This window comes from Squalius cephalus, assembly GCF_949319135.1.
Source record: "Squalius cephalus genome assembly, chromosome: 6".
In the NCBI taxonomy this organism is placed as follows: Eukaryota; Metazoa; Chordata; class Actinopteri; order Cypriniformes; family Leuciscidae; genus Squalius; species Squalius cephalus.
This window is the reverse complement of record NC_137127.1, coordinates 38,354,724-38,498,902: the sequence shown is the minus strand read 5'-3', so window position 1 is coordinate 38,498,902 and position 144,179 is coordinate 38,354,724. Positions and strand designations below refer to the sequence as shown.

The following is a 144,179-nucleotide window of genomic DNA, read 5'->3' as shown; positions in this document are numbered from 1 at the left end:
TGCCCTGAGAGCACCGCGCATTGCGCGCAATACACTAAAAATAACAGCGATTTGAATCTATTGAATACTCCTGCCCTGAGAGCAGCGCGCAATACACTAAAAATAACAGCGATTTGAATCTATTGAGTACTCCTGTCCTGAGAGCAGCGCGTAATACACTAAAAATAACAGCGATTTGAATCTATCGAGTACTCCTGCCCTGAGAGCAGCGCGCAATACACTAAAAATAAAAGTGATTTGAATCTATTGAGTACTCCTGCCCTGAAAGCAGCGCGCAATACACTAAAAATAACAGCGATTTGAATCTATCGAGTACTCCTTGACTGTTGAAATATCGCGGAAAATTTGAACGAGTTCTGTTCTCGCATACTGTATCAATTTAACAGACAGCGAGGTAGCATTGGAAAAGCATGTTTTACACCAGTTACCCCATAAGCAGCTTTGTTTTGGTCGACATGATGATACAGTCAAATCCAAATGGATACAATACAATATTTAGACGATGATTATTAGTTCTGTGAATTTTTAAATGTTCGCTTATTATCTTAGTAAACGTTAGAGGATGTTGAATTGTAACAAAATATAGTAGTAAATTCACTTACCTTGCAATAAATGCGTTCTCCCATGAACATCTGTCTTTTATTCCGACTATTCCTCAAGAATCCCTCCGCAGCGCATCTCAAATTCAAACGTCTAAAAACCCCGCCCTTGCTTCAGTTTCATTGGTTGAAGCTGTAAACCAATCATTTTCCTTTCTGCCCTCAGAACATGTTTGAGTAAGTAAAACTCCCATCTGCGAGGTTTAGGCTGTTGGTTTGCGACCCTGTACAGCCTTGCAACCTTCAGCTACCTCTTGCCTCACCATCCAACAGTTGGGTGCGGTTCGAGGACCCGGTTTCACCTTCTCACGCACTCTCTGAGGTCATCTAGAGACAGGTAAGAGTCGCACTACACACTCAGGCCCTGTCTCGGGCCGCCTTCGGGCCTTTCAAGTTTGTTGCCTGAAGGCTGTGGTATCCGTGGTTCCGCTGCTTCGCTCAGTTGTAGCATTACATGGTCCTCCTGGCTGATTCAGCTGTTCCCCCGTACCTACAGACTCGGATTCATTAGCTGGCATTGAGTGCGTTCGAGGACCCGGTCACGCATTCTCACGCATTCTCACGCATTCTCACACATTCTCTGCCGCTACCTAGAGACAGGTGTTTACATCTCAGACCCTGCTTCGGGCCGCCTTTGGGCCTTCCGAGCTGGGTCCCTGTCTCTAACGCGCTGCTTCACTCTGAGTACGTCTCTGATACCTTGGGCCCCCTGTGTTGGTCCGTTGTAGCACTGAAAGGTGCTACCAACCGACTCAGCCGGTTCTTGTATCATCAGACTTGGCTAGACGATTTGTTACACATCTGTGTTCCGAATTGTGCTACTGGTGAAGGCTGCGATCGAGCCGTTCCTCCAGCCAATATGAAAATAGGCTTCTAAGTGAGGCCTGTTCTTCATTGTACTCAAACTATAGTGAGTTAGACCATTATGGATCTGTGTGCTTGATTCTGGCCTTTTTTCTAAGCCTCCGTTCAAGTTACTACACAGTACACATTACTAATGCACATCCCTATGAATGTTCTACATCGTGGGGCCTGAAGGATTCATTCTTCAGATATCCACTCCTCTGCAAACACGGGTCATCCCTCCCTTCGAGTGCTACATAGCCAGTTGGATTTCAGGCTGGAAAGGAGTACTCATCTACGGACTGAGGAGCTTTTTTCCGGTACGGAGGTGAACTTGGTTTACACGTTTCTCAGTTGGAATGTGTCCGGTCAGTGCTTAGAGGTGAGAAAGGGTCCCACTGAATAAACTTCAGAGGCTCCTGGGGCATATGTGAGATGCAGCCTCATATAAATGGTTTACTCCATATGATGACCGCTTTAGCACTGACTTTATGACCAAGGTGGCCGTGGCAGAGCAGCATGCTCCATGTGTTAACAGCACCTGGTATTCTGCCAAACCCTTAACAGTGTTCAGACCTTTTGTTTCTCTGGGCTAATGGCTCCTAGAACAAATGTCTATTAAACACTAGCTTAGGGGCCATGTATAACAAGCATGGAGTAAGGAGGGTTTGGGCTTACCTCACACTGCATTGGCATTTAGTTGCCTCGAGTTGTAGCAGTTTCCTTGCTTGATGGCGCTGCTCAGCAAGATGCACTGCCCAGTTCAGCGACCGTTGCTCATACGCTTCCCTCGCGTATCACTACTTGCCCGTCACCTCCTCCTATGGGGTCAGAAGCTTCTGAGGTCACTTCTTCCACTTTAAAAATTCCAGTCTGCTCAATCGTGCCGTCCAGGTGGCCTCACTGCAGCTTGTTGCCGAAGAGAGTGGAGACTCCATCCCCAGGGGTTCCAGCTGTCCGGATATCTTCGGGGCCGCACAGTTACATCTGTTGCTGCTCTGATTTGTTCCCTTACTAGTTGTTTACTCCCTTAAACACGGAGAAACTGGCTCACAGCTGACACCAGGATCTACGCAAAGTCTGCTAATAAAAACCCCAGTGAGCCTTCTTGCACATCACTGTGCTAAGTCAGGTCAGAGGAGCAGGTTCTTAGTTGCCCCGTAATGGCCCAACTAGGACCTCGTTCCCTAGACAGCCTTCCTGACTCTTCCTCTGAGATTCTCAGGGATGGGGCACCGTTGCCACCTGCACCGGGCTGGAGAAATCCAGGTTCTGTTGTGGTGGTTCAGCTATCTACCTCTGAAAGAGCTTAGATACTTTACGTCTGCGAGAGCTCCCTCTAAGAAAAGAGGCTTGCTAACGATCTGAAGTAGAACCTGTTCGTTGTAGGTGTTCTTCTCGAAGACCCCTGAGAGTGTTCGATCACTTCTGTGCTTCCTTCCTGCAGAAGATGGTTCGGAGTGTGGCTGTTCCACTCCACCCTCAAAATTATGTTGCCTTAAAGCACATCAGGATGCAGTTGAGATATAGGAAGTATGACTTGATCGTCAGGTTCCTGAGCGGTGCAAGGAAATTAAATCTTCCTTGCGCCCCCTCTATACCTATCTTGGGACCTATAATTTAATAGCAGAGACTTAAATGTTTATAAAGATATTGCTTATGCCTGTGTGACTAGTATTTGCTGAGTTTTGTTTAAGTTTAGAGACGTGCTCCAGAAAAAAAGTTCACAGAGCACACCCTGTTTATTTTCTTTATTTTACAAAAGCACAATGTTTTGTTTCGATTGTAAGTGGACACATAAAAAAGTAGACATTTAACAGTTTATTTTTTCATATTTCTTAAGTCTGTATGACCATAAATGACAGAGTATTGTAAGTCTATTTTGTTGCTATGTGAAAAAATCCAGCAAAACGCGCCGGAGCTCTTGTCGACACCAGAGGATTAACTTTAGCCTAATAGGAAGGAACATAAATTGTGACTAAAAATATATGCTCACTCACATCAAGACGCTGCTGCAGTGATGGAGTCCATGCAGGAGGAGCAGCGTTTGGCACTGCGTAACTTTTCAGCGCGAGCTGTTTGGAGAAGCTAAATAACTATAGAAATGCTATGCTAACTAGATGCTAATAAAAGCTATCCTAATCGTTTTCAATACTCGCAAATTCCAACTCATGACTCGCTACAGTGGTTTCAACAAAACAAGATGTTTTTATACCAGGGGCTGCCAAGGGCGTGGTGAGCTCGTACCAATGGCGGGGTGAGCTGGTACCTGCTTACGTCACGCAGTACCTGCTTACGTCAGGACAGTACAGTAGTCACGGTACTTCTAACTCCTGAAGGTAAACGGCCTGGGGTGGATGTGGAAGGTTGAAACATTGTATTGAGTTATCATAATTATCATAGCCTGCAATGTGTTACGTTATTGTGTTAATAATAACTAAAGTACCTATTTATGTTACATATTTATTTTGTATGAAAACTAGCGTGTTAGTTATTTATGGATTAAAAAGTAGGCTACCGTTGTATCAGTGCTGCGATTGTCAAAATGTCAGAAAGGATTTTGTATTATCTATTCGTGTTTTTAAAATTCGTTAAATGACGGACGCTTTACCGTTAACACAGCCCTCATTATGTCGGATTTGTCTTATTCGAACTTACTTGATATTCTTTTTAGAATAAGTGATTAGTTTTGCTATTATTGGGTCATGTGACAGGACTCCTCTCTATTCATTGTCAACTGTTTTCTATAAATACGTTTGTATTGGCTAACGTTTATTCAGCTAATGCGTGTCCTGTTTAAAATGTGCAATGTTCAAATGCAAAGACAGCACGTCACAAATAGAAAATCCCCTTTTCCCTGTGGGATTTAGTATCATATTTGGATATTGTAATATAAATTAAGTAGCCAATTTAAAATAAATTACATGTACACACAATGTTCCTGTTTTTTTTTTTTTTTTTTACTGTTTTCTAGGAGTTTCTTAATTTTAGACTAGTTGACCAGCACACATGTGCAATGTTCAAATGCAAAGACAGCACGTCACAAATAGAAAATCCCCTTTTCCCTGTGGGATTTAGTATCATATTTGGATATTGGAATATAAATTAAGTAGCCAATTTAAAATAAATTACATGTACACACAATGTTCCTGTTTTTTTTTTTTTTTTTACTGTTTTCTAGGAGTTTCTTAATTTTAGACTAGTTGACCAGCACACATGTGCAATGTTCAAATGCAAAGACAGCACGTCACAAATAGAAAATCCCCTTTTCCCTGTGGGATTTAGTATCATATTTGGATATTGGAATATAAATTAAGTAGCCAATTTAAAATAAATTACATGTACACACAATGTTCCTGTTTTTTTTTTTTTTTTTACTGTTTTCTAGGAGTTTCTTAATTTTAGACTAGTTGACCAGCACACATTATATGCAATGCAATCACCATGAGGCCTTCCAGTGTACGCAGGTGTTGCAGAGAGCGCTAAATGCTGGCGGTGGAGGTGATGGGGAAAGATCTTCCCTAAATAACTTTTAGGTCTCCTCAATGAGGGTGATATCTAGTTCAACAAAATCAAACATGCTAGTTTGTTCCCTGTCACGCTCTTCAAGATCCACCTCCTCCTCGTTGATTTCACTTAATGGCCCAATACTCTTCCAACTTTTGCCTTTCATCCTGTTGCAATAAACTGGCCTGTCAATCATCTTGTCACAGTTAAAATCCTCCACATTTAATTTAATTTAATTTCCTACCGTATTGGAGAGAAAATAAGTAGCACGTTGATCTACCAGTCATAGGTCTTTCATGCAGAGAACTATTCTAATATTTTTGCATAATGATGCATTTAAGTTAAGAGCCAAACAGATCTTTATAAAAGTGCACATTATTGTTGCAGACGATATAACAAAGATAACATTAAATAAATATTTTATAAGGTTAAATGTTGATTATTAGTCATTCAAGCCCCTTTATTTAAACCTCTCTACTTAACCATTAATCGTGCACATCCGCCATGTTTTTTTTTTTTTTTTCTGAACCGAATCCTTCTCTAAAGCACAATGGGTTGTGGGCAATATTAGCCATTAGAGTGTGCACGGATCCACACTTCAATAATCTAACAGAAATAGTAGATCATTCGGGGAATTTTGGCATACTATATTATGCTGGGACACACTTATAAGCTCACATATTATTTAGGATGCATAGTATGCACATTGGGATGCAGGGTGTGACTTTCTGACCCAAAGAACCATGGAAGTGGCCCTAAACCGAATTGCTCAGCTGTCATCTAAACAAATTTCAGTCCAAAAATCAGTTTGTAAATTTGTTTTATTAGAAAGTGTTGATTTATAAAGAGTAGAGCAACTGAGACTGTGAATGACACTGTAATTTTGTCTTGCCCCAGACATTGACAAAGAGTTTATTGTTCACTGAGACCTAATTTCATATGGCTACTGCAAAAGCTACCTTAGACATAGAAAAATACAGAAATACAAAAATAATCAATACATATTTCCAATACTACAGTGCTTTCACACAATAGTTATTCTTGAGTCATTCTAAATCATGGGTAAACTTGCTTTACGTTTCACATTGTTCATAATTATTGCCGACTGTTGTCAAGTTTGTACTGAACAGACTTTTCAGACTATAAAAGTAAGAATGAAACGGTCACTTCTACAATTGTCGTGTTTTTAGTCACTATTTGACATTTTTCCCCTAGCTGAAACAGTCAACACAGTGTCAACACAGTGTTTCTGTGACTATACAAAGCATGTGCATATGAGGCAACAGATGTGATTGACTGTCTGCTAAGCCTTTAGACATAACATTATAATAGGAATTTTAGTTGACTAGCTACTATATGTAAGAACTTACATCTTCTGATGGCCTTGTTGTCGATACTCTGAGGCTTCGAATGTTTTCCATTTGACATTGCAGACCCATATGATGGGGTACTTAATTTTGCCATGCTGCTGTAGAAGCTCAGCGTAAGGGGTGTGGAGCAACTGATTAAAAAATGCTTAAAAACAATGTCCATATAAAAATAAAAGATAGAAACACATACACGTTTCAAACTGAATTTAATTACAGAAAATTAGCCGACCAGGCTGAACAAAGAGCTAGTTATTAGCTATGATGGATTTGATCCAGTCAGTGTATCGACACACCTCAGTATAAACCCCAGGAAAGCCTGGTTTAGCACAGCCGTTGCCCCAGGAAACAACACCTTTCAGTTTCCTCTTGCACACCACAGGGCCACCAGAATCCCCCTGAGAAGAAAATTGGAAAATGAAAAGGACAAATTTGTGGTTTATATAAAAATTTAAAACGCATGTAAAGAGGAAGACTGAGTCAATAACATACCTTACACGAGTCTTTGCCTCCCTTCATGAATCCAGCACAGAACATGTTTTTAGTTATTTGTGCACCATATGCTCCCCTACACTGCGCACTTGAGAGTACAGGCAATTTCAAACACTGCAGAACAGAAGCACTGTGAACTGGAAAAAGAATATGAACAGTGCTAAAAGTTGTCATCGTTTATGTATCTAATGAATGAATGCATGTTTTAATGCCTGACCATATTATATAAAAGTGGAAGAAGATTTTAATTATTCAGCCATCTCACCTCCAGTGTTGCCCCATCCAGAAACCAAGCACTGCTCCCCTGCAGAAGAGCAGCTGGTTGCCAGACGGATATGCTTCACATACTTGTTGAAGATGGCAGGCTTTCTCAGCTTGATCAGCATGATATCATTGTTAATAGTCTGATCATTATAGTTTGGATGACGAATCACCTTCTCTGCATCGATCCGCTGCTCTGTGCATTCAGTAACAGACACGTTGTGCTTTCCCAGGTGGATGACGAGTTGGCGTCTACTTGAAAAAGAAACTCATATTTTACTCAGCCTTGATATAATGTTTATCAGAATATTGCCTACCTACATATCAGGTCTTTATATAGTCTTAAATAGGTTTTACCTAGTCTAAGAGACATATAGACAATAGACAATAGAAATCCTGCATTAGTATGCTGAATAATAATAATAATAAAAAAATTGATTATTTATTGAAGCCAAAAAAGAGCCATATTTAAATACTGTGCACAAATGTTTGTTTCAAAACTAAAATATTCAAAATTAGAGCTGGATGCCAATGGTTGGTAGACTGACGTACTCTTATCTTAATTATAGTACATAATATGTAACTTTTTTTGACAGCCTTTCTTTTTCTTTAGAAATTATGATTTTTTTAATACACATTCAGAAATGGTAAACAATAACAACCTTTTGCTAATCGATTCCTTAAAAGGGTACTCTTTAGGGGAAAGGTAGTTTGATGGTAAAGTAGCTTTAACATGTTTTAAAAAAAAAATACAGGTTAAAAAGGGAGGTTATATACTCACTTGAAACTGCAGTGAGCTGCAGACACAACCCATCTTTTATTAATCAAAGATCCTCCACACTTGATATGCCCATCCCTAAGGTGTACTTGCCAGGGCTGGGAGTGGGGTGGACATTCATAACCTCCAATGATTTTATCACCTGTGCTGTAAACTTTATTGAAAAATGAATTGTTCTTTTATTAATATTAATGCTAAAGACTATCTATAATACATATCAGTGTAGGCATAAACAAACAATTGTCATGAATAATTACTAATAAGAGAGATCTACATACCCACAGCCACAACCAGCAAAGTGAACACAACAATCTTCATTGCAGTAAAGGAGAGAAGGACTGCTCACAGCTTTAGAGCACTTCTGCAAAGTTCAAGATTAGCATTCATGCTTTTAAGCAATCTTTTGAACACCCCTACAGAATCTATACCAGCCAATAAGATCACAACAAAGGAGTCACAAGTAAAAATGAGCATGTGAGACAACAGTTCTTTTCATACAGTTTTCCATGGTCATAATAAATGCGTTGGAAGGAAGCGCTGACTTATGACAGTATGAAGCTTATATAAAAACAGATGACCAAAATGCTGTTTTACTTTTTGAGTGACACACAACTTAAGATTGTGAATACTTTTTATTATGTACAGTATGTTTATTGTTTTCTTAACTGTTCAATAAAAGTCAATAAAAGACAAATTCTCTAATTAATAGCACACACTGATGGCCTGACTCAACATCACACAAAATAACAATCTATTTTGACATAATTTTTTCGTCACATCCATTGGTAAACATCGCAGTTTTGAGATTCAGTGGCTACAATACTTACCAATGCAAAAACAACACTTTATTTTGATGGACCCTTTTGAACATTCTGTTGACTGTAAGTAACTTTGCAACTACAGTACATGTCAACTAACTCTCATTAGAGTATTAGTAGACTGTCTGCTTACAGTTTTTACCAATTGCTTGCACACGTTTTCAAAACTAAGTCTCCTTTTTTCAAAACCCTACACACAATTCTCAAAACTGCACACACAAAATGCAAAACGCCTCACATCTCCTTCAAAATGCAACACTGCATTCAAAATGCCATAAACATGTCAGAATGAAGCATTTGCATCAAATGGCAAACACTTCTTTCATAATAATACATTTTTGTATATACCATGTAAACACTGCTGTTCTAAATCTAAAGCTCTTTGGTCTTTCATAGGCTTATATCTACATTTCACTACAATGTTCTACAGTGAAAGTAATCTGATGTAACAAGTACACTGTAAACACCAAATGCAATGTAGAAACAGAAAATATTTATTAGGTCTAACATTATTGTTGTTTACAGTAGTATACAACAAAACCATAAACATATGTACTGTAAACCAAAAGTATATTCTTTAGAATACAGTAAATACAGTTTTTCTCAGTCGCTTTGGTGCATTTCTCACATTTGCACAACAGTTAATGCAGTTCTCAAAACAATTAGTAAAAACTGCAAAACCTAGTTGATAAGCTGCAAAAGCGTGTCACTTGCTCAAAATGGATAGCTCATTCCTCAAAAGCAAGTATTCATGTCAATGAAAGTGTCAGTGTCATCAAGATGAAAAGTCCTGACACATTGTTTATGAACAAGGTCTTCAAATGGCTTTGTCATGTTTTCATTATGACAGTTTACTCTGTAAATGTTTTCCAATGCAAAAAAGTCAGATCTTGGTGACACTACCTGAAAATGCTCAAGACAGCACTATATACTATTTGCACAGCCATTTGAAAAATACAGTAAAGTTACACATAACTGTATTTAGTGAGGTAACTGTACAAGACACTGAATATGTATGTTTCACATTTTTACTGCATATGCTCTTTGCAATTCTAATTTGTTCACAGCATTGTGCAAAAGAAAAAATACACCCTTATTTACAACAAACATAAACTCCCTTTGGGTAGAGCTGTGCACAACTGTAAACAATATTGCAGTACATATTGGTACTGAACATACAACATACATAGTACTGTAATCATTCATGCACATCCAGACGTTCCTCATCAGTGAAAGCTGATATTCACCTGAGAGAAATTGTTCAATTTAGGAGATTTTTTATTTTCAGGAAAAAAAAACATTTTCATTTTAAATAATGCGTAAAATTTGCTTGACAGATTTTGACAACTAGTTCAACATTTTTGTATGTAATGACTCAAGCAATGAAATGAGGACTATTAGTTTTATATGGAATGACTATTCGGCATTCACAAGTATAGTTAATTTTGACTGACATGACATAAGCAAATGATAATGTTATAAAAACAGCAGAGAGTTGTATGAAAGCAATTGATGCATGTCCAAAAGCATTTGCAATTTGTTGGAAGGAATGAGAAACTGCTACTATGATGAATCCATTGTTCAAAACAGATCATCTGACCTTTGACCTATTTAGGCCTATACTACAGTAAAGCAGTGATTGGTTAGTGATCAGTTAAGCAATTAGTGTTTGCACATGTGAGGAGTGTGTCTGTGTGACCTGGTGAATAAGTGTAGCATTTTGATTGGTTGTGTTTGGAAAAGAAAAGCAAGTCACTTCCTGATAGATCTTTGAGTTTTAGGTAGAGAATTGTGTGTAGTGTTTTGCAAAAAGTGTTTTATGCAATTAAAAACTGAGTCAAAGGCTGAGAAATAGCTTATGGTTTTGCTGCTTACTTAGATGACGTTGTCATTTAGGCTACAGTTCGACGTGGGAAGAGCATCTGCAACATCTGGAAGTTGTCATTAACCACATTAGATCGGCTGGGCTCACCATTAATCCGTCCAAGTGTTCCATGGCAAAGGCAGAAACCGAGTACTTTGGGTATGTGATCGGACATGGAGTTATTAAACCTCAAGTTCAAAGAATTCAGGCAATAAAGAATTGTCCCGTACCTCAGACAAAGTCTCAGGTAAGATCCTTTCTTGGGATGGCAAATTGGTACAGGAGGTTTGTACCCAACTTTTCTGTGAGAGCAGCTGTCCTTACAGATTTAACTCGGAAAAACTGTCCGAACCAGGTTCGGTGGACTGAGGAGGCGGAGCGGGCATTTCTGGATCTTAAGAATGCTCTGTGTCAGGGGCCGGTCTTATGTTGTCCAGATTTTGATCAGCTCTTTATACTGCAAACTGATGCGTCCGATATTGGAGTAGGAGCGGTTCTTCTCCAGGGGACGCAAGAAGAACGACACCCTGTAGCCTACATCAGTCGCAAGTTGTTCCCCAGGGAGGTTCGATACTCCACTGTGGAAAAGGAATGTTTGGGAGTAAAATGGGCCCTTGATACCCTCAGGTATTATTTGCTTGGACGTGAGTTTGTGCTTGAGACAGACCATAAGGCACTACAATGGATGAACCGTATGAAAGATTCAAACGCCAGAATTACCCGCTAGTACCTGTCGATCCAGCCCTATCGATTCTCCATCCAGCATGTCCCTGGTCGAGATAACGTGCTGGCTGACTGCCTTTCTCGCCTGCCGGTGTGAAACCAGAAGTGGGGGAGTGTGTGGCGGATGTTGGTGAGCCTGGGTCAGGTTAGTTTGTTTCTTTTTATTAAATGGATTTTGTTTATAGTAAAGAATACACAACAACATTAATTTGGTTTAATAAACTTTATTTAAACTTTCATTGGGAGTTAAGTGCGCACACTCTTTAATGTTTAGTTTGAGTTTATTCTTACCGTTCTTTTGTCTGTTTATGTCGGAGTCCCGCATAGACAGTAAAAGAAATGGACACAGCGACCCCATTGGAACTCAATTGAGACAAGTGAAGCCCATTTTCAGCGATTTCTTAGCACTTCCTTTCCTGACGCGCAGACTCAAACCGAGCAAAGCGTTACACGGACCACGTGAGCAACCCGTCTGTCTTCTAGTAGCTGTGCCAAGAGAAATCTGAATCATTCCCTTCCGAAACTTGCAGAGATGGAGAGTGTGAGTAGGAGCTGTCCATGAGCTTGGAGCAGGAGCAACTTTTGCTAGGTATTCTGATTAATTATATTGTCATTTTGCCTCGACGTCCTCCCGATTGCCCGCGAGCTTCTCCTCCTGTCCATACGGTAATCTCTCTAGTGTGCGACAGAGAGTCGCGTGGGTATGACGCAATCGTTAGCCTACTTTTACTAAAACTGCTTCTACAGGGCCATAACATAAGCTACAAGGTAATGGAGCATTTTATACATTGTCGTGTATCTTTAGAAATAAATAATGGACCAATGGAGTCTTTAAACGCCTCAGATGTAAAGTTATTCGCTGTCAAAGTGACGCCAAAATGAATGGGAGTCAATGGGATGCTAACGCAAGTGAAGTTCCACTACAAGATGTCGGCACCCGGCCGACTTCAACTTCCGGTCGACTTCCTTCCCGCTTGGAGTCCCGTGAGCTGGTGCACCGTCAAAAGGGGTTCGGGTGGAAACATCGGACCTATATATATGGTTCCGGCCAATGATCGGGCCGCGACCATTCCGGTTTCTGCTCCGGGGGAACTCCAACGACCATTTCGCTTCTTTTTTGTTGTTGTTTATGTACAAGTACATTTATTAAGTGAAGTTATTTCATAGTATTATTTGAACTGTTTGTTTATGTATATTTGATGTTTTCATATTTGTTGATTGTATGTAATGGCCATTATATGTCTGCGTATTCCCCTTTTTGTGTTAATTGGTGCTGGCCACCAATGTATAAATTTGTTAATTGTTTCTGTATGAGTCAGTAGTGTTCTGTGAGAGAACCGGTCCTGTAGACCCTAGACCTCTGTAGTCGTTTGAGAGGCAAATGCAGTGACTTATCTTTATTGTATGTTTTTTTTTTGTTTGTTTTTTTGTTTGTTTTTTGTTTTTTGGTATGTTTGGTTTACCTCAGTTGGGTCAACGTTTGCTTTACTTTTGTAACCCCATTCTGTGGAAATAAACCCCTAAACGTTTGCAGTAGCCTGCTGCCTCCGTGTTGCTTTTCCTTTACTGGTCACATCTATCACAGTAAGCAGTTGGTAAAAACTGTAATATCTGCTAACTCTATTGTGATGGTCCTCCAACAGAAATTCTACAGACTATAAGTAACTTTGCAACTACATGTCAACTTATTCTATCCCTAACCCTACCAGTCTACTAATACTCTACTAACACTCTAGTGAGAGTTAAAAATTAATTTTGTCCCTACAATTCAGGGAATACATGAACTACACACTCAAACACACACATATTTGCTTGCTTGCCCTTACAAGTGTATTGTCCTAGTACGTGTACTGTACTGCACTTTTAAGTGTACTTTAGTGTATCAGCAGTAAACTTTGAATTCACACAACTAGTTTACCGTTTTTCTTTGTATTGCAACTATACTACAAGTAAATCTATACTGTTAGTTTGCTCATTTTTCAGTCAACTTCTTAGTTTTAAGTAGGCATTGAATTATACTCTCAGAAGTTTATTGAATTTTAAGATTTTTGTAAGTGTTTTAGTGTCAATAGTGTCTGTTTAAGTGAATTTAACATCATACTTAGTTTACTATTTATATATTCATTTTGCACTAAGTATAAGATAGCCTGGAAATCCAGACCTAAATTTAAAAGATGAATTAAAAGATTTAAAGTCTGATTGTTTGAAGCCTATTGAAGCCTTTTGAACATGACAGTTAGTGTATGTTTTGGAAGACACTGTTATAATAATATGACAGCTAGTTCTGGACTTCTGAAGTTGGTATCACACACGATCCTCCCTACATATCCGGGCTGTAATGTGAAACTGATAAGAAAAAACTGTGGAAGTTTATCTCACACAAACGTTGAAAAGCCATTCAGCTCTTTTATTGAATTATACTCTCAGAAGTTTATTGAATTTTAAGATTTTTGTAAGTGTTTTAGTGTCAGTAGTGTCTGTTTAAGTGAATTTAACATCATACTTAGTTTACTATTTTTATATATATATTCATTTTGCACTAAGTATAAGAGAGCCTGGAAATCCAGACCTAAATTTAAAAGATTAATGGTCTGGCGTCGACTAATGAAAATCGGCCAGCTCGAGGGGCGGCACCAAGCATGCATTTGAAAATCTCACTGCACGTAATTGGATAACACTACGACCAATCACAACAATAAACCCCATACGCTTAGCTACCAGCGGAGCTAGCTGGTAGATTAGACTCTTACTGTATCCGGTCGGCAAAACAGCAAAAACATCCTTCTTGCAAAGGAACGATTCGAGCGGCGTATTCTGTTCCTGTTTTAGATAAAAAGCCAAGTCTAACTCGATCATTGTAGCGGCCAAAGCCGTTTCAAACAACTGGTATTCATTCATAGCCATCTTGCAATGTTTACTAATGACTTCGACGTCGCAGCGCTGTCGTCATCTGTTTAACTTGCCTCTGGCCCGCCTATATCAGATAACCCGATGTGATTGGTGCAGCTCAGATCGAGGGGCATATTTAATGAGCATCATTACTAGACACCAGAGTAACTCGCTGAGCAAATTCAACTTGTGCTCTCGCGAGAACTCTGGATTACCAGGGTAAGTATAAGATGAAACAATATATAAATATATTATATAATATATAATAGTATGTGTTCAATAAAAAATATCCATAAGCCAATAACACTTATTTGATAACATTAACAACATTTTTCAAATAAAACAAATAACACCTATCTTCCAGTCATCTGTTCTCATTTTTTTTCTATGTGAGAAAATATATACTTACAAGCCAATCGGTTTCACACAAATGTATTTTGCTAAAACTGATCTGGGACGATTGTACGTTAGTTAAACTAATCTGTTTGTTAGCATGTAAACTCAGTTAATAGTTTAACTTAGTAACGTTATTTTGATTATCAATGTGCATAATAAAACAGAACTTAGCAAACATTATCCAAAAACCTGTTAAGATTCAGGAGAGCACAGTTGCAACCTCTAACATGGCAAAATAATTGTTAAATAAATATGTAATTTGTTGCAAACATTATGGCTTAATAAGAGACTATTTGAGTTGAGTTATGCAATTTACAATTCAGTTTTTTATTAGTAAATGTGGATGAACTGCAATAGAAGCACTAGGAAAAAACAAAAACAAAAAAACAATTCTTTAAAAAGTACACGTCAGGCTAATGTTCTTGTCCAGTTAGTTTTTTTTGTGTGTGTGTGTTTCATTTTCATTCTGCTTCCTGTTCTGAGGCCTGTTGCATGAATCTAGTTGAACAAACAGCGTTGACAAAACAAACAAATCCAACCAGGGGCCCGTTCTTCGTTCGTTGCTTAAAACATCCGAGATCAAATTACACATCCAAGATGATATCATCGTGCTAATCATGATCTGGCTAATTAGGTTCTTCGAACACACTTGCTGGATATGATTAGTATCGCTGGATTGAGTTATCTGAGATAATTGCGCGTTCATGCGCTGGTTTAAAAGGGGATATGTATCGATAGTAGAAACAATGATCATCAACACTGCTATTGGCTGTTCAGCGTGGCCAATGAGCAGGCTCAGTTTTTCTCCTCAGCAGAGCAAGAACTAATAGTCGAAGTTTATTCAGAATTTTAATGTTTAATCAAAACGCCAGGGAACACCTCAAAGTCTGCAAAAGCCAAGAGAGAGGGCTGGCAAAAAGTAGCAGACAATTTAAATCCGTTAGAAGTGGCCATGTTAGATGTTTTTATCACTTAATAGCCTATATTTTTGTATTTTAATAATTGCATAACTTTGTTCATTGTAATGTCAGTCACCACACTAGAACATGGGAACAAATAAAAGTGAAGTACAAAAATATTCTACATAATGGTAATTTTTAGTTATATTATAGTCTCTTTTATAAAAGGCACTGTTAAATAAATGGTTGTCTGTTTATAAAAGCAACCAAGAAAAAGGCTGAAAAAAAAAGAAAAGATCTTAGGAGCCTACACTGTTTCCATTGCACTGGACAGTGAATAAACCCTCTCAGATAACTGTCATATGGAGGAACTAGCCTATACCTGAAAGTGCATAAATAACTTTATACTTACGTTTTATGGCTGAAATATAAGTTGCAGGATTCCACATCTACAGAAAGGCCTACAGAAGAGTCTGCACAGACAGAGGAGACATAGGCCTACAGGTGGGCAGTGGTTAGCCAACTTTTCCTTTTTATTTGTTGCATGAGGCATGTGTCTAATATCTCTTGTTGCAGGCACTTGACCACTGGCTTTTCTTTACAAAGAACAATTGAAATAAAACTCAAGGAACTAAGCATATTTGTCTTTTATTAAACATTTAATGATGTTTAATAAAACAGTTTTTTTTTTTTTTTTGGCAATGTTGTGTAATATGGCACATGCAACAATGTCACAGGCCCTGTCAGGTGTGCAACCCTCAGACTTTTCAGACACTGAAATATTCTCTTTAGTTAGCCAAAGTTCATTTCATTGTGTGCCCTTGTCCTGGCTAGAGCTGCATTGTAACTGGTTTGGGTCAGGGAATGGGGTCATAAAACACCTGAGTAGTTGATATCCTCCACCACCTGTCAAAAAATGATTGATTGACAGGTGCCCCGCCCCTTCCGGTGACAGGTACCCGTCCCTTTTGGCATAGGATCAAAGGGGATCAAAGGAGATCAAAGGGAGATCAAAGGAGATCAAAGGATCAAAGGGGTTTGACAGTTAGTTTTTACTTTTGATTGACAGGTTGACAGTTAGTATGACTTTTGATTGACAGGTTGACAGTAAGTTTCAGGTTTTGATGCCTTTTGAAGCCTTTTGATATTGACAGAAAGTGTTATAACAATATGTCATGGCTATGACAGCTAGTTTTAATTGTTTGATGCCTGTTGATATTGACAGAAAGTGTTAATCGTTTGAAGACACTGTGATTAAACAATACGTTATGGTATCTGACAGAAAGTCTGATTGTTTGAAGCCTATTGAAGCCTTTTGAACCTGACAGTTAGTGTGTGTTTTGGAAGACACTGTTATAATAATATGACAGCTAGTTCTGGACTTCTGAAGTTGGTATCACACACGATCCTACCCCTACATATCCGGGCTGTAATGTGAAACTGATAAGAAAGAACTGTGGAAGTTTATCTCACACAAACGTTGAAAAGCCATTCAGTTCTTTTAAAACAATATAAATGAAATGTTTATAAAATAGCTTACTAAAACCTCACACCAAAAGTTTAAATAAAATGAGAGTCACAAAAAATTGCAATGAGTCTCTCAAAGCACCGTCTCAAAACATAGGGAGCGCGCACGTGTCTCTCTCTCTCTGTGTGTGTGTGTGTGTCACGGGATTCCCCCTGCCACCCTTTTGAGCTCTGACATCTGAAACGTGCTGTTCAGACACTGTGATTAAACAATGTCATACAAAACATTCTATCCTTTAAAAGAAAATAAATGATTATAAAATAAAGATCTTACTAAAACCTCACTACCTAAAATGGTGCCTTCGAAGGGCACAGAAGTTTTTAATCATTATCAACACTTATTTTTGAGCCCCACACTTTTAAGCGCTCCAAAGTTTTAACTAGAGCAGAGGGCAGAGTTAAAAAGGAACTTTGTCTAGCCTTCATTTACTGAAGGCTATGGATGTTAGGTAAATGTTTATTAAATTAATTCACAATATGTACACATTCATTATTAATCTTATGCCTAATATGATGAAAATGGCTGTTATTTGTTTCATCTCCTCTCACATTAAATCACATGTATTATATAGGCCTATTTTAAGTTCAAAATGGTGAAATTAGAAAAAAGTTGATTGGTTTGCCTTGATTATTTTTGTCATTGTTTAACATTTCTCAAAACATTTCTGTCAAATATGAAATGTTTAGTTTAGCTACTTGCACCTTATCTCGCACTTTATGACCGTTATCAGCTGGAACTCGCTCTCAGCGGCTCCTGTGTATGAATGTGTCTGCAGGTGTATCTGACCCTAACAACTAATGACCAACTTTATTTTTGCTATTGTACATACATTTTATTCTTCTAACTGTTTGTCTTTGGTTAACACAGCTGGAGAAGAACAACAGGAAGGTTGGAAGACACAGTAGAGGAACTACAGAATAAATATGGAGAGAAAACAGCATTAAAAAGGATCAAGTCCATAGTGAAAAAAATCAGAAAAAATATGTATCAAACGTAGGAAAAGATTTATAATTTACTTTGTTAGTAGTCAATATGTTTCTCAATCTTCAATAAGCTTTACTATAATGTTTACATGGTTTTGGTTGTGTATTTAATTGTTAATTTTTTTTAACAAATGGTGACGTTCAAACGCTGAGCGTTCAAACACATTCTAGAAACATGACAAATCAACAGCCTAACAACCTTCCACAACGACAGCATAATAATACTAATTCTACATCATTCGGACAGCCATTAATTCAGAACCCTAATCAGCTTAACTTAACAATTGACCAGAAGAATGGTGGGACAATAGTTGCTACAATCATGGTAGGAAAAACAATATATGGTGATGTTAACATCTGATCATTTAAGAAACAGTTGCTTAGTTAAGAAATTATTTGTGTATGTTATATATATATTTATGTATGAGTATATTTTTTTGTTTTTCATGTTTTTCATACATTCCTTTATGAACATGTTTGACCACGCTCTGAGACTATATACTTTTTGCAAACTGTACAAAAACAAAAAGAAACAAGATGTCAATTACAGACATTCAAAAACTAAAACTGATCACTATAGTGGCTTTTCTGTATTTGTTTTAAATGGCTCATGATGATGCATTTACTTTTAACCCAGTTGACCTCTAAAATTTACTTTTGGTGCATTTTTATCTGCAGGTTTCACCAAAGTGTGGAACTTTGTTTAACAGCTTCAAGTTTTGATGAATATGCATCTCTCGGTGCAATAGTCGGATGTGATTCTGTTGTAATAGTTTAAGTGTAACTTTGTTACTCATACTTTGTGTGATTCGTAGATAGAGGTAAAGTTGCACTAAACAAAGTATCAATGTAGTTCACAAACAGAAAGACTATCACTTAAATTCTTAATCGTCATTTATTTCTATAAACACTAAATGTTGACGGCTCTCAAAGAAACGTCTTCACCTAAAACACATACAGTCCAACATACAAAATGTGAAACAGTGTCGTCTGAACAAGATGACTAAATCTAGTGGAGTAATAAAACCATCATTTGGAAACTTGTTATTATAAACGGCTTTTTTCAATCCTCTTTTCTTAGTGATTTGGTCTTTTGAATCTTAAAGATAAAGAATAAGATTATGTTTTAAAGTTAGTCCATAGGGTGTGGAACTTTGCATCACTATGGTGTGTAAAAATAGATTTAAGCACAACTATTTACACACATACTAAGTAGGAGAATATCTTACTGTATTGTGAACATTCCATTATCTGTTTATTTGGGGTCAGAGAACATCCTTAGCTCATACATCTCTTTACTTTTGTGCTGGATGTTAAAGTGTTAGTTAAAAAGATAAAGGTATTAGTTAATAACAAACAAACAAAAAACTTTAAATCAACATGAAGCCATAATATTAATAAATAAAATATGGTTTACAATTACAGTACAATGACTTCCATAATATTTTCTTTTAGTAAATCTATGTCTGGATCAGCCAACACAAAGTTGTGTATTGTGAGTGAGACCTCGCAAAGATTAGACCGATATTAGATTTCTCGAACATTGCATGGTTGCACTATGCCTGAAACTTTGCCGAAAGCTGTCAAAAAATCATCTGGTATCATGGTTTAGTTGAATTTTAAAACACTGTTTTTTCTTAAAAATGTTGTGTCAGACGTATTGGGTAGCATGATTATCTTGTTTAATCGTGTATTCAGTCCATATTTATCAGGTTGATATTTGTAGAAATAAGCAAAATACATTTATAAAGCAAAAAGAACTAGTTAATGGCCTTGTGTCAGAACACAACAGGTATGAAGATATGTTTGGTTACTTTTAATTCTAACTTTAAAGCTAGATTATCCTTTGAAAAGTGTAATACAGTATTTGATTTTTACACATGCAGTGTTTTCGCCAACTGACCTACCCCTGAAGTTATGACTTCTGAAGGCCTCTCATGTGCAGATTCGCTCGGTTGAAAAAATGGTATTATTTTGTCATTTAAACATCTGAAATTAAAAGTACAGTAGTTTTTAAATGTATTTTATTAGCTAAAATCATTGTCTGTATTCATAAAATATGTCCTCATTGGTGTAAAATGACCTCTGCCAATGATCTGACTTATCCTCGTAGGCAAAGACTTTCTTATCTTTATTTACATGGGGCGGGTAAGTCCATGGAAGCTTCCATGTCATTCCGCCATCTTGAAAAACTATAATGGCAGAGAGGGACAAAAAGCACTAGCTACCTCAACACGTTTCATCATCAATGCGTGTTCGTTCAGAGCCGGCTGCCTGAGACCAGCTAAAGTGGACAAGGAGATCAGTGAGAGGCGCTCGTCACTACCCCGGCACATTTGAAAGGCTGCACTGCACGGTACAATATAATGCAGGATCATAGTTATGCAGAGCCACAGGAGAAGGAATCCTCGTGGCCAAAAAGCAAAAAATTTATCGGGATGTAAATAAATATCGGGATAGCTTTTCCCAGGTGGAAAGAGCTAATGAAGGAGAAAGACTTTGAAAGGGAAGTTGCCTGCTTTCTTCTCGACAGGTAAGTCAAAGTTACGGTCTAAATGACAAGCTTTTTTCATTGCTTGGTTGTGTAAAATATTTTTTTAGGCAGCATAACAGTAGAACAGTACAGTTAAACTCGATGAAGTGCAATTGGAAGACATGTTGTCATAGCTTCTTGGCACATAATGGTTACCGTAGTTGCAATACGCATTTGAAAAGCGACGCGCTAGAGAGCACTATTCGTTAAAATGCAAAATACAATTTCACCGCTAGATGGGAGAAATTCTTTTGGGAGAACTAACTTGTAGGGTCTTTAACAAAAAAGTCTCCAAAATCAAGGAGGTCAAAGGGCATGCTTCCTGCTATAGTATCATCAGCTCTCCCCAAAGTCTCTTCATGCGGCCACCAGACAGATTTTAAACACCGGATTTAAACTCCTACATATATTTTGAGTAGATAACCGATAGTATATTCTCAGTAAAGGGTTTCACCCTGTGTGTTTCCACACTGATTAAGGATAGTTTGGGAGTTACAAGTAAAAATGATCTTATACGTGTAATAGATCATAGCTACCAGTAAGATCATGATTTGAATTAAGACGAGTAAAATTAAATATTCGCCAACTTGACTTATGCCGCGTCATGGACCACAGAGGCACATCGCGTCTCTGAAATTGTGTGGTGATTTTCCAAATGATACAAACTTAGTGTAAATAAGAGCAATGTAGAGTCCTCGGATTTCTTAAAAACAACACAACATCAAAACATTGTGACAAACTTTGACAACATGTTGTTTGGACAAAAATACTGTTTGAAATATTTTTATATAAATAAGATCTAAGACGCCTAAGCATATACTTTTTTGCTTTATTTATTTATTTCATTTTTGAAAAATGTAGTTTTCTGTGATGGTCGTGTTTAGGTGTACATGATCGAATACGCAGTTACGGTACAAAAATCATTATGGCTATGGAAAGCCCCCACCATAAAAATCATGGACAAAAAATGCTGATTGAATCTTTTCATATAAATGAGATTTAAGACGACTAAGTACAGTTTTTCAACCATCTAAAGTTTTTGAACAGACATTGTTTAATAACAATTATACTTTAGGGTCACGTTAAACAAAATCATTACAGTAATCTTCTATAAGATACTGTAAATAGAAGATATGAATGTATTCAAACTTTAAAGATTTCATTTAAACAGTCTTTTAATTTTAAAAGATCATATTTAAACTTTTACGATTATGCTTTGAAATAAATTTAGTGTGAACAAAACTTTGGCTCTGGAAAGGCGTTAGCAGACTAACATTACATACGATGTGACACGATCTGTCACCCTATTTCCTGAAGCTAACATTATTGTCAAGTAACTTCTTCCTCAGAAGACGCAGCGCTGATCGGAAGGAGCTTATAAGCAGCCTACCAATAAGACAGCCTGAGGGTTCACAGTTTCTAAATGTTTTCATTGTTGCTCTCTCTCTCTCTGAAGATAGGCCTATGTGGTCATTTTCTCACAGATACAACTTAAGGAATTATTGAACATTTCACAGTTGTGAGATGACTTTTGTGACTCTCTAAAAATGATTTTGTTTTTATTTTTGTTTATCTAAAACTAAAATAATTGGTTCAATAAGATATTTATATTCTATAATTTATATACTTTTAAATAACAGAATGGTTTTCAACTTTTGTGTGAAATATAAAACAGGATTAGGGCAACTCTCTTTCTCACTTTCACTGTTACCTCAGGAATGTGGAGGGGGATCATGTCAGAGGGCGCTTGCACAGACACACACACACACACACAGACAGACACGCGCACCGCGCTGGAGAGGCATTCAGGAAAAAACAGTCTTTTGTATTATTAACATTTAATAATTTATTGAATTTAAAACATTTTTAAAAAGAACAGAATGTTTTATGTAAGATGTTTTTATTTTTTCAGCTAAAACTAAAACAATTAGATCAATAAGATATTTATATTATAAACATTTCATTTATACTGTACACTTTTAAAGAATGTTTTTCAACTTTAGTTCAGCACGTTTCAGATGTCAGAGCTCAAATATTACACACACACACACACACACACACACACACACACACACACACACACACACACACACACACACACACGAGCTGGGCCCTCTGGCCTCTCATTACACCAGCGTTTGACCTGCGGGGCTCTAACTCACAGATTAGAATGCTTCTCAAAGTAAAAGCCAGAGCACATCATATTCCAGAGATCAGTGAAAGTGAGAAAAAGTGATTTTATAAAAGTGATGTATATTTCACACAATGGTTGAAAAACCATTCAGTTCTTTAAAAATATATAAATGATTATAAAATAAATAAATAATATAAAGATCTTACTAAAACCTCACACCAAAAGTTTAAATAAAAAATTGCAATGAGTCTCTCAACCAGAGGGCCCAGCTCGTGTGTGTGTGTGTGTGTGTGTAATATTTGAGCTCTGACATCTGAAACGTGCTGCTCCTCCAGAGCACAGTGAGAAAGGGTTTTTCCTAATCATGTTGTATATATCAGACTAACTAAAGTTGAAAAACATTCGTTAAAAGTGTATAAATGAAATGTTTATAATATAAATATCTTATTGATCCAATTGTTTTAGTTTTAGCTGAAAAAATAAAATCATCTTACATAAAACAAATTAAATTCAATAAATTATTAAAAGTTGTAATACAAAAGACTGTTTTTTCCTGAATGCCTCTCCAGCGTGGTGCACGTGTCTGTCTGTGTGTGTGTGTGTGTGTGTCTGTGCAAGCGCCCTCTGACATGATCCCCCTCCACATTCCTGAGGTAACAGTGAAAGTGAGAAAGAGAGTTGCCCTAATCATGTTTTATATTTCACACAAAAGTTTAAAACCATTCTGTTATTTAAAAGTATATAAATTATAGAATATAAATATCTTATTGAACCAATTATTTTAGTTTTAGATAAACAAAAATAAAAACAAAATCATTTTTAGAGAGTCACAAAAGTCATCTCACAACTGTGAAATGTTCAATAATTCCTTAAGTTGTATCTGTGAGAAAATGACCACATAGGCCTATCTTCAGAGAGAGAGAGAGCAACAATGAAAACATTTAGAAACTGTGAACCCTCAGGCTGTCTTATTGGTAGGCTGCTTATAAGCTCCTTCCGATCAGCGCTGCGTCTTCTGAGGAAGAAGTTACTTGACAATAATGTTAGCTTCAGGAAATAGGGTGACAGATCGTGTCACATCGTATGTAATGTTAGTCTGCTAACGCCTTTCCAGAGCCAAAGTTTTGTTCACACTAAATTTATTTCAAAGCATAATCGTAAAAGTTTAAATTATGATCTTTTAAAATTAAAAGACTGTTTAAATGAAATCTTTAAAGTTTGAATACATTCATATCTTCTATTTATCTTATAGAAGATTACTGTAATGATTTTGTTTAACGGTGACCCTAAAGTATAATTGTTATTAATATTTCTGTTAACATCAGAGAACAAATGTGTCATTGGTCATCTCTTCCCTTTGACCTGGGTTTGTGGAGGCCGCTTTGTCATCAGTGGGATAGAGTTCAGAGAAGTAAATAAAGAGAAGTAGAAATGTGGTCACTGTTACACACAGAGCCTATGTACAGCCTTGTACATGCATGCTTGGCCTTAAAAAAATAATATATTTCAAGGTCATTTTATTAAATATTTTTTTCTAATTCAACTTTATTTCCAGACTCAAGGTCCATTAGAGAAAAAACAAACATCAACCTACACACAATTACATACAATACATTTAAAATAGACAATTATGCCAATACTTTCTCATAGATGACTGGTATTGCACCACACTTTGCTTAGGGTTTGACAACAGGATAATAATAGCATTCTGAGAATTATCCAGCCGCCAACTAAATTTATACATCAAATTTCTCAGTAAAGCCATAAAGGTTTTTACTCTTGACATACAAAATAGATCACTTGCACTGCTCCACCTCGGTTTCTTTAATATAATCCTCATACAATCATTGTAGACAACCTTAAGCTTACATATGCTTACTTTTTTTTTAAATTAACCCACAAAGGGGCAGTATAAAAAGAAGTACAGTATGCTCTTATAAGATTTATCTTAACCTGATCCGAACACATGTAAAATTTTCTCACCAACATATTAGCTTGGGCATATAACATTCAGCGCTGCCTATACATATTGTCATCATCATTCATTTCATCATTAATGATGTGTCCCAAATATTTCATTGCAGTGCATACATTTAGTATTTGCCCTGACAAATAAAAATCAGGAAAATTAAGGTCCTTAATCCCTTTTGTTCTACATATCATGGCAACACTCTTCTTTGCATTATATTGCACATCATATTTAAGCCCATAATCAGAGCATATATTTAGCAGCTGTTGAAAGCCCAGCACTGCTCGGAGAAAAAATTACCAGATTGTCGCATACAATAAATAAATTAAGTATTAAGTATTTCAGATATACTTGAAATATACTATTATAATAGTAGTAGGCCCTATACTTGTAAGTATACTATTTTAATACTTCTTGGGCCTAAATTGCCCACTTTTTAATTAATATATATATATATATATATAAGTGTACTTTAAGTTTAAAAGAAGCGATCTTTGAGTACAAAAATAACTTGGATCTAGGGTTTTCTCTTTACTTGCAACTATACTACAAATGAGCATCAGTAACTCAGTGGTTGTTTCTGCTAGATCTCTCAAATTTGAATACATGGTAGCTACATTTTTGTCAGGAACGTAAAGATAGAACTCAAACGCAGAGGATTCGTGCAACAGTTTATTTGGCACAACAGAAAATCCAGTAAACATCCAATGTGTGTAGTGACACACACAAACAGAAAGCTGGTGTAACAACTCCAGATCCATCCGTACAGAACCCTGCGGACACAGGCTGTGGAGACCACCTCAGGTGCAGGTTTTTTCAAGACGGCTTGTCCATGTGTTTTCTGGATGTGGGTGCGTGATTCATCTGCCTAACGGGCACGAGCGCTGTTTGGCGTGTTGGGCTTAATCACGCTCGGCAGCGCTGTTTTCTTTGCGGGAACATGACCATTGCGATGTTTAGATCGAGACTCAATGATCTTCGTGTGGGTAGAGTCCCCTCTGCCACACCCCAATCTATCTCTCCCTCGACAGAGGATACTTTGGCTGGTGGCCAGGGAGATCTGACGGTTACGGTGTGGCACAATAATCTACATGTACGAGTCATTCCTCTGGCCACGCCCCCCTCCTCATCGCAAACCGTGGAGCTGACGGCCATGCTTTCCTGGGCAGCTGAAAGCATTGGTTGGAGTGGCATCAGGACGCCTCCATTTTGGGGACGCACAGGTAGACCTGTTTGCCTCCCACGACTCGTCCCATTGCTACCCAAGGGCACGCTCTGGGGCCGTGGGGCCTCCACAAGTATGCGTTTCAGATAGGACGAGGACCAGGTCATTTTGGTTGCCCCTCTTTGGCACAACCAGACCTGGTTCTCCGAACTTGTACTCCTCGCGACAGCACCTCCCTGGCCAATTCCTCTGAGGAAGGACCTCCTTTCTCAGAGACGGGGCACCCTATGGCACCCTCGTCCCGATCTTTGGAACCTCCACGTGTGGTTCCTGGACGGGACAAGGCAGGTTTGCGGTGGTGGCTACCATCACTTCCGCTAGAGCATCATCCACGAGACATGCCTACGCGTTGAAATGGAACCTCTTCATCACCTGGTGCTCTTCTCGCAGAGAAGACCCTAGAAAATGCCCGATCAGTGTCGTGCTTTCCTTCCTGCAAAAAGGGTTGGAGTGAAGGCTGTCTCCCTCCACCCTGAAAATGTATGTTGCCGCTATCACCACACATCACGACGCAGTCGAGGGTAAGTCCGTGGGAAAGCACGACCTGGTCATCAGGTTCGAGGTGAATCAACTGAATTATCCTCGCCCTCCTCTCGTTGCCTCTTGGGACCTCTCAGTGGTTTTAACTACCCAGCAGAGTGCTCCCTTTGAGCCTCTGCAATCAGTGGAGCTTAAGTTACTGTCAATTAAGACAGCGCTCCTGGTTGCACTGGCCTCCATTAAGAGGGTAGGGGACCTGCAGGCATTTTTCCGTTGAAGAAGCGTGCCTGGAATTCGGGCCAGCCTGCTCTCACGTGATCCTGAGATCCTGGCCTGGATACGTGCCCAAGGTTCCCACCACTCCCTTTCGAGATTAGGTGGTGAACCTGCAAGCGCTGCCCTTGGAGGAGGCAGACCCAGCCTTGGCACTGCTCTGTCCAGTACGCACCCTCCGTGCTTACGTAGACAGAACTCAGTGTTTCAGGACCTCAAACCAGCTCTTTGTCTGTTATGGTGGGAAGATGAAGGGAAAGGCTCTCTCCAAGCCAAGGTTGTCTCACTGGATAGTGGATGCCATTGCTTTGGCATACCAGCCAAGGTGTCTTCGCTTGCTCGCCATTCCACTTCACGGACTGGATACGTGCGATATTCTCCTTAGGTGAGCCTCCCCGAGAAGCCCTGAGTTCCTCCAGCACTGTTGACGTGAACGCCAGCATTATGCCACCGGCAGCTTTCGTGATTGGCTAGGTGCCAACATGTGCATGGTTCCCCCTCTGGGTGACCCCCACATGCGTATTTCCACTGTAAGCCTCTCCGAGCATGTGTCTTTCCCTTGGCAAGCCACCTTCGCTTAGAAAGCCTATCACCTTCTAGAATTAGAAAACGAGCCAATGGCAATGAAATGCCTTGGGTCTGCGGAATTTGCATAGCGTAACTCTATGTAACAGAGTTAGTATTTTATTCTGTTTTTATTGTGAATTCCTCCTGAATTCAGCAGCAGTTGTTAATTTCATATTGTAGTGGTGCCCTCATGTGGTTTGTTTGGGGACTGCAGGCAAAATGTTCAGTAAGACGGGAGATGACGCAACACAGCAGTTGCAATGTGTACTGCACGCTGTGGGAGGGTATATTTATGCTCCGTCTCAGTTCAGTAATATTCATTTGATTATAATGTAAAATAAGCAGTTTTTTTGAGTATTTTATGTTTGTGATTTGGTTTGGCTAATATTTTGACCATTGAATTAGAGTATTAACATATCTTTTGTTAGCTATATGGCCTTTTGTGAACTCTTGTTGTGCCACACTCTCATTAGCAAGGCCACGAGGTTAATTTTATTTTACATTTTATTTAGGTCAGTTATGCCTGCAGCGAAATACCACTAAAAATAGTGTTTTATTTCATTCAACAGCTGCAGTAAACAGATTTACACCAGTTAGCATCTGTGTTCGTGCATTTATTGGGGGGTTCGTCCAGAGACTGAGCCCGTCATACCAATGGTGTCTATCGGATCTCGGGAATGTTTGTGTAAACCACATCACAGAGTGAAGGAGAAAGATCAGATCTGTCACATCCGCCCCACCTCGTGGGTATATAAGGGAGTACACCGGCAAAATGCAGTTATGTTTTCTCGCTGAGGAGCCGAGACTGAACTCAGGCGTTTCCAGCGGTACAGCGGAAGTGGCAGGGAGACGTAAAGTCTCCCTACTCAGGGAACGAGGGTTACCTACGTAACCGAGACGTTCCCTTTCGTGGTCACTACCGGCTGGTTGACGTTTTTACAGCAAAATCACAAGTATACTATACTACTGAAGGGGTGGATTCTGGAATCTGGAATCCACTTCTGCTTTAATGTATCATTCATTCAATGAATTAATGACTTCTCTAAGCTTTTGAGATTTTACTTTGTTATAGTTACCAGTGTGATTGCTGAAATGTTCTTTTCATGTATTCTCTAATGTCTGTAAATATCTGAGAGGTGACTGAAGGGTCTGGTACAAATACTGTGTACATGAAACTGCATGTTAAATCTTCATGTACCACATTTCAAGACTTGAGGTGGTTTTGGGGCACATTCTGGACCTCTTTGTTCTTCTACATACGTACCACTAAGCTTAGCTAATGAAGCATAAGTCTTACTTTTGTTCATAACCTTTCACTTCTCATGATACAGTTCTCCAGATATTTTTGAAATTCCAGTACCTATAAATACAGTACCAGTCAAAAGTTTGGAAACATTACTATTTTTAATGTTATTTTAAAAGTCTGAGTTCTTTAAAAATAATATTTTTAATGTCTGAAGGATCATAAGACACCAAAGACTGGAGTACTTGCTGATGAAAATTCAGCTTTGCATCACAAAAATAAATTACATTTTAAAGTATATTAAAAAAGAGAACCATTATTTTAAATTGTAATAATATTTCATAATATTACTGTTTTTTTTTGTTTTGTTTTTTTTTAACTGCAGGCTTGATGAGCATAAAAGACTTATTTCAAAAACATTAAAAATAGTAATGTTTCCAAACTTTTGACTGGTACTGTATGTCTCGTCTACTTGTCAATACTTTTTCTCCTGTTTAGCTAGGGAGTTAGCTTATCTTGCTGTACTTTTGTATACTTTTATTTTAGTTTTGGTAGTTTGGTTGAGGAGTTAGTTTGGTTATGTTGGTTGTTTTGCTTGATTTTGTAAAGAAAGACTATTTGCATGATGTGGTTATTTGGGTTATTTTTATGAAACAATTCTGGGGCTGGAGTCAGGGTGGTTTCATGCTCTTGCACACTCATTCACCACCATCTATTTTTGCTTTTGCGTTCCTCCTTCAGACCAATCAGGAAATTGTAACAATGTTAATTTCAACATTTAGGCTACTAATGTTTTATTCAAATCAAATGTTGCATCTGTTCTTATTTAATGGACCTGAGCTAACATGAACAGCTGCATTTTTTTTTTATGTTAACAAAGAATAACTACAGTACAAACAAATAATTGCTCATTGTTAATGTTAGTTAATAATGTTAATGTTAACTAGAATGCATTTCCGGAGGAACTGCGAAGTGTGCTTGCTCGGGTGCGGTTCACTAACGTGAGCAGGAAGTGAATAAGGGTGCGTTGAAGTTTGCTTGATCTGAGAATTTCAACAATAGTACTTTTTTCAAGATTGTGCAAAAAGGTGAAAAGTTAAGTGCATTAAGAGACATGTCTGCAATGTAGACTAGTGCCAATGGCATTGTTTATGTGACTTGGTTGTTGGTTTTGAAATATTTGGTTATGAATATACAGCAGAGAGTGGGAGTGTTTTGGGTGATGAAATAGTATTGAAAAGAAGTTGACAGTCTTCATTTACTGTATCCAATAAGCCAATACAAAACTCACCCAGCTGTTCTGTGGTTGAGTGTTCCCTTTGATTAGGAACAAATTTACAATCTCAAATTAAGGTCTACTGTAATTAGCGCGATGCTTTGATTGCTGCTGTCAAGATGGTTGTCATCACCTAGAAATGCTGATTTTTATAGCCTACTGTCAGTCCTCATATTGTAACTAAATGAAAAATGCTATCAGTTTCACTATTAGCTTACTCTAGCGATGCAATCGCAACAACATGGATAACACTGTTTGGCCTTGCCTAACTTTATATGACATATGCGCCATATGCTAGAGCAGGGGCGGAGTGGGACCAAAAAATCTACCGGGAAATTTCGTAGACCACCGGCCCTCGGTGGTAAAAAAAAAACAAAAAAAAAAAAAAAACATTTGCTAAAAATATAGCGGTGAATGAGAGAATATTAAATCGTTTTTTTTTTGTTTCCATTTGCTCAAATAGCAAAAGAAAAACTCCTCTAGGCTATAGTTTTTGCACAATTTTCTAAAAGAGGAAAAAAATTGCGAGAGATGTATAACTGCAGTCAGAACTCAGAAGAGAGAAATATGTCAATTTGTCATCATTCCCACAGACGCTGTATTAGAAACCCTCACAGCAGCATTAACTAGTTTTTTGTAATTTTATGAAAGGTAATATAATACAAAGTATAGTGTTACAAATGTAAATACATAGCCTATTTTTTTTTAAATTGAAAATATAAAAAACTTTCCAGGATTTATGCGGATGATGACCGTTAAAACGCGTCATCATCATCACCCTGTTGAAAAGGGTCCATGGCATTTTCACGGTGACACGACACCTTGCTCGTTAGATTCTGCTAGTGAATCAAACGCTCTCGTTCTCGCTTGGCATTGGCAAGCAGTTGCCGCACAGACACCATCTGTTTTGCCCCACTCTCGCTTCCTCAACTCTCTGATAATCTTCAGGCCTATCGTCTTCCGCGCTATTCTCCTGATTTAAGCCTACGGTGAGCTCGGGTTCAAACTGAAAAGGCTGAACGGCAGACGTGTTCATCTCGCTAGTCGCTACTGTCAAAACTTAGCTAGCTAGCCGGTACTGCTGCAATCCATTGACAGTAAGCAACCTTTACACGTCACTACCCAGAATGCATTGAGACGTAAATAACTATGGCGGCCTACGAGTGAACGGATTTTCGTCTTTTTTTAATAAAAATAAAACCATTTGAAGTGTTTTTGTACCACCTTTTTATAGCTGACGCCAACGTTAAACTTATAAGGCCAACATGCCGCACAAGTCGGGGTTCCTTTTAACATAATCCGTATTCACCTTATTTTCCATGACAACAAGGGCGACGCCATTACGCTCATTTTGTCATCTTACTTCCGGCTGAGCGGGACTTCAACTTCCGGCTGAAAGGACCTACACTAGTTTCTAGCGTAATTCTATAGTTGTAACGGTAAAATATGTAAAGTATTATATGCTCAGTTAGGGGCTGCCATAACAATTGGATTAAGAGGATAGAACAATTTAACCAACGGTGTTACGAACACAATGTAGGCTAAAGCGATTGGAATGTTGTGGTGTACTTTACGATTTACACCCACCACCACCTCAAGACGAGGAGCACCTGAGGCAATGGCGGAAGGCGCTAAACTTGAAGTGCCCACTCTATGAAGGTAAATCAGTAGCAAAACTCGAGAGCACGTAAATGTGAATTTGAGAACTTGTACAATAAATATTCGTACTTGTACATGAACATTTACACTCACAGCTCCCATGTGAAAACCTGTAAAATAAAAATCTGAAGTTGAATGTTGAAATTTGCACTCGCAGACAATAGTCACAAACCTGTATTCTGAATCTGAAGCTGCAGACAAGTAGACACAAATGTGTAAAATGCCATTCACAGAAATACAACGACAGACACAAACTTGTAATATATATTTTGAGTTTAATCTTACGTTCACATTCGCAGTACTACCTCAAATAGGCACTTGCAACTTCTCAAATCTGTCACTGCAGTTTCAAATTTCGCGCCTTGACTTTTGCTACTCTTTTCGCGATCAGGTGCAAAACTAACTTGTGCACTTGAAACTCAGAGGCGGCGAGAGAGAAAGGGGGGCGGGAGCTGGGGTGTTCAAAGGAGCCGTTTTATTGGTTGGCAGCTAGCCAATGAAATGGGACTTCGATGATGTCACGAAACCCGTGTGCACTGAAATGCATTAGACTGATATAAAACCATGTATTTGTTGAACACTTTTCAGATTTTGTGAAATGTCAAAGCCTTTTATTGTTTGTTAGGTCTATTTAGTTTTGTTTTCATTTAATGTTTGTATTGTGTATTTGTATATCTTTAACCCTGGCCTCTTCTTTTTTTATATATATATATATTGTTTTTGTTCATGTTCTGTAATTGTTGTTAATGCAATAAAAAAAAGCATTAGACTGATATTAAAAGAAATAAACGATATTATCAAACTCAGTAAACACAATGCTTATAATGCATACTACAGAAAAGCAGATGAGCACAGAATATGACGAAAGAAAGCAAATGTGTGTTGAGTGCAAATAAACTTGCTGCCTGTGTTTGTTTTATTAATAATTTAACGAATTATGTGTGTTTTATTTATTTATTTATTTATTTTATAACTGTTGGTCCATTAAGTCTTCTTAAGCGTTTTCTTGGTTTTCTATGGGAGGAAAACGTACAATTAAACTCGTTGCATCCATATTCAGAGCTCAATTGCTTTGCTTTATTTGTATGGTGTTTCCTGAGTTTGGTCTTTTAATACCACTGTCTCAATTAAACGCATTGTGTTCATATTCTGTGCTCATCTGCTTTTCTGTAGTATGCATTATAAGCATTGTGTTTACTGAGTTTGATAATATCGTTTATTTTTTTAATATCAGTCTAATGCATTAATGCATTATTCAATTCAATTCAATTCAAATTTATTTGTATAGCGCTTTTCACAATACATATTGTTTCAAAGCAGCTTTACAGAAAGTGCATTTCAGAAATGTACATAGAGAAATACAGTTAGTTAATCATGTATTGATTTAGGGCATAAACATCGCCAGCGTCGAGTCGTCTCTTCACAGGCGCCGAGTCGTCTCTGCACGGGTGTTGGAGAATCTGTAGTTTCCATGAGAGGCTGGATACAAACTGGAGCTGACCATCTGTATTTACCTCGGGACTAGCGTCCCGAGATAACAACAGAAAAGCATATGGGAAATAATTAGCGTAGCTGCTGTTCGCAATATTAATGCATTCAATCTGATTCAACTGTAGTATAAAAATGTAAGTATTATGTGAATGCCTGGCTGAAGAGATGCGTCTTTAATCTAGTTTTAAACTGGGACAGCGAGTCTGAGCCTCGAACAATATCAGGAAGGCCATTCCACAGTTTAGGAGCTAAATGTGAAAACGCTCTCCCTCCTTTAGTGGACTTAGATATCCTAGGAATGACCAGAAGCCTCGAATTTAGTGATCTTAAAGAGCGCGATGGATTGTAGGGCGATAGAAGTTCCGTTAAATACACGGGAGCTAAACCATTTAGGGCTTTATAGGTCAGTAGCAATACTTTGTAATTGATACGGAACTTTATAGGTAACCAATGTAGAGACGACAGAATTGGTGTTATATGATCGTATTTTCTTGATCTAGTAAGAACTCTAGCGGCGGCATTTTGGACTAACTGTAGCTTGTTTATTGAGGATGCAGGACAACCAGCTAATAAGGCATTACAGTAATCTAGTCTCGAGGTCATGAATGCATGAACTAACTTTTCTGCATCAGAAACTGATAGCATGTTACGTAGCTTAGCAATGTTTCTAAGGTGGAAAAAGGCTGTTCTTGTAACATATGAAATATGATTTTCAAAAGACAAGTTGCGGTCTAATATAACACCCAGGTCTTTTACTGTAGAGGATAAAGTAACAGGACACCCTTCTAAATTAAAGTTGTATTGTAAGAGGTTTTGTGGGCAGTTTTTTGGACTAATAAGTAATACCTCCGTTTTATCTGAATTTAATAGCAGAAAATTACATGTCATCCAGTATTTTATATCTTTAACACACTCTGTTAATTTAGATAATTTAGCGTTTTCATCTGGTCGTGATGAAATATATAATTGAGTGTCATCAGCATAACAGTGGAAATTAATTCCATGTTTTCTTATAATATTACCAAGTGGCAGCATATATATTGAGAATAGTAGAGGGCCTAACACAGATCCTTGCGGTACACCGTAGTTTACTGACGTTATCTTCGATTTTTCCCCATTTACGCAGACAAAATGGTAGCGGTCTGATAAGTATGATCTGAACCAGCTTAATGCCTGTCCCTGAACACCAGTGTAGTTTTGTAGTCGGTCTAAGAGTATTGTGTGATCTATAGTATCGAACGCAGCACTAAGATCAAGTAAAACTAGTATTGAGATACAGCCTTGGTCAGAAGCTAAAAGTAAATCATTTGTGATTTTAACGAGCGCAGTTTCTGTGCTATGATGCGGTCTGAATCCAGACTGAAACTTTTCATAGATATCATTTTCTTGCAAGAAAGAGCACAGTTGAGCGGACACAACTTTTTCTAGTATTTTAGACATAAATGGAAGATTTGAAATGGGTCTGTAATTTGCTAGGTTATTATGATCTAATTGTGGTTTCTTAATAAGAGGTTTTATAACTGCCAACTTGAATATTCTTGGAACATGACCTAAGGATAAAGACGAGTTAATAATATTGAGAAGAGGCTCTTCCACTACAGGTAACACTTGTTTCAGTAGTTTAGTTGGTATTGGATCTAATAAACACGTTGTTGGTTTAGATGCAATGATAAGTTTATTTAACTCTTCCTGTCCTATAGTTGCAAAGCGCTGTAATTGTTCTTGCGGGGTGATAATTGAGGCTGAATCATAAGACACCATTAAAGATTGTACATTTACAATTGTGTTTCTGATGCTTTCTATTTTCTCAGTGAAGAAATTCATAAAATCATTACTACTACACTGTGACGGAATATTTTGCTCCGGTAACGTCTGTTTATTTGTTAGTCTAGCGACGGTGTTAAATAAAAACCTAGGATTATTTTGGTTGTTTTCTATTAGTTTGCGGAGATGCTCAGCCCTGGCTGCTTTTAGGGCCTTTTTATAACGTGACATACTGTCTTTCCATGCGATTCTAAAGACCTCTAGATTAGTTTGTTTCCATTTACGCTCTAAATTACGAGTTTCTCTCTTTAGAACATGCGTAACACTGTTGTACCATGGTGCTTTAGTTTTCTCTCTAACCTTTTTTAATCTAATTGGTGCAACGATGTCTAATGTACTAGAGAAAATGGTGCTCATAGTGCTAGTCATTTCCTCTAGTTCATCTGTTTGTTTGGGTTCACTGAGCAGCTGAGACAGATCAGGTAAGCTATTTGAGAAATGATCTATAGTTGTTGGAAGGATTGTTCTGCCTGGTCGATAACGCGGCGCAACATGACAAATTTCAGCGGTACGTAGTATGCAAGTGACCATGTAATGGTCAGTGACTTCATCACTTTGCGGTATAATATCTATATCGGTTGGATCGGCTCCATGTGATATAATTAAATCTAGCGTATGATTAAGACGATGAGTGGGACCAGTTACGTTTTGCTTGACCCCAAAGGAGTTTAATAAATCTGTAAACGCAGCCCCTAAAGCATCATTTGAATTATCTACGTGTATGTTAAAATCTCCAACAATTAATGCTTTATCGACATTGACCAAAAGATCTGAGAGAAAGTCTGCAAACTCTTTTAGGAAATCAGCGTAAGGCCCTGGCGGTCTATATACAGTAGCCAAGGCTAGAGATAATATGGATTTCTTTCTTACATCTAAGAGAGTAACATTTAGCACAAGTACTTCAAACGAATTAAACCTGTGACCTGTTTTCTGAGTAACAGTAAGAATATCTTTATAGATTATAGCAACACCACCGCCACGACCAATCAGACGGGGCTCATGCTTGTAACAGTATCCAGGAGGAGTAGACTCATTAAGACCGAAATAATCATTTGGTTTAAGCCAGGTTTCAGTAAGGCAAAGTACATCGAAACTATTATCTGTGACCATTTCATTTACAATAACCGCCTTAGGTGTAAGCGATCTGATGTTTAAAAGACCTAGCTTTATAAATTGTTTTTGTTCACTAATATTGAGATTTTCTGGTTTAATCACAATTAGATTTTTCTTAGATCCTGCAGTAGATTTATTATTTGATCTCACTAAACGAGGAATAGACACAGTTTCAATATAATGTTCTACATTGGTACTTATATCAATTAAGTTTGGACAGCAAAGAGTGTGATTTGGACTTTGACTTACTAGTCATATGGTGTGTAGCGTCTTGGAGATGTTGTCCGACAGAAGAGCCGCTCTGATTCTGCTGGGGTGAAGGCCATCAGCACGGAAGAGCCTAGGTCGCTCCCAGAAAAGATTCCAATTATTTACAAAGAGCAGTCTCTGTTCATTACACCATGACATTAACCATTCATTTAGAGCAAATAATCTACTGAACCTTTCGTGTCCTAGTCGGTAGGTGGGAAGCGGTCCAGACACGATGATCGTTGTTTCAGGCGATGTACTGCGTACCGTCTCGATCAGGCTCCTGTAGTCCTTCTTCAGAACCTCCGACTGCCGTAGCCTGATGTCGTTCGTTCCCGCGTGCAGCACGACAGCTCCGACGGGCTCGTCACCGTTCAGAATCCCGGGAACCTGTGCAGCGACATCGAGAACACGAGCACCAGGAAAGCAGTGAGTGCGAACCTTACCTTTACCTATGGTAGCACGGACATGCCGGACGATGGAACTGCCGATGATCACAGTGTCGCATTCCGTCTCGCGTAGAGGGGAGAAGCGGTTCCGGGTGGAGATCTCGAAGAGGTCCTAGCTCTGGTCCTGGCCCGCGTCTTCCGCTGTGGAATCACCCAGGGTCCATGTTGTTGTGTCGGTGCCGGAGTGAATGAAACCAGGGATGATCGCATCCTGGGCAGAGAAACACATGGAGTAGACGAGGTCGGAGTCAAAAGGTTACTAACCACTGACTTGTGAGCATCGGCGCGTGATGTTTCAAGCGCGAAACGTCGATCTCGTAGCTCGGCCTGTCTCTCTAGTAGGTCGCGGATCTGCTTCTCCACGGATTCCAGCTCTAACTGCACAGAATGCAGCTCGAAGGTGTCCTCACCTGCACTCAAAGGTAACGTTAGACACACATCCGTTATATTCGCCATTATAGCAGATGTGCTATAATGGCGAATTATAGCTTTCAGTGATACGGGTGTAAATAAGTCGATCGATAGGCGCGACCACGCGTGTAATGCTAGCGGGCTAAGGCTAGTAGCGGAAGTTCGAAAGGTTGGATATATGTAGCGATATCAGAGCAATCCGATTGTTTTTTAAGAAGAATAGTATTCCAGATATGTTCACACGCTATAAAAATGAAAAAGTTCGTTTGTAAAAGAGTGTAAAGAAGAAAAACAAGGTTTCTGAATTAATTCGACGGAATTAATTCGACGGAGCTCCAAAACACATAAATTATTATGCTATAAGCCATGTTAAAGGGTTACTTCAGGATTTAGCATTAAGCTTTGTATTAGTAGAAAACCTGTAGTATTTTCGAATTACCGTACTTTCCACCCTCATATCGCCCTGAGAGGAGAGATTTATGTATTTTTTGTCTGGAAAAAATCCTCCGATGACGCAAAAATCGTCATTTTGCGTCATCGGAGGATTTTCTGGCCAGAGGCTAAAGACTACAGCCAGTAGATGGCGTTGTTCCGCATGTTTTCAGCCCGCCCATAGAGGGTGGGATCTCACTCACAGAATGTACACACAGTCAGCCGTCTTTCTTTGGAAGCTAAGCTTGCAGGCTCTTGTTCTGTGGAGAAAGCTGAGTAAGTAGGGAAAACCATCCTCCTTTTCCCGGACTTGTCCGGCGGGCGAGATCGTTCAAAATGTCCGGGATTCAGCTTTTGCGTTCTGCGGTCGCCATTCATTGTTTACATGCAGCTCACCTTTTGTTTCAATCTAACTGAATTCATTCCGATCGGTGAATCTGAATGTAGTGTTTACATGAACGCTAAACAAGTGATCGGTTGATGTGCGTTTTACCCTTGCTAAGAAAATTCCCGCACCTCCGTGAGAGATGCGAGACCCGGCGCGTCTCAGTAATGACGCCACCGGTCTCGCGCCGTTCTCCCGCGGCCGTCAGCCTCGTCCTGCTCGCCACGGTAAACATGATGAATGGCGACTGTAGAACGCAAAAGCCGAATCCCGAACATTTGGCCGATCTCTAAATCACTGGCAAACTCATCACGTAGGCTAGCTTTGTTGTTTTCAACTACGCACTCTTACCGGTAGGCGTGGCCTCCTAAGGCAGCGAAGCAAGTGCATTCTGGGAGTTGTTGTCTTTCATCCACATAAGCCAAAAATACATTTTCTGGCTTTTCTCAGTCTAGAAAGCTCCAAATTAAAAAATTTCTTCACATTTCTTCTACTTAAATGACCTATTTTAAATACACATTCATCTTCCCAGAGGTGAAGTATCCCTTTAACGTTTCAGTGCACGTGGGTTTCGTGACATCATCGAAGTCCCATTGCATTGGCTAGGTGCCAACCAATAAAACGGCTCCTTTGACCCCCCCCCCCCTCCTCCCGCCCCCCTTTCTCTCTCGCCGCCTCTGAGTTTCAAGTGCACAAGTTAGTTTTGCACCTGATATATCGCGAAAAGAGTAGCAAAAGTCAAGGCGCGAAATTTGAATTTGCAGTGACAGATTTGAGAAGTTGCAAGTGCCTATTTGAGGTAGTACTGCGAATGTGAACGTAAGATCAAAATATATATTACAAGTTTGTGTCTGTCGTTGTATTTCTGTGAATGGCATTTTACACATTTGTGTCTACTTGTCTGCAGCTTCAGATTCAGAATACAGGTTTGTGACTATTGTCTGCGAGTGCAAATTTCAACATTCAACTTCAGATTTTTATTTTACAGGTTTTCACATGGGAGCTGTGAGTGTAAATGTTCATGTACAAGTACGAATATTTATTGTACAAGTTCTCAAATTTACATTTACGTGCTCTCGAGTTTTGCTACTGATTTACCTTCATACCACTCAAGCGCTCTTATGTGTGTTCGTACCATTTTATGGACGGAGAGCAGAGACTGACGAACGAACACCCTTACCCCAAGAAATGGCTCGGCTACGATGTTCTGGTAAAAAAGTCCCGCCGGGTGCTGAACAGGTTTGTCAGAGTCAGGTAAGCTAACTTACCTAACTGTTGTTTACTAACTTACCTATCTATGTGCTTGTTAGCCTAACGTTAGATGAAGTCCGTTCTATGAATACATTCAGATTAGTAACAGGCCGTTCACAAAATACAACGAATCTTGCATGATTACCATTGGCCACCTATGTGTCTTATATTTCGTTTACTTTGTGATATGGACCTAAGGGTCTGAAATAAAGAATGAATGAATATTCACGATAGTATATATTATGGTACATTACAGTCTTACAATAGCTCACATTATTCCTGTAAGGAGGCCAGCTAGCTACATCTCTTATTCAGATATTGATATTGACCTACATAGAGTTAGGAGATTGTGTGTATACGGTCTCGTTTTTAATGCATCTCTCTTTTTCACACTGTTCTAAGTATGAGTGCCATCATAAATTAATTCTCATGATCTATTTTAAGTATTAATGTAAAAATGTTTATGGTTATATTACTTCCATAGAACATCGATGAGCGTCAGTGTTGCAGACAGTGAACAACTGTGAGGATGATCACAGCCACATGTCCCAGACCTGTGATGCAGAAACACAATGGGAGGATCCATCTGTCTCTGACCACAACTACGCTCCAAAATCTCAACTCAACCTGAAGCCACCAACATCTGAAATGGGAACACAATGTGTTGAGCCATTGCCATTTGCCACAGTACATAACTCTGCTGAGAAACGACCACCTTTGTCAGCTCTACACAGGGTCGACATTGATGCATTCCATTCAGTTGCCGAGCACCTTACCAATTCATACACCAACAGCTTTCAGCTACACTCTTGGGATCAGCTCCTGATGACTCTGATGAAGCTGCGTCTTAAAGGGTTAGTTCACCCAAAAATGAAAATTCTGTCAGTAATTACTCACCCTCATGTTGTTCCAACCCCGTAAGACCTTTGTTCATCTTCGGAAGATGTTACGAATCTGCCAGGAAGAGGACGTGTGTCTATATTGTCTTAATGCACGGTGAGGAGGAAAGTTTGAGTGGCCAAAGACTCTCCAATAATCACAGATGGAGAATTGCAGAGATTAGTTGAGTCTTGGGGGTCAGAAAACCTAAAAAAAAATTATCAAACAACCCCTACATCACCACATGTTGTTTGGGAGGGTTTCAAGAAAAATCCTCCTCGCTCCTCCAAAAATAAACTCCAGCATATTCAGTTGTCAGACACAACTGGAACTTCAAAAGGGACTGGATTCTGTGGTCAGATGAAACAAAAAAAGTTTTTTTTGGCAGCAAACCCACCAGATGTGTTTGGTGCAAACAGGGATAAAAAGTACCCCATGCCTAGGGTTAATTATATTGCTGGATCTTATATGTTGTGGGCCTATTTTTTTGCTGGAGGTCCTGGACATCTTGTTCAGAAACATGGCATCATGGATTCTAGCAAATACCAACAGATAAAAAATCAAAACCTGACAGCCTCTGCTAGAAATCTTATAATGGGCCGTGATTGGATCTTCCAACAGTCCAAAACAAACATTAAAATCAACACAAAAATGGGTCACTGAGCACAAAATGAAGCTTCTGCCATGACCGTCCCAGTCCCCTGACCTGAACCTTATAGAAAATGAGTGGGATGAACTGAAGAGAAGAAGCACCAACATGAACTTGTGAATCTGAAGGATCTGGAGAGATTCTGTATGGAGGAATGGTCTCTGATCTCTTGTCAGTTGTTCTCCAAACTCATCAGGCATTATCCACCTTATTCTGCTCTAAACAATGGGCGCTGCCATAACAACGACTCCGGTTCCATACTTCCGGTTCGTAGCGCTTGACCTGTACTAGTAGCGAGAGAAGTTCAGTTTTAACGCTAACCACTCTAAACGTTTACTTTATTGAATGCATCTGATACGGAATCGGACATGGGCATTATCTCCTTCTTATCTTATGCTCGAAACACTCAGTTTCTAAAAAGTTTGAAATCTTCTTTGAATTGTTAAAACAAATAACAACAGCACATGAGGAGCTTGAACTCATTCTCTCGCTGCTAGTACAGGTCAAGCGCTACGAACGGAAGTAGGCAACCGGAGTCGTCGTCATGGCAGCGCGCATTGTTTAGACTGAGCAGAATAAGGTGGATAGGAGAAGACTCAGAGCTGTTATCTTGGCAAAAGGAGGTTGCAAAAAGTATTTAATAACAGGGTGCCAACAATTATGGCCAGCGTGTTTTGGAGAAAAACATTTATTTTATAATGTGATTTACCCCCCAATCCCCCCCCCCTCCCCTTTCTTGAAGGAAAGATCAAAAGGATAAACAATGCAGATTTATTTTTTACAGCCATTATTTATCATATTTATCAGGGGTGCCATCAATTTTGACCACCACTATGCAGAGTTCCTGAGATATGGACGACTTCCTGTTTGGCGACTACGCCGCCGATTTCGTTTGGCTGTGACGGGCAAACGCTTCCGAAAATCAAAAATCCTTCTAGTAACTTTTGTGAGGCTTGGTCCAAGGATCATGTACGTCCAGTTTCGTGAAGTTCGGACCAAATTTGTGACCTGTGAAAATTTTGTTTTGCTTTCTGTTCAATCCAATATGGCGGACGAACGACATAGACTCGTGATGTCATCTTCGCGAGCAACTTACACCGGTACTGATCGGACTGATCGGTTCTGACTGAGTAGTGATTTCTACTCAATTGGTGATTGTGCTACTTCTGGCTGGAGTTAATCCAGGCCCACACCGGCGGTCAACACCATTGGCGCTACAGAAGAAACAACAATGCCAACAAATAGTGGCCCTCAATACACTACCATCTGGTCACTGTCAAATCGCCTGTTTGACCCACCTCTGGGGGCTGTAGGCCCTGTGGAGTTCCCGCGTCTTGGGCTGTTGCGTGCTAGTGGCCCTGCCGTGCGGCACCTCTTCCTGGTTCGGTGCGGGCGTGTCGTTGGCTGATGGTGCAGCGTGCAGGGACGTGGGCGGCCTTGGAGGGGCTGTTTCGCCGTGTGTGGGGTGCAGTGCTGGCTTTGCTGGGCTGTGACTCTCCATGGGCTTGGCGGGGATCGTGCCAGTGGCGGCGAACTCACCGGAGAGGCAGCGCTGCAGGAGGGATGCAGCGGGAGTGTGCACTGGTGAGCGTGTGACTCCGCTAACACAAACAACTGTTGCTGACTTTTGCAATGTTAATCAACAGACTCTTCCAATAAAACACAGGAATCCAGTCTTCAAACGGCACAGAACCAACAAAATATTTCGCACATTAAATCAGGCAAGGGTAGTTTGGGATCCGTTATCAAAAGTAAAGGGATATTTGGCGGACACTTAAATATACGCAGTATGAAACCAAAACGTGAACAACTGAAACATCTGCTGTGCAGTTGCAATATTGACTTTTTAGGACTTTCAGAGACGTGGTTAACCCATTCTTCCCCTGAGGCTGTTGTAAATATGAAAAATCGGAACAAAAATAAGGCCAAAACAGAATATAAAGATATCAACGAAACACCTGAAGAGACTAAATTCAAATTTTCTATACTTCTAAACACTAAAAATATACAACAAAATGCATTTAAGGGCTAAAAACGTGGATTTAGCATGATATGTCCCCTTTAAAGAAGGCGTTCGATACAGTAGATCATCGAGCCCTTCTGTCTAAACTAACTCACTTCAACTTTGCAGAAGATGCGCTAGTTTGGTTTCAATCTTACTTGTCCAATAGAAGACAAGCTGTGAGTGTTGGTGGCACTATGTCATCTTACCTTGAATGTTCAGCAGGAGTCCCACAAGGCTCTATTTTGGGACCAGTACTATTCTCTGTATATATAAATGATCTGCCAAACGTTTGTCAAAAAGTCCATTTCCAAATGTATGCTGATGATGCAGTTATTTTTACACCTGCTAAAAGCACACAGGAAGCATCATCCATTCTTACATCAGCACTGGAGAATGTTCAGCATTGGCTGCTTAAATCCTGCTTACTATTGAACAAAAAGAAAACTGTTACCATGATTTTTTCAGAAAAATTCATAAAACTGGAGCGGTCCAATGTGTTCCTGGGGGAGTGGAACTTGACATTGTAGAAGAGTTCAAGTACCTCGGGGTCACACTGGACCCATCACTTTCATTCAAAAAACACATCAAACTTACGGCGAACAGAATCAAATTCAATTTACATAACTTTAAACAAATCAGACCATCAATGACAATTACTTCAGCTAAAATGTTTCTACATTCAATGATATTTTCACATATAGATTATTGCATCACAACCTGGTCACTCACTGGAAATACAATTTTAAAACCCATAGAAATGTTAGTCAAAAAATCTATAAAAATGCTTGATCAAAAGCCTCTGTCATTCCATCAGTGTAATATTTTGGGAAAATACAATATGCTCAATTTTGAAAATTTTATTCATTTTAAAAATAGCTGTTTAATTTATAAAGTTTTTCACGGACTGGCCCCACCTTCACTTTCTACATACATCAAACCAAGGTCTGACAGAGGTTTTTGTACCAGAGCCTAATTTAGAGGAGATATAGAGATCCCGCACAGAAAAACTACCTTTGGACAAACTGTTCTGTCTATCAGAGGAGGTCATTTTTGGAACAGCCTCCCAACAAACATTAGAGAATGTCCTACTTACTGCACATTTAAAATGCACCTTAAACAGCTTCTTAAAAGTTCCCAGTTATGTCCTCATTTTGACTAATTTTATTGATGTAATGTAATCTGCCTGAATGTGTGCTAATGTGTTTCTTGCTTCATACTGTGTATATTGTCTGTTCTTTTGTGTTGCATGACTTTTTATGTTGTTGTCTTCCTGCCTCGGGACTACAGGTGAAAATTAACATTTATGCTATAACCTGGCTCATTTACAATCTGTACAGAAATGTTAGATTGTTCATTAATGTGCACTGTCCCGAATAAATAAATAAATAAATGAGTATGCTTTTAATGTCTAACCTGGAAGTTTGTTTTGAAATGCTTTTATTTTGTACAAAATGGCACAAAATCACACGTGGTGTTCCTGGCCTACAAAAAAAATAAATAAAAAAAATAAATAGAAGAAGCTTAGGCTATAAATCTCGTTATGCTATATTATCACCAAAAATTGAATTCATTCATTTTATCAACTTGTTTTTCTTGTTAATCTTTCAATTATTATTTAACTTTGAATCCGATTGATCGTAGGCCTCATTGATCTGATGATAAAGTTAATCTCTGTGAAAAAGAAAGCCTGTAATACTCAAAATAGTTTATTTGTGTGCATGAACGTGTGTGCGTTAGCGTGAGTTTGCATGTATCCACACATGCACAGGTCCGAGGCCTTAATCTTTGCATGCACACATATAAATATGTGAACATGAAAATGAATATGCCCCTGAACACTAAATGTTTCTCTTATTTTCGATCATCTCTCCCATTCATTTTCAATGGATGTTATTTTTGACCAATATAAGCTTGGATCGATGAGGCCTATCAATGTCAATCAGTTTCAAAAATAAATACAAAACCTGACCTAATTTAAAGAAATCAAATTGACAAAAAGATTGAATCCAATATTTGGTGATAATATAGCACAACAAGAGATGTATAAGCTATTTCTGTAGTATTTTTACCCTATGTGAGCAAAGTCTGTAAGTTTTAATCTAATGAGAAACCAACTAACATTTTCAGGAAAAAGAAAATCATCTCTGGGTCAGAATGACCCAAACACAACATAAGGATTAATCAGCATAAGACAAAAACTCGTTTTGAAAAAAAGTTTTATGATCTACTGACTGTATTTGAACAAAAAAAAAAAAAAAAAAAAAAAAAAAAGTAAAAATGTACCTTTAAATGCATCATAATGTAATTAAAAAGAAAACATTCAGGTAGTGCTGAATTCATTTATTTGACTTGAACAGCTTTTGACATTAGTATATCACTCCATGAAATTGCATTGATGAACACATGAAATAATTACAGCTACAGGGACTACAAACTCTCTGGTCCTTCAGTATGAGACATTCCCCCCAAAAAACCTCAATCTGCCATCTGAACAAGTTGAAGGAGAAGCAAACATATGAGATATGAGATGTTGAACTGATCTGCATTACTACAGCAACTATTAATGTCTGTATAAGCTGTCTTTATACAAGCATGAGAGCAGGCTGATCATGACACTACATTGAGCATCAGACTGTGGACTGGCTGTTGTCATGTGAATGTCTTTTTTTTTTTTGTTATTTTTTTTTTTTTTACAAACCATTTAGAACTCAGAGCTGAGGAACTCAAAGACTGAAGCAGGGCTGTTGGATCAGTGTGACAAGATTTTTTAAGATGTGCAATTTAATGTTTTAAGAGAAATTCATTTGAAAATTAATATTATGGGTTTATGCTTCACAAATTTAAATAAAGCAAATGAATAGAATATGAAACTTGACAGAGAAACAACGTTTACATTGACATGTCGTCCACTCAGAGGTAAGGCTTCATCTAAAATATGACAGTAAATAGAACCATGAACAAACACGTCAACATTCAATGATTTTTTACATTTTCATTTGTTTGTGTTCCAGTACAATTTGATAATTTTCCATTTGAAGTGATATGCATTTTTATCAAATTGCATTTGTAAATCTTCCACATTTTTATTTCTGTTCCATAAGAACTGAACAAACAATATTAATAAAAAAAGCTCAAAAAGGTCACACACACAATGGTCCCATGATCATAAAACTCCTGAATGATTCTGTGCACTGATGCTGAATGCTGAACTTGATACAATGCAAAAAACAAAACAAACAAAAAAAGCAGTACAAAAAAATCTCACTGGAAAATAACACAAAAATACTTGTTTACGGAAATGAGCTTTGCACTGTGATGTATGCACATACACGCACACACGCACACACACACACACACACACACACACACACACACACAAGCTTTGCTAGATACAGGAAGGACTGTAACTACAGTAAGGCATGGCATGATAAAATCCCAGCGCACTACAGAAATTACATCAGATTCTCTTTTCTAGATTCTCTAGAACACACTGAACTAGTGTGGAAGATTTCAAAGCTGAAACCCATGCAGTACAGAGCAGAAACAAAGTATCAACATGCATCCTTTTCTGACCCCAAAACACTGAAATAATGTAATGTAGTATAATAGTGTGTGTGGGTGATGGAAAGCAAAGCATGGCTGTACTAAAGTGTACTACACTTCAATTTCAGGAGTTACAGATCAAAACAAACAGCTTTTCAATAAAAGCTGCCTGACACATTCAAGATAATACTGATATCCTGTCAGACATGAACACAAAGGACAAACAAACAAAACAAAACAACGAAAAACATAACGTGTCCATATATATTAACTCATCCAACAGCACATGCCAGAAAAACAACAGCTGTTTCTAACTTTTAAAAACGCATAATACTGAAATAAATAACAGCAGGTTTTTGATAAACATCTTCATGTCTTGAGAGTCAGTAGTTTGGGGTTTCTTTAGTTCTGTAAACGATATCCAGTGTGTTTTTGGGCCTTTGTGAATCTCATGAAAAATATCATGACGTTTTCTTATTTGTCTTATTTCACACCAAAAAAAAATAAAAAAAATAAATAAAATAATAATAATAATTCGGAAGAAAAAAATATTGTATATTACTGTATATATACAGTATACTGACAATAAGATTTTTTGCCTATTTAAGCTTATTTATCCAACACTTTCTCATTACTGTACTGTAAAATAATAAATTATATTTATATTGTAAAGTACACAAGTATAGATCATGATCATGTACTGAATTTATGCTGATTTTAATAAAATACACTTGTTGAGATAGGATGATATTTTATTACATTGCTACAATGTATGCGAGTTCATATATATATATATATAAAAAATGAACTTGCATACATTCTATACTGTTTATATAGTGGGACTATTTGGGGGAAATATGCTTGTCATAAAAAATAAATGCAATCATACTGTTCCTAAAATTGGCTCCTAAAATTATTTGTGCAAATCTATTTAGTTATTTTTTATATTTGATATTTCACCGGGACATTTCTTCATGAGATTCACCCATGTATAGAACGGTGGAGGGCCCAAACCATCTGAAACCTTATTAAACCTCATTCAGGAGTCTTCGTCCCACCTGAACTAACTCTAGCTCTGATAAAAAACCTGTAAAACAAGGACCTCAGGCTCTTGATATGTACGATGCTGACAGAGCAGGTCAGTATGATGCAAACCCAAACAATCCCATCATGCACTGGGTCTGGACTGTACCATCTCTTTGGAAATGATTCCTGAAGATCAGAGATGTAAACTTGAGGAAGCTCTTGAGTAAGAGATCAGCTCGAGGACTGTGTATGGATTCTAAGTTTTCTTTTCACCAGTTTTCACCAGACATGACTACCTATTAGCTAATCACCACACGCTACTAACCAATAATAATCTACGCTAATGAAGTCAGCTGAGCTCCAAGGTCTAGGTTATTTATCTGATATGGATGAGAGCAGAGGACTACAGTATGTTCCACAACTGGATATCCAGATTAGCTAGCATCTGAGAGAAAAAAAAAAAAAAATGATAGGGTAAAGCAATAAATAAAATATCCTAGCATCATACACTTTCATAGATATTTATATATGTATAAGATTATACAGCCCCGGGAAACATATTCTGGATGTGACAGTGGTCTGAAAAGGCATTAGTGTTAAAATGAGTTATTTTGACCTTCATTCTTACTTTCAATAAGCAAAACATCTCTGAAATATTCCAGGTGAATCTCGCAAAAAAATATAGATCCAGGTTCCACAATCAAAAGAATGAAGTAAATGAAGCCCATTTTTTAAAAACATAGTTTTGTAATAAATATAAACAATGTAAAAAAACATTGTATTTTTGTTGTTGTATTGTGACTGTTATGGATATTTCTGCCCATATTCTCCTTACTGTAATGTTTGTGGACATTTCAGTTGTGAGCATTTCTGTTATTCACACTATCCTCAATGTTACTCATTAATAATATATATATATTATTATTATTTTTTTTTTTTTTTTACTGTAGTGTACTGTACAATGTGAATTTGTGGAGGGAAAGTGCTTAATTATCAATAAAATAGCATCACAATGTCCAAAAACTTAATGGTATAAAGATGGGCTTAATTTTCTTTAAGTAAAACAGGTTTTTGCAAGATTCACCCTTTTAAGGAATAAACAAAAGTGATGAAGAAGAGCAAAAAGAGGGATTGGTGACATGGTCTAAATTGCATTCTCTTTAATTATGTGGCTTATTTACCTATAACAATTAATTAATTCATTATTTATTTATATATTTTGGCTCCCTGTTCCTGCCGTGTGATTGGCTGAGGTGAGGTGATTGACAGGTCTACACGCGAGTGAGGAAGGCCAGATTGAGGCTGCCGGGGATCTGAATGGTTTCCAGGGCCAGAGAGGAGGGGTTAAAAGGGAAAGTCACGGGGTAGATGACTTTGGTGTCCATCAGCAGCTGAGGCGACTCCTTTCGATCCCGTAAACGCGTCTGTCAGAGGAAACACACAAGTAGAAGCATTCAAAATCAATAGAATTATATAATGACTTAAAGAGCACAAGATCTAGTATGAGGTTGAATTTTTTAAACATACCTGTATTGTTCTTATGAACAATACTGACACACGCTCTTCAAATGCATTGACAGGCGTATACAAGTTCAGCACCTTCACGATCTGGATAGAAAATAAGAAATGATGAGGGTGTGGGTGTGTGTGTGTGTGTGTGTGTGTGTGTGTGTGTGTGTTTGTGTGTCAGGTTGTGGTAAGTAAAAAACATGAGAGAAAAAAATGTATGAGCAGTTGCATGACCAAACAAATCCAAAAGTAGGCTTCCAAAAAAGAACAAAAGATTGTTTCGGTCAGTCAACCATGTACAACCAAAATCTTTTAAAAACTACGGAACCCCTAAAGGGACATGGTTACAGTTTATACTGAATATTTCTTCCTATCTCATATTTTTTTCCGTGTTATTCTGACACACGTAAAAAAAATCTGTAAAACATTACCACAGTAAAGCAGGCCAAAATAAATAAATAAATACAAATTAGGCAATACAAGCATAAATATTACACTGCAAAAAATGCTTTTCTTTGTCTCGTTTCCAGTCGAAATATCTAAGAATTCTTAAATCAAGAAGCATTACTAGATAAGTAAAATGACATAAATTATATCTTGTTTTCTGAAAAAAAAAAAAAAAAAAAAAAAAAAAAAAAAAAAAATGAAGTTTTTGCTTAAAACAAGCTAAATTATCTACCAGTGGGATAAGAAAAAAAAAAAAAACTTAATTAAAATGGAAAACAAGATTATTTTTCTTACCCCCTTGGCAGATCATTTTGCTTGTTTTAAGCAAAAACTCAATTAATTTTGATTATTTTAAATCAGAAAACAAGATAGAATTTCTTATGTCATTTTACTTATCTAGTAAATGCTTCTTGATTTAAGAATTTTTAGATATTTCGACTGGAAACAAGACTAAGTAAGAAAAGCATTTTTTGCATTGTAGTCCATTTCATTTTGATTCATCACACTGAATTTAAATAATAAACAAACAAACAAAAACAAACAAATAAATACTGTTTTATCTATTTTTAAAACAAAAATATCGCCTCAAGGAATATTACAATGCTTTGCACATTGGGAACTGCTGCTATAAAAATGTGATCCTTGAATGTATTGTAATGTGTATTCTTTTTAATGATTAGTGGGTCGTTTTGTTTTGTTTGCCTGAAAAAAATCTATGCTATAAATGGACTTTTTCAAATAACTAATATAGGCTTCATCAAGATGATATGAAATGTACTTGCGCAAAAGAAATGGCATAAATCTCTAAAATGATCAGGGAAATGAATCATAATGTATAGAAAGAGACAGTCTGGAGTGTGTGTTACCTGTGCTGTAGAGAGGGCGTTACACATGGAGCAGATTGCCTCGGCATCCTCATCGGTTTTCTTCTTCACCTGCAGTAGTTGTGCGGCCTGAATCAGCGGCTCCAGCGTCTCTTTTGCGCCGCATGTCATGAGATTCTTATCTCTCAGCCACTCCTCCAGCTGACTCACGTTATACCTGAACACATACACACATTAACCCTTGTACCAGAGACTATATTACTGGAAATAAATTCAAATATGGGCAACAACTGAATTTCTGAGCTAATCTTGCCAATGCTACTTATATATTTAATGTAATCTACACCACCGCTTAAAAACTTGTGGTCGGTAAAAGTTTGTATGTTTTTTAAAGTTATGTTTATGCTCACCAAGGCTATGAAATACTATGAAATATTACAATTTAAAATAACTTTTTTTTTTTATTTGAATCTTTTAAAATCTATTTCTCTGTTGTCAGCAGCCATCACTCCAGGTTTCACTGTTAAAATCATTCCAATATGTTGATTTGGTGATTAATATTATTATCATCATCATCACTACTGAGAACAGCTGAGTTGCTTAATATTTTTGAGAAAACTATCATCGTTTTTTTTCCAGGGTTCGTCTCTGAATAGAAAGTTTAAAAGAACAGCATTTTTGTAATTAAAAAAAAAAAAGTCTTTACTGTCACTTTTGATCTATACATCCTTGCTGAATAAAAGTATTAATTTCTTTAAAAAAAAATGTATACTATAATTAATAAAGAAAATATATATTAGAGAAGTCAATGGTGTCCATCAACTGTTTGGTTACCAACATTCTTTAAAATATCTTCTTTTGTATTTAGCAGAAGAAACTTTGGATCAACTTGAGGGCGAGTAAATGACAGAATTTTCATTTTTGGGTGAACTATCCCTTTAACTTTTATTTTGTGATTTAAATTGAATGATTATTATAATATTTTTAAATAAAGCAGCATGTTTTAAGGCCTTATTTTTCACTATGGTTTCAAGAATTATTGGTATTGATTCATTTCGAATAATTCCAACACTATTTGGCAGCCACTGTATGTTAATCTGGTCTGCATATATATATATATTTGCACTGTTCTGCAAACATCTAGAAGTTATTTGCCCGCACCTGATCTGCATGCCCTTGCTCCAGGAGCACATGTCTTTACGCAGCAGCAGGTTGTTGAGAGTAACGGCTCCGATGATGTAGAACTGCTGCTTGACCACCTGTTTGATGAGCTCCGGGTCGGTCCCGTGCTGACACATGATGGAGTGGAAGGTATTGAGCTGGCGGATGATGGAGTCCAACGTGTACGTGCCCTCGTCTGCGATACTCGATGTCCTCTTACGGAGACCCGTGGGCTTCACCCCGGAAACACCCTGGATGGTTTCATGTTCCAGCATGCCAGAGACTGGCGAGAGCAACAACAGACGGAGGGATAAATACAGAGGGAGAGAGAAAGAGTGATACAGATCGAAAGAAAGACACCCAGAGGTCACGTGCTCACCGATCATGGGCTGCAGGATGTTCTCCATAGACTTGATGAGCTGTTGGTAGATCTGAATGGCCAGATCGCTCAAAACCTGCCGGTACTCGGCCAGGTCAAAGTTGGAGAGACAGTGATCGTTCTGTTTAGGGGAGTTATGCTTCATGAATTGCTGGAGAGAGAAGGAGAAGAAAGTGTTGATTCTGTTTAAGCAACAAGAAACTGTGTCCACATATACACTGCAGAGACATCACACACCTTTAGAACAATGGATTTACATTATTTTCCCAAGACATGCCAAGCAGTTTGTGATTAAACACCATTATGATTTTTTTCTCATTACCGTAATGCATACTGTTCATTCAGACTTTATGCAGGTAAATGTAAGATTTTTAAAGTCCTTTTTAAGACCAAGTAAAGAGAATTGATGTTCTTTAAATGTAAATGTCTAGGGAGAAACACAATGAGCTGTATTAGCAACTTCAGAGTTTGACAATACAACTTCCAACATATACAGTGAGGAAAATAAGTATTTGAACACCCTGCTATTTTGCAAGTTCTCCCACTTGGAAATCATGGAGGGGTCTGAAATTGTCATCGTAGGTGCATGTCCACTGTGAGAGACGAAATCTAAAAAAAAAAAAAATCCAGAAATCACAATATATGATTTTTTAACTATTTATTTGTATGATACAGCTGCAAATAAGTATTTGAACACCTGTCTATCAGCTAGAATTCTGACCCTCAAAAACCTGTTAGTCTGCCTTTAAAATGTCCACCTCCACTCCATTTATTATCCTAAATTAGATGCACCTGTTTGAGGTCTGCATAAAGACACCTGTCCACCCCATACAATCAGTAAGAATCCAACTAACATGGCCAAGACCAAAGAGCTGTCCAAAGACACTAGAGACAAAATTATACACCTCCACAAGGCTGGAAAGGGCTACGGGGAAATTGCCAAGCAACTTGGTGAAAAAAGGTCCACTGTTGGAGCAATAATTAGAAAATGGAAGAAGCTAAACATGACTGTCAATCTCCCTCGGACTGGGGCTCCATGCAAGATCTCACCTCGTGGGGTCTCAATGATCCTAAGAAAGGTGAGAAATCAGCCCAGAACTACACGGGAGGAGCTGGTCAATGATCTGAAAAGAGCTGGGACCACCGTTTCCAAGGTTACTGTTGGTAATACACTAAGACGTCATGGTTTGAAATCATGCATGGCACGGAAGGTTCCCCTGCTTAAACCAGAACATGTCAAGGCCCGTCTTAAGTTTGCCAATGACCATTTGGATGATCCAGAGGAGTCATGGGAGAAAGTCATGTGGTCATATGAGACCAAAATAGAACTTTTTGGTCATAATTCCACTAAACGTGTTTGGAGGAAGAAGAATGATGAGTACCATCCCAAGAACACCATCCCTACTGTGAAGCATGGGGGTGGTAGCATCATGCTTTGGGGGTGTTTTTCTGCACATGGGACAGGGCGACTGCACTGTATTAGGGAGAGGATGACCGGGGCCATGTATTGCGAGATTTTGGGGAACAACCTCCTTCCCTCAGTTAGAGCATTGAAGATGGGTCGAGGCTGGGTCTTCCAACATGACAATGACCCGAAGCACACAGCCAGGATAACCAAGGAGTGGCTCTGTAAGAAGCATATCAAGATTCTGGCGTGGCCTAGCCAGTCTCCAGACCTAAACCCAATAGAGAATCTTTGGAGGGAGCTCAAACTCCGTGTTTCTCAGCGACAGCCCAGAAACCTGACTGATCTAGAGAAGATCTGTGTGGAGGAGTGGGCCAAAATCCCTCCTGCAGTGTGTGCAAACCTGGTGAAAAACTACAGGAAACGTTTGACCTCTGTAATTGCAAACAAAGGCTACTGTACCAAATATTAACATTGATTTTCTCAGGTGTTCAAATACTTATTTGCAGCTGTATCATACAAATAAATAGTTAAAAAATCATACATTGTGATTTCTGGATTTATTTTTTAGATTATGTCTCTCACAGTGGACATGCACCTACGATGTCAATTTCAGACCCCTCCATAATTTCTAAGTGGGAGAACTTGCAAAATAGCAGGGTGTTCAAATACTTATTTTCCTCACTGTATATCCATTACCTTTTAATTCATTGTACAAAAAAAGTAGCTTGAATCGCTCTGATTCTAATCACTAGAATACGAACATAACTTTATCTCTTTATCTCATTACTGTATCTCCTGATAGCACTGCAAAAAAAAAGTGATGTTCTTCCTCAGTATTTTTGGCTTGTTTTCCAGTGAAAATTGTCTAAATGATTCTTAAATCAAGATGTGATTACTGGAGATACAAAATTACATAAAATATGAAGTCCTGTTTTCTGTAAAAAAATAATCAAAATGAAGTGAGTTTATGATTAAAACAATAAGAAATATCAGCCAATGGGCTGAGAAAAAACAACTTATTTCAAAGGGAAGTGCTGATAACTCACTGACAGATATTTGTTCTTCGCATAAACTCACTTAATTTTGTTTAATTTTTCAAGACTTAATTTTACAATAGCATCTCAAGTAAATGTTTTTTATAGATGTTTAAATAGTTTTATTGAAAAACAGCATAAAAAGACGAAGATATCTTCTTTTTTTTCCAAGGCTTCAACATTTAATGCCATGACTTTATGAACTTAAGACTTTCTGCTTGGATTTAAGATTTTTTTTGAGACTTTTTTAATACCCGCAGAAACCCTGTTATTATGTAATTATCTTTCATCATTATCATTAGTGGTGATTCTCATTATGCTCATGTAATACATGAATTGTTCCTTTATTATTAATATGTTTTAAATCAGAATATATATTAAAGGCAGTACAACAAATACTACCACAATATATAATAGTTTATATTTGTTTACATTACGGAAATGAGAATTACATATTTTGCATTACATTTACAAGAATTTGGGAGGAGTGTCATGAAAATCTTCATGAAAAATCTTCATGTTATTTTTGAAATGTAATTTCTTATTCATTTTGTTTGATTTTGGAGTGAAATGTGACATGAACATGTTCTTGACATGCAGAATTGTTTGAAAGTGAATTTGTCAAAAGCGTTGTAAATAACCACATCTTGCTTATACAAAGTAAGATTCAGGGTTCCCAGAAAAGGGCTTCAAGGGCAAAAACACAAGAATACATCCACATTTCTGTAGTGTGTATATATATATATATATATATATATATATATATATATATATTTTTTTTTTTTTTTTTTTTTTTTTTAAAGCTCTAAATTTTAACAGCTGGATATGTCTTCAGTTACGTTAGTTTGGTAAAAAAAAATAGCTAACAAGAAATGGGATAAATTCTTGGTCTTCATGTTTTTTGTTTACAGAGAGATTTGCTAAACTATTTATATGGTTCACTGTCAACCTTCTAGAGTTTTAGAGTTACAATAAGTATGATATCTATTTACTTGTGCAAATAACTCCAAAACATTTGCAGTGTGAGCAGGCCAGAGTGAGACCGGAAGTTCATGTGTGTCTGAGTGTGATCTCACCTCATCGCCACTGTACTGTTTCAAGCAGTGCAGGAAACGACACGTGTTGGACAACCAGAAGGAAACAGTCTCAAAGTCGTCACCTCTTTTCTGTAGAAAAAGCAAAACAGTTCTAGTTTGCAGTGATAAACTGCCTTTTAATACTATTGTAAAAAGAAGTGTCTGTTTTAGCATTATAAATGTGAATAGTGTGTGTCGAGACCTTGAGGATCTTCTTGATGCTGTTGATGACAGAGGTGAGAAGAGATCGGACTTTCTGGTCATCATTAACGTAGTCGGCATGGCGCAGACACATGAAGAGGATGTATGCCGGCAGACCTGGTATCAGATTCACTGCCACACCACGAGGCTTCAGCTCTGACAAAAATCACACATGCACAGATCAGAGTTTAATGGAGCACTTTTGTTTTATTATTATTTTTTCATTTCATTTCATTAAGGCTATTTTTATTAAGGCCCTTTACCAGTTTTCTTAAAAAGAGTGTAGCGTGGAATGAAAATCATGTAAGCTGGAATCGAACTTGAACTTAATACTAATAGAGGACAAAAACAAAAAAAAATTATAATAATAATATAATAAAATAGATCAAATAAAATTAATTAATTAATCAAAAGATCTAATGGGGAAACTGTATTTTAATTTTCATTTAATTTGTTCATAAATGTATTTTATTAAAATAGTAATAAAAATAATTTAATAGATTTATTGGTAAGTTTATTTTGATGGTCCACTTTGGACATTCTACTAACTATAAGTAACTTTGCATGTACATGTCAACTAACTCTCATTAGAGTATTAGTAGACTCTGCTTGAATAAATGTATATGTGAAATACATTAATTTGTGAATAAAAGCTATCTGTTCATTCATATGGATTAGTTTTACGATCTCTTTATGAACTTTTTGAAGCGTCAAAGTGGTAGTTGTGTACTGTAGCTGTCAATGGAGAGTTCAGAACAGGTGATGTCAGAATTTTAATTTTTGGGGGACTATCCCTTTAATATCTGCTAACGCGTTATTTTCATGGTCCCGCAACAGACATTCTACTGACTGTAAGTAACTTTCCAACTACATTTCAATTTATTCTACAAACCTGAAACTTAATATCTAAAAATCTACTAGAGTCTACTACTACTGTAATGAGAGTTAATTGACATGTAGTTGCAAAGTTACTTAGTAGAATGTCTAAAGTGGACCATCGAAATAGAGCGTTATACAGTGGTGTGAAAACGTGTTTGCCCCCTTCCTGATTTCTTATTTTTTTGCATGTTTGTCACACTTAAATGTTTCAGATCATCAAACAAGTTTAAATATTAGTCAAAGATAACACAAGTAAACACAAAATACAGTTTTTCAATGAAAGTTGTTATTATTAAGGGAAAACAAAATCCAAACCTACATGGCCCTGTGTGAAAAAGTGTTTGCCCCACCTGTTAAAACATAACTTAACTGTGGTTTATCACACCTGAGTTCAATTTCTCTAGCCACACCCAGGCCTGATTACTGCCACACCTGTTCTCAATCAAGAAATCACTTAAATAGGACCTGCCTGACAAAGTGAAGTAGACCCCGTAGGGACTCAATTAAATTGTGCAGATTGAGGTTGGGGCATTGTGGGTTAAATTATTTTTTGCATATTATAGGAAAGCACACTTCTGGTCTATGTGAATGTGGGAATATGGAAACAATAGGACATGTTTTTTTAGAATGCAGGAAGTATAATGTAGAAAGGAGAACACTTTTTTGTAAATCGGCAGAACTTGGACTTAAAGTCTTTTCTGTTACTTCTTATTTGGACACAGTGACAAGCATAAACAGATCTCTGAAGCAGTCATCCAGTTCTTGCATGAGACAGGACTGTATTTAAGAATTTAGTTTAAGTTGACCTGTGGAGGGCAGTAATACGCCCAGTAGCGTCTACTCTGCCGGAAAGAGAAGAAGAAGAAGAAGAAGAAGAAGAAGAAGAAGAAGAAGAAGTGAAGTAGACCAAAAGATCTTCAAAAGCTGAGATCCAAAGAAATTCAGGAACAAATGAGAAAGAAAGTAATTGAGATCTATCAGTCTGGAAAAGGTTATAAAGCCATTTCTAAAGCTTTGGGACTCCAGCGAACCACAGTGAGAGCCATTATCCACAAATGGCGAAAACACGGAACAGTAGTGAACTTTCTCAGGAGTGGCCGGCCGACCAAAATTACCCCGAGAGCGCAGCGACGACTCATCCAAGAGGTCACAAAAGACCCCAGAACAACATCCAAAGAACTGCAGGCCTCACTTGCCTCAGTTAAGGTCAGTGTTCATGACTCCACCATAAGAAAGAGACTGGGCAAAATGGCCTGCATGGCAGAGTTCCAAGACGAAAACCACTGCTAAGCAAAAAGAACATTAAGGCTCGTCTCATTTTTGCCAGAAAACATCTTGATGATCCCCAAGACTTTTGGGGAAATGTTCTGTGGACTGACGAGACAAAAGATGAACTTTTTGGAAGGTGTGTGTCCCATTACATCTGGCGTAAAAGTAACACCGCATTTCAGAAAAAGAACATCATACCAACAGTAAAATATGGTGGTGGTAATGTGATGGTCTGGGGCTGTTTTGCTGCTTCAGGACCTGGAAGACTTGCTGTGATAAATGGAACCATGAATTCTGCTGTCTACCAAAAAATCCTGAAGGAGAATGTCCGGCCATCTGTTCGTGACCTCAAGCTGAAGCGAATTTGGGTTCTGCAGCAGGACAATGATCCAAAACACACCAGCAAGTCCACCTCTGAATGGCTGAAGAAAAACAAAATGAAGACTTTGGAGTGGCCTAGTCAAAGTCCTGACCTGAATCCTATTGAGATGCTGTGGCATGACCTTAAAAAGGCAGTTCATGCTCGAAAACCCTCCAATGTGGCTGAATTACAAAAATTCTGCAGAGATGAGTGGGCCAAAATTCCTCCACAGCGCTGTATAAAGACTCATTGCAAGTTATCGCAAACGCTTGATTGCAGTTGTTGCTGCTAAGGGTGGCCCAACCAGTTATTAGGTTTAGGGGGCAATCACTTTTTCACACAGAGCCATGTAGGTTTGGATTTTGTTTTCCCTTTAATAATAACAACCTTCATTTAAAAACTTCATTTATCTTTGACTAATATTTAAACTTGTTTGATGATCTGAAACATTTAAGTGTGACAAACATGCAAAAAATTAAGAAATCAGGAAGGGGGCAAACACTTTTTCACACCACTGTATTTGCAGTTGTGGGTTTATGTGCTAGATTTACTAACGCCAGCGCGAACCCTCTTTTAGCATTAAAAAACTACTGTCAAAATTGACCAAAGACGTGCAGTGAAAGAATCCAAACCTTATTGCATATGTTTTTTAGGAGTTTTCCATTCAGAAGAAAAAATTATGGGAGGAGAGTACTTAAAAAAAATCGTGCAGTGTGATTTACTAAGGTTAGTGGTAGTCAATTTACTGGTATTTGTGAGATTATTTAATGCCCCAAATCCATTCTGCACTTTATATGGCTGCAATAGTTGAGAACAGAGAGGTGGTAGAAGGGAGAAAATATTCTCCACTCGTGTTCATTTATTTGGATTGCCAGAGGCGCTACGTTATCCCAACATATGGTTTGCAAAACCACGTTATTTTTGCGTTTGTTTGCGACCCAATGCTAATTTGCACTGATTTTGGTAGATTGCGTTGGTCATAATGGAATTGATCTGGCTTCGTCTGTGTTCTAAAATTTGTGCACTGTCAATATAATCACCAGTATTACTTTCCACTCACATCTGCCCTTTTATGGTATTTTGCAGTCTTATGTTAATTTACCCTGTTTATTAAATCTGGCCCTAAGTGTCTTACCAAGTATGAGATTTTTGACCAGTTTGAGTTCATCCTCTTTCTTGTATTCCAGCATTCCCTGGAAATCTTTCTCCCTGCGTGGAATGTTCACTGGATGAACAGGCTCATCAGTCGTCTGTCCTGGAGACACATCCATCTGCCCGCCTACAAAACGCAGACAAACATCCACACACAAACATTAAGGCTCATATCATGTAGATTTAACCCTTAGGGGTCGGGCGCCGCGCCGGCGCGATACCCCTGCTTTTTTTCTTACCAGTGCGAAAGAGACTCAAATAACTCTGTCAATTTTTGTCATACATATAAGTGTCATATATGATTCAAAACTGTTAAATGTCTACACTCATAATAAAAACAAGATTTTGTGATTTTCGTAAAAGGTGTGAGTTTACCTTGGATTTACCTCAGAAGAAGAACGCGATTTGAAGATAAGAAAGATTTTTAAGGTAAGAAATTTATTCTCACTTATATTAGTTAGCGTGTTATTGTTGCATAATCTTCACATTGTACTAGTTGAACTGGTGCCAGACTAAAATGTATGAAATCGACAGAAACATGTTGAACTATGAACTATAGACAGGTAGGCAACATTTCAATGCAAAATAAATATGACACTATACTATTAATGAATTGACTTACTATTAATATAGTATAAATAACAACACGAGATCTGACAGATGATTTCTGAACAGGGTCTCTAAACACAGCCTGTGAGACATACCTTCCAGGTCATTGATCTTCTTTGCAAAGACTTTGAGCTGTTTCTTCAGCTTGCGGACGGTCTTATCCTGTTTCTCCAGCTGCTCCATGAGATCCTGTCACCAGAGAGACAAGACATCATCATCAACATCACCATCACCATCATCATCATCATCATCATCATCATCATCAGACTACTGTAGCAGCTTATGGCAACTCTTTGGCAGCAGAGTGAAAAATAGGGTTTATTTTAGTGAATCGGGACAAAGCAGGTCAAACGAGCATCTTTCAGTTCTGCAACAATCTGAAGACATCAGCTCTGTCTTTCATCTGTCCATGCAACTCATTAAACAGAGAGAAAAATAGACATAAAGATGGGTGAATCTCACAAATAAATGTCACTTTTCACCCCATAAAAAAATAAAAAATAAAAATTTTGCTTCATGAAAAAAGAATATTTTGAAAAAATATAATTCATTTTTTTATGATGTGGTGTCATTTTTGTGAGATTCACTTACAAGAGAGAAACATTAAAATATATGATATATTAAAAAGAAAACATTAAAAAGTGTGTTGATTCACACTGCTGTGGGTTAAACACACAGTTAGAGTTCAACGCAGCTCAGATTCTGTGCAACACACGCTAGTTTCAGTTAGTGTTCAGATACATGCACACACACACACACACAATCCTACATACAACCATCCTGCGTAACATGCTGATTCTGTAGGCTTTATACTCCTTTGGATCATCAGAGTGAAGCTCCTGTGAATGAAACATCTCCACATCAGATGAGCCCTTAAACACCTGATGCAGGTGCATAGTACAACACTGAAACCAAAATCACACTCCACGGTTTCATGAGTGAGTAAATCAAAACAAAAGATTGAGCAGCAGGATATCTGAACTGTCTTTTCAATGCAAATACCACTTTTGATACTCATATTCATCTGGACATGACCCACAAATTAGAGTCTATTGTCCAATATATCTGACACATTTTTACCTCATAGCTACCATTTGGGAAGAATTATTCTTTTAATAATTCATGGCTAATAATTAGTCAATATTTTATACACTGGCAATTCACAAACATATATAATACCGTATATCATATATGTATGCTATATATGTATTTGGCGACACAGCTTACCCACAGACACATTCTACTCCACTCTCCCCTAAATGTGCTTTCAGCCTATCAAAAGTTTCAGCCTAAGTTAAGTCTGCAGTCCACCCTTGTCAAGCTATTAATTAAAGACCCCATAAAATGGTTTAACAAAGGCAGTTTTCTTTCCTGTGCTGATGTTCTTTCTATTGAAACAGGACAACACAGTCAACACTACTGATATCTGGTGGCAGGTGATTAGGGGGAGGGAAATTCTTATTCAATAATAACAATAATAATAATAATAATAATAAAAAATAAAAATAAAAAATAAAAAAAAAGGATTTTGTGATCTTGCAATTGCAATAATAAATGCAAATTCAATCGTTTACTGAATTATTAGCCACAGCTTGCATTTTTGTCTAATTTCTGCAATTTTTTCCTGCAAACATGTTAACCTGACGGGGGATGCAATATTTGCGATAATACTTTATTTTGATGGTCCACTTTAGACATTCTACAATAATTAACTCTACAACTACATGTCAACTAACTCTCATTAGAGTATTAGTAGACTGTCTGCTTAATATCTGCTTTATTTTGATGGTCCTTCAACAGACATTCTACTGACTATAAGTTACTTTGCAACTACATGTTGTTAAGTCTCAGTTTGTAATATTGTAAATGTTATGTGTACATGTGTTTGCTTGTCTGTTCTACTTTCACTCTAATAGGATTAGTAGAATAAGCAATGCCAACTTATTCTACTAACCTGAACCCTAACCTAACAGTCTACTACAGTCTACTAATACTCAAACAAGACTGAGTTGACGTAGTTGCAAAGTTACTTAGAATGTCTAAAGTGGACCATCAAAATAAAGTGTAACCATATTGGCTAATCAAAACCAATAAATCTGAGCCCTGACAAATGATTCACTACGTGTTTTACTGTCACACTGCTGTATTGCAGTGCATTTTACTGTAAAATGAGCAGAAATGGCTGGACACATGGAGCATCAACCACAATTGGTCAAAAAATGTACAGGTAATTGTGCTCTTACAGGCCCTCATTTATGAAAACAAACTTACAACAGAAAATTGGGCATATGGTCATTTCCATGCATTTCAAAATGGATGTAAACAGTGGCTCTCACGGTCGAATCTTCGCAGAGGTGTTATGAAACGAGGATCATGCCACTTTGGCTATATGAAGGGCACTCAATGTCTGATTTCACATAGAACTTCCAGTTTTCTGTCAATACGTTAATATTCAGCCTATTATGATAATGCTTATAAAAATGTGCAAAGAAAGAAGCTTTTAATAAATATTTTTTGACGTGCGTGAATAAATCCAAACACCCCGTGACAGATTTAAGTTTCACTTTCAATCCGTGACCAACAGAGGAGCGTCTTGGCGGCAAGGATTTAAATCTTTAACAATGTCTGGGATAAAAAAATCTAAAGTGTGGATGTACACCATCAGAAAGGATATTCTCCAAGGCTTGATTTAGCATCAGGAAAACCATGATCGCACTTCTGCCGGCCAACGTTAACAAGTTGGTTTTCCACGGGACATTCTAAAATGCTTAACGTGAAAAAAGCTTTTCATACTATGTGAAATCATACTATGTGCAGATAAACAGATGAACCCAGAATATGAACGCAATGCGTTCCTCCTATAGTAAAGCGTTTTCTTTACATAATTTGATATTTTAATTTAACTATTTTAGGAGATTAAGTTTTTCACGTTAAAGGATTAGTTCACTTTTTAAAAAACTTTTGCAGATAATTTACTCACCCCCATGTCATCCAAGATGTCCATGTCTTTTCTCTGACAAGCTGAGCCATATCGCATTAATTATCGCAGGCAATACGTCCGCGATAATTAATGCGATATGGCTCAGCTTGTCAGTTAACTAACGTTACGGCTCTGTGTTGTAAATGCCGCTCCATCTGAAAGCAGGTGATGGCGATTTACTACTAATCAAGGAACCGGCTTTACTGACGAGATGCGCCTAACAATGTCATGCGATATATCGCCCAGCCCTACTTTCTTCAGTCGAAAAGAAATGAAGGTTTTTGATGAAAACATTCCAGGATTTTTCTCCATATAATGGACTTCAATGGGCCCCAAACGGTTCAAGGTCCAAATGACAGTTTCAGTGCAGCTTCAAAGGGCTTTAAACGATACCAGACAATGAATAAGGGTCTTATCTAGCGAAACGATCGGTCATTTAAAAAATAAATAAAAAAGTTTAAGTTTTATAAGCACAAATGCTCTCCTTGCTCTGTTCTGTGATGCGCGTTAGTGACGTCACGTAATACGCAATTACGTTGAAAAGGTCACGCTTGACGTAGGCGGAAGTACCGAGTCAGTGTTTACAAATGTGCGGAAGGAGGACCATATACACATATTCAAATGTCTTTGTGTCAGTTTATCGTTTAAAATGCCCATTTCGTGTGCGTATCCTGGGTGTTTTAATATTAAAAAGCCTAAAAGAACATTTTCGTCAGGACAGAAATTTTTGACTTTTCATAGATTTCCTATACACAATCCTGAGCGATTGAAACTGTGGTTGCTCGCGCTGCACTTGGATATCAACACATCCGAACATGCTCTAATATGTAAGAGAGTGTGCAGTGATAATTTTTTCGACGATGATTTCAAACGCTCCCAGCAAGGAGATCGCCGTTTTCTGAAAGCGTCGGCTGTGCCCAATACGTTTTTACAGCAAACAGAGGTATGTATGTTTTTTTTTTACTATATTAGATGCATTGACGTTTTTTTCTTCAGCATTGAGATTCTTCCTTTGTTGGCAATGCATTTGCCACATGTGCACCACCACGTCTCGTTAGATCTTCGTCTGCCCGATGCTTGAGAGGTGTGTGTCGCCGCAGCAGTCTCTTCCATCTGCCTAATTTCTTCCTCTGTGTATTCCGGTTCAAAAAGGTAGGGCAGGGCGAAAAACTCCATCTCATCTTCTCCTCTAAGTTCAAAATCGTCCGACATCGTTGTTTTACCTTTTAACTTCCTTTTTTTGTAAACGGCGTTTGACTTTGTTTGCACGTTCAACTTGTAAACACTGACTCGGTACTTCCGCCTACGTCAAGCGTGACCTTTTCAACGTAATTGCGTATTACATGACGTCACGAACACGCATCACAGACCAGAGCAAGGCGAGCATTTGTGCTTATAAAACTTAAACTTTTTTATTTATTTTTGAAATGACAGATCGTTTCGCTAGATAAGACTTTGAAGCTGCACTGAAACTGTCATTTGGACCTTGAACCGTTTGGGGCCCATTGAAGTCCATTATATGGAGAAATGTTTTCATCAAAAACCTTAATTTCTTTTCAACTGAAGAAAGAAAGACATGGACATCTTGGATGACATGGGGGTGAGTAAATTATCAGCAAAAGTTTTTTCAAAAGTGAACTCATCCTTTAAGTGTTTTAGAATGTGTTTTATCCACGCGCACAAAAGACTCCAACGGACACAGACAGAGTGAAAGACTGGATTTTTGCTCTCGATCAGGTAGGGTACAAGTGATTTCAAAACTTTTCAGCCAGTTCTAATTTGATTTTTGGATGCTGTGAACATTTTTAGCTAAAAAGACTGCCACTCCAGTTTAGCATTTATTGTTGTTTCTGCAGTTAAAAAGACAAAGTTGAAAATTCTGGCTACTATCGTAATTTTAATAATTTCTTTATTTTTATTTTATTTATTGATCTGTCAGGGTTATCTAATCTAACTATTTGTGGCTTGTGTTTTGAATATGTTCCACTGCACTTTAGGCATTTTGCACACATTTGCTCATCTTGTGACTTGATTCTGATTTATTTCGGTTTGTATTTTTATTTATTAGAAAGGTATATTCTGTTCTAATTTAATTTAGTAAATTAATTGTTTATTTTTTCGGTGCATCGATGTTGTGCTGTACTTAGAGCCTGCTCGCACAGGTAATTTAGCCGATTTAATTTGATTTGCATGTGAAATGCAAATCCTGTCTGCAGTGTGGCCTTTCTGGAGTTATTTATGTTATTTCTTAGTTTTATTGATTCAAAATGTTTTTATATATTTTCTTCTATATCTTTGTGTGATTTTCTGTACATCGCGGCTTTGAAATGTTAAAGCCCCACCCCCATACACATGATTCGACTTGACTATAGGCAAGATTTGACGATTCTGATTCGACTATGAAAATCCATAGTCGGGGACACCCCTAGTGTTTTAGTTAGCATGAACTTGTGGGCAGCACAGTAAATCTGGCAGAGAATTGTTATAAGAGTATTTTGACTGGAATCATATTCATCATTTAAAAATGAGTTGCCAATGGTAAAATGTATTGACAGTGTGCCATACAGCCTATCCATAACATACTGTATATGTATAATAAAGTATTCTCTTATATTAAATACTTATATAATCATTTATATGTAATAGTGAAACATTAATAATCATATTTAATTAATTTGGGGTAATATTTCTTGAGAAACATCAGTCAGTTAAATATTCAGACCTCAGCTGGTGTTCGATTCAACACGGTTGACCGCAGAAGTGATCTCGCTCCAAACTGCATTTTATGACTTAATTTTATTCCGCTTTTCAAGCTGCCAAATAACCCAAGCTAGTTCGATTCAGCTTGTGAGGTCAAAGTTTCAATCTCCAGGTCAGAGAAGGTCCTCTTCTTGGCTGGGTTACATTTCTCCATGTCATACACTCGAAGGGCAAGGCTTCTAAACCGTGAATTTATAGGGGCGAGATATTTAAATGAAGACTGTTTTCAGATGCCCAATTTGTCGCTAATGCTAATTACTTAAAATGAAAACAATGAAATGCCTAAAATGAAAAAAAAAAGGTCTCATCATTTGCTCATCCTCATGCCTTCCTAGACGCATATGAGTTTCTTTCTTCAGATGAATACAAACAGAGATTTTTAGAAAAATACAGTTTAAAATGTATATAGTTATATTATTTTTCTCACACACATGAACCGTTTAATTTCAGAAGACATTGATTCATCAACTGGGGTTGCATGGATTACCGTCATATTCACTTTGCATGGTTTTTGAAGCATCAACTTTGAGGGATCTATCCTCGTGCATTATATTTTCTCACAGAAATAGATTATTTTTCTAAAAGCCTGCATTTGTGTTCATCTGAAGAAAGAATGTCATATACATGGGCGGCATGAGGGGTTAGTAAATGATGAGAAAATTTTAATTTTTGGGTGGATTATCACTTTAAAAACAATGATTATTGGTGGTTTTTACTGGACCACACTTTTTGAGAACAGCTGCAGCAATTCCAGTCATTTTGGGCCACAAAAAACAGAAAAAAGTTATCCTGATGGCAGGGGAAAAACATCCATACCCATGAATAAACTTTCCATATCTTTGCAAACCGTGCTTATCTCCTAAAGGTTAATTTTTTCAACTTACAGGAGACATATGTAACCTTCGTTCCCTGAGCGTGGCAATCTCGCATCATGTTATGCTGAGGAGCCGAGACTGAACTCCCGGCTGTTCCAGCGGTACAACGGTTATGGCAGGAGGACGTAACTCTTGGCTCCGAAGCAAAAACATGATGCGAGATTGCCGCGCTGCTCCTTTTATACCCACGCGGTGGGGCGGAGTTACGCTATGCAAATTCCGCAGACCCATGGCATTGTTTTGCCTTCTAAGCGAAACCCCCATTTCGTCATTCACTGATGTAGCTCGTAGTGACTGAACGAAAGAGAACACTAGCATACAGATGAGCTGAAATCTAATATGCATGGACTAAATACCACAAAACTACATTTATGATCTCATGGGGTCTTTAACTTTTACCCGAAATGAAGAAAATAAACTTAGATTTAAAATGCTTTCTGCTGAGGGCTAACATTTATAAACTTCAAACAACCTTTTTATATACTGAGATGGATTAAGGGCCAAGGTCAAGTCTTACAGGCTGCATATCTTGAATGTGACATTAATAAAACCAACTGGGATTAATATTAGGCTATTATTATACACCAGTTTAATATTATAAAAAATAGGTGATAACACTTAAACTAACTGTCTACTACTATACTCCTTTCAACTAATCAACTTACATTTATGGAGCTGTCGGGAGATGACTAAGTTAAGTTATTATTTGTTCAATAGTAGGAAAAACAATATAATTTTTAAGAAGTGGATAGTGTGTCTGGCTGGAGGTGGAGAAGCACTGGTATAGGGAAGTGTCAGGATAGTGTTTGTACTGACCAGGTTCTCGTTGGTGAGGCGCGTGATCTCGTGTTGTAGACTGGCCTCGATTCGAGCCTCTGGAGGAAGCTGTAGATTCTGAGCCAACAGCTGCTGCTGACGGTTATTTTCCTCTTTAACACTCTGCAGCTCTCCACGCAAAACCTCCACCTCATTGTCATGAGACCGACGCTGAGCCTGCAACTGAGACTCCAACAACCTATAGAGAGAGAGAGAGAGAGAGAGAGAGAGAGAGAGAGATAGAGAGAGAGAGAGAGAGAGAGAGAGAGAGAGAGAGAGAGAGAGAGAGAGAGAGAGAGAGAGAGAGAGAGAGAGAGAGAGAGAGAGAGAGACTGCCTTTGAGTTGAGGAAATAACCAGAAATACACTTCTTCATTAGAGTAGCATTAGCTTCTGTTTTGAGATCAAAGTGTTTAAGGAATAGTTCATCCAAAGATGAAAATGTTGTCATTATTTAGTTATACTCATTTTAAACCTGCAAGGAGAAATTCTGAAGAACTTTTATGCAGCGCAATGACAGAGCACATACAAGTAGTATGAAATTTGTACGCTATATTTCCAGGTCATCTGAAGTCATATAATAGATAACTTTGGTTGAGAATCAGATTGAAATTGTCATTATTCACTGCTAATCTTCTTGTTTCAATTTTAAAATATTGTGCTGATCAGTGTTATTTTATATCATTGAGATACTACTATAGTTTTTTATATTTTGAATTGCTTTATTTTTATATTTTAATTTTAGTTAAAGTTTTAGTATTTTTTTTTTTTTAAATGTATGTTTATATAATTTTTATTTCAGCTTTAGCTTTAGTTCTTTTAGTACATCACATTAAACTAAATTAAAATTAGAAATGTTGCCTTGCCTGAAATAAAGTTTGAGTTTTTATATTTTATTTTATGTAAAGTAATGATTTTTTTATGGTTTTAGTTTGAGGGGCCGTTTACACAACACCGTTTTCAGTTAAAAATGGAAAACTTTGTTTGTATTTTGGCCGTTCATTTACATGACAATGCCTTTTTGGGGGCCTGAAAAGGCAAATTTTTGAAAACGGGTTTGAAAGTGCAAAAATGTAACAACAAAAACATACATTTGTGAAAACGGTGACGTCAAGCACATGCGTAGTACATGTTCAGTCAATAGATGTAGTGTTTCTTTACAAAGTGACATCACCAATTACTGGCCTGGCAGCAAATTACAGCTTTTTTAGTAATTTTCTAAAAAACTACTTTGAGGGGATCGTTTTGACAATGTTGTCATCTGTACGCGAAAAACACAAAGGAAAAACGTTTCTATTTTTAGTACATCATTACATTACATTGTCATGTAAATGCACCCTTGGTTAACAATAAAAACCCTAGTGCTGATGTGATACACCAGGTTTGAAAATACAAAAAGAAAATGTGCAATAACTAAAAGAGAAACACCAATTAGAATATGAGAGTGGAGGTGAAGATTTTCAGTGAATAATTATATATCCACCTGGTTCTCACACAAAGCTATCGTGTAACTTCAGAAGATTTGGAATACTGCGCACAAGCTGTAAAGACTAGTTTTATGGTACTTTTGTGGGTTTTTGTCCTTTTTGGAACTTGACAGACATGGTCGCTATGAACTGTCATAAAGGTTTGGAAGAACATCCAGAACAAGATGTTATGGCATAATATAAATAATGGCCAACTTTTAATGTTTGCGTGAACCATTCCCAACTAAGGGTAAGAAACCTGCCCATTCTTTCTTGCAGTGCAGCAGTCAGCATTCAACTCTAGTATTCAATTTTACTTATATTTTTATAAAATCTTTTTATGGCTACATGCTGTTTTAAAATAAGAATTTTTCAACCCAATTAAATTTTGGTTAGTCCTGTATTAACACTACAAAGATTTCTTGCAGGTTTTGATACGATGAAGCACTACTCATACTGTATGTTAAGGAGAACAGTCTGAACACACTATTGTTTAGGGAAGAATAAACAGCAAAATGTTAGATGATTATGTCTTTAGAAAGCTGAGAAACCAAAATCAGTCTAAAAACGGAGAATGGAGAGATGAGAAAGCTGAGCGCTCAGACATTTCTACATGCTCTCATCTCTCTGCTCTTTAACCTGTTTGTTTCCTTTAACCCTTCATAAACCAACCACAGCTCTCCATCCTCATTCAGTTTATGGTAATCAGGGAATGGGGATCTGATGGGGTGGAACAAAGAAAGAAATGGTAAGAACGAAAAACAAGGACAAGCGAAAACAAAAAATGTGTCAAACTTAGATGTGTGTGGCATGTTGAGGAGTTTTACAGGTTATTAAAAAGAATTGTTCACCCAATATAGAATATTTGATATATGTGAGGAATGGAACGTAATATAAGTCCAACTAAGATTTGAGAGCTGCTTTATGGAGGAGGGAAAGATTAATGTAGGAAAAGAATTAAGTAAAACAGTAAAAAGATGTCAGTAAATAAAACAGAATAAATAATGAAGATAAAATAATGATGATAAAGAAGACTGCAAGTGTAACCATCAAAAAAGAAATAATTTGCCATCCATTCATTCACATAAATTAGCTATTTGTGCACTGAAAATAGGCAATAAATGGCATCCAAGCAGTCAGCCAAAAGCCACATTTACCTTTGGACGGACAGAAATTCTGAACAACACAATGTGATTTTGCTGGCATATTTTGCACAATCGTTCATGAAGATCGCTGCACTGGTATATTATTGTGCTTTAATCCATTTCAAATAAACCCTCCTCAAAAGCTACCTGAAGCAACTTAATATTTTAAAAGCGAACTAGACTTTAGACAATCCCTTCTTATTAGTTAAAGGTCATGCCTAGCAAAGCTTTTCTGTATGCTTTCTCATCTATGTATGGGCTCTGGAATGCTGTTCTGCTCTGAGCTGCACACACATGCAGTGAGAGCGGCCCATCATGCCTGTCCATCTGTTACCTCAACCTGCTCACAAGCTCGTTCACTTCAGTCGGTCTGCGTGTAAACCTGGGTGATCTGTGCAGGACAGAGATGAGCCGTCAACAGACAGACAGACAGACAGACAGATACAGACAGACAGAGGCCTGATCCTAAACACAGAGGCTTGTGAATAAGGTTGTGAGAGTGATAAATCATAATTTCCTCAGTTCGAGATAGATGTTATTCAATGGATGTATGCGAGACACTACAAAGAAGATAACCAGCAGCAAAACATAGATCAGAACAGAGGTTCTCAAACTGAGAGGCTCGAGGGGCATAAATAGAGATGGGTCGTGTGATGGTAGAATAGACCACTTTGGTGTTTGCAAAACACAGATGATGTGTTTTGTGGGCGGAGCCTACATGGTGACAGAAAATGACAGCTATGGAAGCCACGGAATAAAATAATAAAAAAGGTAATTTCAAGTTTATATCGCCACAATATAAAATCTTTTTTTCCCCTCAGAATTGTGATATAAACACACAATTGTGATTAATAGAGTCTGAATTGGGAGATACATTTTTTTAAATATAATTTCATGCTGTAACTGTAGGGGTAATACATTATGTCCCCTATGAACTGCATTATGTGAATATTATATTTAGACCTAATGTTTACATCATATATATGCTTTAATAGTAGACTAATCACAGGTTTTATCAGCCCAGTCTGTCTATTTAATGGCTTGACACTATAAATATGTGTACAAAGCTGTGTAGACAGCTTTTTTATTTTAATGGAAATTATTTAGTTTTGACATGCCACGCCAAAGCTGTCTGATTTAAGTGCAGTGTGACTGTAGGTTGTTTACGGGTGCCAAAACACATCAGAACTTGCCACATTAACATATAGAATTCAAATGATGTGCTGTTACACCATGATGACTGTGCAAGTGAGCATTTATCATCTATTGTACAATGGCTTCAAATGTCATGCATCCAGTCATATTTAAATTCTATTACTGTTTTGAATATCTTGATATTCAAAACAGTAACAATACAACAAAACAAATAATATCTTATTTTAACTCAACCTTATGTAATATTACTTTTTGGTTCACATCCAGTTAAAATAATAAGAAAAAAAAAATATATATATATTTTTTTAAGTAATAGTCCATTAGATTATTAGAAGCTTATGTAATAACACTACCGTTCAAAAGTTTGGGGTCAGATAGTTTTGTTTAGAAAAAAAAAAACATTAAATTGATCAAAAGTTACATTTATAAGGTTACAAAACTTTTCTTTCATCAGGACTTTCTATTCATCAAATAATCCTAAAAAGAAGTATCACTTAATGCACAAAAAAAGCAACACAACTATTTTTTAACACTGATAATGAGAAGGAATGCTTCTTGAGCACCATATTAAACATATTAAAATGATTTCTGAAGGGACATGTGATACTGCAAAGCCAAATTTTCAGCAGAAATTACTTCAGTCTTCAATCACAGAATTATTTTTGATATTTTTGATTAAATAAATGCAGCCTTGGTGAGCATAAGAGACATTTTCCAAACACATAAAAAACATCGACCCCAAACTTTGGAATGGTAGTTTACACAGCATTTTGGGGTACAATATCTGACAAAGATAACTATATAGTGATATTAGAAGTAGTAGCCCTCTGGGGGATGCAAATCAAAGTTTAAGAACCTCTGGTGCAAAACATGAAGACTTCACTATGAGTAGGGCAGAGAACAGGACTTCACACAACATATATACAGTATGAGATGTAATGGATTTGTGATTCAGCACATGACTGCTGATAGTGGAAGAAATGTAAAGAAAAGCACTTGCACCTGTTGGTGTCTTTGAGACCCATGTAGGCCTGGGAGATCTCCTTGGCATCGGTCAACTTCTGCACATCCTCAATGTACGGCAAAGGTTCAGTCATGGTTGCCTAAACACACACAGAAGATTCACTCATGTAAGTTACAGTATAAATCACCGAATCCATCAACTAACTGACTTTTGAGCATCAGACACATCACAAGAACCATTTCTCGTTCACTTCATTCTCAGTTAATAAAAGTGATGTTTGAACTTGTAAACTGTAAAGTTAATATACAACGTTAGCGCTTTTCATATAAATAAATTGCCAAATGGCTTACAAACTCTTAATGTTCGAAAATATCTTCCCAAACTCTGAACGACAGCAAACGTTAGCATTATAGAGACTAAAATGGAGATGGAAGTGATGTAAATGATTGTTCTGCTGTCTGATCAACATACCTTTTCATCCTGTTGTGAGTGCAACACAGGACAAAAGGAGAGATGAAGTTAGAAATCTTAACAAGACTTATGCGAAGAATGTTAGTGACAGGTATTAATGCACAAAAACTGAAGTAAGAATGAAAGGCTTTGTGTCTGACCTTGTGTTGCATGGCCTCTTTCTGACTGACAAGTTGAGAGCGCAGGATGAGCACCTCTTCCTTCCGCACCTCCAGCTCCTCGTTGGAGGAGTTCAGCTGATCCAGCAGGACAGTGTACGGAGGAGAACCCGGAGCAGCGGAACCGGCCTCAGCGCTGCCTCTCAAAGACTGACGCATCTCATTCAAATGATGTTTGAGCTTCTTATTCTCAGACTCCAACTCCTGACGCTGAAGAGAATTCAGAATTATCAACATGCAAAAACATTTATACATGTAAAAAAAACATAATATTACTATATAACATATAATATACTACACTGCTTTATCTTCCTCATTTCAGACGTTCATTGTACTGGACAATTTTTGTTCTATTTCCAGCTACGACAGCGGGAAGGTGTTTCAACACAGCTGTAATTTCATAAGTATTGGTCAAGGACCATACTAAAAACATATCTTTTAAAAATGATGCCATAAATTGACCTGAAATAGACATTTAAATATTTACTGGTAGTGTGGGCTATGATCAAATCTTACGTCAGGTCTCAGCTCGTGTACGCAAGCTTTTGAGTTAGTGTGAACTTGCGTGCGTGTAGCATAGTAAATCTGGTGGAGAATTGTAATGAGAGCATTTTGTTCATTTAGATTATTACGCGTGTGTGTGTTTACCTTGAGAGATTCATACTCCAGCTCAGCACCACGAGCTTTCTTATGTTCCTCATCATCCTGGCCAACAAGAAAACACATTTTCAATTACAGTAACAGTGTGTATGTAAAAGTATATGTATGTATGTGTGTTTGGGTTTACTTAGCTATACATTGAAAACAATATATCATAATTTTAAAGTTAAAAGACTGTAAAAAATCTATGGTAAAAACTTAATTGGTAACTGTAGGTGTTCCCTTACTATATACGGTGAAAAACTAAATAGATCTAATGGGACATTTCATGTTCATTTTAAATTGTATAAACGGGGGAAAACTGTAAACGTAAACATTATATGAACACAAATGTTGCTGATTTGTGGACTGAAAAGCCTTCTGTTTCTCCTGGTTTCCACGTCAGCGCTGTTTGATCTAATATCTATGGTTTATAACAGAGAACTCTGCGCCGAATCGGAATGTTTCTCACTGGATCTCGCAGCGATGATGTTATTAATTATGAGGCGAATTCAAAGGATTTCTTCACTGGATCTCCAGAGTCTGGATCTCCTAGTAACAGTGTTGTGTGATCGAGATCGGCCCGTGACTGGCAAGTTTGGGGTGCTGTGCTGTCTATTATTGGTCCAAACTAATAAACGGTCGGTGAAGCATAAATGAGTAGAGCATTTTCGCTCTGCTTTCATTTTGTTTGAATTCGGCAACGTTGTGGTCGCACCGGCAGGAAAAATTGGTCGCAGTCTGGAGCCCTGAAGCCATGATGTCTCTCGAGGAAAAAACAATATCGCGCTCGCACAGTCGTAGCTCATTTTCTCACGGGCCAAATTCTCTGGGCGGGCAAAGCAGAGAAAGGGGAGGTAACCTTTCCCCGTATGACGACATATAGGTTAGATTCCAGATTGGCCCATCTGAGCTTTCATTTTCTCAAAGGCGGAGCAGGATACCCAGGGCTTGGTTTACACCTATCGCTATTTCTAGCCACTGGGGGACCACAAGCAGGCAAGGGGAACTCATATTAATGTTAAAAAAAAACGTAAAAAATTTCATGCCATGGGACCTTTAAAAAAACAAGTACATTTTTCTTCTTATTTTACCTGGATGTGAACCAAAAAGTAATATTACATCAGATTGAGTTCAAATCAAGATATTCAAAACAGGAATAGAATTTAAATATGACTGGATGCATGACATTTGAAGCCATTGTACAATAGATGATATATGCCCACTTATACAGTCATATATATATATATATATATATATATATATATATATATATATATATATATATATATATATATATACACACATACACATATACACAGCTCTGAAAAAAATGAAGGGACCTCTGCAAAATTAGTACCAATAACTAGTTTTTCTGGATTTACTTTTTTTATATGTATATGTTTGAGTAAAATTAGCCTTTCATTAACTCATATAATGTTTACGTTTACAGTACATATATATACACACACACACGTGTATGTATATATATATATATATATATATATATATATATATAATTTTAGTATCTGGGTTAGGGAGATTTAGATTATATTTAACTTGAAATAAAAACATTGATGGTATGTTCTCATTTAGAAAGCAGAGTAAAGTGTGTGTGTGTGTGTGTGTGTGTGTGTGTGTGTGTGTGTGTGTGTGTGTGTGTACCCTAGCTCTAGCCCGCTGAAACTGCTCTTCCCTCCGATCGAGTTCGTTCTGCAGTGACTGTTTTTCTTGCTCTAGTTCGGATACTCTCTTCTGTAGCTTCAGGAACAGGGACATGTCCAGTATCCCTTTGGAAACATCCTGAGGAGAGAATAAAACACATCCCATTTTTATATCCACAATATGTGCCATTTTATGTTTTATTCCTAGGATCTTTACAACGTCAAAAGCCAAAGAAAGTCAGAAATTAGTTAACTGGCCTAAAATGAATTTTAAATCATAAACAACTGAGTGATATGAATGATCTAAATGACTTCTGCTCTCACCTCCCCTCCGCGGGACCCTTCCTCGGACTCGGCAAATTCGGAGTTGTAGGTACATTCTGATTCGTTGCTGCTGTGTGTGGAGTCTGTGCGCCTGTGACCAGGTTTTGGAACATTCTAGAAGAAAGAAAGGACCCATCAGAGAACTGGAGGCTTTTGCTAAAAGGAGTGTGCTGGATCTGAGCCTAAACCAGCCTAATCTTTCAGAATACCCATTGATTAGTCGATTTTCAAGATGTGAAGTTAAGTAATCCATAAATGATTGTGTCCTCACCACTGAAAGTGTGATCTCCTCTTTCAAATCGTCGTATTTCTCCTCTAGTCGGAGGTGTTCGGTAAGGAGGTTCTGGTAGCGAGACCGTTCCTCGTTTAAATCGTTTTCTAGCTGCTGGGTTTCCTCCTTCAGAGCCCTCTGCATTTTCTCTATAAAACACATACATGTTAAACATCATTCAAACACATTCCCAAAGAACAGTCAACCAATATTGAATTACTCAATCATCTGACTGCAGACTGACTCATGTTGTTGACACTGCAACAGGACAGGGACGAGTATCATGTTAGGAAAGCACACATAGAAATGTTTATAAAGGATTTGGATTAGTTTTTTTGATCTGAGTGTACACTAGGTATAGCAGTGTGTAAGACTAGCCGATGATTTTTTTCAATATTTTTCATATTATCAGAATAGTACATTTTCTGATGATTTTAATGTGCTGTTTATTTGGCCATTCATTTTCCTAAAGACAGAGAAGTTTCACACCAGCGCTAAGAAAGAAATATTAAATAGAATGTCTGATTTAAACCTCAATAGATTTGGCACAATGATGGTATGCAGTAATAAAATTGTTTGTTTGAACAATTAATTTGCAAAAATGACTCAAAGATGTTCACAGTAAGCTCCCATGTGACATTTTACATGCTTAAATTGTTTTAGTAAAAATGTACGCGTCACAGAATGATAGGTTGAAGAAGATGAGACGAGGCAGCGCAGAAACTACTTTAATAAACAATATCAAAATAAAGAAACACAAAAGGTAAAACACGGAAGACACGTAACAGTGTGACACATCCAAGACAATTAACTCAGGGGCTGTTTATACAACACCATTTTCATATAAAAACTGAAAACTTTTTGGTCGATTATTTACACAACAACATCGGTTTTTGAAAACAATACCATTATTGTCTTGTTGTATTGTGTTAGTTTAGTAAATAGTTTTAGTAAATACATCTACTGAAGTCTATTGCAGATATAGATATTCAGATATGCGTCTAATCATGGTTGCAAATGCAGTCAACTTGCTCTCGGGTGTTGACGGACAGGCTTTGACTGTTCCAATATGGCGGATGGTTTAGCCGATAATGTAGATGTATATATATCTATGACCATGACAACAAATGAACACAAACTAGAAACCATGATGATGGAAGGAAACATAGGAAATAAAGCAACACAAACTAAAAGTCCATTAAAATATAACCAAATCACCAACATAATGTTACATTTTGTAGTTAAATAGTTATGTTTATTACAATATATTGCTATACTGGTGCATATAAATGATGATTAACATGACTAAATATTCTGTGAAAAATATTAAATAGTTCTACCTTATGTAAAAACTAGAGGTGGGCATAGATTAATTTTTTTAATCTAGATTAATCTAGATTAATTTTGAAATGAATCTAGATTAATCTAGATTAAAATGGCTCATTTGAATTCTGACGAAGGCATTCAGAATATGTGTGCTACCCAAATAATGACTATAAAAGTAAGTCTTTGAGAACGGGTTTCTCAAGCCAGGTGGCGCATTAGACCAGGGGCTCATCTCCTGTTTCCAAAATGCATCACAAACTGCTTGAGAAAGCTGTTCTACTCATAGACTTTAAAAGGTTACTACTGTACTGTTACCGTCCGTAGGCAACATTAGGTAGGCCTATGTTATTATCAACTACTATAGGCTATCAATTAGGGATGGGCGATATGGCCTAAAATCCATATTGTGATATACATTGCAGCCTCTTGCGATAACGATATATATTATAATAAAACCATTTCAGAACAGGTTACACAGACCCTGCTAAACAACTGCTAAATGTTTTTTTATTTTTTTTTTAAAGGGTCTATGTAGTTTTGAGAACATATATTGTGCAAAACTGTAAGTATACAACATAATTTTGCAGATAAATAAAATTTAAGTACACTAGCTGCAGAGACTTAAGTAGGTCTAATGTTTATTATGGCTTGGAGCTTATGAAACCCCAAATTTAACATTAGAATATTGTCTAACTGATGTCTTTTCAGTTAAAAAGAAACACAACAACGATTCTTAAAAATCGGGCGCAGACAGAGATTATGTGCTACACCACTAAGATATATTGGGAATAATACGCGCGCGCTGGTATTCAGTGATATCATGTTTCGTTTTGAATTTGAGGTGGTAGAACGGATTAGTCGTGTGTTAACTTACCGAACTGTGACCCCACACACTCTGTCTATAGTTTGCTGCTGCTCGTCGGACGGCTTAAATCCGAACCAAGTCCAAATAATGGATGTTGCACGGATCTTTTTCACCAGCTTTCACTTTCAGCCGTGTTTACTTAAGATGACGATGAATATGATGCGTTGCAGCCGGGTGTACCTCGCGGCCGCGGGTAGATTGCGTCATCATAGCTTGTGTAGTATAGAGTAGTTCCCAACCCAACTTTGAGAATAGATTAACGGCGATATTTTTTTTATCGCGCGATAAGAGTCTCGCGTTAACGCAGCACCACTAGTAAAAACACTGTTTTTAAAGAGTTTGCACATACATCTAACAACATTGACATATTAAAGTTTTTGCTTACCTGTCCACTGCTGGCCTTGTTCCTGGATCATTCGGTTCAGGTCGTTTTTCTCGTTCTTCAGCAAGTGGTTTTGCTCCTTTAGTTCTGAGATCATCTGTCACAAATATTACACAAACACAATCAGTCGACTGCATGCCATTTTAGTCTTTAAAAGATTATATGAAAAACAAAAAAAAAACTACTAGCTGTGGTAATCTGCATCGTGTCACAGATGCTTGTATTGAACGGGGACATTCATTTACTCAACACACATTCAATATTGTATTATTGTGGCTTTGTGAATCGTTCTATTCCTCTACTGTACCATCCTAAAACTAGGCTACTTCTAACATTTGTGCTGAGCGCTAGTCTCTATCTCTCTCTCACCTGTGTGAATGTACAGGTCTCTTCTCTTCCCAGATTTAAAGCAGTGTTTCTCTAATCCCTGAATATGGAGATAAACAGGAGTATATCTGTGTCTTTAGAGGGCTCTACAATCTAGGAGGACTGTCTAAAAGCAGGGTAATGTGGGTAACCTGTGGGTCTAACTTGACTTTTATGAGGATCTATTGTGGAGAATTTGCTAATGCAACTAGAATTTGCTAACGTAATGCCATGCCATCAATGAGGCTTACGACACACATCAACACACGTCTGAGAAACAGATCAAACACACACTTATATAAATTATTCATTTATATACGAGTCAAACACTAATAACTTGGACACTGATGCTACATTCACGCCATGTCGTAATTACCATAGTCTCAAGATGACAACATGTGACGTTATATTCGGAGCTGTTCACGTCCTCAGACTGGGAATTATGCGTTTCTATGGCACCACTATCAATGTCTAAATCAGGGTTCACCAATCTCGGTCCTGGAGGGCCGCTGTCCTGCAGAGTTTAGCTCCAACCAGCTCCAACACACCTGTTTGAAAGTTTCTAGTATGCCAAGTGAGACCTTGATTAGCTGGTTGAGGTGTGTTTAATTGGGGTTGGAGCTAAACTCTGCAGGACAGCGGCCCTCCAGGACCGAGATTGGTGAACCCTGGTCTAAATGAATCTGCAGCGGTCAGGTGGTATAGCAGTCATGTGGTACAAGTAAGAGCTCTCAAACAATTGCCATGTTACAAGCTGTAATTATGAGCTCCATGAGGACATGAATGCTTGTTTCAAGTTGAAATCGTGTAATTGTGGTAATTACGACATGGTGTGAATGCACTTTTAGACATTTTAATATAATTAATTATTCTATTTAACTAATTTGCAAAGGTTTTGTAAATCACTCAATGGTATGGGAGAACTTTATGACAAAGGAATCATGAATGTACTGTGGTACATTTAATTAATCGCTTTTTTGAATCAGTAAATTCACATGAGCCATCCAAATTAATGAATCAAATGAACGTGTTTTCTATGAATCCGTTTACTGAAACGAGCCATTCAAATGAACCCTCTTTAAAGGAACACCACTGGGAGACGACTCAAACGCATCAGTGAATTTAAGTGAACTTCCAGGGCTGCGTTTAACTCCACTTTTAGACATATAGTACACTTCCCTAAGCACTTCCCCTCAGGGGAATCCCCAACGCCATTTTGATGTGCGTTCAACTTTGTCAAGAGGGCGAAGAAAGTATTATTTGGACAGACCCTCGACCCCTCAATTTTGTCAGAGGGAGCGAGTTTACTCATATGTACACCAGGGAGATCCATAGACTACAATGCGCACATTGTTATGCCATAGCAGACAGCGCTTAATTTTCCCACACAACTCTAGTGTTTGATTTTGGAGTTATTTTGACATTTACCAGCACATTACTTTTAGCTATCTTAAACTTTTTTTTACACAGTTATAGTTCATTGTATTGTTATCATTTTCGTTTGTGTCATTTTTCATATTTTGTCCAACAGCCCAAGCATGCATTCAGAATGATCCGTAAAACAAATCAATAAGGATAAAAAACTGTAAATAATAAATCAGATCCATAGCGGATTCCAAGTGATCAAGGGCTTATTTAAACCCGTTGCAAGGGTTCCACCAGTAGTGGGCGCTCAATGTTAGCAATGACGTACATCCGAGTGAACGAGACAGATGGAAATTAGCGAGGGAAGGGCATAAAGAAATGGACTTCAACGCAGCCCAGGATTGGGTAATGACTCAATGCATCAATGAATCAGTTCGTTTTCAGTTCATTGAAATGAATGACACAAATTAACGGATTTACTAAGTGAATAACCCTTAGCTTTTTGAAAAGTGCTTTGAACATCGCACTAGTACAGGCACATCACAGCTGCACACAACTACACAAGTGAACGTGCAGCACCTGTTCCATCTCGTCCTGGTAGGTTTTCGCCCAATCCTCGATGGCTTTCTTTTCTTTCTGTGTGTTCTTCAGGTCTTTACGCAGTCGCTCCAGCTCCTCCAGAAGAGTTGTAACTTTGTTGGCGTTGTTTTTGGCATCCTCTTCTGCCCCTCGCAGACGGTGGACTTCCACACGCATGCGCTCAGACTCTGCAGCATGGCTGATCTCTAGACCATTCAAACGCTCGCTGAGAGAACGGTTGTCCTTGTTCTAGAGTGAAACCAAAACAGAACATCAGTTAATTCTATTTAATTACATAAGTACTATTTTTGGGGAATTTTAGTTCTTGAATCATTTTACTTTAGTGAATTCATCTTAAATATCTTTTTTTACGTCAAGGCATTCTTTGTGGCATTCTCAGAATGTCTGTAGTATTAATGGCCAATTCGCCAGGGATAAGAAATCTCACTTGCAGAAGTGGGAGGGGTAACTCGATTTATGCATATTTTTGCCACAGTCTTGTCCCACCGCCTAGAACGCAACTGAATGCCTTTTCAAGCGCCTCCATACTTGAAAAACCGTGGAAAACTACTTTTAAACAGGAAATGACAGAATATGTACGCACATATTTACAGCGGGTCTTTTCACACGGGATTAGTATTACCTGAGGTAATTTTCCTGATCTTTTTATAGATGGTAAAAGTCGCCGTACTCTTTACTGACATTGTCCGTAATGATTACTGAGATGGCACATTCGGACGGGACTAATATCACTGAGAAGATCTGGTAATAATTACTTTACCCCACCTCTCCATGTTAAACTAATTCAGTCCAAATAGGGCTTTAGACAAAAATTCTGCACAGGGAAGCCCAGATCTAAATGATGTTATCATACACAGCTAACACACTATGACTCATTGTAAAGGAACTAAAATCAGCTAGAAACAAATTAACACTGACATCATAAAGTCAACATGAAAGCATGGTTGCAACCCATAACCTGATGTTTTTTTGACTAAATAATGATATTCACAGGACAAAAAGGGGGGTAGAATTTGATTGGGAAAAGTAGAGTCAACGTGACAGCTGGTTGGATGGAGGGAAGCTAAAAAAGCAAAAGGGCACAAGTTGTTTCATGGGTGGAGCAAGCTATTACATTTTATGAAAGATTTATGATGACAAACTTTTTTATGGAACAAAGTGCACTGATGCCCAAGAAGAACAGGAACGAGCATTACGATTTCATATTGGCTTAAGAAAAGAGTTTTACGCTGGACATAGAAAAGAGTAACTTTTATTTTGCTACTCAGAAATCATATTAACTGAACTTTTGAATGAGGCACAATAAGCCACATCATCTCAGTGTGAAGTGTGGTACCTGTTCGTCTATCCTGCGCTGCAACTGCATGATCTTGTTCTCCATGCCGATGTTGAGTTTCTTGAAGTGTTCGACCGAGCGCGCCTCGATCTTGAGTTTTTTGAGTTCCCTCTTGGCTCGCATGCGACGGATGCAGCACTGCAGGTACACGATGGCTCTGAGCGATCGCTTGAACCACTGCCGCGCCAACCAGCCGCGCACCATCTTCTGAATGATGATGGCCTTGTGCTCACGCAGAAGCTAAACAAATACACAACAACACATGATGAACAGGAGAAAACAACACAAATATACAAAAGAGTTATGAAAGACACAGTGAAATGCTCTCAAATCGCTTTTCTCTCTCACACCTTCTGCCTTTTTAATTTGCAGATATTACACATCCTGCCTCGATAATCCACTGCTGATCAACAGAGGTCTGACTGAAGCAAAATAGAGGAGTGAGAGAGTAAGTAATAATACAGCCACAGCTGCTGTGGTCCATCAGTGGGACAGTCCCTACACTGGAACAACCTGTTGCCTGTGAGATCACATGACCAAACACACTGGCTAAGAGACATGAGGTCATCACAACACTGTGCTAATTCATCCTCTTCCAGAGGCTTCAAAAACTTTAACTTAAGAAAACCAGTGACCACCTAGTAAGCCAGCAAAACTCTAGGTTGATAATTCATAGAAAAGACCTCAGGATGAAAAAGAATTGCTACTTTCTTAGTTTAATCATTTATTTATTGTTTTGTTACTGGAAGGTGCTCTTTTCAAATAGTCTAGAGTGGAACCAAACACACAAAATTTTACGGTTTTATACTCTTGGCAGCCAATTACTCATCATTTAAAATAATCTCTCAATATTTCAAAACTCATTGTGGTTTATTCTCGTTTTTCGAGAATTTGATTTTTTATCTTATTATTGATATTTAACTTTAATTTCATATATTAGTTGTTTACTCTGTTTGCTATTATAAGCTGCAAATGCTTTGGAGATAAAAACATACCGTTTCTTTCATAAAAAGAAAGATTTATATCAAATATTTGAAATTTCAAATCAAAACATTAGAAAAAACTAATTCAATTTATATTACCGTTCAAATAAGTTTGTTTGGTATTTATTAATAATGATACTTATTTGAACTAAGTATCTCATGCTCACCAAGGCTGCATTTATTTCAAATTTATTACATTTATTTATCATGCATTTACATAAAAAAAGGAAAAACTACAATATTGCAAAATATTTTTACAATTGAATTCATTCCTATGATGGCTAAGCTGAATTTTCAGCTCCATTACTCCAGTCGTCAGTGTCACATGATCCTTAAGAAATGACTCTAATATGCTGATTTACTGCTCAAGAAACATTTCTTATTATTATCAATGTTTAAAATGGTTGAACTGCTTAATATTTTTGTGGAAATCGTGATACACTTTTTTTCAGAATTATATGATGAATAATAATTTGAAATTAATGCATCCTTGCAGAGTAAAAGCAAACTTTGAAATTAAATTAACTAATTTTAGAATCAGTCACTCCTATGTGTTTAATCCACTGCACTTTTAACCTCATTCAGTTCCCTAGGGGTGTAGTTAGCCACTTTCACAGGTCATGTGTCCAATGCCTGAAATAATTCACTGGTTTCTAATGCGTTAATTATAAACCACCCTGCCAACATCATATGTTACCCTGATGCACGCAAGTATAAAACCCAGCTTGTTTAAATGTTACAGCAAAAACAGAACTAAATTACAAATGCAAAGGTGCATGTAAATAAAAGAACAATATTGAGAATAGAAGAGTTAGAAGTGTATTGTTAGCAGTGTGTTTGTGAGGCTTGTATATGTGAGATTGTGTAAAAGCGTATTAGAATGTGTGGCTTCCTTCTCACCGCTTTGTACAGTTGTCTGGCCATGTAGGCCCTGAGGATGCACTGCATGGCCAGAGCAGCAGCCTGCTTGCGTTTGTAACATGTTCTCTGGACATACATGCGCTGGTACTTCTGAATGATGATTGCAGCACGTGTGCGACGCATGAATTTTGCAAGACTGTGAGTCAGGAAGAACAACGTAGAGGTTAACACATGCAAACCTCCCCAATTAAATACTAAAAAACAGTTTAGAGTGCAATATTTGGGTTCTCCGAAGTAAGAATTCCATTCATATTTTAACAATGACTTATAAACTCTTAAAGACAGATATACTTTGAGCTCCAATGTTGTTAATTAATGGTACATGCTTTTGTTGAATCCATCAGTTCACATTATTTGAACCTATTTTCCAAAGAATGGTGTTTAAGAGAGGAATTTCTGGTGAAAAACTACATTACCCTACGCTGGAAATCCAGAGTTCTCGCGAGAGCACAATTTGAATTTGCTCAGCAAGTCACTCTGGGATTGAGTAATGATGCTCATTAACTATGCCCTTGTAGCCGAGCTGCACCAATCACATCGGATTATCTGATATAGGTGGGCCAGAGGCGAGCTAAACAGATGTCGAAGTCATTAGTAAACATTGCAAGATGGCTATGGATGACCACCAGTTGTTTGAAACGGCTTTGGCCGCTACAATGAACGAGTTAGACTTGGCTTTTTATCTAAAAGAGGAACAGAAGACACCGCTCGAATCGTTTCTTTGCAAGAAGGACGTTTTTGCTGTTTTGCCGACCGGATACGGCAAGAGTCTAATCTACCAGTTATCTCCACTGGTACAGTAGCTAAGCGTATGGGGCTCTGGATACGTCACCCCGTGGATTGTTGTGATTGGTCGTAGTGCTATCCAATTGCGTGTAGTGAGATTTTCAAATGCATGCTTGGTGCCGCCCCTCGAGATGGGCGATTTTCATTACTCAATGCCAGACCCTTAATCTTTCAATTTTTGGGTCTGGATTCCCAGGCTAACATTACCCATGATTCTAAAGAAAATTCCACCAATCAGAGTCACGGTGAGAAAATTGCACAAAAAGATCTCTGCGGCGAACGGCCACTACCATGATGCACCGTGAATGTCTCCCTACGCTAATTGTAAATGTATGCATATTTTGCAATAAATGTAATATATATATAAAGATTTAATCAACATCTTTAAATCAATAGTTTTATACTTCATTTTAATTATGATGAATGTGATTCAACTACAATTATGTGATATGACTTTGCTCTTTCCCTCATTAAAGTACAGAGTCTTGTGCCTTTGTCTTTAAAAAAAATTTTTTTGTTGTCTTCTAATCAGAGTTTGTAATGTTGTAATTTTCCTTAGCTGGGCTGGCTGGTATAATAGCTTTAAACTCATAGCTTATAATTCCGGAACCATCTCCACAGTCAAAGTGAACGGGCACTGTTACATTCTAGAAGCTCCGGGTCATCTTATTTTGTATGATTTTGCTTTTCATAAATTTAGTCTGGCTCCGCCCACTATGAGATAAGTCCCCTCCCCCTCACCAGCGGGCCTGGTGTCCACGGACGTATCTCTGGATGGTTGTGGCAGCATGTTTCATGCGCAGGTACTTCTTGCGCGCCAGCCAGCAGCGGATGGTCTTCTGGATGCGGATGCAGGCAGCACGCAACTTATCTGCACGCAGTTTCTCCAGGTACGCAACCTGCCCCGCTCGGAAGAAAATCTTGGTCTTGCCAAACTGGTACTTATCTGGATCCTATTGAGAGAACAAAAAAATGGAGAGAGAATTAATAGACTTTTCATTCATGTTAAACTTTACCTTCAACTAAGTTTTCTATCGAAAATGTGAGTATTGCCAATTCTGGGTGGTTTTCAGGGCATTGTTGCTATGGTTATTAGTGTTTTTTTTTTTTTTAATCAGGTCAAAAGAGTCCAAGTCCACACAGAGTATAAATATAGTTTTATAAGCTGAATTGTCCTCTTCTTGTACCTGCACAAGTTTCTCCAGAACGTTCTTACAGGTCATCTTCCTGTCCGTCAAAACATCTTTTTGTACCATCAGGACACGATACCTGCTAAAGAACTCTTGATACGTCCACCTGACAAACAAAAGTAGTAGTGTAAACACAAATATACAGTCAGGAAGTGTTTGACAAAAGGGAGTTCAGTATGTTAATGTATAGATCTTCACTGTACCTAGAAGGGAAACCAGCTGCGGAGATGCGTATTGTTTCCAAAACTCCACATGCACGCAGTTGCTGCACTGCCCTCTTGGGGTCAAACCTGGTAATGACAGAAATCAGATATCAGCCTAGAATCACTATCACTTCTTCTAAATCTATTGATTTAAACACAGTTCAAAATGATATTTAGAATGAAATCTCATGAAGAAAAAATATTAGGCCTGCACATTGTCTAAACTAGTGAGCTGCCAACCTAGACAGTTTTTTTGGGCATGACTGGCACACTCCTGATATGTAGTGAAATTATGCTACCTTTTGCAGTTCTGTTTAGCACTGCAGGTAGCACATACATTACACGCTGCAGCTTTAATATAGGCAAAATTTCTTCATATAAGATGCCAGGCAAAGCTTAGGGAAATTTTGTAGGTTTGGGATTTCATCTCTTTATGCATCTCTCGATTCTGAGAAAAACAATCTGATTCTAGGTTCTCAACTTTTTTGTATCGTTGTACAACAAAATATTCAAAGCCCCCCTCTTCAAATTTGTTAAGATATTTCCGGTACTTGCTGTGATTGTGACAAAGAGGCTTGTTTATTTATTTTTTATTCATGTATTGAATTAAAGGCAGGGTAGGCAATTTATTCCAGAAACATTTTTTGTTATGCTGGTTAAAAGTCTCTTCACATCCTGATAGCAATCACTAAGGCCTCATTTACACTGCAGGTCTTGATGCCCAATTCTGATTTGTTACCTTTATCCGATTTTTTTGACCATCCGTTTACACGTTTTTTCGACTGTGACCCATATCCGATTCATGTGTTTACACTTGCCATACTATCTGAAACATCGCGCATGCTTAAAGGGTTAAATTATCTTGCACAGATGGGTAGACGCGAAATATGATTGATGCTAGCTCTGCGATATACAGTATGTGAAGTTCGCCAAACATCACCATGATTTTGAGGCGAAGGAGGACGAAAAGTGCCATCATTGCGCATATGTTTCAGTTATTGTGTGTGAGAGAGATCTCAGGACTGGTGGGAGCATATTGGCTTTAAATATTGGCTTTAACGAGGAGCAGTGGGTCCGAAATTTTGTTATGTACAACAATACAGTATGTTGTGTCAATGTTTGTTCACATTCCTCTCCTATTTATTTCCACATATGAATGAGGCCTGAAACCGATCTCGAAATATCCAAGACACATTTCACTGACAGTGTAAACGAAGCCTAAGTTAAGTTGTCTAAATGTATTTATATATGTGTGTGAATATATATGTACACGCCATAACTACTGTAATTTAGATGGAAGAAATTAAAACCCATGATGTTCTACTCGGAGCATTTTGTTACTTGAATTTATGCATTTCAATGGCAACACTATCAACGCAGAAATTAATCTGCAACCATCAGGTGGTACAAGTAACAGCTCTTTAAATTGTTTTTTTATTATAATTGTAATGTTTTGTGCTTTGAGACATGAGGTAGTTTAATGCCGTCTCTCGTGATGCTTTTGGGCGTGGCTTTGGAGATGCTTTGAAGGGAGAGTGGAATCTTATGCTTTTAAAGCTAGCTTGCTAATGCTAGCCTCTCTGAAAATCACCTACCCTACCTTTATTATGTTTGCTGTTGGTTCATTTAACATTTATAATTATTTAACCACAATTCATTTTGTGATTATGTTCTGTATTAAAACAACAGTTATTCAAGGAAAATTAAAATACATTTTAAGTTTACATTTTGATTTTATGTGTTAATTTGTAGCATTGTAATTTAGATTAAAGTTAGGTTATTTTAATGAATTAATAATACATTATTAATTTAAATACTTATATGTCATCCTGAGGCCCACTTGCAAGTTTGCTGAGGCCCTCTAGTGCCCCCCCCCCCCCCCTTTTTTTTACCAACTTTAACTATCAAATGTATTTGTGCATTATTATTACATTAGTTATAAGAAAGCTAAGCTATATGCCAATGTAAATGACTTCCACCTTTTTTTTGCTCTCTGTTGTAGTGAACACCAATTGAATCTACATAATAAAAAGCTGACAATCTATTCCGAAAGATCAGAGAATCTCAACTTATGATCACAGTATGTGTATACACAGAGAGAGAGAGAGAGAGAGAGAGAGAGAGAGAGAGAGAGAGAGAGAGAGAGAGAGAGAGAGAGAGAGAGAGAAAGCTGATGAAAAACTGACGTGAAGGCAAATTTGTAATCGTTGGGTTTGATGCAGCGAACGTAATGCGGCGTAGTCGCATTCAGCGTCTCCATCAGCAGATGCAGAGAGTTACGGAACTACAGAGAGAGAGAAGTAAACATTTATTCAGATTCTAACATAAACTTGCAGTATTTTTAATCTCATCCACTGTCACTGCTTATTTACACAGTATAACACAAAAGTACAATTCATGTACGTAGATATTCAATAAAAGTAGGAGTAGGAGTAGGAGTAATCTTCAATAAGAGTAGGCTTCTACCTGCAGTCCGACTGTCTTCTTGTGTTCTTTGCTAGCTTGGCCAGTTTTGCTCTTGACTGGTTTGACACTGAGGCGAGTGCGTCCTCCAGTGGTAGGAGCAGCACCGGTTGGACTCGTTGCTTTCTCCTCATCATGGAACAGCTCCACCAGCAGGTCAAACTGGGAATTACAGCCAAGACAGACTTAACATACAAGCCATGTGGGGAAGAGTGGTCAGATACAATTAGTCAAAGGGACTTTTGGACATGGAAATTAAGCGACGATCTTATTAAAAAACTGTAATTAGCTCTTAAATTTTTTAAATTAAAGTCCCCCTGTAGTCAATAATTTGTATCCCTTAAAACTCATCTTTGATCACCAAAATTACATATTTAAATGTTTTTTTCCTTGAAAAAATGTTCTTCATGCCTTAAAATAGCCTGAATGTAACTCAACACCCTTTGCCTCATTTAGTATATGCGGTTCTATGAATATACAAATTAGCCCCGCCTCCACTCACTCGCACCAGCTCAGAGATCCACTCGTTGACGATCACACATTGACGTGATTGGTTACAAGGTAGTTTGTGACGTCAGAAACACCAGTGATTTCAAACTGTCTTTGGTTCACTGCGGTTTTAAGGAGAAAATACTCAGCAATGGTGTTGACTTATGAATTTGCACATGGTTTGTCTTAAAGCATATTAAAAATACCACATAGACATATAAACAACATTAAAAACTTGATTTTCACCACAGGGGGACTTTAAATTAATTTGTATATGGACTCAGCTCCAGATAAAGTCAGTTGTCACTCCTCTTCTGAGTGCTTAATCCTGTTATGTACATGGTGAATCATTCTTTTAAAGGTAGAAGCCCCAAAAAGTTGTAGTTTACAGTGATTTCAGAATATCTAAGGGGAGTCGTTAGGTACAACGAAGAGCGGAGTGCCTAAAACCCATGTTTAGCGGTTTTAAAAATCACTGTAAACCATGGCTTCACGAAACTCATTGCTTTTATAAAATGGTTGATACATTTTCCTGGCAAGGTTTCATAAAATAAATGCACAACAGCAGTGACACTGATGTAATGATATCAACAGGAGTACTTTACGACATTTTCGAATGTGACTCAACCAATCATAATCAAGGACGGGAACTATCCATTTTATAAAAGAGAATTCACTCCTGAAAACTTTAGGGAGTTACAACTGAATTCTTAACTGAACTGTGTTAAATGGTTAGCATTCATGTTTTTGTACAGGCTTGAGACACTTGAGCATTTGCCACTTCCAAAACTTAGCAGTGTGTCGTTGCCTTTGTCAACTGAACTAAATCTGTACACTCAATGTATCACTTATTTTAATCCAGTAAAGCATAATAAACAATTATGCATGTCAAGACAAGCAAACCGTTATACAGTGGGATATTAATGAACAAAAGGGGCCATGATAATGTCCCTAGGGTCTCATTAACTTTGATCGCTAAGAGTTTGTTTTCTGAGGGACACTAGTGCTGGTACTAAGCAGCATGCAGCCTAAGCAAAATAAAAGTTATTATGGGACCAAGAATTTAAACATCAAGTCCCCACACAGCAAACAAACAAACTCCAGCTTTGTGTTCTAATGTTCTGCCTGTTTTTACAATTTTTTTAGTCTGTGTATAGTACATATGAATGTCTTTGGCTGTTGCATTTTAAAAAGCATAGTTCACCCAAAAATGAAAATTCCATCTGTATTATTGTTCTGTATTGTATACTGTTTTTTTGTTCTAAACCTGTATGTTGTTATTTTTTCCCATTAATTACCTTGATCGTGGCGGCCTGCCACAATTTCATAATGAGCCAAAAATATTTTTGCACTTTTCATAACATAAAATATCTCTAACGTAGTGACTTGAGCCATTGCTTTGGCAAAGCATCTGTCAATCAAATTAAAAGGCTATGAATATACTGTATATATTATCATGATTATTATTATTATTATTATATTGAAATTGTTTGGCTTCCACTATCACAACTAAAAAAAGAGGTTTGAGTCCACTTAAAATGCAAAACATTTTTGGTCACTAGAAAGCTCTTAATTGTGCTCTCAATGTACACCAGATTGAAGAGTTGGAGTTTTTCCCACTTTTCCACCTCGTTTTTAAATCGCTTATGAATGCCCGTGTGGCCGTGCGCATTTTACTTCGCTTTCAAAGTAGCGGCAAATCTGGAGCGGCAATTGCTTGAATAGTGTGTTCATTATTATTATTATTATTAATGAAAACCACCACAACAAAACAGTACAATGACAAACTTAAAACTTAGAACTTTTATTAACAAAACAAATAAGGTGTGTAAATTAGAAGTGTTACCTCCAGATGCTGCCACCTTCTTCAGACAAATTTTACAGATTGCCTCATTAATGTTTGCAGGTTTCCTATTAGCATTGGGTTTAAATCCAAAATATTGCCAAATAGGTGCTTTTACATTTCGTTTTGAAACCAAATCTTCCGCCATTGTCTTGTATGTCAGCTCGCCTCTCTCTCGTCACGTGATAAATGAAATCTGACTTCTGCTGCGGATCTGTGCTTCGACTCTCGTTCGGCTCACGCTGAATTGAGCAGACGCGTTCAGTTTTTAAGTGTAGTATCTGTTCTTTAACTGAACTAAATGATTTTATCACAGTAACAGACCATCGCAACAAGCCTACTTTAAAATGAACAAACATTTATTCTGCGGCGACATGCCCTCAAATTCTCACTGTTGGAAACAAAATCTGTTTATCAGATAAAGCTCATATGAAGTTTATGGATCACATCGACCAATTTTTTTGTTCTTTTTTGAGCTGGCCACTATAAACTGAAAGTGAGTGATAATGATTAAATCTTAATTTCTGGGTGAAGGGTCCTTTTAAGAGCATAAAAAAAGTACTGAAAAGGACAAACAGTCCAGCTGATGTCACAACATTTCAACTAAACAGATGGTTCATTCTGTCTGGGCAGTTGAGTTTGTTTGGATGGTGTTTGGAGGCTCTAGAGCTGAAGCGCTTTTATTTTTCTACAGAATCAATGCAGTATTGAGATTGTGCCCTGCACAGCAGAAAGCAGCAGACTGAACATGCTGATATACACACACGCGCACGCATCTCTCATACGCACACACATCCAAACTATCCAATCTTAATTTTTGTATCTACTAGACAGCAGTGATATTAGAGAGATAGAGAGCTAAAGAGACAGCATGTATATGCTAAATTTTACCTTCTGCAGGGGTACAGGTAGTCATGTTCACAAACAACACATAGACAACATGACACGATGAGAAAATAGAAACAGAATTACTAAATGCAGAAAATACAGATACATCAGACAGATGTATATAATGTACTTGCTAAACAGCAAAACAGCTCAGACACCAGCTCTGAATAATATTATGTTGGCTTGACAATGCAATATCAAATATCATTCTAAATTTCTCTTTTCATGATCCACATACAAAAAGAATCAAAGAGGATTGGACTCACTTCAGATAATATATCTATTAGTGCTGTCAATTGATTTAAAAATTTAACTAATTAATAAAATAAAAAAACTACAGTATTGTGTACTTTAATCACTGAAACAATATTTGACAGCCCTAATATCTCTTTGGGGAAAAAATAAGCATCAAGCCCTAGAACCGATGTCAAATTTCGTCTTGACAAACAAATTCATTCAAATGATGAATGGCACAATGAATGGAGAATGACTGAAAATATTCAGAAGTTTTTAGGACGTTTAGCTGATGTCTGGCTAATTTATAAGAAAATATAAATGTGTACCTAGATGAAGTAAGCAAACACACACATGATAGTATGAACAGATGATCAATGATATGAATGTGAAGCAAAATGAATATGGTAAAAACAGATGACCAGTGTAATGTGAAGTGAAGGATTTGGATTATCCGCTAACAGACTGATCTGGAAAAGCACCAGAGAGCCCGAGCCTATTACTGATATGAATTGTTAATTTTAAATAATACTTGACTTAAAGAATAATTCTGTCAATCAAATTCAGTTTGAGGCATTAATATTTTTCCCAGGCAGTTTGGATTAGTAGGGCTTGTGTTTGCTCTTACCACACACATTTACTGCCTCACGCTGAGGAGAAAAAGCATTAAAGAGCATTCAGAAACCCCCAGATACAGATGAAAATGATATGATTTTACAGAATCAAAGGTTCACTTAGTCAGCATAAAAACTACCAAGTCCATGATTTTTCAAAACTGTAAAAATGTTCATGACTTTTCTAAGCCTGAAAACATAATTCCTTATTTCTTTGACTGTGGGAAGCCCTACAATTTTTTAGCAGTTAGGTCAGGTCAATAAAAGCACAGAAGCTTTTGTGGCTAGTTCACTAAAAAACACAGCACAATAAGAATACCATGGTATTCTTTGATATACCTTGGAGTACCACGTAAATGCCATCCCAGCTAACAGGGAATGTTCTCAAAACTTTGACTAGTATTCTGGCAATCCTCTTCATACATTTATGAACCAACGTTCTTCCAGTAACGATAATAGAATATTTTTTCAAAGTTATCTGGTCTTTAATTATGTTCTCAAAACATTAATACAAAAACGTTATTTATACATAGTTCGAACCTTTTAGTTGGACATTAATTGAACGTTTTCTTTTAAAATGTTACTACTAGTTTCTGAACGTTCAGAGAACATTCAAAAGTAACATTCCCTTAATGTCTGCAGAATGATAAAATGCAATGTGTTCATTTAACCAATAAATAAATAAATAAATAAACATTAAAAAAACGGGACGTTTTGAACATTCAGAGGCCTTTCAGAAATAAAGTGATCTTGACTTAATGAGAACGCTAGCAAAATGTTCTTAGAACATATTTTTGTTAGCTAAGATGGTAAATAAATACTGAAATAATTCAGTACCATGGTTTATATCAAAGTGCTATGCTGATCATTTGTTTGGGAAACTCTGATCTCTGAACTCTGATCTATGGAGCTTTTCATTCAGTGTGCCTGTGTCTCTATTACCAAGTATGTTTTAGAAGTATGTACCTTCCTAAAAAATCCACAGAACACACCCCAGGCCATGAAGGCACTACTGACGGGTGAGGATTGACTTCATAACATGAGCAGGTATGCAGTAGCGTTCTGTCTGAACCGGTGTCATTAAAGAGCAGTCAGAGCTGCTGAGTCATGTAAAGGCTCTTTTAGAGCTTAGAAACAGCTCTGATCTTTAGATACTGTGACTCAAGATACCGTAACATGGTGAACTAAGACAGAACAAGGATATGTAAGGATCTAAAGAGCTAAAAATATGAACTTATACTCCCTCAGCTGTGTACATATGTTGGAACAGTGCCAACGGACTGCACTAATGCTCCTTTACCAGCAGATGGCACCGTGCTATTGACCTTCTCACACTTTAAGCCTTCATTTAAGGTCAAAAATCTTGGATGAAAATAGCCTGGCTACAGCTAACACTGGCTTCAAGGCTGGTTTTGTCTCACTATACAGGCATTAACTCACAGTGTCTGGTTAATGAACTGGTACATTACAGGGATATTTTAACACTTCCTGGCCATTTTCACCTAAACATTACAGCCCTTATTTATAAGCAAATTGAAGGCCTTCTGAAGTAGTCATTTAAAAAGCACTCTTTCAGAGAGACAGAGAACAGGTTTTCACTCACCTTACTGGCCTTCAGAACATGTATCTGCTCCTCATTTACTGTATCTTTATTCTTCTCCAGAAAACCATCACACTGATACTCCACCTGACAGATACAGAGAGACATTAGAGGTTATCATAGGAAAGCAAATCCATGAACGAGTCTCTGAATAGTTTCTGTTTTTTTTCCTTCACAGCTGTATAATTACAAATTGAAAATGTTCGACTTATTGATGTCTTATTGATGTTCAATTTATTGATTCTCACTAATTCTTTTTTTTTATCTTTTAAATTGTTTTGAGGAATTACACAAGACAGAAGCTACACAACATAACAAAAAAAAAGATTTAATATTTAGTATTTAGTATTTATATAATAAATACTATATAATATTTATATTTATATAATATTTATATCGGCCAAGCACCGAAGGTGTGGAGGCACCTATTGTATCTGTTGGCTTCTTATTATTATGGGCCAAGCACAGAATGTGCGTAGGCACCCAATGAAATTCTTCTTCTTCTTCTTCTTCTTCTTCTTCTTCTTCTTCTTCGGGAGTCTATGGCAGCCCATAGAACCGCTTGCGGGAAAGTTATGAAATTTGTCACACTGATAGAGGACAGTCTGAACTGTCACCATAGCGAATTTGGAGTCTCCAACTCAATCCCTCTAGCGCCACCAACTGGTCCGGAGATATGAAAAATGTTTTTGCTATTTTTGCAAAAATCATAAAAGTGGTCTCGTTAGATTCAGGGCGTCATGCCGAGTCGACTGATATCCATTTTATGCCACTGTAGGCATATCCGACCATTTTAGGTGTCGGCCATTTTGAATTTTGTACCAAAATGCTGTATTTTATGAATGCATGAACATATTACGAAACTCGGTATGTGCCATCAGCACCATGCCCTGAAGGTACTCAAACGATTTTAAGACAGCTTTTGGTCAAAAGTTATAACAAAATTTCCAAAAATGCTAATAACATTTGAATAAATCTGCCTATTGTAATGACACTGGCATTATTATGAATCTTATTAGATTCCTTGGGTTATGCAGAGAACATAGATACCAAGTTTGCCGTATTTGGCCTAACTTCCTGTCCGCCATCTTGATTTTTATTCAATACCTACTTTTTCAAACTCTTCCTAGACCGTTTGTACGATTTTCACCAAAATCGAATCGTATCATCTCCAGACTGTGCCGACTAAAAGTTATGGATTTCGGGTTGATAGACAAAACCGTTTTCGTATACTGCAGCAGCAAAGTAGAGGCATGATGCCAAAAGGACTATTCAGGCTTTATCTCTGCAATGCCTTGACATATTGACACCAAACTTTGTATGTGTCATTGTCACTTCGCTCTGACCACATCACATCAATTTCATAACTGCGCCACCTATTGGTCATAAGTGATAATCCATTAAATCATATGTTTAGTTACTGTATTTATGAATATTCAGCTATTTTGCCTAAAATCATCTTAAAATGATACAATAATTGCTCCTTGCTGCAGTTGGTCTGACACTCCCAGACATGTTGGCATGTCTTGTCGTCTTCTTGCGCTTGGCCCCGATAATTGCTGCTTGCAGCTATATTATTTTGATTGTTTTGGTTTTAAAATGTAATTATTACTTTTTCATAAACTTACAACCCCCCTGCAGTTCCTTCACAACCCCCAGTTTAGAAAACCCTGACATAAGGTAATGTTTAATGCACTACAACAACACATATTTTCAACATGTTTTTTTCCTTTGTATTTTTAAATCACTACAGTACAAGATTATCCGATTACATTTACGCATTTGGCAGCGGCTTTTATCCAAAGCGACTTGCATTGCATTTCAAGGTACACATTTACATTTTTTATCAGTTCTTGCTTTCCCTGGGAAGCGAACCCATGACCTTGGCGTTGCAAGCGCCAACACTCTACTGTTTGAGCTACAGGAAAGCGATTAAAATCTATGTGATAAACAAATTAAGGTTTAAAGTAAGGTCAAAAGTAATTAAAAAGTAATCAAAAAGTAGTCAGATTACATTACCTAAAATGTGTAATGTATTAGATTACGCTACTAACTACCTACAGTTTTCATTATGTAATTTGTATTCAGTAATGGACTACAGTATGTAAACAATCTACCCAGCACTGATTATAACTAAGAGGTCCATTAAACCCGGTTTAAACTCATACTGCACGATTTATAATAGTACTTTACGACTGTTGCTTGTCAGACTGTATGAACATCATCCTCACTGTAAGCCATGTCACACTGTATGATCTCAGTTGTCATTAATGTCAGACTATATGGCAGTCAAGACTCTTTAAAAATGGACGCATGCAAGAAGACTCGTCAGGAGTTCATCAACATCAACAATCCGCAACACGTTAAGTGACGTGAGCTGCATTTACATGAGGGATATAAATGGTGGCTAGCAAAAAGACAATCTCTAGCATTAATTTTCATCATGGCTTCTTTTTAAAAGAAAACTGAAAAAAAAAAGACGATGTGTGTGGAGCAAGTGGTGGTTTATTGTTGTCCCAATAATTGCATAATCAGGTTTGGCGCTCCGATTGGATTTGACAGTTGTCGTAGGAGAAGTCACACTACAGGACTGTGTGGCAAATCTTCTGACACTGCCAGAAATTTGTCTGAGGTAAAATGTGATCGCAACAGTCATTAATCTGCAGTCGGTGAACATGTCAAACTAATGATCTAAGACTTCAGATTTTGGCCTAGGATCTGAGGAATCTTTTAGGATTCACAAAATGTGTTTCAGACGGCCAAATCGTGGCCAAAATCGTACAGTGTGAACCCGTTTTAATTCTACGAAAGCTACAAAAGAGTAACTTCACAGAACATATTTTTTCACACTGGATATAAATTACATGTTATATTATATATTCTATTAAATTTATATAATTTAGAGTGTCATTTATATTAGCAATACTGATTAGAGAATCCTGATTTAACCTTGAGGATGTTTGAGAAAGCTAATGCTCAAACCCTAATTTGACTATGTGTGTGTATTGAATGTCTATCTCACACTCTAAATGTGGCTTATGATATCCACCCTCCTTCTCATTTCCTCACAGATATTATACACCATTTCTAAAAACAGATCCACAGCGTGAAGACGCATGAGCACCTTTACGGAAAGCACACAGGAGACTTGACTCAGTTGTTTTGGCATTAGCATGTTTCCAAGCTAACATAATGATACTCTATTAAGATTTGTTTAGAACTATCTATTCATGTATTAGTGTCTATTGTTTAGAACATCCTTTATATCAGAAGTACTTACAATGTCTTAAAATGCTAGACCTGTTTCACATACAATTCATCTGTGGCCTGTTTGACAAGAGTATCTACAGAGTTATTACAAACAAAGTCATCATGAAATCAAAATTGACCATACTTATTTTTTATGGAATATTGAATTGCATTATGCATATATTGCATATATTGCATTATTATAAATTATTTATCTGTGAACATCATTATTTTTTATGTCCCCTCGTAATTTTTAATCAAAATAACTTGCAGCATCATCTCTTCTCTGATGAGGTGTTTACTGGGACGAGGAAAACCTTATTTTTCTTGTTCGAGAAGCCGTTTCACTCCGATATACATCGCGATAGGGAAAAGACTATCTAAACGTCTGATTCATGTTGACTTTAAACGTGGAATTTATTTTATTTGAGGTGGATTGTATGCACATCTAAATGGTAATTATTAACTAAATAAATCACCTGGATTTATTCCAGAAAATGTTTGTCAGCCTGTTATTGTGTGTGAATCTTGACAAAACATGATCATTTGCTTCATTATTGTATACTGCTTCATATAAGATTGCGTTGATAAATAAATTAATTTTCTGCTGAGTTTAGCGTGTCACACAACAAAAAATTGTCTCAACACCAGACAGAACTCAGTCACATCTAGGACGTTTCTGGAACGCAGTGGCATGTGGCTTATGCCGGCAGTGAATGCTTTTAATATGGTGAACATGCACTGTTCAGATGCAGTATGTGTGAGGCAGCTCAGTAGGTTTTTTTGGAACAGAAATACAATGGATCTGTGGTCAGATATTTATATATAAAATGAAACAGTTTATCAGAAATGCTGAACCAGCCTGAGTGTGAAGTGTGCGTGTGTGTGTGTGTGTGTGTGCGCACCTTATCTGCAAAGTGCTGAATAATGAAAGCTTTATTGGACATCCGTGGCTTTTCAAAAAGTGCACACGTCTTCAAATGAGTGTTATACAGTTTCTGAGCCCAGGAGTCATCTGAACCCTTCGGCATCTAAGAGAAAGAGAGAAAAAAAGAGGCTGTACAGTATATGAAGTAAGAACTGTAGTCTCAAACAGGATTCCAATCACACAACACAGTTTTTTTGTTTGTTTTGATTTTACAGTGATGTACACTACTGTTTAAACGTTTAGGGTTAGTATTTAAAAAAAAAAAAATAAAAAAACACAAGCCAATCTGGTTTCCACAAAAATCATTAAACAGCACGACTGTTTTGAATATTGATAATAATAAGAAATGTTTCTTGAGCACCAAATCAGCAGATTTCTGTGACACTGACGACTGGAGTAATGGTTGCTGAATATTCCGGTTTGCATTTTACATTAAAACCAAATAGTTAAACAAGAATGTTGTTAAATTGAATATTTGTTTAGCAAATTGTCACATATTTATGAACACCTTGGATTTGCTTATGGATATATTGAAACTTTTTTCAGATATTTTAATTCACGAAGCCAAAAGGTTTTTGTTTTTTTGACACAGCCAATCACAGTAAAAGATGAATTACATCAACATCTTAATTTACAATAAAACTGTGAATATGTACCTTGCACTCTTCGTCCAGCAGGTCCAGGACGCCCATCTTGGCCTCGATGAGGTTGATACACGGCTGATTATCATAGAAATCAATGAGAGTCCAGGGGATCTGCTCTTTCATGTACTCCTCCTGCTCCAACTTAAACACATGCTGCACACAAGAAGACAGGAGGACAACAGGAGATACATCACAATAAATTAAAAGAATAATCATCAATCAAGCATGAACTGATGAGATATGGTGTCATGTGAAGTGTGTCAGAGGTCTCACCATGTTGAACTGTTGCTGTAGTTTCTCATTGGCATAATTAATACAGAACTGTTCAAAACTGTTGATTTCAAAAGTCTCAAACCTGGAAGAATAAAACAAAACATCACAATTGACTTCTGTAACTCTAAACTGAACCAGTGTGGTCTCAAATGTGTGTGTGGCTGTATGAACACGCACCCGTAAATGTCGAGGACTCCGATGAACGAGTGCTGCTTGACCGTAGAATGTAGTGATTTGTTCACATGGTCCACGATCCAGTTGAAGAGTTTGGCGTAGATATGTTTAGCGAGGGCATCGCGAGAATTTATGGCCTGTAGTTTGGGGACAGGCTTTATGTACGTCTCAGTTGCCGTCTTCAGCTTCTTATGACACAGCCAATGAGACATGTCTTGATATGTCACGCCCATCAGTTCACAAAACACACTCAGGTGACCATTATTTGGCTGGACGGAAAAAAGAGAGAAAATGACATCATTACTTCACAATGAAACAAATTTAGGTCACACTTTATATGACGTGTCTTTAATCACTATGTACTTAACATTTGTTTTTATGCAAGTACAATGTACTTATGTTCATATTGTATTGCAAAATACTTTTGCTGCTATTAAGGTGGGATGCGGGTTAGGTTAGGGACAGGTTTGGTGGTATGGCTGGGTTTAAAGGTGGTTTAAGGCGTAAGGAAAGGATCAACAGTGTAATTATAGTTGTATTTACAGAAATTAATTACAGCTGTAATAACATTTTATAAATATATATTCATGTTTGAGAATGCAATGCACAATACATGCATTGTATCAAATGATTAAAGACACATTATATAAAGTGGGACCCAAATTAGTACAGTAATAACTCTGGGGTATTTGGTTAAAAATGACCCTGTATGAGTAAAAATGTATATATATATATATATATATATATATATATATATATGTGTATGTATGTATGTATGTATGTATATATGTGTGTGTATGTATGTATGGATATGTATATTTATATTTATATATATATATATATATATATATATATATATATATATATATATATATATATATATATATATATAAATATACATATCCATACATACATACACACACATATATACATACATACATACATACATACATACATACATACATACATACATACATACATACATACATATATATATATATATATATATATATATATATACACACACACACACATACACTGACATATAAAAGGATATAAAGTATACTATATAAAATTTCAACTGCCTGACTTTTTTTATTTTGTCGCAAAATGTAACTATATTATCTTCCAGCTCTAATATGCTAAATGGGACTATAATGCATGAAGATGTTAAGATCTTATAAACATTAACAGCATGATTTTCTGAAAAGTGCTACACAAAGTTTCTGTCATAAGATGCATTCCACAGTGTTGCACACAGTTATTTGGTTTCTATTTTCGCCATATATAGATAGTCCTGACCACAGTGAAATCACATTGGTTCAAAATGCCACTTAAAAGTCAACATGAAACTCACTGGAATGATACTGCTGTCCGAGTCTCTATCCTTCACTTCCACGTTGCCCAGGTGCAAAATCGAAGCCAGAATCCGAAACAAGCCCATCTGATAGGACTCATTTACACCTGAAGAGAGACATCAACAAATGAACAATAGAAAAACATAAGCACAAAATCAATCAGTCTAATAAGCTATGTAGAAACTGTATAACTCTGAAACCTACTTGAACTGCCTTCATTTCATGTCTCGACTGAATCCAACAGTGCTTGGAGTTAATGTTGCTAAGCTATTACAATGATATAAAAAATACTAACAAAATAATTGGCTAGTCAATTTAAAAAAAGAACAATTTTATTGATACTTTTGACACTGAATGAAAAACATTTACTCGTTTATAACCCACGTTTCTCTGAGCTTGCACCACAATGTAATCTGTGACTGCCCAGTCCACTATCAGGGGCGTCATGCACCTAGTTTTCAAAGATTCTGAGTCATGATAGTCAAGTGGTAAATTATTAGAGTATGCATAGTGGCTGGGTTCAAATCCTGATATAATATCAATTTTACTTTGAAACCAGCAAAACTGCAACTGATCTCGACTGCCAGTGATCTCTCTGCAATTTCATGAATGGAAAACAGGGGTTAGACAGAAAAAAACCCAACCCCAAGTAGGGCTGCACGATGTGTCGTTTAAGCATCGATATCGCGATGTACGAATCCACGATGGTTACATCGCAGGATGTGCGATGTAGGCTGTCGTAGTTGATCCGTTATTCATTAACCGTACGGGCCAGCTGTTCCCAGGCCCTTGACGAATGTGATTCGCGGATTAATTGCACAGCTTAACCATCATAGAGTGAAAGTTTATCATTTGCATGTGTTTTTAAGTCCTGTCAGTTTAACAGGGAGCATATAAGAACGAGCAGAGAGAGAGAGAGAGAGAGAGAGAGCGAGAGAGTCCCGGCCGCGCGCTCACCTTCACCGTCTTCAAACAACACGAGCGCTGTCTTGCTGTCTCTCCCTCGCGCACATTAATCAAAATAAATTGACACGATGGTGTCGAACAAAAGAAAAAAAAAAACTATCCAGTGATGAAATGTTTTCTGTGTTGTCAAATCTTGTGCGATATCCTAAACTGCTGAGATAATTACAAAACGCGTACACGTCCGATTCGCGAACTAATGATTCCTTTGAACCGATTCAATTTAATGAATGGTTTAAACAACTGACCTGTCCAACACAGAACTCACGAGACGTCTGAATTGGTGTATAAAAAAAATCTGTAACACTTTACAATAATGTTCTATTTATTAAACTATTTAACTACATTAGTTAACATTTACTATTATTAAACTGCACTTCTACAACATTGTTAATTTCAACATTTAGGCTATAGCCTACATTATTGAAATCAAAAGTTGTACAGTATTTGTTAACATAGTTAATGCACTGTGAAGTAACATTACCAAACAATGAACAGCTTTGTTTTTATAAACTAAGATAAACAAAGATTAATAAATATAGTAACAAAAGTATTGCTCATGGTAAGTTCATGTTAGTTAATATGTTAACAATTCAAACCATATCCTAAAGTTACAAACAAATAATTTACTCTAATTTAAATAATACTCTGATGTTTAAATCATTTAAAATGAGAATGTAAGTGTGCTCACCCCATTTTTGTTTGTAAGAAAAAATTAGATTAGATTTCATATCGCAATATATATCGCAGAAAAATAAAATATCGCAATGTAATTTTTTCCCAATATCGTGCAGCCCTAACCCCAAGTAAAAATAACTAGTTTTCACTGAAATATTACATATTTTTGATATATGAACCGAAGCAAGAACATACATTATTAACTCTTTATTAAAAACTATTCGGTGTTGTGTTGTCAAATTAATAGTTTGAAAATTTTGGACAGAATCCCCCAACCACCAACGCACAAAAACTCCTGGTTCTAGGCTTCAAAGCAGTGAATTTCACAAAAAGGTGACACCTTGGGGGCAATAATAATACTTAAAAAAAAAAAAGTATTTTAAAAGTTACAATCAAAATCCATTGGCTCAAAAATCTGAGGGAGCACATGCATATCATAATAAAAAAATTACAATATAGCGCTTTTGGTGTACAGTAGTACATAGTAAAGCTCTATATAAAAGTCTCATTCATTAATTTATTCACTCAATCACTCACACATAATCTGCGATTTAGTTCCTCTATCACATCTCAACAACATGAGAAATGATTGAACTTTCAGTCTGACCTAGCAGTGTGAAGGCGTTCTTTGTGGTCGACATCTCCTTGGCATCATCTATTCCATCTATCACTGGGTTCCTGCCCTGTTTGGTGTAGTGAAAATTATCAGCCTTCCCTGTGGAGAAAGAAACACATGCACAAACTTTTATTATATCCCTCAAATAAAAAATTATTGTACCACCTAAAAAAAAAATAAGCAGCAGTAGACATTCTGAAGGATCTACCCCACGGCTGGGTTATCATCAAACCCATATGTTGATGTAAAATAATCAACCTTATGAACCAATCATTTCTTATGTTAGATATGTTAAAATCAAGGAGATAATAGAGTTCAAATAAAGAGACAAACTGCAGCATGTATCAAACTAATTTGGCTCAAACATATGTACGGTAAAGTGATTTCTGTGCAGGGGCTCAAATGAATTACTGAATCTATTTTCTAATTTGACGGTTATTTGAAATGTACCATCTGAACGTCCTGATTAACCAAAATGAACTGGACATTTAACCTGAAGAAGAGGTCAGCGTGAGTAAAAATATGTTCAATCAGTTTGCTGGGCTCTAACCTAATATGATTCCCAAATGAGTTGGTTCCTTTTAGTGAATCAAAATCACAACTTACAACTGCATCATGTTGTAAAAAGGACTCATCAAGCGTAGCGTTAGTTCTGGCAGGTCACGTCAGTCAAGCTCGCATCAGCTGACTCTCAGCTGATCCACGTCTACCTATAGGAATGCGATGCCTATCACAGCATCCCTACATAAAAGGTCCATTCAGTATTATCAGCAGCTTTATTGCATTGCTCAGGAGCTAATTACCCTCCTCCATCCCCAGCTCCTCCCCTCATCCAGTCAGGACTTGGCCTTCTGATATTCCTCTACGAATCAGACTTATTTTTCTTGAATTGCTGTACATTAAATTATTGAACATTAATGATATCTGCAATACTGCACTCCCTGCTCATACACATGCTAGGATGCATGGATGGGCAGGGAGTTCTTGCCCAGAGCAGAACCATACGCCAATCCAAACAATATGCTATTTGTCAATTATCTTTGACGATAATGGTCCTGACAGAACTGAGAGTTAAATCAGTGTAGTTACTGACTGGCTGGTTCATATGACAATGTATTTGGTTAAATATCAAGCATTCATTCGGACACACTGTGCTCATCAAAAGAGCTTTAATTATCCAGGAAACTCCCCAACCATTAATAAATAGAAACTCTGTCATTAGTACTACACAGATTTGCATTAATAAAAACTATTCTCTTATTCACAGACACAGACCCTAAAATACAATACTTTCTTCACAGATTTAACGAACGATACACTGTTGCTTGGCAACAGAGACCTTATTGAGAGATTCACGCACACACACACACTCTCACATTAACGGGGCGTCAGCTGAGCAGGAAGTCAGCTGAGTAGGCAAACAGCAGGAGACAGAGCACAGAGCCAGCAGTGTGTGTGTGTGTGTGTGTGTGTGTGTGTGTGTGTGTGTGTGTGTGTGTGTGTGTGTGTGTTTCAGAGCAAGTGGGTGAAGCAAACAGAGATGATAGGGAGAGGTGTGTGTGGAACCAAACTACAGTAGCTCCAGTATTAATATGCGGCTGTGTTTGTGTGTGTGTGTGTGTGTGTGTGTGTATTTAGACCTGCACAGCCCGCCTCTCAGTAGGACATCTCTGATAGCCGCTCTCCATGCTGTGTCAACACGAACACACTCTAATCAGACACGTTAGCCACAAACGCACATTCACCTATTTAAATAGGGACATGCCTTTCACTTTTTAATTATGCATAATTATTTCCAGAGACTTCATAATTTTTTATATAAAATTGATTATAAGTACTATAGACTAACCCTATATACATTTTTAAATTTTTTAATTATAGCAGTCTTGGTAAAGAGATACGGTCGCTTTATATGATGAACAGATGTAATTTAGGCATGTATTTACATCTAAACAATGATCAACAACACACATCTAGAGCATTACACATGGTAAATATGGAAGCTCAAACGTACGTGCATGATACACAAGAACCGGTGACACGCACAAGCGTCTGTGTTTACCCTACTATGTGATGCTCTCTTTGTGATGCTCTCTTCGGCTCCACAATTTGGTTGATTGTGGTTTGATGGTTACGGGATACTATATTAGAGTGGATGGACAAATAAATAATGTTTGTATGTTTATTTTGTTTTTACAACCAGTGAATCCTCTGAGGTTTTTCGATTTAAGTGATCCATGGTCAATTTTTATTGTTGATTGTGACAACAAACTTCCAGCTTCACGCTATAGACAGTCAAAAATGTGTACAGAAACAGTATGGTTAGGAAGGTGGCTTTTTTTGCACTCTTTATATATTCTTTCTCTACATATAATTCTCTTTTAATATTAAAAACATATTTTTAAAACAAGTTTAACTGTGTAGCTATAATACTTATAAACATATAAGGACCCACCTCCCAAAAATTCCATTACAGCTAAAATACTCCCATGAATGAGTAATCCTAATCTGAATAATATTATCATAAAGAATTTCTCCTCTTGAATGAAATATGCTGGGTTATTTTGGCTCACCGAGTTTCAGGACTTTAAATTCCGGGAGGTGAGCAGATGCACAGAGCTGATAGAAGATATGATAATTCCTCTCCTCATCCGCCTGGAGAACAAGGAACGCAAGAAAAACAAAAATAGCATATAAGATTATTTAAGATCAACAGTTGGTTCCATCTGCAGTATTTTATTGCGTCACAAGAAACAGAATTTGTAGGACTTAGAAAAACAGATGTTCAAAACTAATCCATTACTGCTCATGAAGCTGCATGTACTCACTTAAAGTGGCACTATTATGCTTTTTCAAATATAACCTTTCATGCAGTGAGTAATGTAGCCATTTGTGAATGTGAAAGGTCTGCAAAGTTTCAAAGACCAAAGTGCACGACAAATAAAGTTATTGTCTCCTAAAAGAAAGAATCGATTCTGAACTGCCAAAATGAGTCATCAGCAACTCCAACCTATGGTCTTCATTGGCTGCCCGCGAGCAACGTCTACTTTGACCTGTCCTCAAACACTAGTTGTAGCTGAGGCCTGGAAGAGTTTGGTTTGTGTTGTTGACGTGTCGAGAAGATGCTGTTTTCAGCGAATCCACTCTGCATGCGCTTCAAAAGGATGCCGACTCGCTTTGGAATTGATACAGTAAAACTGACGCCATCGTTTCAGGTCGTATCACTGTGAATATTCAGTGCTCACTGAAATTCAGGTAATGGCTGTTTAGTTTCTGTCATGCACGCAGTAAGTGGTAGACCAATCACAACAGCCTGGGCCATCTGACCAATCAGAGCAGAGTAGGTTCTCGGAAAGGAGGGGTTTAGAAAGACTGAATATTCGAACGAACCGTTTTCAGACATGTATAGTATGAGAAAATCAAAGTGTTTTTTTAACTTTGATGCATGTAAACCTATAGTAGATGTCTCCAAAACAAAATTAGGAACCTTTCATACAGTATATGATCATAAAGTATGTTAATTATGAAGTGTGTCGGTGTTGACTGTGGCATTCACGCTTCAAAAGGATGATAATAAACCTGACTTGTGAGCTTAATGTTCATGCTATCAGATCTATTTATGAATCGATATTCAGAGCTTTCAATTAGCACTAAGTAAACCAAATATCCATGAGCAAAATCACATTTCACTTTGGTTTTGAATTATATCTGTGATATTAAGGACAGAATATGGATGGACAGAAACTCAATATATCATGCTAAATTTGTGATGACTACTGAACCATTATTTGAATGAGCTGCCCCTAAACACGTGGTAGGTCCCAGTAAATGTGAACTCTTCCTGTCTAAGTGGGAAGTACTGTACCTGGCCAGAATAAGCTGTGGACAGCTGTGGATTAACTGTACCACAGGGGCCAGTTTGCATAACTTAAGACTGTCAAGCAGTTAATTAGGGCTAATCAGTCTTACTAGACAAATCTACGTTTTTATGTAACCGACTTAAAGTTATGAACAGTCTTGAAGAAAAATTTTTTAGATGACTAAATTGTAAAACTAGTCTAAGCATTTTATGCAATCGGCCACAGACATCACTATGGTGATGGTGATTCGAGACCGAACATTCTTAAAGGGATAGTTCACCCAAAAATGAGAATTGGCATTAATTACTCATCCTCATGTCGTTCCAAACCCGAAAGACTTCTGTTCATCTTCCGAACATAAATCAAGATTTTTTTTATGAAATCTGAGAGCTTTTTGGCAGGATACAGTTATAAAGAGATTGTAAAACAAATCCATATGGATCGAGCAGTTTAGTCTAAATTTTCTGAAGAGACTCGATTGCTTTATATCAGGGGTGGGCAAACTTTTTGGCTCAAGGGCCACACTGGGTTTTAAAAATTTGACAGAGGGCCGGCCCAGTAGCAGATTATGAAGCACGATCTCATGAAAGTGCGTATCTATACCACAAATTTTATTTCTCGTGCCATTTATATGGCAAAAATGTTTTTTTTTTTTTTTTTTGGCGTGCATGCTACACACTGTAAACCCCTTGGTTAGGATTAGGGGTGTGGAGTGCGTGCCTATTACACGCCATAAAGTGCATATCATATGCACACGAAAACATATTATGCACTACAAATACAATTCGTGGTATTCGCACTTTCATAAGCAAACAGACAACGACAACAGATACATTTTTTTATGCTAGATATCCCCCATTTAGCATGTTTTGATGTTAATTTTTAAAGATGTTAGATAATTATAGCCTATACTTTTTAAATATTGTTTATCCTTATTATTATTTAATGGCCTAACAGTAAATTAGAAACAAAACATCTGCAAGTGTACACTTAGAAGAGTAAAAATTACAGGTTACGTTAATTCAACTTTATTAAAACTGAATGGCAATTTGCACTTCCAAAAGTCATACATTTGTGGAAATAAACGAATATACAAATTTATTTTAAGAATAATAAAATAAAACATAAAAGGCAAAGGGAGATCAGAACATTTAATGAAAAAAAAAAAAAAAGGGTTCTGTACATGGCAGACAGGGGAGCGTAGTCGAAAGCCGGACGATAAAGGTCGGTAAACGGAATCGGGCAGGATACATCCACAAATCCAGAGGAGCAAAGAAACTAAATAGCAGACAAATCAAAGGAAAAACTAAGGTGTGCAAGCGGTTACCAAACATTTTTTTTCTCATTGAGTTTCCAAAAAAGGAAAAAACATTAACGTGCAACAAGTCTATGCGCTCAAGTTGCTGTCTGTTTGGTTTCCATGGTGACGCGTCATTGCTTGTTACGTGACACACCGCAGCCACAACAGCGCTGAATGAATGATGATCTGCTTTTATGTCATTTTTCCTTTTTTACATTTGTTTGCTATGGCATGCAATATCTGATATTCCGATTGTCAAATATATGCAACGCATATATATATATAACGCAAAGTATTGCAAGAAAAAAGGCAAAATTAATGCGATCTTAAGACAATTTTTTTAAATACTCGGCGGGCCGGATTAAACAGCCTAACGGGCCGCATGTGGCCCGCGGGCCGTAGTTTGCCCACCCCTGCTTTATATGATGAACAGATTGAATTTAGGCTTTTCACATATAAACATTGATCAGCGAACAAACAAAAGCTAAACCGAACCTGCTTGACGTCCGAGAACAAACCTCTTGTGAAGCTCAAACATGCTGCGTAACACACGAGAATGAACCTCATTGGCTCTCGCACAACAAGCGAACATGCTTGAGCTTCCGTTAGCCACAAATGAATAAGTTTAAATGAATAAGTGAATAAAAGCCTTTGACTGAATAAAAGCCTAAATTCAATATGTTTATCATATAAAGCGACTGAGTCTCTTCAAAAATTTTGGACTAAACCACTCAATTCATATGGATTAGTTTTACAATCTCTTTATGAACTTTTTGAAGCGTCAAAGTGGTAGTTGCGTAGCTGTCAATGGAGGGACAGAAAGCGCTCAGATTTTATGAAAAATATCTTCATTTGTTTTCCGAAGATGAACAAAAGTCTCACAGGTTTGGAACGACATGAAGGTGAGTAATTAATGAGAGACTTTTCATTTTTGGGTGAACTATCCTTTAAATAATATTCTTTGTAACTGCTATTTTGTTCTTATATTCTAAATTGAGAATAAAGTTAAGAATAATTTCTTTCTTAAGAGTAATTTAATAACTAATATAAATCAATAACTCTCCATTAAATGCAATCTGCGTTTTTGTCCCACCAAACTAGACCATCAATATATGAAAACTTATGGGGAAAATAAAATATGCCTTTTTTTTCCCCATTAGATTATAATTTGAATTACTGGGGCAATGATCAAAAGAAATCTGTAGACAAATATCCCTTTTTAAATAAAAATCTGTTTACCACCTACTACAGTTGATAACACAACGTTAATTGTGCCAGGCAAAAAGCTCTGACTAATATATACCTATCAAAACCTAATTTATCTAGAAATAAGGAGCGTTAATGCTGAAAAGAAGGGTAATTATTTAAATTAAATACACGCATGACACAATACCAGCACAGATTGCAGGTGGTTAGTGAATAAGACGCAGGTTTTTGTGATGAAATACCACACACAAAAACGGTGCAACCCATTACTGTCACAGTAATGCATGTTAAGCATGAACAAGCTTGCAAAATACCATTAAATTTACATACTTGCATAGAGTACATTTCTGGTCAAACACTGCATCTGACAATCACACATACTTAACTCATCTGGAATTCCCCTAAGCACAACAGCAGTCTCTGTGAGTATATTATATAACACTGAACAGACATGTTTAACTCCATTATCCTCATTCCTGTCCAGCTTTAATCATTCTGAGCTTCCCAGAAGGAGAAAAGGCCTATGAATTCCAAACATGTTTCTCACACCTGGGCCAGATTGAGTCAATTATGTAGGCCTGATCAATTTTGGGGCCAATAATACTGTTGCAACCTTGAATGACAGACTTTATCGAATTTTATCTTTTAGATGTGGGCAAGCGAAAGACTAAAACTATGGCTGTGTCTGAAATCGTTCCCTTTACCCTTACATGGTGCACTATTTGATCATGATGCATCACTTTTAACACAGACACTAAAAAGTAAAATAAATAAATTTGATTCAACAATCAATTCATTAATTAAATGTATTTAATAATCAACACACAAAACCGTGTTGTATATAAAAATCTAAAATTGCACAATAGATTTTTTTTATGATATATTAATTCAATGAAATTTAAATATTTTGATATTTAGTTTATCCATGTTGTGTGCACAATATAGACGCTGAAACAGTCCAAACTCGCCATCGGAAAAGCAACACTTAAACGTCACCGTATCAGTCTATGATTTCCGCCCAAACCTCAAAAAAAAAAAAAAAATTCTGCTAAATATTATCAGTTGCAGAAATGTTGGTGCATCACTATGGGGACAGCCATTTGTAGTGGTGTCCGAAAACCAGTGGACTAGTGAACTCATTCATCCCATAATCTCCAGCACACTCAGTGTCTGAATTCGCTCGCTTGTTTTCATTCATTCAGTGTACCCTATTAGTGGAGTAATGTAGTGAATAATTAATAAGGGGTATAGGGGATGATTTCAGATACAGCCTATATTTGCTCAAAGAACAGCTTTCTTTTAAAACCTAGTGAGCTGCCTTGTTGTCTACTGTTTACATAGGCAGCTACCTTGCAAGGCAGCATCCATAGGTGACCCTTCATAACCATTAAAAAACATTCCTCACTTAAAGCTCAACAAAGACTCGACTCACAATTTATTCCAAATAATTGTGAAATTAGCATCTTAGCTAACAATATTATGTGATACTCTAATAAGCATACAAAGCCCTCAGCACATAGAAATATTAAAACACTCCATCTTAAATTTGATTTTTAACTGTATTTATCAATACTTTTTAGCACTGTCTGACATAATATTTTAAATGACATTTTTCTCGCTTTATCCGCGATTTTGGAATTAATTGTTTAGCTAATCGCAGTACATTCTGGAATTTGGCCAGATAAAGGTATCGAAGAAGGCAGCATAATATTAGCTTATAGCTCACTAGGGCTTGGAGTCCTGAAAGCGCAGAAAGACATAGGAGCCTTCAAGAAATGAAAATCGTACTGTGAATTAAATCCCTGAGGTAACTGAGAGGAGCTAAAATTAGATCTGCCATAAGCAGGAAGTGCGGTGTGCTTCAGAGGGAGTGGCGGCTGCTCCTGTCTGTGTACACTGTCTTAGGCCATTCTTCAGAGCAGTTTCAATTTAGTTATAGCACAAAATACACATGAATGAACACCAGAAGGAATGTTGAAAGATCCAGTACAGCTTACTGAAATGTATCATGTCTCATGTAATCGCTCAATTAGTGTTTCAACCGTGGAAAGGTGTCGATGAAACAGCTTGTAAACAAATATGTCACTTAACATTACATTTACCTCAGAAAAGCCATTCAATGTCTATAGCTGGATAGTTGGTTGGAAAAATGAACTCTAGAAAGGAGTATTTTGCTAAATATGTGCAATATAACATATTTTTTATATTTTTACATGTTCTTTAATATCGAATGTATGTTTGAATCCCTTCGTCAAGTTTTTATGACAGCCACCGTTTAAGTATTTATATTTCAAAAAACAAAGTGGAGTAATAAAGTTGTTATTATGATAAAAACTGCATTATGTGCAATTTAAACATTTGTATACAAATCAGTTGTTAATTTTAACCTTTAATATTATAGTAATGTTGGAAAACAGCATGACTCGTATGTCCCCATCTATTCATGCAAATGTAAAAAATCAAGTTGAGTATCTGATATGTCTGGGATACACACTTCTTTTTTACACAATAAAAACCATTAGAAAGACTCAAAAGCGCACAAACAGAGTTAATCTCTGGATCACTAAGTGTTTGATAACATCTGGTGGTAATTCTGAAATACAGCAGGCTTTTAGTTTAAGACTCCAAAGAAGAAACCACACATTCATTCAGTATTCCAAAGGAAAAAAAAAAAATTGGCATGGAAAATCACATATGAGGGCAATGAGAGAAATCAACATTTCCATCTGAGAGGCACAGATTTCCATGCTCTTTCCACTACCATCTAGATTGATTTTTAAACATTCATATAATCATACCTTTGTTAAACGGATTTGTTTTGCTTCAGTTAAGTTCTGGGATGACCATGGAACTCTTTTAGAGTATAAAGCCTTTATTATTTCATGGCTACACACAAAACAAAACTTCCCTGCGCATTTTGGCACATGCAAAAATGTGACTGATTCAGAAATCACAGCCATCACTACATCGACATTTGACCACCCAGATTTTTACATACTTTATATCTATATACTGTTTAATTCCATATTTTATGCCAAAGGCACTATTATGGCGCGTTTCCACCGAGCGGTACGGTACGGTACGGTACGGGTCGGTACCCTTTTATTTGCGTTTCCACTGCCAAAAGTTGAGAATGGTACCAAAAAGCCGAACCGTACCGTACCACTTTTTGGGTACCCTTCCGTTGGGGTACCTAGCACAGTGGTACGGTACTAAAAGGTGGAGCTAGACTCACTGCAGGACGTTGATTGGTTGACAGAGAATCGTCACTTGCGCGTGCTACGAGGGGAATGACAACATAAGAAGCGCCATTTTTTATATACAGTTTAATATAATACTACTGTTACTGTGTCACGAAATGTAATTTTAAGAGTTTTTCAGGCGAGAATGTAGTTGTTTAAAGCTCAAATCTGTGGTTTATTTATAAAGATGATTTGTTTTTCCCCGGTTGTGAGATCCATGCGATCAGCGGGCGCTCGGCGCTCATGTTTCCCGGCTGGGTGAGCCTTTCCTCGGCTAAGTTAGTTCTTCTGACGTTCGCCGATGACTCCGACGGTAGTGGTTAAACATGAGATATAATTCGTCTTGTGTAGACCTAACGGGCGATCTTTGGTCTCGTGAATATATAATTCGTTCCCTGTCAATCGTTTTGGCTGAGGGCTAAGTTTAGTTTCATAGGCTATTTGTATTTAACGTTAACTTTACTGTTGAAATGTTAGACTAGAGCGCAGCATTTGGATATTTGACTGAATTGTTTGCTTTATTTCTTATTGTATAGCTTCTTGTACCTTTTACTTAAACTTTTATATTGGCTATTATTGATAAAACTGAAATTTTACTAAAAGAAATATGGTTTCTTGTCATTTTCTTATTACAAGATTATCACTGATGTTTATTGCAACATTTGTACAAATGCATATATTGCCTGTAATATGTGTAATTTTTTTTATTATTTAAACGAAAAGAGGTAACGTTAGGGTTGTGTTTTAAATTTCGTTTTGTTATAGAATAACGTATAACGTGCAGTGAATAATCAATATGCGTTGCGCATGAACCACATTTGTGTCCCTATAATGTTTAATTTATTTAAATGAAAACGAAAAGAGGCAGAGTAGTGTTTTATAACATATTTCGTTTTATTGTTGCTTAAAATGAACATACAGAGTAACAGAGATAAGTAGTAGCAGATCGCGAGCTGAGTGACGCTTTTAAGAACGCGCTGTACCATTTGCATGTAGGAGTCGCACATGGCAAGTACAAACTTTGCGTACTTAATAATGAGAAAAGCCAAATGTCGGCGCTTGTCTTCTTGTGACAAACATGTCGAGGAGCAAGAACAAGATCTGCTGTCATCCATTGTAGTTTACTATGTTCTTCTTCGCGCGAAAATGACGTCGATCGAAACACCACGCCTATCAAGTAAGGGTAGGCTACTGTTGGCAGTGGAAACGCTAGCCAGATCATGGTTAACAGACCCGAACCGTACCGTACTGTACCGTACCGTACTGTACTGCTCAGTGGAAACGAGCCATTACTCTTTTCATCAGCAAGGTTAGCCAATCCTGACATAGGTCAAGTCTTGAAAGTACAGTTGCAAAGAGGCTGTTTAATTCTAAATGTCAAAGAGAGGGTGGAAAATGGTCTTGATAAATAATATTTTATGCTCAATAAATATTTGATTTAAGATTGTGGACCTTGTGGGCCAAAATAAGATGCTGAGAAGGTTTCAAATATGCGTAGTTAAAGATATAAAGACCAAAGTGACAGAATGTCATTCATGCTCGACCCTCACCTGAAATACGACGCGTGATTTCTCCAATAGATATGTCCTCATGTTCGCACCGATGATGTGATACCTCTTATCAAAGCCGATCTCAATGTATTTCCCAAATCGACTGCTATTGTCATTCCTGGTGGTCTTGGCGTTACCGATGGACTAGAGATGAGAACAGAAAAGACATCAGCTTGAGTGGAAGTACTGGACTGACCTGGGGGTTTCTTTATTGTTTCAGTTAGAAGAAAACAGGATTAAAAGTTTAAGGAGCACATAGAAAGGTTATTGATTAAAAAACAGAGTGACAGGAAGATCATGTGTGTGGGAGACGACAGCCGGTCAGGAGGTTGATACTGCATCCCCCACAGAGCAGAAATCTGCTGAGGAACTGTCAAAATCACAGTGGTCCTAACCCAACTGAGCTTCTGGAAGAGCAGCATGTTTATAGGGCACAAATTCAGTAAACCTGACCCCCCCCCCAAAAAATAACCAAGCTTAGATCATGTGTTTTTAAGGTGGTTTTCACACTGGGTTTTTACCAGTTTATCGTTGTGTTATTTAGCTCTGAACAATGGTATGCATCTTCAATGTGAGTACTAGAGTTAATGCCTGTAACTAGGCTTAACCAATAGCATGAGTTTGAGGGTAGGGCTACCTGTCTGTATGTCCAATGGTAGATTGGGGATCAATGCTCATGCAAAAGGCATGGGACGAATAGAATAGACGAAAGAACTGACGAATATGTAAAAGTAAGGTATTTGGGGTAAAAAGTGCACCTATTGTTAAAGGCTATGGCTAAAGCCACTATAACTGACGTGATAAATAGCTGGCTGACTTTTCCCATTGTTTACATAATAGTAACATTACACTGTTTCAAATAGCATTGTTTCTACCTTTGAGACAAACATCATATATATAATGAAATTGTTAGATTTAAAAATTTCATATAATGAAACATCATATTTACTGTTATTGAAAAGCCATCAAAATTATTTTTATTTTTTTAAAAACCATAGGTTTTGAACAAGTATTAACTTCGATCCTACGGAGAAAAAAAATTACTTTAGCAATGTAAAAATCCTACTGTGTTTCTTTTTTTTTTTTTTAAGGGAACCAGAGTGATGCTAACTTCCGATGTTGGGTTACAAAAATGCATCATCACTGCAGCATAGTATCTGTGAATAATTGGAATTTTGAATTTGGCCAAAACAAGGTATCATAATATGCTTTATTTTTCATAATTATAATAATTTTATGTAATTATTCCACGTAACGTTTGGAACAGCCTTCATGTTTGGAGTTCCCATGATGCTTTTACATGCCAAAATGTATATGGAGGTAGCTAGTGTCTGAAACATAGTGATTGTGTATGTTGAAGAAATGTGTGAGTTGAGGACAGCAGAGAAGGTCAGCTAACACTAAATTTACTCTAATACACATGTGAGCACTCAAATACACACACTCTCTCTCTACTGCTGTACTGAGTGAAATGAGCCCTGGGGAGATGAAGACCATGCAGTGAAGAGCAGATATAATGCTCTGAACAAGACTCATATTTAGCCAGTGAACAGCTTTTAGTCTCCCAGCCCAAGGGTTTTGGCTCTCTGAGATATAAAAGTCTGTATTATTAAAGACCTTCATGAAAACAAACAGCCAGAGTCTCAGCACTGATTCCAGAATGACGCACTGATCTAGTGATGCAGGAAAAACTCACCTCCATGATGGGGTTGGATGCCAGAACTTTCTCCTCTACGTTGGCTTCACTGGCAGAGCCGCTGACCGTGGCAAAGTAACGCATGGCGTATTTTGCTGAAACAGTTTTCCCTGCTCCAGATTCTCCACTCACAATGATGGACTGATTCCTCTCATCCCTGAATGATGCAAAAAATACAAATGAAAGAACAAGTTCAAATAGATTTTTTTTTTTTTTTTTTGAAGAAAATGTGCTGTTGTGAGTGGTTACTAGTGTCGCTAGGACACTTAATATTCAACAACAGTATTGATCTGCTTGCACTGACACCATTATATGAGAACTGAACTGAGCTGGACATCACTGTTTTCTCCAGAGCGGCTAAATTAACTAAATAAATAACTTTTTATAACAAAAATCAACCATTACTGAACTTACTTCAGCTGGACTACAATGCTATTTTCTTCTAGATCTGCTGTGCAGCTGAAACAAACTTTGTTGCATTATTTTCATGTTATCACTGTAAAGCTGCCTTTATACAATCTGTATTATAAATAACGGTGACTTGACTTGGCTAGGTACCAGGGTGCTTACACACTAGAGTTTACACATTAAGAATGCTGAAAATCGATTGATTTGTATTGGTGTATAATGGTGTATTGCAAAGACAAAGAGGAAAAACACAAGGCTCTGAGAAAATGACGCTCAATCATGTGAAAACTGATAAAAATGTAGCTTTTGCTGCAACACTGGCATCCACTGATCAATGAACCTTTCAGACAGACAGGTTCAGTAGTGCACACCATTGCAGCTGCAGTGAGAAGGAACAAGAGACCCAAGAAAACGAGCGAGAGAAACATAACCTTGGCTGGTCTATTTTCGGCTGGGCTGCAGTGGGCAACATCCTGACCTACAAACCTTCCCTTTAGATTGAGCAGTATAGCAAATACTAACACAGCCAAGTATTACATACTCTATGCAAATATGAATACTTGGCTGATGCAATGTAAGTGCAGATCCCCTGTACCTAAAAGGATAGTTCATCCAAAAATGAAAAGACTGTCATTTTATCACCCTCATGTCATTCCTAACCTGTATGACTTTCTTCTGTGAAAAAAGAACTTATTCTGAAAAAAGTTCATTTAGTCAGTGGGGTATAACGTTGTTTGGACCCCAACATGCTTCAAAACATCACCTTTTTAAGTTTAAGTTTGAAACATGAAGGTGAGTAATATAATGACCAAATTAAAATTTTTGGGTTAAGTGAAAAATCCCTTTAATGCGTGTGTTTGCATTTCTAAGGCACAAGGCATTCAGTAACAAGCCACAGTACTCAAGTCAAGTCAAGTCACCTTCATTAATATTACGCTTTTTACAATACAGATTGTTTCAAAGCAGCTTTACAGAGAGCTTTACATACTCAAGGGAGCAATAGTTATCTTCAAATGTCTGTGCGCTATTTGAAGGTAATGCGTTATTAATGGCCTGACATACTTCAAACCAAATCGAAGAATGAGCAGGTGTGACATCATTCAAACTTAAACTGGCCAAAATGAAGTTCGCTTTGAGTTTTTGTCGGTGGTTCAGAACTGTCCAGATAACTTTGCGTTGGCTAGCACCTTAGATCTGAAATTGGTCCATGACAAATACGTAATAGGTAGGTGTACTCTAGGGCTCCACCTTTTGTGTACTTGTGTGTGTGTGTGCATGTGTGTGTGTGTGTGTGTGTGTGTGTGTGCGTGTAAAGCTCCTGTCACATTTGCCGTTGTTCTGCAACTTTTCGCAGGCGAAAGTTATTTCAATAGGAATTCACATTATTGGTAATTTGCATAAGGATAATAGATTTTCCCAAGCAGATTTCGCATCAGCTTCAGCTGGTCATGTAAGTTTGTTGTGTTGACCAATAGAAAGCTATTTGGTTGACTTCTGTTTGAACTTCATAATACATAAGTTTTGTCCATGAAATTCGTCTGCAATTGAAAAAACAATAAAGTTTTGTAACAATAAAGCCATTTACCTTTACTTAACTTGAATGGCATGGTGAATATCAGAAAAATATCCATCTCTCTAAGATCAGATGCTTTCTCAACTGTACTTTCCACATCATTCTTGTTGTGTGTTTGTTGTGTTATTGGCCCTGTTAACACCTGGTATTAAGATGGGTTTTGGTTGATCGGATCACAAGCTGACGACTCTAAATACAGGTGTAAACGGGGTCTAAAGCGTTTTGAGCTTGTCCACTTCCAACCACTTCCAGAGGTAGTCGAAAACGCATTAGACCGGATTGCTTTCGTAGTGTAGACACTCATGTGGTCGAATGTGTTTGAACAACCACAAAAGACGCCTACTCTCTGCCTACTGACCTAATGCGTAAACATTATGGGAAGTGCGCTAGCCAGACGAGATTTAAAATGTCGGCTGAAGTACCAAGTTTGGTTAGAAGTTGAAAAACAAACCAAGCACAATGTTCTCACACCATTCCTGATTTCTAACACACACTCACCGCGTTTGGCATGGTCCTGTGGCTGTAAGAGCAATAACGAAAGCTGATGCTCTCTGTATGTTTTTCCGTCGTCTCCTTTCGCATTCATATGTAAATTACACAAGCTTATTTTGTCCATTAGATCGAAAGATCTAAAAAAAACAACAACATACATTTACCCGCCCATAGACCCTCCCCTCAAAGAAATCCAGACAGAAGTGGTTGAAAGTGGACAAAAGAGAAACACCAGGTGTAAACGTGTATGTGTCTTCCTCGCCTACGCATCTTACGCATCTTAATACCAGGTGCAAACAGGGCCATTTAGAAAATAGTGTGCAGCACATATTTACATATTCATCTAAACACTTCTCCCATCAACATGGGCGGTCATGTATTTCAAATTTGTTATTACCCCTGCCCTGAGCAAAGAACAAAACAGAACTTCATGAGTATATCAAGGCCTTTATTCAGGTAACTATCAACCAACGACAGTTTAACTAACTTAAACTTGCTCAGCCCCACCTGGCCATCTGTTTGTAAGCCTCTTCTGCCACTGCGAAGATGTGAGGGTCCATGTCGCCCATATTCTGCCCGCTGTACGCATTAATGATGTCGGATCCATAGATGGGAAGCGTCTCATATGGGTTTATAGCAACCAACACAATACCTGGGTCAAACGATAAAAGACAATTGAGCTCAATAATTCTAGGCACATTAAATGTGTGTATGTCTTGTGTATGTGTGTGTTTACCGCAGTAAGTGTAGATGAGTTTGGAATCAGTGAAGCGCACTTTCAGGTTGTGTAACACAGCAGGCTCGTGAAGGTAGCTGAGAGCCGTCAGGTCATTTTCTCCCACCAGGATATCTGGGTTACGCAGATGTGGCAAGTTGTTCGTCTTGGGGTCCAATTTGTACTCCAATTCCTGAATAACAATTCACAGCACACCAAATTATATGAAGTTGTGTTTTGAAGGGAACCGTCATACATCTTCTGAAGTCAAACAATGGTTTTCTGTGAGGAACAGGCTGAAAAACTGACTCATTCACGTTTCAGCATATTCAAATCTGATTAGTTGCAATTGGTTGCACGCCACAGTAGAATTTGACATCTGGCATTACTGAATTCTGAGGCATCAGATAATACAGGCTAAAATGAATGGATAGATCACCCCAAAATGTCATCTGTCATGTGTTCACCCTCATGTCCTTCCAAACCTATATGAATTTCTTTCTACTGTGGAGCATCAAAAAAGACATTCTGAAGAATGTTGGTAATCATACAGTTTTTGGTTATCATTAACTTCCATTGTATGAAAAAACAAATATTGAGACTGAGAAAAATAAAGGTTTTGATTGACATGAGGGAGCCAAATTATGAGCTCCCTTCTATCCCTTCAAGAACTATCGCTTACGGAAATATTTGTATTAAATGAAGACTCACACAAAGCTATCGTATGACTTCAGTATGACATACTTGTAATAGAGCAAAGTCACATGGTTTTGTCCTTTTTGAAGCTGGACAGTTAATATTCACTTGCATTATATGGAAAAGATCTGTCTCAACAATCTGCAAAATATCTTTTGTGTCCCACTGAAGAAATTTTTTTTTGATCTTGAACAACATCAGGGCTGGAATAGGCAAATGCTAGAGTCGCCACCCATCCGTAGGAGCGACCACACTGAAGGTTGTAGGTGTGTTCAACTTGAAGCTAAATACTACCACAAGAGTGTTTCGAAAGCATATTGCGCAGTATGCTCTCTAATCGCTCTTGTAATACTTTGATGTCATACACCGATCTGTCTGCGCAGAGCCGCTTCAAGTCGAACACACCAACAAACTTCACCTGATTGAGACTGATGGACGAATTTATGACACATGATAAATTAGCATTAGTATGCCATAGATAGCCTAGAAGCCCTCTGGTGCCCAAGGAAGAAGAAGAGAAAAGGAAGAAAAACGGGATAAAGACAGAGGTAATGTGGTGTTTTGAATGAACATTTTATCTAAACGCATAGTAGTTAGACAATAACGTTGGTTATTTTGAAAAAGCTAGCTATCTAGCTAGAGATAACGTCAGTTATTTTACCTTAAAATAGAAATATTTTGTGTACTGTAGAATTCACTTTTAAAAAGATCTACATTTCTAAGTTTCATTCATAGTGATAACATGAAAAAAAGATTGCTGCCATCTACTAGAAAATAAACACTCTTAAAATTAATTTTGAAAATTAAACCGAATGTTAGAGAAGAGCTCAATGAATACTTGTTTTGTGCATGAATTCCCATGATCGATCGTCATTTAAATTAATCAATTAATCGTTAGCCCTTATACTGCAATATGCATCTAGTGTCACGGTATGTTGCCAAAGAGTACTCACGAAGACGAAATAACAAGAGAACAGTCTTTAATCCAAATAATACAGAAAAACAGGCTGGCAACACATTACCAACATGATGTTCAAACAGGACAAAGAACTCAGGAAACATGGGACTATAAATACAAAACCAAATGAGGACTAATGAACTAATTAACAAGGGACAGGTGAATGAGATGAATCAAAGAAACACATGGGAAAACTGGGTCAACTGAAAATGAGCAAAAAGAAGGTGAACACAAAGACAAAACATAACTCTGAAATCTACTGCAGTGGCATATATCCAACAGTCTGTGCAAATGCTGCTCAAAACTCCATGATCCTCACCAAATGAATGAGAAGGGTTTTTAGTCTAAATAAAGGGCTAGTAGGATTGTAAAATGAGTCGATGTGATTATTAAATAATGAATTGCATCCTATATGAGATGCATCAGATATTTACAGGCCTACACAAAATAAACACAAAACTACATTTGCACAAAACAAAAGGCTAAAGGCGAATGCACACGCAAACTTATAGTCATGAAGGTGTAACTCCTTAACGTAAATTGGTCCCAAACATAACTCCGGCGCGCTCGCTTAATTTTTCCTCGTGTCTGCTTTATGAGTTTTGCAGTTGAGCTGCACACATGTGCATGACCTTGCTTAATCGACGATCAATAAGTTTTAGCGATTAAGTTATGATCGTCGATTAATCGTTAGCATTCCTAGCATGAATGCTAGAACTAATTACTCTTGCTATTTGTGATTAGGCTATAATTTGGCTTAGGTGCTATTTTTGTAGTTTTACAATTATCAGCTTTTTTTTTTTATATCATATAATGTAACACCTAATGGTCACTAGGGCTGGGTATTGGCAAGGGCCTCACGATACGATACATATCACGATACATGGGTCACGATACGATATATCACGATACGATACAATACAATACATATTGCGATATATTGCAATATTTTTTTTTTTAAATCAAAAATGTAATAAAAAAGAAAGAAATAGAGCTGAATATACAACTTTTTATGTACCACCTGGGGTATTCTGGTATGTGTATCACATTATATTGATAACTCAGCAGACAAAAACTTAAATTCCAGTTTATTCGCAAAGGTATTTGCATTGTGTCGAGTGTGTCTGCGTGCACGAGCGACAGTGCGCGAGAGACGGAGTGTGTCTGCGCGCGAGAGAGACCGAGTGTGCCCCAGCATTGGTAGCCTAATTGGTACATAATATTATATACTATAAGAGGCATGGAAGTTCGATTAATGGACAGCAATAATCAGTACTACAAACGTCTTGTTTTGAACTATTGTTTATAATAATTTAATTGTTGTTTTTATTTATATTGTTGTCCATTAATCGAACGTCCATGCCTCTTATATAATATTTATATATTATTACTACATACATTCAATCTTATTTAATCCTCCATATGGAAGTTTATGTGCTCGAATTATTTATATTTATTAAACAATAGTTCAAAACAAGACGTTTGCACTGATTATTGTTGTCCATTAATCGAACTTCCATGCCTCTTATATAGTAATTATATTACTATGTATGTAACGTTACCAGTCCAATACTAATGCTCGGACTCGGTCTCTCTCGCACGCAGACACCCTCGGTTTCTCTCGCACGCAGACACACTCGGTTTCTCTCGCGCGCAGATACACTCGGTCTCTCGACTCTGTTGCTCACTCTGTTGCTCGCTCGCGCAGTTCGCTTCGCTTTTGTCCAGTCCGGCGCCTCATACAACTGGACAGTTGAGTGACAGTTGACAACTTACTGTCGTGAGTCAGCGACAACTACAGCAGCGGCGGAGGAGGTCGTTTGACGCACACAGAGGGATTTGATTATTTATTTATTTATTTTTTAAATATCGATACTAGAGGTTGAAATATCGATACACTATCGTGAAAAAAAATATCGCGATAGTTAGGTGTATCGATATTTTTGCACAGCCCTAATGGTCACATACACTCCAGTATTTATGCAGTTTCTGTGTGAGTGTATGAACAATGATCAGTGGTGGAATTCATTGGCTGCGATGCAAGGGGCACCAGGTAAAAACTTGCCTAGGGTAGTAACTTGGTCAGGGCCAAACCTAAACAACATGAAGGTAAGTAATAAATTTGCCATTTCTTTAACTCATACTGTAGTTCTCTGAATCATCAATTAGAGAAAATTTTAGTAATGAATTGACTAAATGAATCGGTGCAATAAGGTAATAAAGCCATCAATATAATAATCCACATTAATATAGATTACAAGGACTATTAAAATATTACCACCGCTACTTTAGCTTACCCCCCGACAGAGATCACTTATGTGAGAGTTAAGACTCATGTAGACCCGGAGCCATTGTTTAAACTTTAAAGGAATATTCAGGGTTATTTTGTGCATAAAATGGACCAAAAATGTAACTGACATGGAAAAAGTACAATAAATAAATCAATTGTGGACATGAGAAGCATGCAACACTGTAGAAATTTCAAAACTAAAGTGTGATATTCGGATAAAGAAATGGTGTGACCATCGGACAATTAAATGCTCATTGGGTCACGGTCACAAAAACATACCTAATAATGATGCACATCTAAATATGAGGTCTTCTGTCATCAACAAATAAATCTTCAATAAATTATTACATTCAATCTTAATAGTAATTATTACAATTGATGTGGTAACTAATAGTTACTAATTAACTAATAGAGTAACTAATAATTATGCATACACTGTAATTCTTTGTTTGTTTGTTTTTTGAGCTGTTTAGTTATCTACATTTAAGTTAAGTGGAACTACTTTTTCAAAGTGGGGAATTTCTACATTATTACTGACATTTGTCCAGAATTTGTTTCAACACAGCGCTTTACAGATCATGTAATATCAGGTGTATTCTATGCCCCTTTCTGGAACACACTGAAATAAAACAAAAGTGTTTTTTTTTTTTTTCATTGTTATTGAGTTAAAAGTTAGTTGAAAGATAACTTTGCTCTGACAGGGTTGATAAGTTATATCATTCTATATCAGTCTCATATTAACAAATGTAATGTTTAAATGTTATCGTTATAATTTATTGTGGTTAATTCTGTATGCTTGACTACTAGGACTCTGTTAATGCATTAACTAGTGCAATTCCCATTCCCATAACACAAAGGTTGGAGGATCAATCCCTTGGACAAATCCCAAGAAAATTAAAGTACTCCAGTAAATCCAATGTACTGTGAGCAATGTTCATACACATAATCTGATGAGGCTTATAAACACTCATTACTCAAATATACACACACTGACCTTTCCATCCTCTAGCAGTAGTTGCAGTACTCCGTCTCCTTGTCTGTAGTCCTTGGTGAGCTCTGCTGACCTCCACACCTCCTCTACATCCGGGATCCAGACCCGGGCATACTGTACAGAGAAAATTATCAGTTAATATCACTCGCCTACACAATGTTGCTTAAATATTGCTCTTTATTTGGTTGTTTCAACACACATATTTGAAAGCATTGTGATTAATGATTAGAGAAAGTGTGAAAAACAGATTAAAACATTTAATCACATGCAACAGGAACTCAAAAGCAGGCAAAAGAGACCCAGAACCAGCAACATTACATCTTGCAATTATGCTATTTTAAAGGGTCCTAATTTTGTTTTAAAGGTCTCCTATAATAAGTTTACATGCATCTAATGTGCATCTTTACTTTTCTCATTATATACACTGTACATCACCTCATTTCTCAAAGAGTCTGAAAACATTAGTTCGAAGATTCAGTCTCTTTAAACCCCTCCTTTCCATGAGCCTACTCTGCTCTGATTGGTCTGTAGTGATTGGTCTAGCTTACAACGTCTAGGAAACAAAATGCATATTATCATATCTGAATTTCAGCTCCGGAGGCTTCCTCAGCACTTGGACCTACAAGTGTTTGAGGCCAGGTCAAAGCAGACATCATTCGCGGGCAGCCAATGAAGATCATGGGCTGGCATTAGGCAAACTTGTTACATTGTTAAGTAGGTATGTTACAGGATGTGAGACTGGAACTGCTGACGACTTGTTTCAGCAGTCCAGAATTGATTCTTTCTTTAAGGAGACAATGGGCCCTATTTTAATGATCTAAGCACATGGTCTAAAGCGCAGGGCGCAAGTGCAGTTAGGGCGTGTCCAAATCCACTTTTGCTAGTTTAACGATGGGATAAATGGTCGGCGCGCGCAGCGCATGGTCTAAAAGGGTTGTCTCTATTCTCTTAATGAGTAATGGGTGTGTTTTGGGCTTTACGTGCAATAAACCAATCAGAGTCTCATCACCCATTCATTTTAAAAGCCAGTTGCGCTTGCGCCATGGCGGATTCGCTATTTACATGGCAGAATTTGATAGAATTGGAAAGACCGAACGCGTCTCCAGAGCGCAAACGGATCTGCTCGTGCGCGAGGTTAAAGCATTCAAGCAGACCATCTACGGGACAAGCCGGATTCCACCATATCTTTATTTACATTTATTCGTTTAGCAGACGCTTTTATCCAAAGTGACTTACAAATGAGAACAATAGAAGCAGTTAAACTAACAGTAGGACAACAATATGCAAGGACAACTTTATGTACACAAAAATAATCTTTTACATTGTAATCATTTTATTTTTAATATTTGGCATGTTTGTGTGCTGAACACACCTCGTTTTCAGACCAGCACGCCCATGGGCACACAGATGGGTGCAAATGCATGTGCTATTTAAACAACATGGCGCAGGACGTGAAAATGATAACTGCGTCGGGCTAAACCAAGCAAAAAACACTTGCGTCGCGCCTGGCGCTGCATTGCGGCACTTTGACTTTTAAAACTTTCCAGACCTTTTACATTTACAAACAGCTATACACTGTCTTGTTTCCAGTTCAAAAATCTACAAATATCAAGATGCATTTACTAGACAAGTAAAATGACAAGATATTATTATGTCTTGTTTTCTGAGAAAAAATTCTAAATTAAGTGAGTTTTTGCTTAAAACAAGCAAAATTATCTACCAATGTTGGGGTAAGAAAAATAATCTTAATTCAAAGGAAACCAGATTATTTAAGATTATTTTTCTTACCCCATTGGCAGACAAGTTTGCTTGTTTTAAGCAAAAACTCACTTCATTTTGATTTCCTCCGAGAAAACAAAACATAGGCTAATCATAAGCCATTTTACTTGTCTAGTAAATTTATCTTCATTTAAGAATTTTAAGATATTTGGCCTGGAAACAAGACAAAAATACTAAGTAAGAAAGCTTTTTTTTGCACTGTATTACATGCAGCATGAAAGGTAATATTTGAAAAAACATAAAGGGGCACTTTAATATAAATTTGAAATTTTAAAGAACCATGTCATCCCATACAACATTTTTCATGCAGTGCTGAATATTTATTATTTTAAATATAGATAGCTTAAAATTTGAATCAGCTGTCATCCTGCCTGATCTGCCTCATCACTAAATCATAATTGCAACCATAATAAAAGAGACGGCATGAATGCAGTCATGACAACAGTAGACAAACAGCAGTTCATCTGAGAGAACAAACAGAACCAACCAATAATCCTGATTATATATGAATGACTGACCCTATAAACATGAAGAAAGAAACAAACAACAAAACTAAAGAAAAGAAAGTAGTTGAAATTAGCACATTTATGACAACTATGCTGCACACTACAGTAAGTTCAGGCCTCCAGAACATAGACCAGACTGTGGTCCATTATCCATAATATAAAAATATAAAGAGAAGTGAGCATGGATGATCAATTTCAAACAATTCTGTCAACTGGCTCCTACATGTTTCTGAGTCAGTGTGTGTTTTAAGCGTTTCAGAAAGCAGCCTGACCGTGTCAGCAGTGGTAACGTCAGAGTTAGTCACGCGGGCCAGATGGGATATAGTCCAGGTTTCCACACCATCAGTATAACTCAATCGTGTATGAGGCTGGCTCACACAGACACACTGGCCTACACCTCAGAAAACTGCTCATGCATTTTTAACAACATGGAGTGATATTAACTTCAAAAGTACCAATACTAGTGAAATTTCACAATACTAGCCTACAGAAAAAAAGGAACAAATTGTTAACAAAAAGTATTTCTCAATTAAGCATTACGCTTCTATTCTGCTTCCAGTTTTTGATGTAATTCAAATCAATTAAAGGGAGTTCAACCAAAAATGAAAATTCTGTCATTAATTTCTCATCCTCACGTTGTTCCAAACCCATAAGACTTTCATTCATCTTCGGAACACAAATGAAGATCTTTTTGATGAAATCTGAGAGCTTTCTGTCCCTCCATTGACAGCTACACAACTAGGCCTACCACTTTGACACTTCAAAAAGTTCATAAAGAGATCGTAAAACTAATCCATATGAATTGAGAGGTTTAGTCCAAATTTTCTGAAGAGACTCGATCGCTTTATATGATAAACAGATTTAATTTAGGCTTTTATTCACATTTAAACACTGATCAGCAAACATAAACAGAAGCTCAACCAAACCTGTTTGATGCGAGAGAACAAACCTCTTGTGGAAGCCCAAAACTGCTGTGCAACATACGAGAATGAACCTCATTGGTTCTTACATGCTTGAGCTTGTTGATGAATGTTTAGCCTAGATGTGAATAAAAGCCTAAGTGTGTGTGCATAGAGGGTTGTATACATGATAATTAATGGTCGACTCATATTGATTTTTTGATGGCTGGTGCCAATATCTTGTAGAGCAAAGTATTTATGCTCAATATTTAATACGATTCATTTAATTAAAATGGCATCAATATGGCCAACTGGATATAGCACAGCATAGTTTGAAATCAAGGGTTTAAAGTTTGTCAATTGAGTGTGTCCAGTGTCATTTGAACTCTCCTCTCCGCATTCAATCCGCATACTTACAGACAGAATACAAGCGTTCATGCAGTCTACAAATGCACACTTCACAAGATTTCACAGATGGATTCGACTTAGTCTGCAAGGTTTGTGAAATCAAATGTTTATTAGATATTAATATAAATGTGTATTTACTAAATGCTGACAGTAGATGAGAAAGTGTTATATTGTTTGCCTTTCTATTACTAATAATATAAAAGCAGACACTAGGCTATAATAATAATAATGTATTAGACAGAGTTGCCAAACAGAGAAGATGGAGAATGGAGCGCTATGTGCTCAGTTGCTGCCGTTCTCAGCGATGTCAAAATAAAAGTCCTATTTCCAACACAATTTTACATAACATACGGTTCAGAAACAATACGCAAGATGCAGGGACTTATGCGTTTGTTTAACCTGAGTCTCTGGAGAAGACCATCCCAGAACTGAGCTCCTAGCAACAGAGAGACATGAACAAGAGGAGAGAGGGTAAAAATAGCATCTCAACACGATCACACACACACACACACGGTCACTACACACGACACAACTTGCTCCCCTCTTCCACTTGGTCACATTCACACTCAATGACGATTACCCATAATGCCAGAAAATTGAGGATTACAAGACAATGTGAAAATCAGTATGTGTGGTTGCAACACATCTGAAAAAACATGATAATCCTCATGTGACACAACCACATGATTCAGCAGACAGAAACAGACATACGCGCACACACACACCTGACCCAGCAGCTAATGAAAGGGCATCTGTAATGTGACATAATACATGAACTTGTGGCATGTTCAGCACACACACACTCATATGAAATTATGCATCTAGAAGGTTTTATTATAGAAATATTCAATGCTCATAGGCCTCATACACACTGCTAGGTTTTGGGATTGAAAACTGCATTTAAATGCAGTGAAAAGTTATCATTTTGTGTTTATACAGACCAGTCACTCACAAAAAAATGTCAGATATTGAGTAGTTATAACTACAGTAATGTCTCGACATCTCATGTCTTTAAAGGGGTCATATGATGGTTCTAAAAAGAACATTATTTTGTGTGTTTGGTTTAATGTGTTTACGCGGTTTTAGGTTTAAAAAAAGTCATTATTTCACACATACTGTACATTATTGTTGCTCCTCTTTACAAAGCTCATCGTTCCAGTGCATTGTGTTTGGCCCAAAAACCTTAAACGTGTGACGGAAATGTCACGCCCGTTACCATATTTGGAACATCAGCACCCAAAGCAATAATGGTGAAAAAGCAAAAACAGGTGATGATGTCGTTCGTTACTACCTTATCAATTCGAGCCCCAAACTGAACCGGAAAATGCAGATGCCCAAGCTGATCAATCAACTTTGCCAGCGCGACTGGACCAGATCGTATTAGATTGGTAAGGTTTTATTTCATTGGGGATGTGTCCGTTCGAGCGTAGGCTACGGAGATGCAAAAGAGGAATCAATGCGGTGTATGCGCGTATCTGAAACACGCCTCTCTGTGTGCGTGTCTTTCGGGTGTGTGTGGCTGTGCGCACAGATAACAAGCACACAAGTACCAATTTGATGGTGAAACTTAGCGTCATGCATGTGGACAAGTGGTCATGTGCAAAGACTGCAAGTGTGGGTATTTGGATAGGCCCAAAGGTTGCTTCTCAGTCCTCAAATTGATGCTTCCTCGTTTCCTCGCTTCTACGTCCTTTGAATTTATTTTTAAATTCATAAATTGTTGTTTTATTCATTCAATTAACTAGACATGCTTTTTGATCATTAAAATTTAATCAAATCATTAAAATGGAATATAGAAAACTTTAAACAGAAAACACAGAAATAGTTTGGTAAAAATGAAACAGAATAAAAAATAAATAAATTCATAGGGTCTTAAACATGTCATTTTTGTTCAACTTTTAATAAATTGTTGTTAAACTGTATAAGTTTCGTGATTTCATTAATTAGACATGCTTTTTGATTATTAATTTAATTTAACCATTAAAATGGAATCCAAAAAAAAAAAAAAAAAAAAAAAAAAACCATAGCCTTTAAAAGTATATATGAAGCGCATCATCGAGTCCAACAGCATGCAAAGGTTAACCTGGGGGAAACCCCAGCATGAAGACTTAACCAGGGTTTAGATAGGACTAATCCCAAACAGGTGAACTACACCTCTAACTAACAGTCATTAACTTAATCTTCACCTGATGTGACATTCCAATCCCATTCGATTGGAGTGTTTCATTGAAACCCACACTGATCTCACAGAGCCACGTGAAAACTCATTTCAGGAACACGTCATTCACTCTGACAACATTACCTAAGTATTAGGCTATGTTCATGAAGTGAAGATTATGAGGTGATTCAGACATAGGCTATTCATTCTTTCACTGCATTTTTAAGTGCCATCATGAACGTAGTCTTGCACACATGACTATCAATGATCTGTATTAAAACAATAGTTTACCAAAAAATGAAAATGCTTTCATTGTTACCAACCCTCATGTCGTTCCAAACTCGTATGAGATATTCTGAAGTAATGCCAACTATAATGAATGGAGACTGAAGCTTTCAAAAAGAATTCAAAGACATTGTTGACAGTACTAATATGTCAATATGACCTGAGGTCATATGATAACTTTGTGTGAAGAATGTATGCAAGTCTAGTGATTATTAACTAATAATTTTGACCCCAGACCTACAGTAGTTCTCCTTAGTTCATGAGAGAAGTAGCAATGTCTAATTGGAGTCTCCAATAAATCAGTTGATTGGTTAAAAAATGATCTGAACAATTTGCTCAAGAATTGCAGTAATTGACTGGCTTGATGATATTGGCGCAGAGGTTAAATGCTCAGTAGGTTATCAGTTAATAACATATCGATCTGTTCTTTGCAAAGCGCTATTTTATGAAAACTGGAATATAACATAAAAGGGTGAGTAGGCTAATTACAGAATTTTACATTTTTGATGCACTATTAATAACTTCTTTAGTTGTCTTAAGGGTGTGCAATATAAGCAAATAGTTACATAATATCAAAAACAATGGAAATTAAACTTGAAGTTCAACTGACAAAACATTTTTACTGATATATCAATATCACCCAACCTAAGTTGCCTCACACAACTAGTGTTGTCTTAAATATAATATTTCGACACGTATCGGCACTGAAATATCTGAAATTGTTCCAATATTCATTTTCCACAGAAGTGATACACCAATGCACATCGAAGCTTGTTTCTGCCATGGAATAAAACAAAATAAAAGGTAATTGTGACTTTTTTATCTCAAAATGTAGTTATCTCAAAACTGACTTTTTCTCAGAATTGTGAGATATACACTGACACTCACAACTGCGAGTTATAAAGTCGAATTCTGAGAAAAAATGTCAGCTCACAATTCTGACTTCATAACTCGCAATTACAAGTTTATATCTTGCAATTCTGAGGAAAAAAAGGTGATACAAACTCGCCATTGCAAGAAAAAATTCAGAATTGCGAGATAAAAAGCCGAATTACCTTTTTTATTTTTTATTAAGTAGCGGAAACCAGCTTCCATAGATACCAGCTCTATTTCTTGCTCTCTCTTCTGTCCGACAATGAGCTGGCACACACCCAGCTCCTCTTACTCACCCGCCTCAATTCACTCTCGTTGAGTAGTTTTGGTGTTATAGGGCCTGAATTTCAGCGCAGGATTACATTATTTTACTTTTTCCCGCAGGTTTTGCACTCACATCCAAAGCGCGCACACATAAAGCCACCTCTCAAACAGCTTGCAAGTAACAAATTGAGTTATTTTTCGCGGCTTGTTGCACTTAAACGGTCAAATACACACAAAATAATGTAAACATGCCCGTCTTGGCAAGTATTCACATAAACACATTCGGTTAGGTCTAAAGTGAACACAAAGAAAACGCATGTGTAACAGTATATTGGATCTGTAGATTAGCTCTTAAAGTGACAGCAGCCTAATAAACCTGCTGCAGTCTCTGTCATTAATGTTAATAAAAACAAAAGAAAAAGAGCATCTTTTGCAGCGATTTTTTGTGTGAGCATATCAGTGAACACCCCTGACCACTCGGTGAGTTTCACGTCTTTGTAAACGAAAGTTTAATGCGTTTTAGGAAGGATTGTTCCAGTGCCCATAGGCTGCCATTCTGGAGGTGGGGGGGAAAGCGAAAGAAACCTAAAATTCTCGGGACAGCAGCATGTGTCCAAATTTTAATCTTAACCGTTCTATTTCATCAGAAAAGATCTGTAAACAGGGCTTTAAGTGTAAAATACTGAACTTGTCCTTTAACAATGAAGTCTATCAAGTGTTGTTTTACATTTGATTACTTGGCTCAATGTAGTATTTCTGTACCTGAATGCTACTGTTGAACCTACCTGACAAATTTGAAGCACTGTTTATTTCATTTGTATATTTATTCTACTGCATTTGTGCTGTTGTTTGTAATTTGTTTCTTGGTTCATATTTTATTACTGCTGTTTACTTGTCTTTTCATTTTTTGTAAATTCAATCCAAAGTTTGAAATCAAGCTTCCTTGTGCTTTGTCTAAGTTATTACAACAAAATTACCCCATTGTAAAAACACAAATACATTGAGGGTAAGTTTACATGGCAACAATGTGCTAAAAATGTAAATGTTTTTTCTTTGTACAATTATCAAAACCATTTTTTTGTCCGATTTTCATTCTAAGGATGTTAATCTTGATAACACTGTATTATTACTTTGTCTTCTGGGTAAATTTCATCTTCACAAAGCCAGAAACATTCAATGTAATCCCAATTTTATAATGTTCTCCTCTGATATAAAGTCCAATTTTACTTCCTTTAAGAAAATTTTAAAATCTTTGAACACAAAGGCTTCGGAAACATAATCCTTGAGTCTGTTGTAAGAAACCTTTCATTTTTCATGATGACAAAATGTTATATTGTGTTGATTTCCGTAACTTTTATAACCACTTGTGATGACGTCCGTCTGCCACCCTTAATTCTTACTGTTAATGTCTGTATCCTTTCATTTGCAAAAAAAAAAAAGCCTATAGACTAAACACGTAATAGCCTACGCATGTCCATGATGTCACCGTTTCCACAGATTCGTGTTTTTGTAGTTCAAACGGAGATGATAAGGCTATCGTTTTCAAAAACTTGCATTTTAAAACCCGTTTTCAAAAGTTTTCATTTTCAAGTCACCTAAACGCTGTTGTCGTGTCAATAAACGTCCAAAACGCATAAAAAAAGCCGTTTTCCGTTGCAAACGGTGTCGTGTAAACGGCCCCTGAGTGAGCAAACCGTTAGCTGAGATAATTGTAATGGTAATTGATTCATGTTTATATGTGAATATAAATTTGAAAAAAATCTGTTCATCGTTTAAAGCGATCATGTCTCTTCAGAAGACTCGGATCGATTCATATGGATTACTTTTACGATGCGTCATGAAAATATTGATTGCCTAGAATTTCAATGGATGGAAAACAAAATTATGAGATAGCCTAATATTAAAAATATACATATGGCAGTTTTTTTCCCAGTATCGAAAATGGTATCGAATATCAATATTTTTCAAGGTAATGTATCGAATGCATTGTGACAACACTAAGATAAACTCCAATTCTTCAAGCATGTGCAAATGACTTAAAAATAGCTAAATCGTGATGATTAAAATACAAAACCAAATATGACCTTTTTAAAAGAGGAATGTTATTATTTCTGTGTGTTTTAGAGAGAGAAAGAGAGATGGGGGATGGGAAGGTACTTTACAAAGCATTTGTAAATCGTTTCACGGCCAAACGGAGATTATAGAATTAACCCTCAGCTTTCACTTCAGAAGTCACAACTTGTTTTCCTCTGTCCACTTACACTTGCCTCACTCCACTCATCCGCTCGAAGATAAACAGAGATCCATTTGTATCAAACACACTGATCACATTTGAAATCTCAAAGAGACAAAGAGGTCAGATTCAATCAAAGTGAGTCGATTCCTCCGTAAATCTTGATGTTGAACGTCCAAAAGCCCAGTAACACTGGTCTCTGGTACAGCCCTCTGGCAATTCATAAACTCATAAAACAGAGACACACTATAATCCACCCCTCATTCTGGACAGACCACATGGCTTTCTGTGTGAGAGCTTGAAGATTACAGAATCAATTACATGAAATTCCTCATCTGCATGACATTCACATCTCAGCTGACTGCAAACTGTGAGAGAGAAATTTGTATAGAGGGAAAAGTTCACCCATGTGACACCTCAGAAAAATGTCCAAGCTGTTCTATTCCATACAATAAAACGAATGTGATTTACAAGCTGCATAATATATCCTCTACACAATATAATTATTATATAATAACAACAACTCAATTTAAGTTGCACACTGGTCACACTTCTTGAGAATACAAGCATGAATAAGATCTGTTCTTTACATGTTGTTGTATGACTAAATACTTGGAATATAGTATGGACTACATTTAAGATACTCTTATGATGTTTTTGTGTCCTTCTTGAAACTTGACAGCTCCAGTCCTTTCACTTTCATTGTGCGTAAAAGAGCAGTTTAGACATTCTGCTAAACATCTTCGGGTGAGTTATCCCTTTAAATGTTACATGATGCTCTGTGCTTTGACCTCACAGTCTAAAGGAGAAAACAAGGAAAAATAGAGGGAGAGGGAGAATAGAACAGACCATCACATGACAGACGCTCATGTGAAAATCTGCTGCCTGCTGTTTCCCAGAGTCTCCCTTCACCAGCAAACCCTTCACCCACCGCACTGTTACTATTGACCAGCTCTCACATATGCTTGCCAAAAATGCCTGAAATCCCACAAAATCTGTTTGTTGGACAAAAATAACTACATTGCACTTGTTTACAGTTACTCCAAGCATTCCTAAGCCAGGTTATCCAGGATTCTCTGGGGCACAGAACAGTGTTAACACCCATACTGATGAATAACCACAGCCGAGACAGGACCTCATCCAAACGTAATGACGCGAGATTAAATTCAGTCAAATTAAATGGAGATGCGATGTACACACGGACAATAAAATCCCATGATATGAGATCACAGCCCATTTCCTTCAGGCCACTGAGCAGAGCGTCTTCCTTATAAGCATAATTGTTGCATGATTCAATCCTTATCAGTTCCCACTGATTCATGCTTATGGATACTGCATAACCACTACAGAAAATTATGACTTTGTAAATTAAATTAAATTAGTTCATCTCATATCGCCCCTGAAAGCATAAATATTAAAATGGGATCGGTTTGGAGCTATTATTGGATATATTTCTCTTTTTCTGTATCTATAATTGTGCAAGTAATGTAGTAAGTACTAACTTACGGATTTTTTCGTTTTCGTTTTTTTCAATAAAAAAGCCGTTCTTTAATGTCATTCACCACCGTTTTGAGGCTCTCTCTCTTTTTTTTTTTTTAAGTATAGGTTCAGGCACCGTTTAGGCACCGGTACCGTTTTAAAAGTATCGATTTGGTACCGGTATCGAAACAAAACAAAACTATACCCAACCCTACTTTGGAGTGGACTGTGAGCTTTGTAACCTTGCAGATTTTTTTATGCTCAAACAGCAACATTACACACTAACTAAAGTTGAAAAAGTGAAAAAGCATAATAGGACCCCTTTAAATTCAATGCATTTTGACATTTTTTAGTATTATTATTATTAGTAGTAGTAGTAGTATCTAGTTATTTAATCTAATCTAATCTGTATCCATAATAGTTACATACAAAGTATTTGCTGAACTGAACCCAAACTGAATCAGTTCGACCCAGAATTGATGTCACTAAAAATAATTTATATGAGTCTTTTTCATGCAACAACAAGAAAATGGTCAGAACATTTTACATTCATAGGCATTCCAATAAATGTTTGAAAAAAATAATAAAAAATAAAAAAAAGGGGGAAAGACCACCAGGGATTTTCATACCAATTCATATAGTTTCTCCAAAAACCCTGACCACCAACTAAGAAGGAAGTAGCACAGTGAAATTAAATGTGTTAAAAACAAGCAAAAGGACATTAATTCCAGTACTTACTTTAACAAACATAAAATCCAACTCCTGGTTCATGTTTAAGCATAAACTGCTCTATTTCATACTGAACAATAAAAGAATGAAGCCTGCCCTATTTCTGCCAAAGCTGGAAGCAGGTTATGGATCGCTCAATGCATCTGATTGGATCCCTGATCCCAGGCGGATAGGCTATATATTGAGGGACTCTGAGAGAGACGGTCTTCCGAGTGGCTGATACTCTAGTCAGCAGAGAGAATTGTTTGTCTGTATCCAACACTCTAGTGTCACATGAGCAAGAACAGAAGCTTTTAAAATGAAAAAAGAAAAAATGTATCATTCTGCAAAGCACGTATACAACTGCTGCTTGCAGGAGGGACGGTCAGTGGATAGAATCACAAGATACGTTTAAAACTTGTATGTGAACATGTCTGCCACATGCAGATAGTACAGGGATTTTGTTTAACGCTCATTCCATTTACCCTATACAGAGCTCATTTACCTCCTAGTAATGCAACGCACATGTCAAGGGTTTGCCATTTAAAAAAAAAGAAAGAACGGAGTCATTCACATAGGCCTATCTGTTTATCACATGAAGGCCCAATAACATTGTTACTGTCCAAGATAATGATAAGCATCCATGTTGGTTTAGAAAACTTTAAAGGTCCAGAAATTCTGGAAAGTTTGTTTTGGCAAGCTGTTTCAAACTTCACAAACGAACTCCAAACAAACTTCGATTTGGCCTGATTTTGTTGTAAATGATGTCAGTTCACAATTTCAATTGAAATATATCAGGGCCTTTACACCATTTAAAACAATAATGTATCTTCCTTACACCTTGAATGTGTCAACATCCTACTCAGTATTTTCTACATGTTTTTAAATATATTCTTCAAGTTATCATTAATTATTAATTCATAAATATCATATAGTTTTTGGAATGTTGTACCATAACATTAATTTTACAACAAAAAAGGTCAGAATATCTAAACACACAGCATGGTCTTCAGGAGTCCTCTCTGTAATGTCATTTCTTGTTTCTGCATGTTGGCAACAAAAGTTTTACAAATATTTGTAATATTTAAACAAAACTACTTTGCTGATTTTTTCTCCAAGAAATAAAAAAGTTTATGCCAAACTACTTAAGATTTTGAAGAATTGTATCCTCGTAATGAGGCTTTTTCTGTAATAATTTCCTCAACCTCATGTAGTTCCAAACCTGTGTGACTTACTTTCTTCTAAAAGAAGATATTTTGAAGAACGCTGGGGTGCAAACAACACTTTTTCAAATGATCCTTTATGTTTCACAAAAAAAAGAAAGAAAATCATATCTAGAATGAGTAATAATGTCTTTAAAAAATAATGTATTGCATGTATTTTGTAATGGATTTTTGAATAAATTAGGCTAACAGATCTCTGGATGTTCAAACGTTTACAAGCACACATCTACCTAACCCCCGCATTAACACATCAATGATGTCTGTTGACTGTTCAGAGTCAAGATGAGGTAATAAGGAGTGATGCCATTAAATTAAAAGTTCGCAAGTCTGTCAAACCGTGCGCTGCTCCTGGCTTTGTGTAGCACCTGCCACTCTGCAGATCCTATTGAAAAATCCCACCATAGCAAACCTGCTTGACTAACAACAACTATAACTGACATGACAACTCAACCTCACAGAAATAAATGAAATAATAAAAAGGAAAATACAACCTCATTATATAAATAGCTTTCTCTATACACAAAGTTCCAGATGGTCTGTTAGTATACAGTCTCGGATTCATGTCAAGAGCGCAATTTCACTCTCTGTTATAAGGTTCTGGTGATTTTGCAAAAAGTAAGATCTGCAAGCAGCCTGAGGCAGAATTCCATACTAGCAAAAAGAACTGGCCATTCCCTGCATCAATGCGAGTTTTATCCAGAGAACATGAGCACACACAAATACCTCTGTGTTCTCAGTGGTGCTTACAAACCCAAGGAAATTGTGAATATGACTTCCTGGATTCATTGACCTTTGAGAGAGGACAGGAAAACCTCATGCTGACTGCAAGACTGCCAAATAAAATATTCAGACATGACATCATTGCAGTTAAGATCATTATAACAATGCTTTAATTGTCTACTGATTGTCATAACAGAGACACTACAAGATTACACTGCATTAAAGGAATAGGCTAGTTCATCCAAAAATTTAAATTATGTCCATTTACTCGCCCTCATGTTGTTCCAAACTCATACCGTGGCTTTCTTTCTTCTGCAGAACATGTAAGAAGATATTTTGAAGAATGTTTCAGCTGTTTTTGTCCATATAATCAAAGTCAAGTCAGAAACTTTTAAAAACTCAAAAAAAGGAAATCAATCAATACAACTCGATTGATATAATCCAATGCCATGATGTTTGGGCATGTGATGTGTGAGAACCAATGCGGTTTGAGGTTTGTGTTGAATGTCTTGATCTGATTTGCGGGTGAATAAAGGCTTAAAGGAGAACTCCGGTCAATTTTAACATTGAGCTCATTTTTTTGTAAATTTGGAGTGCTGTCAGTACAGAGAACAACGACAAAAATCGGTGTTGCCTACATCGTGTTATCCTCTTTTTAAAATTTGCACCCTGTTGACTTCAATGGGGCAAGTTTTAAACCTGCTTTTAGCCTCTTAACATCCTTGATGTGTCATTACAAGTGCCCAGCCATGTGAGGGATTCCTTCAGAGTGAACACGGTGAATCTGACTGCAGTAGATGTGAAAGATATGGATAAAAATGATAAAATTTCAGCCAGCGCACATACCTGTATTTACATCCTGTTTTCGGTCGAATGACACATCAAGGATGTTAAGAGGCTAAAAGCAGGTTTAAAACTTGCCCCATTGAAGTCAACAGGGTGCAAATTTTAAAAAGAGGATAACACGATGTAGGCAACACCGATTTTTGTCGTTGTTTTCTGTACTGACAGCACTCCAAATTTACAAAAAAAATGAGCTCAATGTTAAAATTGACCGGAGTTCTCCTTTAAGGTTTTCGAGCTGTTCATCATACAAAGTGATTGTAGCACTTCAGAAGATTCATTTCATGAAAAATGAAGACCCCTTTGACTCTCATAATATGGACAAAATCAGCTGAAACATTCTTCAAACTATGATCTTCTTTGTGTTCTGCAGACGAAAAAAAAAAAAAGTCATATAGTTTTAGAACGACATGAGGGCGAGCGTATGACCAAATTCTCTTTTTTTCATTCAGTAGTCAATTCAAATGTTGAATGCTTTTTAGTGAAAAAATATGATGTTATGACAAAAAAACATGGTTGAATCAAACTAAGTGGTTGACCAAAATGGGTTTTTCAATAGCTTTATATGAATATCTGTAGCAGGGTGGCCAATGTCTTATATAATTTCAATACAAACCTTTAACAAATGTAGGATTTCATTATAAATGAGATGCACAACTTGCCAGGACATAAACAAGTAATACTGTATATCAGTAGACCACTAAACACAATCACGCTACCCATTTAAAAATGCACAAGTCTACTAAAAATAACCCTTGTTGTAGGCTATAAGACTTGAATCTAAATAAAATGTGCTGTGCTCTAGCAGCTTTCAAAAGGATCCATCAGTGCATTTACAATAAGACAGCTGCATCATGGGGGATGGGTGGGCCTCCCTCCTTCTCTCCCTCTCTTCTCAGTAAGGAAAAAAAAAGCCATTCGTCATCCGAGACATCATCATGACTACATATGTGATGATGTCATGTTTCGACTTCTACGCAACAATATTCCAATGGATTTTTTTCTCAAGAGGAGACACGCCTTGATCTGTGCGGACTGGCCTACAGGCCGCAGTAGGGGATTGCAAACGACTACAAAGGAAGACGCGTGGATGCAGCTGTTATGTTCGATATGCTTGCATCAGCACCAGAAATGGTTGCATCATCCCATGCAGGCAATGATGCTCGCATCAGCACCGCCTGCATCCCACTGGCTCTCTGCGGTCAGCCATCAGCTACAACTGTGACCCATATCAATACATAACAGGCCTTTGAAAACCCCAGCTTGCCTGCCAAATACTCCCAATCTTTGCTGTCCAAGGATGCCGAAGGTGTTTGTCCATCAACAGTCCACCTAATACAGTTCACAACATATTTCTAAATAAAATGACCAGCATTGCAGGGGAGTCATGCAGATTGAACTGTATTCATATTAAATGCTTTGTTTAATGCGATCCCAAATAATTAAGGTTGTTCATTTAAAGGACAAATCGAATTGAAATCTCTGCAGACAAAGGAGAAAAAAAAAACTCTAAAACACAAGATATGACAGCAATATTTCACACATCTTCGTATTACTATTAATAGGTTGTTCATCGGACATAAGGCATGCATGATGGATTACTTCATTCAAATGATCAGAGGACAAAAATGACAACATATGCCCTAAGCATTACGCGTGAGCAACGAGCATCAACAATAACACCACTTTCAGACATATGCAGGAATTGGCATCGCGTTGACACATTTTCATTGCATTTACAGTCTTTTTTGGCATCAGCATTTGATGTCAACACGATCGCATGATGAGTGTGTGAGTTTACCTTTGTATATAATTCAGACGCAGCCATGATGATGATCGCACAATGTTCCTGCAATCACAGTCAGCTGAACATCCGATCAACGGCGAACATTCAAATCTTTTTTCTAGATCTCACTCAGTGAAAAGCCTTTAGAAGAATGTCATGGAGACAGAGAATTCGGCTCATTCCTCATGAATCCGCCCGTGTTTTTGGCGTGTTCGTTCTTGGTGCGATCTATGCAGGGAATGAGTCAATGAAAACGCGGTTGCCATGACCGAGAGAACTAATGACGCAAGAGTGCGCTCTGGTGGACAACACTGGACCATCACAAACTGGCATCCCACCAGTTTTCTATTTTTATTATTTTATTTTATTTTTTATGAGGACACATAACGAAAACGATTAATAATCATACGAATCGCAGTAAATGTAGATAGTACATATAAAAATAAAATATATTAAAATTGCATGTAGCCTAACTACTCTGAAGACTCCCCCCAGTGAATCTCGGCCATTTCCATATACTTTCCCCTACTTATACGTTTACTCGTTGAAACCACTGTATAGTTTACCGTAACGTTTTTGTTTGTTTGTTTGTTTGTTTGTTTGTTTGTTTGTTTGTTTTTGCGGTGAAAACATTGTTACTAGTAAAACGTATTGTAAACTACAGTACAAACTGTAAGTCGTACGGCTGCGGCAGTTCGTGACATAGTGACAATTTAATCTATTGATTCGTGTTCGTGAACACGAATTTCCCTTTTTTCCTTGTCACTCAGCACGCGACTTTCATCTACGATATGTAAGAATTAACCCATCTTTCGTGCCTGCACCACGTTTTTCTTTCAGCCACTCTCATTTGACCTTTTTTTTATTATTATTTATTTATTTATTTTTACTTTAAGCGCTACATTACTTGACATTTAATCAGAGATTTTTTGTCCTTGTTTTTATTCTGTAGGCTACTCGCCACGTAAATCATCGTCAATGGTTCCCTCCAGTTAAGATATAGTAAATTTTATTCCCGTTAATTAACGAGACTGCAGAGTTGTGCCAACTGCCACGGCCATCGCTTCTAAATGTTCCTGTTTCTTCTTTGAGAAATACTGTTTTTCCATCAGTTTGGTGTCAAATCTAACAGTAGGCCTAGCCTATAATACTACAATACCCATGACCTTATCGACCGTTATGACCGAATTGTTTCTCCTTGAAAATAATATTATTTAAATTACAATTATTTAATTTAATTAATAAGTTGACGCCAGAATGAATCATGACACCACATGATCGTCAGCATCCGTTGCTATGGAGACGGAGCCAGTCTTTGCGATTGGCTGATTTCTTCAGTGATTTCTCATTGAGCTCAAACCACTGCGCAGGTATGAGGCTCATAATTAAAAAGTTTAAAATGGTAGACGCATGGCTCTTGAACTGAAACGTGACCATCTAGCTGGAGCCAGGGTTAGAGTTTTTTATAACTTTATATAGGCTACCATAATTTTATACTTGAACATACAGTTGGGGGACAAATTAAAGTAAAAATGTGCTGAATGTGGAAGAAAGATGAGTGCAGAAGATTTCATTCTTGAATGATGCAATTAAGCAATTAACATCATATCATGCTCTGTGGCACGTGTAAATGAGGGAATATATTTTGGAAGGGTGGAGCTCCATCCCCCCGAGTTATAGAGACTTGGAGACGACTCATTTAAACCATTCAACACCTTAATAACACACTATGTTGTGTTTTCCTTTCACTAGTTACCACCCACTAATTAATTAAATTAAATTCCAGTACCTTTAACAACATCAGCCTTACAAGAAATATTCACCTCAACACAGCTCTGGAAAGGAAACATGCACGCTCTGGAGACCTTCACAGACCTCTAAAAGGGACTTTCAGGACGTGGCAAGGCGAGGGGGGCGACGCCAAGCCTCAGCTACAGGTTATCTATTATTTGACATTTGTAGTAATCTTTTAATTTGTTGTCCTAACATGTAAACTATGTCCGTCTAATGGCAGAGAAAGGCATCAATTATAACATTTAAAGGAGTAGTTCACTTTAAAATGAAAATTAGTCCATGATTTACTCACCCTCAAGCCATCCTAGTATATGGCTTTCTTCTTTCAGACGAATTTCGTCAACTCAATCGGAGTTATATTAATAAAAACCCTGATGCTTCCTTGCTTTATAATGGCAGTGGATTGCAGCTATTGCATCCGTCAGAATGAAGCTCAAAAAAGTGCATCTATCCATCATAAACGAACTCCACACGGCTCCGGGGGGTTAATAAAGGCCTTCTGAAGTAAAGCCATGAGTTTGTGTAAGAAAAATATCTAGATTTAAAACTTTATAAAGTAAAATAATTGTCCTCCAGCCAAGTGTACAGCGCAACTTATCTGAGTAAAGCGATGTCCTGATATTTACGCTACGGCTACGCCATGACGCACTACGCTACTTCCGACGTCATAAGTTGCACATTAGGTGTAAGTAGACTGCGCGTGGCCATTTGGCCGAAAGCTAGAATTTTACTTTGTAACATTAAATATGAATATTTTTCTTACAAAAACTCATTGCTTTACTTCAGAAGGCCTTTAGTAACCCCCTGTGTGGAGTTCGTTTATGATGGATAGATGCACTTTTTTGAGCTTCAATCTGATGGTTGCAACCCACTGCCATTATAAAGCTCAGAAGCGTCAGGGTGTTTATTAATGTAACTCCAAATGTATTCGTCTGAAAGAAGAAAGTCATATACACCTATAGATGGCTTGATGGGCTAATTTTCATTTTAAAGTGAACTACTCCTTTAAGCATTAACATTTTAATTGTGAGCCTCGTAACTTACCTGGTTTGAGCTCAATGAGAAATCACTGAAGAAATCACCCAAAACAAAGCGGACTGGTTCCGTCTCCATAGCAACGGATGCTGAGGATCATGAGTCATGCTGGCGTCCACTAATTAATTATATATATATAATTTATTTTTTTACATTTTAATTGAATATCCAAAACTCAGAAAAATCTAAGTTTAAATAGTTTATATAAAAAAGTCTGAATTTAAATTTCAGCAATTTTGGCTTTTTTCAAGCCAATTTAATAATAATAAAAGTTTAAGTAGTAGATCAGTAAGTTGACTTTCTAAAGCCGACTTAATAATTGCAGCAGCTAACCTTTAAAAGGGGTTTTTCTTTTTGACGGAGGGGAAACTGGCATTTCTTCACCTGTGGTTTCATTAACTTTTTTATTAACTTTAAAAAAATATGTGCTGCATCTGTAATATACACATCATTTCCATAAAACAATCATTTTTAAATGAAAGAATTGGCAACCAAGCAAACAAAATTACTCTTTTATAATAATTGACTTTCCTTGGCACCCTTGGCAAATATGAGCAAACCAGGGTATGGAAAAATGTGTTTATCCTCTTGGTCTTTTATACAAAATATTCCCAAAAAATGAAACCATTCATCTTTTTTATTATGATTATTATTCTACACAATTATTTGTTACTCAAATATATTTGTCTCTTTCTAATACTTTGTGCAATCCCCCCTTTGCCAAAATAGCAGCTCTGAATTTTCTGAAGAATGTATCTGAGACTTCCTCCATTCTTCAGATTCAGAGCTCTATGGTCATGGACTCTCTTCATCAGGTCATCCCACAGGTTTTAGGTCATTTTACATCAGAATAACGAAAAGGCACGCCATGACCTCTTTAAAGGTATAGGCCCATTTTGCTCATATTTACCAAGGGTGACGATATTTCTGCAGGACGCATATTTTTTGCCCATGAACGCGTTTGCTTGTCTCTAGAATGTTATAGAGAAAAACAAAGTATATAGGCCAGAAGAAAATTAATTAAATATAAGTCTTTCCAATATGTAAAGCTAAAAAACAGAATAGGCCTACCTGATGTTCCTTCCCCTGCACTATGTTCCTCTCCTCCACTCAATAAATGTTTGACTCTGGCATTAAAGCCCTTTTGAGTAAGCTCATCTACAAATTAGGCAAAGCAGAAGTGAAAACAACTTGCATACGTTTTCATTCCACACTACATGTAATTCCAATATTATTCAATATCACAACAAAAACCTCATTACATACCATTAACCAGTTGTTGTCTTAGACTGTCATAAGCCTTCACCTTATCCATATTCCTGTTCTGAAAGACGTAATACAATATGACGTTAGCATGCGTTACCATATTTGTAAATGATAGCACTTGTTTTTTGGAATCTGAGAAATGAGAAGATAGTCCAACAGATCTTTTGCTTATAAAAAAAATAAAATAGACTCAAAACCACAGAACGTTTGCAAAACTATTTTATTTACAAGTCAAAATGGCTCAAAAGCGGCCACAGTTTATGCTCATGCAAACCGTGGACAATTTACTGTAGTGCGACGACGTGGTGTGAGGAGCCGACAGGCAACTGTCTCCCTCCTCTGCATAGAAGACAATGTACAGGAGATCTCATGGAGTTTATTACACATCAGAAGGTGAAGTATCCTCACTGCCTGGTGTCTACAACCAGACACAAACGATGCGTGATGTGAACGTGGCGTTCTAGAACTGCTTGCCAATCTGTGTGTTGGCACTACATCATTATAAGGCTTTAAGCTCTATGATACAAGGCAAGATGACAGCAGCCTCAGAGATCTGCATTACATGCTATAAAACATGACTAACCAAGTGTCCTTCAC

The 144,179-nt window shown here is 37.3% G+C and overlaps 3 protein-coding genes across 6 annotated transcripts in view; all 3 read right to left on the bottom strand.

Annotated features, from left to right (window-relative positions):
- Positions 1 to 5,753: 5,753 nt before the first annotated feature.
- On the bottom strand, positions 5,754 to 8,222 carry LOC307160293 (trypsin-3-like). Its single transcript, XM_079874265.1, has 5 exons — positions 8,126 to 8,222; positions 7,851 to 8,001; positions 7,074 to 7,321; positions 6,809 to 6,945; positions 5,754 to 6,714 (listed from the first exon to the last, which is right to left on the bottom strand). Exons 1-5 carry the CDS (start codon positions 8,163 to 8,165, stop codon positions 6,565 to 6,567), a joined length of 726 nt encoding a protein of 241 aa, XP_079730391.1. The 5' UTR covers positions 8,166 to 8,222; the 3' UTR covers positions 5,754 to 6,564.
- A 39,734-nt stretch (positions 8,223 to 47,956) lies between these two features.
- myo5aa (myosin VAa) lies at positions 47,957 to 139,766 on the bottom strand. Of its 4 annotated transcripts, XM_079874731.1 has the most exons (42): positions 139,503 to 139,766; positions 123,327 to 123,437; positions 118,410 to 118,581; positions 118,181 to 118,325; positions 115,201 to 115,357; positions 113,505 to 113,648; positions 104,920 to 105,001; positions 102,338 to 102,445; positions 100,089 to 100,195; positions 98,735 to 99,000; positions 98,558 to 98,639; positions 98,297 to 98,437; positions 97,618 to 97,743; positions 93,467 to 93,550; positions 87,799 to 87,957; positions 87,519 to 87,616; positions 85,333 to 85,419; positions 85,127 to 85,235; positions 84,681 to 84,892; positions 83,133 to 83,289; positions 81,250 to 81,489; positions 79,893 to 80,141; positions 77,586 to 77,679; positions 75,010 to 75,158; positions 74,739 to 74,852; positions 74,416 to 74,553; positions 72,760 to 72,816; positions 72,094 to 72,321; positions 71,521 to 71,621; positions 69,698 to 69,754; positions 68,858 to 68,938; positions 66,754 to 66,952; positions 60,096 to 60,161; positions 59,418 to 59,511; positions 58,697 to 58,840; positions 55,054 to 55,208; positions 54,852 to 54,941; positions 51,334 to 51,484; positions 50,955 to 51,237; positions 49,836 to 50,010; positions 48,541 to 48,621; positions 47,957 to 48,437 (listed from the first exon to the last, which is right to left on the bottom strand). In XM_079874731.1, the coding sequence occupies exons 1-42, from the start codon at positions 139,527 to 139,529 to the stop codon at positions 48,285 to 48,287; spliced, it is 5,673 nt and encodes a 1,890-aa protein (XP_079730857.1). In that variant the 5' UTR covers positions 139,530 to 139,766; the 3' UTR covers positions 47,957 to 48,284. The 4 variants fall into 4 exon arrangements, with proteins under 4 accessions (XP_079730857.1, XP_079730858.1, XP_079730859.1 ...); XM_079874732.1 differs by lacking the exon at positions 60,096 to 60,161; XM_079874733.1 differs by lacking the exons at positions 60,096 to 60,161; positions 68,858 to 68,938; positions 69,698 to 69,754 and having other exon boundaries at positions 72,082 to 72,321.
- A 4,399-nt stretch (positions 139,767 to 144,165) lies between these two features.
- arpp19a (cAMP-regulated phosphoprotein 19a) overlaps positions 144,166 to 144,179 on the bottom strand; it is an 8,803-nt gene continuing 8,789 nt past the window's right edge. The window contains exon 3 of the mRNA XM_079874137.1: positions 144,166 to 144,179. This exon is cut by the window's right edge and continues 1,486 nt beyond it. The gene's annotated coding sequence lies outside the window, so the exon portion shown is untranslated.

Bases quoted from the DNA above. Each gene is read 5' to 3' on its own strand.
- LOC307160293 (XM_079874265.1), bottom strand. From the start codon at position 8,165: ATGAAGATTGTTGTGTTCACTTTGCTGGTTGTGGCTGTGG. The intron at 7,322-7,850 runs GTGAGTATATAA...TTTTTCAAGTAG, and splicing joins GCAGCTCACTGCAGTTTCAA to ACGCCAACTCGTCATCCACC. The intron at 6,715-6,808 runs GTATGTTATTGA...TTTTCTTCTCAG, and splicing joins GAGGCAAAGACTCGTGTAAG to GGGGATTCTGGTGGCCCTGT.
- myo5aa (XM_079874731.1), bottom strand. From the start codon at position 139,529: ATGGCTGCGTCTGAATTATATACAAAG. The intron at 75,159-77,585 runs GTAAGCAAAAAC...TGTGTTTTATAG, and splicing joins ACAAGGCCAGCAGTGGACAG to AGAAAATGCAGAGGGCTCTG. The intron at 74,853-75,009 runs GTGAGGACACAA...TCTTTCTTCTAG, and splicing joins AGGAGATCACACTTTCAGTG to AATGTTCCAAAACCTGGTCA.